The 138,711-nt window shown below is 42.6% G+C and overlaps 13 protein-coding genes across 26 annotated transcripts in view; 6 read left to right on the plus strand and 7 right to left on the minus strand.

Annotated features, from left to right (window-relative positions):
* Nucleotides 1-2,120, plus strand: part of nlgn3a (neuroligin 3a) — a 150,855-nt gene extending 148,735 nt beyond the window's left edge. Inside the window, exon 8 of one of the 2 annotated variants that reach the window (XM_050042962.1) lies at nucleotides 1-2,120. This exon is cut by the window's left edge and continues 518 nt beyond it. In XM_050042962.1, coding sequence (XP_049898919.1) covers nucleotides 1-341 — 341 coding nt within the window. In that variant the 3' untranslated portion in view covers nucleotides 342-2,120. The other variant, XM_050042963.1, reaches the window with a different exon arrangement.
* Nucleotides 2,121-14,382: 12,262 nt separating this feature from the next.
* si:dkey-27i16.2 (regulator of cell cycle RGCC-like) lies at nucleotides 14,383-18,533 on the minus strand. The gene is made up of 5 exons (XM_050042266.1): nucleotides 18,380-18,533; nucleotides 16,992-17,156; nucleotides 16,273-16,353; nucleotides 15,554-15,616; nucleotides 14,383-15,004 (listed from the first exon to the last, which is right to left on the minus strand). The coding sequence occupies exons 1-5, from the start codon at nucleotides 18,399-18,401 to the stop codon at nucleotides 14,997-14,999; spliced, it is 339 nt and encodes a 112-aa protein (XP_049898223.1). The 5' UTR covers nucleotides 18,402-18,533; the 3' UTR covers nucleotides 14,383-14,996.
* Nucleotides 18,534-21,482: 2,949 nt separating this feature from the next.
* Nucleotides 21,483-26,087, plus strand: pcdh20 (protocadherin 20). The gene is made up of 2 exons (XM_050042264.1): nucleotides 21,483-21,601; nucleotides 22,157-26,087. Exons 1-2 carry the CDS (start codon nucleotides 21,554-21,556, stop codon nucleotides 24,686-24,688), a joined length of 2,580 nt encoding a protein of 859 aa, XP_049898221.1. The 5' UTR covers nucleotides 21,483-21,553; the 3' UTR covers nucleotides 24,689-26,087.
* Nucleotides 26,088-27,366: 1,279 nt separating this feature from the next.
* On the plus strand, nucleotides 27,367-35,777 carry plp1a (proteolipid protein 1a). The gene is made up of 7 exons (XM_050042265.1): nucleotides 27,367-27,511; nucleotides 30,278-30,464; nucleotides 30,597-30,753; nucleotides 31,101-31,269; nucleotides 33,702-33,775; nucleotides 33,887-33,952; nucleotides 34,366-35,777. The coding sequence occupies exons 1-7, from the start codon at nucleotides 27,508-27,510 to the stop codon at nucleotides 34,444-34,446; spliced, it is 738 nt and encodes a 245-aa protein (XP_049898222.1). The 5' UTR covers nucleotides 27,367-27,507; the 3' UTR covers nucleotides 34,447-35,777.
* A 1,333-nt stretch (nucleotides 35,778-37,110) lies between these two features.
* Nucleotides 37,111-42,744, minus strand: rab9b (RAB9B, member RAS oncogene family). The gene is made up of 2 exons (XM_050041553.1): nucleotides 42,643-42,744; nucleotides 37,111-40,334 (listed from the first exon to the last, which is right to left on the minus strand). Exon 2 carries the CDS (start codon nucleotides 40,274-40,276, stop codon nucleotides 39,665-39,667), a length of 612 nt encoding a protein of 203 aa, XP_049897510.1. The 5' UTR covers nucleotides 40,277-40,334; nucleotides 42,643-42,744; the 3' UTR covers nucleotides 37,111-39,664.
* On the plus strand, nucleotides 41,657-49,788 carry fut11 (fucosyltransferase 11 (alpha (1,3) fucosyltransferase)). Of its 3 annotated transcripts, none has more exons than XM_050041550.1 (5): nucleotides 41,657-42,372; nucleotides 45,059-45,397; nucleotides 45,533-45,913; nucleotides 47,855-48,477; nucleotides 48,645-49,788. In XM_050041550.1, the coding sequence occupies exons 2-5, from the start codon at nucleotides 45,059-45,061 to the stop codon at nucleotides 48,793-48,795; spliced, it is 1,494 nt and encodes a 497-aa protein (XP_049897507.1). In that variant the 5' UTR covers nucleotides 41,657-42,372; the 3' UTR covers nucleotides 48,796-49,788. The 3 variants fall into 3 exon arrangements, with proteins under 3 accessions (XP_049897507.1, XP_049897508.1, XP_049897506.1); XM_050041551.1 differs by lacking the exon at nucleotides 41,657-42,372 and adding an exon at nucleotides 44,591-44,764 and having other exon boundaries at nucleotides 45,539-45,913; XM_050041549.1 differs by lacking the exon at nucleotides 41,657-42,372 and adding an exon at nucleotides 44,594-44,764.
* A 146-nt stretch (nucleotides 49,789-49,934) lies between these two features.
* On the minus strand, nucleotides 49,935-67,928 carry znf185 (zinc finger protein 185 with LIM domain). Of its 3 annotated transcripts, none has more exons than XM_050041546.1 (33): nucleotides 67,761-67,928; nucleotides 65,879-65,941; nucleotides 65,456-65,576; nucleotides 65,259-65,366; nucleotides 65,133-65,159; nucleotides 64,154-64,210; nucleotides 64,016-64,069; nucleotides 63,851-63,922; nucleotides 63,673-63,753; nucleotides 63,438-63,494; nucleotides 63,157-63,279; nucleotides 62,582-63,070; nucleotides 61,149-61,214; nucleotides 60,956-61,027; nucleotides 60,615-60,689; nucleotides 60,332-60,406; nucleotides 60,041-60,121; nucleotides 59,631-59,690; nucleotides 59,432-59,485; nucleotides 59,164-59,223; nucleotides 58,297-58,347; nucleotides 58,145-58,189; nucleotides 57,862-57,909; nucleotides 56,761-56,829; nucleotides 56,528-56,599; nucleotides 56,340-56,402; nucleotides 55,943-56,050; nucleotides 55,625-55,672; nucleotides 54,051-54,122; nucleotides 53,873-53,947; nucleotides 53,720-53,785; nucleotides 51,387-51,489; nucleotides 49,935-50,264 (listed from the first exon to the last, which is right to left on the minus strand). In XM_050041546.1, the coding sequence occupies exons 2-33, from the start codon at nucleotides 65,886-65,888 to the stop codon at nucleotides 50,163-50,165; spliced, it is 2,664 nt and encodes an 887-aa protein (XP_049897503.1). In that variant the 5' UTR covers nucleotides 65,889-65,941; nucleotides 67,761-67,928; the 3' UTR covers nucleotides 49,935-50,162. The 3 variants fall into 3 exon arrangements, with proteins under 3 accessions (XP_049897503.1, XP_049897504.1, XP_049897502.1); XM_050041547.1 differs by having other exon boundaries at nucleotides 51,387-51,492; nucleotides 56,761-56,826; nucleotides 67,761-67,927; XM_050041545.1 differs by having other exon boundaries at nucleotides 51,387-51,492; nucleotides 67,761-67,916.
* A 2,439-nt stretch (nucleotides 67,929-70,367) lies between these two features.
* nsdhl (NAD(P) dependent steroid dehydrogenase-like) lies at nucleotides 70,368-75,620 on the minus strand. Its single transcript, XM_050041552.1, has 7 exons — nucleotides 75,415-75,620; nucleotides 75,159-75,320; nucleotides 74,762-74,908; nucleotides 74,507-74,635; nucleotides 72,001-72,143; nucleotides 71,341-71,443; nucleotides 70,368-71,174 (listed from the first exon to the last, which is right to left on the minus strand). Exons 1-7 carry the CDS (start codon nucleotides 75,433-75,435, stop codon nucleotides 70,842-70,844), a joined length of 1,038 nt encoding a protein of 345 aa, XP_049897509.1. The 5' UTR covers nucleotides 75,436-75,620; the 3' UTR covers nucleotides 70,368-70,841.
* A 2,644-nt stretch (nucleotides 75,621-78,264) lies between these two features.
* cetn2 (centrin, EF-hand protein, 2) lies at nucleotides 78,265-81,513 on the plus strand. 3 transcript variants are annotated; one of them, XM_050041556.1, is made up of 6 exons: nucleotides 78,265-78,408; nucleotides 78,518-78,602; nucleotides 78,793-78,957; nucleotides 79,044-79,172; nucleotides 80,331-80,468; nucleotides 80,688-81,513. In XM_050041556.1, exons 2-6 carry the CDS (start codon nucleotides 78,600-78,602, stop codon nucleotides 80,775-80,777), a joined length of 525 nt encoding a protein of 174 aa, XP_049897513.1. In that variant the 5' UTR covers nucleotides 78,265-78,408; nucleotides 78,518-78,599; the 3' UTR covers nucleotides 80,778-81,513. The 3 variants fall into 3 exon arrangements, with proteins under 3 accessions (XP_049897513.1, XP_049897512.1, XP_049897511.1); XM_050041555.1 differs by having other exon boundaries at nucleotides 78,271-78,442; XM_050041554.1 differs by having other exon boundaries at nucleotides 78,271-78,602.
* A 1,354-nt stretch (nucleotides 81,514-82,867) lies between these two features.
* Nucleotides 82,868-85,728, minus strand: LOC126389214 (olfactory receptor 10G4-like). The gene is made up of 4 exons (XM_050042777.1): nucleotides 85,628-85,728; nucleotides 85,269-85,528; nucleotides 85,056-85,157; nucleotides 82,868-83,540 (listed from the first exon to the last, which is right to left on the minus strand). Exons 2-4 carry the CDS (start codon nucleotides 85,482-85,484, stop codon nucleotides 82,941-82,943), a joined length of 918 nt encoding a protein of 305 aa, XP_049898734.1. The 5' UTR covers nucleotides 85,485-85,528; nucleotides 85,628-85,728; the 3' UTR covers nucleotides 82,868-82,940.
* A 535-nt stretch (nucleotides 85,729-86,263) lies between these two features.
* On the minus strand, nucleotides 86,264-90,678 carry gcna (germ cell nuclear acidic peptidase). Of its 2 annotated transcripts, none has more exons than XM_050042181.1 (13): nucleotides 90,583-90,678; nucleotides 90,087-90,189; nucleotides 89,361-89,553; nucleotides 89,197-89,269; nucleotides 88,988-89,034; nucleotides 88,777-88,840; nucleotides 88,610-88,680; nucleotides 88,100-88,516; nucleotides 87,834-87,999; nucleotides 87,595-87,739; nucleotides 87,328-87,463; nucleotides 87,024-87,228; nucleotides 86,264-86,913 (listed from the first exon to the last, which is right to left on the minus strand). In XM_050042181.1, exons 2-13 carry the CDS (start codon nucleotides 90,174-90,176, stop codon nucleotides 86,682-86,684), a joined length of 1,839 nt encoding a protein of 612 aa, XP_049898138.1. In that variant the 5' UTR covers nucleotides 90,177-90,189; nucleotides 90,583-90,678; the 3' UTR covers nucleotides 86,264-86,681. The 2 variants fall into 2 exon arrangements, with proteins under 2 accessions (XP_049898138.1, XP_049898139.1); XM_050042182.1 differs by having other exon boundaries at nucleotides 90,087-90,184; nucleotides 90,583-90,634.
* Nucleotides 90,679-91,078: 400 nt separating this feature from the next.
* Nucleotides 91,079-106,103, minus strand: ogt.1 (O-linked N-acetylglucosamine (GlcNAc) transferase, tandem duplicate 1). Of its 5 annotated transcripts, none has more exons than XM_050041615.1 (22): nucleotides 105,741-106,103; nucleotides 103,484-103,634; nucleotides 102,445-102,688; nucleotides 102,025-102,093; nucleotides 98,506-98,622; nucleotides 98,325-98,404; nucleotides 97,805-98,000; nucleotides 97,546-97,686; nucleotides 97,333-97,433; nucleotides 96,976-97,129; nucleotides 96,648-96,749; nucleotides 96,355-96,534; nucleotides 95,859-96,017; nucleotides 95,580-95,669; nucleotides 95,341-95,466; nucleotides 95,063-95,233; nucleotides 94,829-94,945; nucleotides 94,311-94,481; nucleotides 93,798-93,950; nucleotides 93,456-93,708; nucleotides 93,148-93,271; nucleotides 91,079-93,067 (listed from the first exon to the last, which is right to left on the minus strand). In XM_050041615.1, the coding sequence occupies exons 1-22, from the start codon at nucleotides 105,775-105,777 to the stop codon at nucleotides 92,887-92,889; spliced, it is 3,117 nt and encodes a 1,038-aa protein (XP_049897572.1). In that variant the 5' UTR covers nucleotides 105,778-106,103; the 3' UTR covers nucleotides 91,079-92,886. The 5 variants fall into 5 exon arrangements, with proteins under 5 accessions (XP_049897572.1, XP_049897571.1, XP_049897570.1 ...); XM_050041614.1 differs by having other exon boundaries at nucleotides 96,337-96,534; XM_050041613.1 differs by having other exon boundaries at nucleotides 103,484-103,664.
* Nucleotides 106,104-129,445: 23,342 nt separating this feature from the next.
* fhdc2 (FH2 domain containing 2) overlaps nucleotides 129,446-138,711 on the plus strand; it is a 10,735-nt gene continuing 1,469 nt past the window's right edge. The window contains exons 1-12 of one of the 2 annotated variants that reach the window (XM_050042936.1): nucleotides 129,446-129,629; nucleotides 130,806-131,371; nucleotides 131,474-131,535; nucleotides 134,176-134,278; nucleotides 134,528-134,613; nucleotides 134,854-134,954; nucleotides 135,243-135,313; nucleotides 135,528-135,635; nucleotides 135,979-136,049; nucleotides 136,430-136,547; nucleotides 137,176-137,340; nucleotides 137,454-138,711. The exon at nucleotides 137,454-138,711 is cut by the window's right edge and continues 1,469 nt beyond it. In XM_050042936.1, coding sequence (XP_049898893.1) covers nucleotides 130,904-131,371; nucleotides 131,474-131,535; nucleotides 134,176-134,278; nucleotides 134,528-134,613; nucleotides 134,854-134,954; nucleotides 135,243-135,313; nucleotides 135,528-135,635; nucleotides 135,979-136,049; nucleotides 136,430-136,547; nucleotides 137,176-137,340; nucleotides 137,454-138,711 — 2,611 coding nt within the window. In that variant the 5' untranslated portion in view covers nucleotides 129,446-129,629; nucleotides 130,806-130,903. The remainder of the gene's footprint in view (nucleotides 129,630-130,805; nucleotides 131,372-131,473; nucleotides 131,536-134,175; nucleotides 134,279-134,527; nucleotides 134,614-134,853; nucleotides 134,955-135,242; nucleotides 135,314-135,527; nucleotides 135,636-135,978; nucleotides 136,050-136,429; nucleotides 136,548-137,175; nucleotides 137,341-137,453) is intronic. The other variant, XM_050042937.1, reaches the window with a different exon arrangement.

Consider the following 138,711-nt stretch of genomic DNA (forward strand, 5'->3'; position numbering starts at 1 on the left):
ACTCTGGCCATGGGCAGCCCAGCCCGCAACGCCAGACCACCTCCAACGACATTGGCCACCATGCGCCCGAGGAGGAGATCATGTCGCTGCAGATGAACCAGACGCACCATGAGTGCGAGGCGGGGAACAGCAACGAGGGGGCACTACGCTTGGCCTCGTTGCCCGATTACACACTCACTCTGCGGCGCTCTCCGGACGACATTCCCCTCATGACCCCCAACACCATCACCATGATCCCCAATTCCCTGGTGGGCATGCCCAACCTGCACCCCTACAACACCTTCACAACTGGCTTCAACTCCACCGGCCTGCCGCACTCCCACTCAACCACCCGCGTATAGCTTTAAGGAGGCCAGGGGCAGCCGGCGCAGGCGGGGGAGGAGGAGGCGGCGGTGGCGTTGGTGGAGGAGGAGCGGGAGGATGAACGAACGGAGGAGAGGATTGTGTTTTATAAATATCACAGGGAGGGGGAGGGCTGCGAGGGGGAGGGGAGGGGAAGGGCATGAGTCGGATTAAAACGTGAAGAGATTTAACTAGACTTTTACTACGAGGAGAGTTGCTGAGAGCTCTCTGTGGATGTCAAGTTGTGCAGAGCTGCCAAAATCAAACTGCTTCCCTTCTCCCGATCGGGGGAGGGGGTCTTTCTGCAGTGTTTTTTTCTAAAATAATCATTTTAAAAGCCTTTTTAAGCAGACTGAGGAGATATCAACACTTATCTTGAATTCATAACAAAAACAAAGAGAAGTGCTTTTTATTTCCCATCCCTTCCTCCTGCGGGAGACACATCTCGAACAATGGCCTCTACGTCAGTATTCGCGAAATGTTTTTAATTGCTTCTTTGTTTTGTTTTACGTTTCAATGCCTTACAAAGCTTGTTCTTTTTTTGTCATTATTTTTATTCCCTGAGACTATTCCACGTGGAGTGTGTTACAAGGCAATGAGACTCAAAGATGAGAGACTGAATCCAGGATGGGAACTTAGAGGATATGCAGATGTAGAGATTTTTAAAAACCCATTTTGGGCAACTCATTTTTTTTCTTTCTGTTGCGTACCAACACAACAGCCACACAAATGGTGTTATCTTTTTTTCTTTTTTTTTTATCGTATAGAAATGATTTGTCTGGGACAGCTCTTGCCGGGAGACGAGAAAGGCAGAGATAAATACTATGTTACTGTGATTGTTTTGTTAAGAAAAAAAGTGCATCTTTTACAGCCAATTTATCTGTTAAGCTATCTGATATTATCTCCACAAAGTGTGCACGTACACATGCTGCTTAGAGCACCTGTGTGTTTGTGTGCATGTGAAAATGATTTCTCGTTCCCTGCGCGCAAGCGTGGTTAAGAGGCTGAGATAAAGGAAGAGACACATTGTCGCAACTTGCAAAAGCAAGAGTGGCAAGCGAGTGGGTCTGTATGTGTGTGATCGAGAGTGTGTGAGAGGATGTGTGTGTGCGAGTGTGTGTGTGTGTGTGTGTGTGTGTCCGTGCACCTGTTTTTTTGTTTGTAGGTTGTATAATGTGTTTTTTTTTGGGGGGGGGGTGGGGGCTGAGTACTTTCTCATGTTGTTGATTTTGGTTCACCACCAGTAGTGTTTCTGCTGCGTCTCTGGGTGTCTGTCTTTGCGAAATAGCACTTTTGTTATTTTCAAAGTTATATATGTCTAATTTTGCTTAAAGATTACAAAATAAATCTATTATTTTACGTGTAAGAGAAAAAAAAATAGCTAAAGATTCAACTGAACTAACTGACATGATTCCATTGACTTTGTAAGAGTTCCTCTTCAAAAGCAGACAGTGGCCTGTTTGCACTGAATAAACCTACATCAGTGCACACTTGTATTTCTTTGAATATATATATAAATATGGGCATACATACATATATGTATAGGGCTTCTATGGAGATATCGCTCCCACTTACAAAACAATTTAAAACAATGTTCAGACTGCAAAAGCACCAACACGAATGATTTCCATGTATTGTTGTTGTCATTTGAAACATCCTAAGCCAAGACTTCTCTAGGTGTCTTTGTAAGAGCTCTATATGTATATTTATGTATAAAATATTTAATATTTATTTATGTATACCAGATGCATACATGCTGATTGTGCCATGTGCCAAATTAAAACTGTAAAAAAATGAAGAATATAAAGTTTCACAAAACTTTTTTTCTCTCTTGATCAAAGTTCTTTTCCTCCCTTTTATGACTTTTTATTATTTCCATTTTGAATGAGTTAAAAAAGAAACATTCTTGCAGCAAGTGCAAGTCTCCCCCCCAGGACTTCCTCTCTACCTCCCTCTTCCTCTCTCCTCCTCCTCCTCCCTCTCTCCTTTTCTCTCGCTGAAACCTTTGAGAAAAACAGGCTAACAGCTTGGGGCCTATCTGCGTGCATAACTCCAGATTTTACTGTAATTCATGCAAAGTAGTGCTGCAGCAATGGGAGATTGTGAAAAGATTGCCTTGATGTACTCACATTGCATCCTATTATATGTTATTCTCGGGGAGAAAACTGGAGTTATTGATTCTGCGAGTAAAACTGACAATTTTCATTAAGTATCTTGGCGTCGCACACATTGTCTCCTGCACTATACAGCCAAGCGCCGTGATGCGACCTGACCAGTGATCCTGGATCAGTGTCGCAATTCTTAGATAGTTCATGCACATATTTTTATGAAGTATTCCATTACAACTTCCCCTGGTATTTAATGATTGGAGACGCAGCAGAGCGAGAAGCACAGTCTGGTCAGCTCATCACCGATCCTGCCAGTAGCAGAAAGAGAGAAGGGGTTATTTGAGGGAAATTGCTCCGAGTCTGATCTATATGAGTCATCTTGTTTTTGCTCATCCTGCCTTATATGGGGCTCACCTCCTAATCAGCCACCGTCTTCATCCGAGCCGCTGCCACTAAGAGAGAAATGTGGAGCTGTCTCACACATACAGAAACATTTAATAATGTCTCTGTGCTTATGTAAGGAGCAGGCTATGCAAATAGTCAAACGGTTTCAGTAGCAATAATATCAGAGGCAGCTTGTTGTCTGGCATGAGATGAACAAACATTATGGCATTATGATGAGCCAGAAAATGTTTAAAATGCTCCTGACTTCGAAATGGATGCGAACCTGTCTTATTAGAGTGTGTCCTTAAAGTTTTGAGTCACCCAAATTACTCTAAAACATGTTTTTTTTATGTGGAATCGAGCAATGCAGAAAGGTTTGGTTTTTATTTTGGAAGATTTTGAGAAACTAGGCACTTTCTGCAGCCACCTCAACACAGTGAAAGGAGATGGAGTTTCATTTGTGGTGCTCACAGCATTGAAATATGACATTTAGAAAAAAATGTTACATCTATTTCCTGGAAAAAAAAGGTCCTCTCTAAAACACATTCCTCTATGAGCAAGTTCAGCTGGTTTTAGGGACTTTTTCTTTGGTAGAAAGTTTCGATAAAAACTATTCACAGCGAGGTCTGTGGATTATTCAGAGTCACAGGAACAGATTCAGAAAAGACAGGTTGTTGAATTCTTTAAAGATACACTATGCAGGATTTTTCTAAAAAACAATGTATAGACTCAGAAATAATCCCTCTCAATCATCACTTATGACCTGAAGTGTTTGGTGTTGTATTTATCTGCAGTGTCTGCCATCTGCCTGTATTTTCGTCTTGTCTTGTTTTCTGTGTTTGGGTTTGTGGGCGTGTACCCCCACAGCGCTCAGGTGAGGTCAAGGTACCTAGGTACCGTAAGCAGCAGGCATCTAAGGGACACAGCGCTGGAAAAATGCAAATATCTGAGACTCTTACTTTCACTGTATCATTTTAGCATCTTTTAGCTCTTTGTTTTGGTGTACGGCCTCCAACTTCAACCTTTTTGGTTCCTTTCACTGCTCTCAGTGTCATTTTGAGATGCAGCAGACAGTTGGTTTAAGCAAAAAAACGCCACTAATTCACTATGCGCTACCTGTCCAACAGCAAACAGCAGACAGACAGAATTAGCGAGCAGCTGGTGAGCATAGTGCAGCATTTAGCAGCTAAGAGACAGATATTTCCCTCAGGAGTTAGGGCAGAGCAAAGTAAAGCTAAAATGAGAGGGAAAATTGGACTTACATTCATCAGGTGGCCAGAAACACGATTGTAAATGAAAGGTGCTCGTGGGGGTGTAAATAAGCAACTGTTCACCAACAAGTTCATCTTATCAAGTTAAGTTGATGTCAGTGTTGTGTGGCCAAAATCAGTCAGGTTTAAATGTATTTTTAATGATGTTAGCACCACAAATATCTCATGCATCATTCCATTTATTATCTATTCATTATTTAGTAGAAGCAAGGCCTTCAGATGCGGCTGCTTATTTTTTTTTTTTTTTTTTTTTCAAAATATGCTTTGCCTTTTATTTATTGTGTTTTTTTTGTCTTTTGCTATTTGGGTGACCCGTACCTTTAAGAGAGGATATGAATCAAATGAAAGTAGTCCCCTGGTCTGATCCGTCTGCAGTGTTGGGAGGTCAGTTTCCATTGGCTCCAACACACACACACGCAGTGGCACAGGGCTAAAATTGAGTGGAGGAGTTGAGAGTGAAGTATCAAAGGGAAGAAATGTCATGGGAGGGCAACTTGTTTTTTGCCATGTAATTTTCCCATATGCTGTTAAAGCAGAGCAGATGTCACTGAGTATTGGCAGGGGTAGACCTGGCAGCCTTGGGGACACGGTTTGGGATACATGGCCCTGTGAAGAGCCACATAATTAAGTGGCGGACCAAAGGGGAAGACCATGGAAAGTGCGGTGGTGTGGTGCAGTGAGAGAAAACGGGGTCAGACTCCTTCAGCAATCAGACACCTGAAGGCTGGATGAAAATTAGTCCAAACTTCCTATGACGAGAATCACCACCGGTAGAGAAATGGGACAGTTACGAGCGAGACACTTTTCCACAGTCGAGATTTGTTTGCAGTTCAGCGAGTGTGTTTCCAAAGTGACATCATTCAAGGATTGGCTGGAATACCCCGATGGGGTTTGTGACTGCCTCGACAGCACGGAAGACAAACCCAGCCTAGGAAATGGATGTGCCAAATTACACAGTGCCACCCGCTGGGAGAGAGCTGCAGGTGTGAGAGTGTGTGTGTGTGTGTGTGTGTGTGTGTGTGTGTGCAGAAATTGAGGATTTTATTTCTACCGCAGTGAACGTGTTGTTACCTATATTTCCTCTCACCCTCTCCCTCACCCTCATCTCTCTCTTCCTGTGTCTCATTCGTCTTTGCTCTCTCTTTCCTCTTTCATGCAGGGCTTTTTTTTTTTCATGCTGCCTCACACAAAATGCAATCTGAGCGGCTCTACCTCTGTCTCACACGGACACGACTTGCCCATTTTCTCTCTCTTCTACTTTGTAAGTGCCATAATGGTGACTGCTCGTTCATTTCCCATCATTTAAGGTGTAATTTTCTTGAGTTACTCTATGTTTCTCTGCTGACTAAGACGCTAATTGACATTACTTATTGGGAAGCAGAGTAGAAACCAGTCACTGAACCAAAACTCTTGTAGCTTAAATTGAAATGGCCTGTTTTTCTCCAAGGGGAAATCATTCTGCATTCTGTCAAAACATCAATAATCTATTATTTCCATGTGAAAAACACACTCTTGACAATTTTGTTTTGTACCCACAGAGCATAGAGAAATCACTGGCATATTTTCAGGTTTTCCCCAACAAGGACCACCATGCACTGGAGTTTTTTCTTTTTTTTTCGGGGTGGCATCCAACCCAGATATTGTAACACATTTTTCACTAGAAACTAGGACTGAAATCAACAAAAACCAACGGTGTTTGAGCCCAAATACATCATGAAAAATCTCTGTTATCTCAGTGTCATTGTACAGATTACTAAAGATGCCCTGTTACTTCTATGTTTATGTCCATAGAATGTATTTATAATCTCGCAAACTGGAGTAATCAAAAATAAAATATCTATTCTTTCTGTATCTTATTGTGGTTCTCATGAATATAGAACATAACATTCATTTTCAGTGGGCGTGAGACCAGGGACTTGGTGCTGATAGTAGTGTTTTGTATATTTTTCATTCCACAAAATGATTAATGAGAGAGCATCGCAATCCAAGAGAGCATCTCTGTAAATGCTGTATTTGAGTGCTCTGTTCCTCCCAAAAAAAAAAAAAAAAGCATCACACAGTTTTTGCATTAAAGGATAAGGCCGGCATATTTAATCTTTTATTGTATTATCAACAAATCCCACCAACAGGCCTAAACCAACAATGAATTTATCCTGCTAACAACTACTGACTTCACAGCCAGATGTAGCGTATGCCTCTGCGCCATTGAACTCATTGCCGTCCAAAAACTATTAAAAAAGACAGAGAAAAGAGCCAAACAAGAGCCAGACTGGTGCACTGGGTGACATATTCTTTAATTACAACGAGCACAGACAGTAGCACTTTCCTCACGGCTCGTCAAACCAGCAAAGCAAGGAGCCACAGCACGGCCCCAGCATGCTCTGTGACGCCTGCCCAACATGGAGCTACTGTCCAGAGAAAACGCTGCTGCAGATTCGTGTCAAAACAAACTAGAGTATCGCCCAACGGTGTGGCTGTTTTATGTGTTTTTAATGGTTCTTGGATGGCGATGGAGTTCTGCAGCACAGAGGCATAAGCTACAAGCTGTGGCTGCACAGACAGCACTTGTTAGCAGGATAAATTCATTGCGGTTTTTCAGTCTTTTTTTAATGGGATTTGTTGTTAAAATAAAAAAAGATGATGTAACACCAACACGAGCCTTTAAATGCAGCTTTGGGTGCAACAAACTATTGCCACGTCACAAGAAAAGAACGAGCTCAAATGTAATGTACTATTCAATAGTAAAAGGGGCTGGGTTGGTTTTTATGGAGGTCCAGTGAAGAACAGTAGCAGCCTATAGTTCATCTAGTACAAGCAGTCCCACCTGCCCCCGGCCTAAAGCTGCCTGTCGACTACATAATGATCTGCCCTCTGTAAGATGGATGGCCTGGAGATACCACTGAGGCTGCTGGGAGTAAAGCCTGCACCCTCCCAGTGTGTGTGAGGGAAGTAACAACAGCAGGCAACAAGCACATTTTAAGCCTCTGCACGGTATCTATTCTAGTTTCCTGTCCAGAAAACCCTGTTACCACGAGATGCTCCTTGACGGCTAATTTTTTCCCCTCCTGTTGGTCCAGCTCTGATGGTGGGATCGGAGAAGAAGTTTCATGGCATGATTCACAACTTCTAGGATGTTTCATTCCTTTCCTAACTGCCCTCATTATTGACAGTATTATCTCGCAGATTCAGAGCTATTTTGCAAAGTCGTTCCTCGCCAGCTGAGGCCAGGCCCGGGCCCCGCTATCTCTCAGTTGCATCAGCTGGAGTTCACCATCAGATGGCAGTCCACTAATGCCTTTCTTAGATGTGGGTTACTGGTGGCAGGGGAAGGTTGCGTCAGTGGACCTTATGTGTCTGAACTCACTGGCCTGTGTGCTCCAGCACAGAGTACAGAGGAGTCCCAGATGACTTCCCAAAGTATCTTATCACTTAGATCACATTACAATGACTTTCAGTGGCACCAATTTGATCTTAAGTGCTAATCCAGGCTACCAGGCTTTTCACAGATCTCTCAGATCAAATACACAGTGAGTTTGACTTCAATATCTGAGCTTACTCCCTAAAAAAATCTGCACCATTTTTTTTCTGTGAAAACTACTGGAAACATCCTTTGAAGTTAAGCCTATTTTTGCCCCGAGAGGCAGAGACATTCATTCGGCAGTGATGCCTAAATGTTAGTCCTGTGAAGTGAATTCTCCAATTTCTCTGACAAATTGAATAGATGTTTGCATGGTAGTTTTTTTTTTTTAACCCAAATAGACCCAGACATTGTTAATACTTAATCAGAAAGTTTAATAAACGCCTGACCTTATAAAACTTTAACAAATTTCTTTTTAAAGATGCAATAGTTTTTGCTGATGGGTATCTAACTTAAATCCCACCGTATCTCAAAATGCAGGTCCATTGGCATTCAGTGCTCACACACATAATACAAACTGGAAAGAAATGCATTGTCACACGCCCTGCTTTAAAAGAGATTTAAAATTCTTGTTGTGTTATTACTAGTTGTGGCAGAAAGATGTCAGCTAATCGATTAGAAAGAAGTATCATCTCAGCCACAAAAGAATGTTTCACACCACTGAAGAACATCGAAAATTCAGCAGCGAGGCAGTTTGGGTACCACAGGCAACTCTCAAGTCAACTCTTGGATCTTAAAAATTGTACACGTTTGTTTCTGTTCGCTCTCCTGAAACTCCTAACACACTGGAAACATTTTCACAGCTGTAAAGATGCACTGAGATCTCCTTGTGTGACTGACAGCTTACCAGCTTGGTACATTACAATAAAGAATAGTTTTCCTGCCCACTAGGTACCCCATGGCATTTGCTAAAACTATGTTCACTGTCAGTTCCATTCACACATCCGCATCCTCTCGCAGCTTGTTTTTACTCCCTATTCTCACCAGTGTTCAATATATAACTAGCACTTAAATTGGACATTATTTAAAATACAGAGGCTCTCCATAATCCAGGAGCGGAGTCATGACTATATTTGAGCTCTTTGATTCACTCTAGGTTGTTTTCTTGGGTTTCAGTAATGATTTCAAGTAAATTGCCTGTCTGAGTTGAAAGAGGAAGGGTGAAGTGGCGTCAAGAAATTCCCAGTCAGCAGTGATGTAATAGCTTATTTGAAGTCCAGGGAAGGCGGGATGAGTCACATTCTTTGGGAGTGAATTCCTCTGAAAGTAATTATACCGGTTTCCTGTCCATACAATGTAGTCTGGAGAGTCAGAGACCAAAACAGGAAATGACATGGGGTATAGGTAGAGACTTATATTTATGTTGCAGCAACCACAAATTCCAAATAAGACAATGTTTCCATGGCACTGACGACTGTAAAAAGAGAGAGTAGTGATTTTTTTCTCCTGAATGACTCGAGTATTGCATAGTCAGTCTATTTCACTTTAAGATCCACAGAGGACGTGAAGGTATTCATGTTTTCTGATGCTGTGAAAGGTTTGTTTACATCAGTAATTGTTGTTAACACAGCAAAAAAACAGGCCAATGTGCTAAGTATGATCAATTAAAAAGCACACACAATGCTAATCTTGCATCATTAAAATAAATTCTTCAATTAGTATACAAACATTACAAAAATTTACCATGTCCAAAAGTGCTATGTCTTCTGCCATGTTATAGCGGCTCTGTGAGGCTGTACTTAGTTACAGCGAATCTTTGAGCTAAATGCTAACTTGAACATGCTAACACACTCACAATGAAAATATTAGCAGGTAGACCTATAATTTTTACCATGATTACATCTTAATTGTGCACATAAGCTTGCTAACGTATGCTAATTAGCACTACAGAAAAAGTAAAGCTAAGGCTGATGGGAAATAATGTCATTACTTATGAGTCAAAAGGGAAGTAACGTTATTGGGCAAACTGAAATTTTGACCTGAGGATGGTACTGTCATGGTCATAGACTTTATGAAACAATGGATGTAATCATGGTGACATCACCCAATGGTTTTTGGTGCCAGAAGTGACCATATTTGGACAAGATGGTGGAGATAACCTTAACCCTCGCTGCTAACTTAGCTAGCACATTGCATTTACAGCAATGGTTAACTGTGATAATGCTAATGGCAATGCTAATTTTCTCTAGCAAAACACAGGTTTAACCATTAAAACAAAATGTATTTACTTAGGGATGGGCATTTTAAGTAATTTCCATATTCAAGTACTCGCATTAGATTTTTATAGTGTTCAAGTACAAAAAGTAGTAAAAATGTTTAAGAATAGGATGTAAATTGGCCAAAAATGGAAAACAAGTGCAATATGAAATTGATTCATTTAACAATCAGGCTTCAGTTAGCCTATTAAATCATAAATTTAGAAAACTTTCTGTTGCTGCCAGCGTTACACAAGTCGCAGCTCTGAAGGACTTTTCTCGGAGCTGCTTTCCTCCTAGTCTGTTCAACGCCAGCCCAGTAAGCACAAGCTAACGCAGCAGCAGTAGCTAACATCTGACACAGAGTCGTTTAACGGCCCTTACAAACTCACACTGATACTGAAAGAGCTTGACTCTATCCCAGTAATAACCGGTGGGAAATGTTAGCCATGTGTTGCTAACAGTAACTGTGTCACTGTGTGTCAGCTGACACTCCCAGAGCAGTAGGCTCAAGATAAAAAGCGAGCGCAACAGCAGGGCAACTAGACACATGAGTAAAGCAATACACTCACGCAGCACTACAATGAAATGTGATTTTACCCATTTCATATAGCAGAAAAATAAATGTCATGCCTATTCCTGCTACTCACTGCAAAAGAAAGAATATATGACTCCTTAGAGGGTCTTTTATTATGACCAAATTGTGATCAAAATGTTACAATTAACACTCATGCACTGAAATAACGGCTACACCTACTCTGGAAAAATCTGGGGTTGCGCGATTACATTACCTAACCAATGTTCTTGTCATGGTAGCAACTTGTCAATAGACAGCCCCAACCTGTTACTCAAAGCGGCCGTGCCCTTAATTATGCTTAACTTTGAGCCCTTAATAACATTTAAGCAGGTGAGCTATATACAAATCAGGGTCCCAGGAAAGCAGCTTAGCCTTGCTTCCAATTTTCCCCCATGGCCACTCATGGTATTGCTGCGAAAAAATCCATTGTGGCGCATAAAGCATTTTCCCTGTAGGGCCACCACTAGAAAAGACACAACCGCTGACACTTCGAATTGCAAATAAAGCCAATTATGACTTGTTATTATTATTTATTTATTATTTTATTCATTTATTTTTGATCCATGGAGGCTTCCTATTTGTGAAACTGTCCTCGAGCCAAGAAAAGTGTTTTTAAAACTCATGACTTCATTATAATGTAAAGACTATGAGTGGGAACTGACAGGCAGGGACAACGAGGGAAGCACTGCTATGCATATTCAGTGGGCCACATACAACAGAAGTAAACCTGGAAGCTAGAAACTTTTTTTGACATAAATGCAGGCGGGCAGTTCCACTGGACTGAATAGGTGCCATCTTAGGATCCAGTATCTAGCTACCATACACCCATTACTTCTCCTGTAAAGTTTAACGTGAGGGTCTGTGGCGATTGAGTCACTCTTTGAGTGGGCCTCAAGTGGCCATTAGAGGAACTGCAGTTTTTGGCACTTTCTGTTGGCTTTTTTTTTTCAGCCCCATAGGTTGTCGCTTGCTCTGGACATATCTAAGGCCATTACAATTCATGTGTTAAGAACATGAATTTCTGTAGAAAATTTCTTGACAATCCATTCAACAGTTCTTGAGACATTTCACTCAAAACCACAAAATGTAAACCTCATGGTGGCGCTAGAGGAAATATCATGAGATCACCAAAGTCACAAGGACACTATGAATGTCTGTACATGGATTTCCAGGCAAACCATCTCATAGTTGTAAAGAAAGTAAAATGGTTTCAGGTTATTTCAGTGCAACAAACATAAGAAGTGGACCGACCTACTAAACAACCGTCCAACAGACTGACATTTGCATCCTAGAGACATGCTGCTAGAGTGGCTAAAAAATAAGCAATAGACTGTTACAGTCCTGTTGTTGTCATGATATAAAAATAACTGAAAGTGGTTTTACTGTATTCATGGCTTACATGAATATCTCACATGACTTTGAAGTGGTGTCACATGAGAGATATTATTTCACATCATCAAGTCCTTTTATGGTTCAAGCTCCCCGTTTTGCCTTTTGTGAGTTTGTGCAGAATAACAAAGCAGTGATCCGAGTCCTTGATCCAGGCTCAGGGACTGGCCTCAGTTACGTAAGACCCAGTCAGAATCTGACAATTCGGTGCGTGTGTGTGTGTGTTGGAGGGTTAGTTGGGTGTGTGTGTTGGGCGGTTGAGCCAGCTAATTCCTTGGGAGAGCGTTGTTAGCCTGGACCATTTGGGGAGCTCTCAGGGGAGAGGCGTTGCTCCGGTGTCTCATCAGGCAGATGACAGAAGACTGCGTGCTCTGCATGCTGCACTCATCTCGGCCATGATAGCTTCACTGCACAAGCCATATCTCTGCTTCATTTACTCATTGTCTGATAATAACAAGTGTCTCCTTTCTGCTATACTCAATTACATCTTCATTAGCTTGCTAACTAGCTTAAAACAAATCAGCATTGTGTGTAGAGATTTTAAGTCTATGTGACATTTATTACCAAGATGCCTGAGTCTATAGGTGAGGGGCCGAAAAGAGGCGCAACATGATATTTATTATGTCTTCATCTCTCAAGACCATTCACCGTCTCATCATAGCATCAATTCATTTTAATTTATCGGCTAATGAACTCAGTTCATTCATCATTTACTCTGTTATCTAAACAAGGCAACTGGCTGACACATTGGCCTCTCACTTTGGTGCGCTGCCAATCAAATACTGGTCCCACAGTAATTAGCTAAACAATAGGGAGTTGTTCCCATAAGACAAACTGAGGTATTACATCAGATCCCACCGAAGAGCAATCTAATGAAAATCATACAGCATAATTAGTTGCCGGCGACTTTTTGTGTACAATGAAATGACAGTGTGGATTAGAGCAGGTAAGTGTGCCAGCAATGTCAAGTACCAGACCAGATGCAGAGCTGCAGATCTGAGACATGCTGTTACAAAACCACCGTGGGACACACAAAGTGAGAATTCAAATCAAATGCCTTTTTAGTTTCATCTGTACGACACCATCACATTTTCCTGCATTCTTGCAGTTACTTGCCCCCGGCCTCTGAAAACAGGATGTGCCCTTAGTTTGTGAGGGAAGTTCCATCATGTCAGAGCAAACTTTGTTTGTTACCGTGCTGAACAGCTGTGGCCTCAATCAGTCATCCTCGCCTTTCTCTAAGTGGAACAGACAACACAGGAGGAGCAGGTTACTTTATACCACCCCTGTGTATTTCCCCATTGTTTGAACAATCTCATTTTCCCTTTCGGTCCCTTTCTGTTCCCATTATTTATCTTTGCTTTACAGTAATGTCAAATCTTAGGCTCATTTGCTCTCTCTACAATACGTCTCTCCCCAAACCAGGGCCAACCCTTGTTCCAGTCAGCAGGGTTAAATAGTTGGCTGGAGTTCAGAGCTGTGAACTTTCTGAACAAAGTGTCTCTTAATGAGACATAAACAGACAAGGGACAGTATCTTAAATGTCCAGCCTTCCTTCCTGCGGCCACTGCCACTGACATGATGTCAAAAAGCTGGTCCACCCAAGCAGTCTAACTATAATACATCACCAGGGCTGGTGGCATAGATGACGGGCCGTATCAACCGGCTGCCTGGGGATTTTTAAGGAGAAAACAATGACAGTTCAATAAACTGCTGGTCCATGACATCTCTGTTTCTGAGAGGGCAAAACTTTTCCTTGGCTTTCATCACCCTCAAACAAGGGTCTCATGTGTGATTACAATAAGCCGTGCAGCTAAATACTTCTTGTTTGCTGACTGCTGGTTGTAGTTCCTCATTCAGCCGACTCCTCACCTCAAATCTGGCAGCCACTCAGCAGACTAAAAATAATTTTGCATACTTCAGCTGGATTATACAGCTGATGTCACTCAATGTAAAATCACAAGACACATGAAAAATCACGCCTTACAACCACAACATTCACCTCGACCTTGTCTGCTTCTCTAAGCGCTGTTGCTTTGACAACAGGGAAGAGACACCTGTAAATGGATGAGACTCAGTACAGTGAAATGACAGCAGAATATGAACACAGCCGTGCTGGAAAAGTCCCAGTGAGGAAACAGCTAAGACACTCTTTTACAGGAGACTCAAACAAAGCAGGACAATTTCCTTCCTTCAGTTCAAAGCACGGATTTGTGGTAATAAGTTATAGCAGAGTCAAAGCCCACGCAAAAACGAATTCCAGCACAAAGTCTAAATGAGCATTGTTTCTCATAGCGCAACTGACGCACTTCCTTTTTAAGCTGTCTTCACATGTTGTCTGAGCTCAGTTTGTGGGTTTCCTGATTTGGCGGCAGAAGTGAAACTCAAAGCATAATCAGAACAGACATACAGGAAGCATAGGTACAAACTAAGGAGAATGGGTGAAGGGCTCCTGAGACATGTGGCGTGACAGTAGCAACAGTCAATTTAGGGGACAGTGAAGGTGTAGGCACACTGAATACAATTTGTTGTCAGTACTGTCAGGAGTGGTTTTTAGCGAAGTGACAGGCTTTCAACATTGTGTGTGTATTTAGAATCAGATGTGGCCAACAAGGTCAGCAGCGTCTCTGCACTGAATCTGGAGCTAGATTAAATTTAGTTTCTCATATATCAAGAGAAAGATGAAATATACGCAAAATCCCATCAAAAGGTAGCTTTATTTATATGTGCATTCATCTGTACAACAGCTTATATATACAAAATGAATATTAACAGGAACTGTACATTAGAAATATCAGCACAAAATGACATTTGATATTACACAGCAGATCTGAACCCCTTGGATTTTAAATTACTTTAAAACTAAAGTGCCATCTGTAATTTGTAACGGCCTCCTTTAAAAAAAATATGGCACCGAGGATTTAGGGCCCTTTACTGGCATAGCACTTACAGGAATTTTAAATGTGGCACGAACATGCTTTCTATACTCTGGGCTGCATTTTCTCTTAGCCCGCACAGATGGAAGCTTTGTCTAGTTTTGGGAATATGTCACACATCTCGGATCTGTTGCTGCGGGGACGTCGTCTTGCCGGCTGGACGCGGCACCGCCAGGGGTCTGAGGGTGTTCTTGCATTTTGGAATGGAGTGCCCTTTTAATTTCTGATGTTAACCTTTTCCCCTGGAGCAGCCAGGGGAGCGTTTGCTCCCTCAGATCTGCTCTGGTGTAGATCTGCCTGTCTGCTCGGCGGTTGCCAGCCATGTCGCCCCCGGTCCATTTCTTCCCGCTCTGCGTGGCTCACTTTCTCTCTGTGTTCACATCTCTGCAAAAGAGAGAGGAAGAGAAAACTACTAAAGCTCAGGAGCCAGAATACGAGAACACACACACAAACATACACTGACTAATAGGTGAGCCTTGTAAGGATACAGGGGGAGTCACGATTAATTTGTAACATTAATTCTCTCTGCGTCAAGACCACTGATAGCAGCAGATGTATGTTGTGTTCTTTGTGGCTTGTGTGCGTGCACAGGGCCACGCATGTGCTCACGGCCCTCTGAAACACTACTGCTTTAGTGCTGATAGCAGGAACACGATGCTCATGTAGTCAAGTATGCCATTATCACTAAAGGTCGTGTAGGTAGTCCACCTGAGTCCCCAGACACGGCATTTACACACAAGAGGTGCTCAGAGATAAATGGAAGCGGGGGGAGTGGTAGTACAGTCTCTTATTTTTCAATGTGTAATATAACATGCACTCTATCTGGGTCTCCGCCACCATTACACACCACAGCCTGCTGTCTTGTCAGCTTAAGTGCAAAAGGAATAAAGAAAAGATTGAGTGATAGGGGGTGTAATTCTCTTAAATACCCACCTGCAAGCTCCCGGTCCAACATGTCGATAAAACTCTCAAGTTCCCGTGTGTCTCCCAGCTTGGCTGCAGAGGACAGAAAGAAAAGGAATTTGAAACTATGGAAAAAAAACAGCAGTGGAACATTTTTGTGGAGAAATGCGGCCCAGTTCAATGGCATTTCCTTTTGGACCAGAAGCTGAAAACTAATCTAAATCCCAGAATTACATATGAAGCAAACTGCGATGGGAGAATTATTTTCAGCTTCTTTTCTACAAACTGAAGCAGATTTTAAGCGGCTGCAAAAAACCAGACAGCTTGATGGATCCTGCCAGGGTCTCTGTTGTAAACATCTTCAGGTATTCGGCGTAAACACAGAGTTAATGACACCGTCTTGTTTTCATCCATTGAGATTTAACAGTAGTCGTCTGTGCATCTGCATGCAACAAGATGCAGCAGATCTCATTCATTTACACACACCTGAGCCACACTCACCGCTACACAACAGCACAAATAACCCCTGCAGGAGACTTGGGAAAAGGGGGTGGTTGGGTAGGGGGGGTGGCTGAGACGTCACAGTCGCAGCGGCGGGAGCTTTGTTGTGTAAAAACAAAAGAGCTCCCAGCCTGATGTAGAGGTTTTTTTTTCTGTGGCTGTGATAGTGATCTGAGCTAAAGTGATAGTGATCTCTGTAAGAACGAGAGCTATCTGGATGGAGATGGGCTGATGGGAGTCTGTAGTACCTTTCGGTGCCAGCGTTATGCCTGCTGTGTGAAGCTCCTCCTCGCTGGTGTTCAAACTGTTTCCCAAAGAAGCCTCGCTGCCTGAGGGGAGAGGGAGGCGAGGAGGGGGGTGAGCGGAGATAATAAACAGAAGACAGGCGCTAAGGCCAGCCCATGCAAATGATCAACAACAATGACAACAATTCGAACACAATGCAGGAGTTGCACATAATGATAATAGCATAAAGCAAAATGAAGGTAAACGCGTGTTCACTGTTAAGCGACTCCCGAGTGTCAGCTTTTGAAACGTCGGGGGGCCAAGATACTTTCAATAATGACGACGCATGGGAGCAGGAAAACACACTTTCTTCTTTTATCTCATAACCATCGACAAACGCACAACAGCAGTAGCAAAAGGGAAAAAAACAGACAATTACAGAAGATAGGTTATCCGTAATTGCGGTTCATTGTAGTACACAGCTATTGTCATGAGCAAAACAGCCACTTTAATAGAAGTGTACAGGGATGTGTCCTCTTGTACCACTAATTTCATGCAAATTAAAAGTGTCAAGCTGCAGTTGTTTGGGCTGATAAAAAGGGCTCAACCGGCACCCATGGGGCCTCCATACAACTTTGCTCAACAGTAAACGATGCACTAAGCAATGTCCTTCCTTCCTCACACTCTGCACAATAAGCAAACATAATCACAGGAACACTGCTCTGGTGTGTTCCTCACTCACCGTAGTCCGAGTCCTCGACCCCGCTGTCATCCGCCAGCCCCGTGCGACTTTTGGCCTCCTGCAGGACGCGCTGGTAGGCGTGAGGTTTGCTTTGAGAGGGGGCCTTCAGCTCCTCCACCACATCCTGGAACTCCTGCAGCAGCTCGCCCAGCTCCAGCTCCAAGTCTGCGGAAAATGTGACAGCACACGGAGGGAAACCACATAACTCCACTGAAAGGAAATGTTCAGATCATCTCAAGTTTTCTTCGGCAAGCAAAACATACATTCACACACAACACAACCAAAAACATTGATTATAAGAACTAACCTACAACACCAGCACCTTCTGGGTGACAATGAAGTTAAATAAAAGGCAAACCTGCAGCTGACGTTGATGTCAGTGGGTTGTATCTGACAACTTGAGGTGTGAAAATAAACCCAACATCCCACAAGGCATATAAAACATCTAACAGCCTGTAAAGCACCTGCTCTGCTTACTGTGATACATAAATATTACATTTTTAAATCTAAGTTCAATGCTTTAGGCTGCAATAAAACAACGCTTTTGGCCGTTTCTTGAATAAATGTACAGTCATTAAATAACAGATGACCACAGCTCGGTTTACCCACCGTTTTATGAATATGATAAAGCTTTTACAGTTCCCTATGGGATATAGGAGAAGCGAGAGTAGTAAAAAAGGATGCAGCGGGCAAATATATATAAGTACACAAACATTCAGAAATGTTAAAGTTTGGTAAGTTAAAGAATACAGCCTTCAGGAAATAGTTTATGTGTAAATATACATAAAAAAAATACAGAAATACATAGCACATAAACAACTAGGACAGCATGGGGTCAAAAATGTGTAAAAAAAAAAAAAAAAAAAAAAGTGCTGCCCATTCTCTCAGTCTAGCTTTAATTCACATCAACATGATGTGGTGTATAAAAAGGATCAGGCAAGTGTGGAATTTGAAGAGGTTAAACTATAATTTACAGTACCATATTCTTGCTTGTGCTGGGAGGAGGAACATTTTATTGCAGTGGATTAATGAAAAAGTACCAACTATTAAAGCCTGGCAGAGAGTGCTGTTTGATTTAGTGCCATTAGAATAACTTATATCTCAAAAACAGACCATTTCTATAAAAACTGGGAGCCATATCTGAGCTACTTATAGCCCGATTGTCTAGGCTGGTGTTACATGTATGAACCTGAGCTGGTGTTTTTGATTTCTGGTCAGTCTTTTGTGCTTTTTCCTCTCTCCAATGTATCCACCTAACACTCAGGCATACTGTCAGAAAGTATAGGTTACAGCCCCTCTGAAAGGATTAGGCGGTTTGTCACAGGCCTATGATCACCATCACTGTATCACCATTTAAAACTAATGGCTCAAGGAGTCGTTAAACTCACCTGTGGTAATGTCTGAGGTCATGCTGGAGCAGGGAAATTAAACACCACCGGGCTGCTGCTGTGTGTCTGGGTTCAGAGCGGTTTGAAGCGAACAAGCAGGGCTGAAGTTATATTATAGAGCCCTCCACACACACACACACACACACACACACACACACACACACACACACTCTCATCCGCTCTGCTACCAGGCCGAACCAGCCAATCATGTCGCAGAAAAACCGCAGACATCTACAGTAACTGGAAAATGTGGGCGTAAAGTTAAAAGAAAAACCAAATGAGACTGAGCCGTTACGCAACACAGGTCGAGCCATATGAGTCGTTTTCCCACTCATGCTCCGAAATGAAGAGGAAACTGGGTGTAGACTTTAAAAGTTAATGTTTTCGTTTAGTGTTCATGAAGGATTCATCATGTTTTGGCACAAGCAGCTTGCTACAATAGGATTTTACATTGAAGAGTTTGAGTGACGCTTCTCTGAACAATAAAAACTGTGATGACGATGAACAATCCTCCTAAACACTGTACAGTAAAAAAAAAAAAAAAAAAAAAAAAAAATCGGGCTATTTTTATTCAGCAGTATTGGCTGTTTGGATTTGTTCCAGATTCCTGACTCATGGTGGACTTAGTTACTTGAATAAAGAGCACTCAAGTAGAAAAAAAATGTGGTTTCTCCATGTGTCTGACAAAACTTTAAATTAGCCTTGGTTTATTATAATCCTGCTGCGAGCGGTGCAGTACTCGACTCTGCCGACAGAGGCCCCCCAAGTGCAGTTTCTTTTCAAACCCCTACAGACCAGAACACCTGTACAGGCCCATGCGCCCTGTCAGTGAAGTATCCTTATTAACCAGAGCCAAAAGTGGTACTCTGATCATTTACTTAAATAGAAGTACTACCCTACTACAGAGGACAATACTCCATTACAGCTAAATTTACTTAAAGGTCCAGTGTGTAAGATTTAGGGAGATTTAGTGGTATCAACCAGCTGAAACTTCTCCCGATTATAATTCCTTTAGTGTTCATTGTTCAGGAGGTTTTTACCAGGAGCCAAACTGTCCGCAGAGGTCTCCTCATCTTCATAACAGACAGACCTGTTGATTTAAACTGCTAAAAACACACAATAAAGCAGTGTTATGTCATCAGTGTTTCTCACAATCTGTCTGGCATGTCGGAGACAGGCTGTAAGCTTAGCGCCTGCTAATGTGTGCTCACCTTTTTTCTCTGATAACTTAAGATCAAGATGTTCAGGAGGTTTTTACCCCAGCTGAATTATCCACAGAGGTCTTCCCCTTTCCAAAATGTCAGTAAAAACACTGGGGGAAAAAAAAAGCAGTTTCATAATAAAAATCTGTTTTTCCGGCACTGCTCGTCACGAAGGGTCTTCTAACCACGGATGCCGACAAGAAAATGCAAATGGCCCTATCTACAGTGGGTGTTTGGTTTGTCTGTTCAAGGCTACTGCAGAAACATTGCTGTAAACATGGCAATCTCTGGACAAGGACCGGCTCCAAATGTAGATATAGACGGTTCATTCTGAGGTAATGAAAACACAGCTCTTATTTCCAGGTGATAACACATTAAAGAAAACTTACTTACTGTGTTTCTGCTGATATATCCCCCTGAATCCTACACACTGGACCTTTTAAAGAAGCCTACTCATCAAATAAACCTGTACTGTATCAGTGGTACAATTCATTCATTACTGTGTGTGTTATATTGTGTAGCATTTTAATATTGAAGCTAATTTCATTTACCTAAAGGTCCATTGTGTAGGATTTGGAATGGAATGGAATATAATATTCATCACTATGTTTTCATTTGTTTAAAATCACCTGAAAATAATCATCTTTATGTTTTTATTAGCTCAGAATGAGCTGTTTATCTTTACACGCACTCTTCCATTGAATCCGCCATGTTGTTGTACATTAGAGGACAAACCAAACACTGGCTCTACATTGGGCCATTCACGTTTTCGCAGTGGCCACCATAGTTCTTGTACACACTTGGTCCACGGGAGAAGTTTCAGTTGGTTGCAATCTGCAACCTTACCACTAGATGCCACTAAATCCTACACACTAAACCTTAAATATAGAACATATAACAATGCTTATTTACAATAACTTAAAAAAATAAATAAATAAAACAAAAAGCGCTGAGCAAATGCAGCTGTAATTGATTCGTTTTTAGCCACCTAAATAAAAAGACCCACCAAAAAAAACTATCAGTTTAAGTGTAGAATATTTTCACCGCTCTACCTTGCCATCAGAAAGTCCTCTCGTACGGGGAATTGAAGCTGTTAAATCAAAGCCACCAGACTCCACTGACAAAGACAGTAATTTTGCTTAGCAGAACACTGGAGTTGCTGGTCTACAGTGGCCTTGAAACTGAGCAAATATTTAAATATAGCATGCACTTACAAAGATGACACAAAGCAACAAACAACCTAAACTGAGCACAGCAGAAACGTCTAACAGGTCGGACCACCGTGTTTAACTATCTTTAAATGTTAAAGCAGCTGAAAATGACAACAGAAATAAACAAGTTTGCCAGATTCACATATCACACGGTGATCCAGTCTATGCTGTTTGGGTCTATGTCTATAAAATGCATGATATTTTACCATGTTTTAAATCTAAACCTACAAAGTAACCAGTAACTAAAGCTGTCAGATAAATGTAGTTCACTAAAAGTACAATAATACCCTGTGAAATGTACTTCAGAATTGTACTTGAGTCACTTTTTACCACTGATGTTCACCTGTAGACGAAACTACTAGTTAACATGTTCTCATGTAAATGCAGTTAGAAACACTAAGTACTGTTAACACTGTTATTAGTGTCAGTAATAAAGACTTGATATCTGGGTTATAATGGCTTCTGGAAATGTGGACATAGCACATTAATCCTGCCCGTGTAGTTTAAAGGTGATGTAAATAAGCCTCATGCTTACTCATTGTTTTATTTTTTGCATGGGTGGCAACAAAAGCATGTGTTCAATTCATGCAGCTGAACCTGTTGTTCCTCTGACTTCTCCTGTGTCAGTCTGACACGCAAGGTAAGTGTTGTAGGAGGGGCCTGTAATGAATTCTGCCTTCAGCTGTGCAGGTTTAGGTTGCCGTCTCTGTCCTTAACGTTCATTTGCTGCCGGGGGAACTTGGGTAACATGTGCGAGGGCGATGGGCCATGGGACTCCTGATAATATGAACTGGGCTGGACTACTGCAGGTCAGTGAGTCAAACGCAATGTGAGGATCATCCATTCTGCTGGTGTCTGTGTCAGTGTTTCTGTCTGAGAGAAAAGGGTGTAACTGGAATGTTATTCTACAGTGTGTGGTTTTGAAAAATATAAATGTACTGAACGTGTGAAAGAGAAGCTGGAGAGGAGCTGAAGAGCTTTTGGGTTACATGTAAAATGGTGCCTGTTCAGGGGAAAGCTGATAAAAAATATTTGTGAAAATGCTGAAATATGCAAATGCTGCTTTTATTTTTGCAAAGCCAAACATGCTTTGCTATTTGCTTTTTGTTTTTTTGTGCGTGTTGTTTGTGTGTGAGAGTAATTGGTTGGAGATAAGTGGGGGGCATCACATTACCTTCATTGTACAGTTGCCTGCTTTTAAAAGAGCTCACTGAGGCATGAAGTTTAAGCCTTATCACCACTAGGGAAAACTTCTATACTCTGTCAGTTTTAAGTGCAACTAAATCATAACCCAAATCAAAACTACTGGCTCTTTAAAAAAAAACAAAGAATTACTGCTCACAGTTTGTTTCATCTCCCGCCAGAATCTGCTGGTTGTGGTCCATCTGCAGCAGATCATATGCGGGTCTGTCCAGTTTTCCATCCCAGAGGAACAGGAGCCTGGTACTCTGGCGGGGTCACTTAGTAAACACTTTCCACCTCCGTACCAGCTCCTGACCCAGGAGTACCTGTGGATGGACAAAAACACAGGGAATTTCTACACCACTGAGCAAAAGATGGATCGCGAGGCCCTCTGCCCCGAGGAGACAAAAGCTGAGGAATGCATTATTTTACACAATGCTGTCGTGGGGCCCTCTGGAGACCTTATACAGTTCCCTGTGATCATAGAGGACATCAATGACAATGCACCTCATTTTGAAAACAGTGAAATACACCTGAGGGTGTCTGAGGACGTGACTGTGGGGACCAGTTTCTTATTGGATGACCAGGCTCAGGACAGCGATGCCAGACGTAACAGCGAGCTGCATTACCACCTAGAAGATTCAAATGGAGTTTTCAGTTTGAAAGTGGACGGAGACGAGGCTGTCATCATGCTGGTTGTGCAAACAGCTCTAGACAGGGAGACTCAGGACCTGTATCAGATGGCGCTGGTGGCCACCGACAGTGGCGCCGACCCTTTAAGTGCTACAGCAACTTTAATAGTCACAGTGACAGATGTTAATGACAACTGTCCAAGCTTCAGTGCCGACAGCCCCCGCAGTGTCACCATCCCTGGTGAATCCAAGAAGAACATGCTGGTTGCTCAGGTCAGAGCCACAGACCCAGATTCAGGCCCAAATGCTGCCATCGTATACTCCCTCAGTCCCAAAGTCTCTGAGCAGGCCAAGAAGCTCTTTAGCCTCGACAGCCTCACTGGGTCCATCAGACTAACACAGGACCTCCAGAGTGACAACTCCGAGGAGCTGCTGTTGAAAGTGTTAGCTATCGGCCATCACTGCCCCCCAGCAGACATTCAGGTAACCATATCTGTGGTCCCCAAGGCGAACCAAGAGCTGGCGATCAAGATCGGGTTCATAGCCGAGCATCAAAACCAGACTATGGTGATACCAGAGAACCAGCCCCCCACCGTCTTAGCTGTTTTAGAGCTTGAGGGTGACAGCGGCTTTAAAGGCTCATCTCTTGCCATTGAGAGCGAGGTGCCTTTCACTTTGAGCCCACAGAATGGCAAATATCTGCTTTCCACATCAAAGCCTCTAGACTATGAGATGAAAAGCGAACATCATATTTCTGTGGTAGTGCACGGGAGATCAGCCGAAGGATCTGTGATCGCTCCTTCCAGGCGTGTGATCAGGGTGTTGGTGGCAGATGTCAATGATAATGCTCCACATTTCCTCCAGTCTCACTACCAGCTGGAGGTGGAGGAAAACAACCAGCCAGGGATGTCCCTGCTGCGGGTCTCAGCGTCAGACGCAGACGGCGGATACAATGGCAGAGTGACCCACAGGCTGGACAAGCACACATCTACCATCTTTAACATTGACCCCGTGACAGGTCAACTGTCCGTGTCAGCCTCTCTGGATAGGGAACAGCAGGGCGTACACAAACTCACTGTGTTTGCACGAGATAGCGGCTCTCCTCCTTTGGAGTCAGTGGCCACAGTATCCATTCGTGTTCTGGACCAGAATGACAATGCACCTGTTTTTCTAACCCCTCACTTCATCTTTTTTATCCCTGAGAATGTACCACCGCTCGCCCCAGTGGGGAGGGTGGGGGTGACAGACCCAGACGAAGGAGAGAATGGGAACACAGAGCTGCATGTTGTAAACAGCAGCGGACCTTTTGTTGTGGATAATACCCAGGGGACGCTGCGCACCACCACAAACTTGGACCGCGAGACAGACGACCGCTATGAACTCTACCTGCTGGCCAGTGATCACGGGCACCCACTCGCTTTAACTTCCCTTGCCAGAGTAACTATCTTTGTGGAGGACATCAATGACAACCAGCCAAAAGTGATCCTTCCCAGCAGCAACTCCTCATGCCAGACTGTCTCTCCAGGAACTATCGCAGGCACCATAGTAACAAAGATCTATGCCATCGACGAGGACTCAGGGCTGAACTCAGAGATTACATACACCGTTGTTGCACCGGAGCCAGCACAAAACAGCAGCCCCTTCCAGTTGGATTCAAGGTCAGGGAACATCACCGTGGCTCAGCAACTTCTACAAAAAGACCTAGGAATGCATCACCTGTTCATTGTGGTCAGGGATGGGGGGAAACCAGCTCCGCTTTATACAACTGTGTGGGTTAATCTGTTGGTCAACCAGAGCATGGGGCCCTGCCTCTTAGACAGGGCCCCCACCTGGACAGGGACATCTGACTTGGTTCAAACCCCCTCAAAGGCCTCCATCTGTGAGGTGGAGGACACCAGATCTGCCCGACTGACACTGTTAGTAGGCCTGGGCATGATGCTGGCGTCCACATGTTTGCTTGTGGCGGCAGCTGTTTTATACCTGAAACAAAGGAGGAGAAGTCTACAGCAGAACAAGAGGGGGCACATCGAAGAGAACGAGATTCCACTCAGGCTCAAAGACAAATATTACTCTGACGACTAACAGAATAAAGCAAGCAGTGTGCGTAATCCTCGCTCACACTTTGTCAAGGATGAAATCAGCCTGTGAATTAAACACATTCTGAATGTTTGTCAAAGGCTTCTTGCATTTTGATAATCAAATTCGCCGAATTATCCTGATACACAGTGTATTCAAACATTGCGAAGACTGTGACATTCTGTGGAAATAAAGTTGATCCATTTTCTGATAAGCTGCCAAGAATGCATATAAAAGGTGATCTGATAAGTGAAGCATTTGAGGTTACCGGCAGAGACTTGTAGAAAAATGTAACTCTGTAATTTAACACAGGTGATGTGTACAGTATTAGCCGCCACATGATAGAGCATATCACAGCAAGGCATTGCTAAAATACCAGCATTACAGTCATTATCTTTAGGGATTATTCTCCATGACCCCTGCAGTGAGAAGAAGACTGAGGTAATGGTCCGCTAAGTTGATTGGGCCTTTCTCAGATTTCCGACTCAGAGTGATGGGGAGTCTAAAGTATTTAGACACACAAAAGGGGTTTAATGTTCCTCCGGTGGGGAGGTGATGAAAGTCTCTCAAGAAGCAGCTCCGAGACGACGACGGGGGGGGTTGGAGCGCAGCTGTGGACAGGTGAGAGGCAGCAGAAGGGGAAGGCACACCGCCATCTCAAGTCACCGCCTCACACCTGTTACCCGATAGTGCTGTTTCTCACCCACAGCGCTGGATCGCACCCAGAAGGCAGGGAAAAACCTACTGTACTGCACCCAGTAACACCAACAGGCTCTTTGTTTTGATGGCAGATGTTTGGAGTGAAATCACACTGTGTTCAAAGAAATCTTTACAAAAGCCAGTTGCTCTCATGTGTTACTGATACATTTGTATGCTGGGGAACAGTTGAGATATCAAAACCAGGTTAAGTGATGCATAAAGTATGAATGAGTCAGGCTAAAAGTGTGTTTACAAATCTGCGAGCACACAATTACACAAAGAGGGCAGGCTAATTGTTTTGAGCTTTTACAAAAGAAAATGTTTTTATCTTTGCCGTATCATAAACTATTGAGCGATCCTTTCGAGATACACCTGTGTTGGAGGAGAGGAGGAACGCCACGAGTCAGAGGCTGTAAAACACAATGTACAACAACCTGGTTAGTGGAGAACAAGGCTTGTATAACATGAGGGGTGTTTCTCTGAGGAATTCTGAGCTAGCAGCTCAAAAATAAATAATCTAATAGGGCTGTACTGCGACACTAACTACATTAACTGAGAGGAAATAAAAGGCTGCATAACAAGACTGCAAATCAAAGCAGCATTTTAACATAAGGAAGCAGAGATTCCATTAGATTAAAACATGTACAAATGAATATTAAATATAGCGTGGTTCAAATGAGACATTACTGACCTGGTTGATTAAACATCTAACATCCTCACAGACTGGTTTTTGGAGCATCATGTTTAAATATGCTTTCTGACTAAACTGATTCTCAAAAAAAAAAGAAAAAAAAGGTATAGTATTGTGGGATAAAACTTCTCATGTGTCTGCTACTGCAGAAATGCTTTGGCAGGAGAAAGCCTGCCATCTACTGGGCACAGCTGAAGCCAAAATCTGGCTCTTTATTTCTGGTATTTTGCCAGAGGGTGTAGATGAATCAGAGGACAGTCTCTCACTCTGCCACAGTCAGGTCACCTGAGATCAGTGATGCTTCCCTGCTGCATGCTGCTCAGCTCCACTCACAGCACATCTCATCTTAATCAAATTCATTTTTTCCCCCCTACTTTTACCAAAGCTGAGCATTTTGATAGTGGGTTACAGGGTTGCATGAGCTGACATGGACAAAGAAACCAGCTGGCACCGACCCAAATACCCACTGGATTATTTCTGAGATACACATCAGGGGTTTTATGATCACGAATGACATAACAATCCAGTCTAATTAAAAAGAGCACTGATGTTTTTCTTATCAATGAAAGTCACTGTAGTGATGCAGAGAAAATACCCCTCATTGCCCCCCAACTATCCGGCTTAAAAAGACACTATCTGACTTGAGTAATCCACATATTCATGGTCTGTGAATGCCACTTTAGGCTTGCTTTTTAAAAAGGAACATTCCAGGACTAAAGAGGCCCATTTCAGAGATAAATGCTATCAGTTTTGCCAGCTGGGATCTTTCATGTTCAGCGCTGTATCTCAAACGCTGCAGTCAAACAGATAGTATCTGACAATTTCCTAAGTCTGATGAGCATCACCTGACCGTCCACAGGCTCATATTGATGGTGTGACTTCAGACAGATCACCTTCACTGTCCACGGACATACAGCCACTCATCACTCCTACAGACCATCTGTATGATCCATCAGCTGCTTCTCATTTGGTTTTATTTATCAGGCTGTAAATGCAGCCATGGGCTTTTAAAAACAGAAGGCCTTGGAGAACCAAGGACTGTGTGCCCTAGAGTTGTGGTGGCAAACACAGAAAAGGAGGAGTGTGTTTTTGAATATAGAAAAAAGGAACCCTCTCCTTTGTATTTGCATATGAAGTTGCAAGTTGCTCTCTCTATATGCAAATGTGCACCAACAATGAACTAAGGACATTTTCTGCAAGCGTAAGAACCTTGACCTCCTCATTATTCCCCGCCTTGAAGTTCATTGAAAAGCGACATTGTTTCTTTAAGATTGCACTTGCAGTCATCAGCGGGTCTGTCCATTGTTGGGGGAACAGAAAGCGAGTTGAGGTTGATATACGGGGGCCGGAGACCAGTTGCGCATATCATCAGCGGACCAGCTGCAGTGCAGGCAGGCAGCAGTAGCCAACGAGTCCTGAACGCATCCTTCCAGACATGGGTAAGAAACTCTCCGGACACTTATTAGCGTTTTCTAGCAGATACAATACGTCACATTATCAATCTGCATTTTATCTCGTGTGATTGCACGCTGATATGAATGGGACTGTGAAAGGGCATCGCAAGTTATTAAGTTTTTTTTGTCAGTGTAGAGGGCGGCTACTCACCGGCTGATGCTCCACTGATATTATGAGATTTATTTCATGCTTCAGATGGCAGGGCTACTTTCAGAGGAGGCTTGTCGCATTTGCTTTCGGTCACAATCTTTCTCAATTTTTAAAGAGGCGAACTTGGCCTCAGCTTTGCATTTTGTAGCAGAACTAGGCCTGTATTTTCATTTGAGTCACAATGGAGAGACTGTGGGCAGAGATGGCTGCAGCCCTCTGTTTGGGCTGGTGATGTCATTAATTAGTTAATTGGTGCAAGGTGTATCTGAGTTGTGGTTTATGTGGATGCTGCTTGCAACCAGTGATGACCAGATTCCTCTGTGCACACAGAAATATGTGTAATTGACCTACTTTAATTTACTTATTTACTTCCCTCCTAACAATAGTTGTCTGTTGTTTGCTTGTTTTCTCACAGTTTATCTTTTAAAACTCGCTCTTCCGTGCCACATTAAAGTAATGCCATCTGAATGACAGTGATCACAGTTTGCCTGTCTCTCACTCTCCCATACACAATGCCATGTAGAAGTGTTCAATTAAAGAGCTATCTATTTGCCCCTCCTGCCATCTGTGTTTACTGTAATGGTACCAACCACAGTCTGTCTGCTTCCATTGTGCGTGTCTGTGTGGATGCACGCATGCAAGCGTGTAATGGCACACATGCACACAGTTGCATTGTTTGTTTATGGATTTGCTTTTTTTCCCCCCGTCCTCTTCCAGCACAGACAGCTCCCCCACTATCACTTTCTTGTTCCCGTGTCTCCCCAGAAGGAAGTCTATGAGTGCGCGCATGTGTGTGTCCGTGTGTGTCAAGCATAGAGGTGCCTCTGGCCTTTGTTTGCTTGACATTGGTGGCCCTTGTACCCCCATGATGCTGCGGGACAAAGACTGTTGTCTCTGCAGTCACAAAAGCAGCCTCTCTCTCGCTTTCACTTTGTCTCTCCTCTCCGTCCTCCCCCTTTTCTCACACTCTCCATGCTGGGTGGTGAATGGAGTCAGGGTGCGAGCTGGGGTCAGAGCAGACACATCCCCATGCCCTTGGCCCTTTGGCATCCATTCAAACAGCACATGACTATTAAGGAGAATGCACAGCTTTACCAAGGGAATGAAAGTGTTAACAGCTGCAGCTCGGTCCACACTGCCAAAGTTAAATGAACACATTTTCTTTAAAAGGTTGGTCCAGATTTTAAAATAAACCTAACTTACCTCTGGTTGTTATCTTGGTATGTAGATAGCTTCAGCTTTATGTGCCCAAGTTTTGAGATATCCATCTCTAAGATTTCTGCCTTCACCCCGATTCAATGGAATATCGTGTGGTGCTCACACCATTAAAAATGACAGAGTTCTTTCTCTGAATAATCCAACTCATTGTACTCTTTCATGGGAATTACTTTCAACCAAAGAAGCAGTCACTATGGAAACTGTTGACACAGAGTTTTGTGACTTATCCAGCATGACAGAAAAATTGATTGAGTAATTGATTTGGGGACAGACAGAAAATTAATCACTGCAAATTTTGATTAATCATACATTTTCAACCAGCTCTTTGGCTGTTGGTCTGACAAAACAAAGATGCTGACTTGGGCTCTGAGAAACTATAGCAGACATCTAACCAGTGAAAACAATTGGAGGTCGATAGTACTGTGTGAAAAAGGCTGTGGCACACTCTTTTTAGTGATATCTGAAACTATATAACCTAAGGCATCCATTGGTACCAACTATTTCGGCATAGTTTGTCAGAAATTGGGCTAAATAACAATAATAATTTTGGCCAAGAAACAACTGGCATGGACATTTTCAAAGTGGTCCCTTGAACACTCACCTCAAGATATCTGAATAAAAATGGTTTCTGTGGGTACCCACAAGTCTCCCCTAAACTTGAGAAGGCTCAGTCAATGTACTCTTTCAATTTGAAACATATACAGATACATGACACGGTAAAACAGGATTGTGGAACTCAAAATGTTAACGGCACCGATATTAGTCTATGCACATTAGATAATTAGTGATATTAGCTGCAAAATAAAACACCAAAGTATATCAGTATGTGATTCATCAACTCTCCATATTGATTTAGTTAGATTTTTAATTAGCTTAAATACTTCAACAGTATGAGTTAATCCCTGGAATTTAGTTATGGTTCTGGTGCGCCACCCAAGACTTTCAATGGCGCCATCTGGCCTCCCGTATGAAAAATTTCGGAGTGTACCACTGCATTTAACCCGTATTTGTGGACCAAATTAATAAAAGATTCATGCAACACAAACAAAATTTCCATTCACCTTCACGGTATTGGGGTGGAGGCAAATATCTCATTGACGGACATCTCAAAACCAGGGCAAATGCAAACGAAACTATAGCCATCACCAGAGCTAGGTGAGTCATTTTAATTACTTGGATGAGCTGACCCTTTTACAGATTGCAGCACATGTTCATAATTACCCTAACTGAGTGGAAAGAGTTTAAAAAAAAGAGATATTCCTCCTTTACAAGAAAGCACCAACCCTGCATTCTAATTTGTGCATTGGAACGGAGTCTGTCTGTCATATTGCATCAGCTAATTATGTGCCCTGACTTTCATGGTGCTGTGTCCTGACGAACAGGTTGCTATGACTGCTGTATGCGCTGTTTGGGTGGGGTGCCGTACTGCTCCCTGGTCGCCACACTGCTGTGTTTCTCTGGCATTGCCCTCTTCTGCGGTTGTGGGCACCAGGCACTCACAGAGACAGAGAGACTCATCGAGACGTACTTTGCCCGTAACCTTCAGGACTACATCACCCTCGCCTACATGTGAGTGGTAAATTTAAGCGTCATTAGAGAGACATTTTTATAACCTTGTCATGGGATTTCTCAGGATGTAGTCTATTTAGAAGGTTTAGGTTTTTTGTAACCCTGAGTTTTCTTTTTCCTTTTTCTTCTCAGCATCCAGTATTTCCAGTATGTCATCTATGGTTTGGCCTCCTTTTTCTTCCTCTACTGCATCGTGTTGTTGGCTGAGGGCTTCTACACCACAAGCGCTGCCAAGCAAACCTTTGGAGAGTTCAGGAGCACCATGTGTGGCCGCTGCCTCAGCTCCTCGGTGAGAGGGCCCAGAGTGGGACAAGTAAAGGGGATTGGAGAGATTGGATGGGATTAATACACATATCACTCCCTGGTGGGTGCTGAGCCGAAAATCTTAAGGCTGCTAAAAAACCTTTGGGGACATGCAAAGATAAGCATACAGTTTGTGTTTGAGTGGTTGGGGAAAAAAGGCTGAGTGGTTGGAAGAAGAGGAGGAGAACAGAGAGTGAGATAATAAGTACAGCTAATCAGGAAAAAGTAAATGTGGTCACTAAGTGAGTCACTGCTCATAAAAACACTCTCTTAGATTATGTGAGTTTATTATGATGATGAGCCCTAATGTTTATTCTGCTCCCTCTTGTACAGTTTATAGTGATGACATACGTACTAGCTGTGCTGTGGCTGTTGGTGTTTGCCTTCTCGGCCCTGCCTGTGTACTTCTTCTACAACATGGACGCCACCTGCCACACCATTGATGTTCTGACTGAGACCCCAGCGAGCATCAACCAGCTCTGTGTTGATGCGAGGCAATACGGTAATGAGACATCTTTTAATGGCAACGTATAAGAGTTGTACCAACACATCCCATTAAAAGACCAATACCAATAATGAGCTGTTCCTATTAACAGCCGTTAAAGCCAAAGTACACTGGATATTATTGTCCAGAAACTATTAACAAGACAAAGAGTCTACAGCATACAGCTTACTCTGCCTTACTCTATCTCTGATTGGCTTACCCTAACATCCTTACCCTAACTCTAACCAGTCCCATTCCTCTTGCCTAAACCTAACTCATCCAACCAATAAAGGCAACGAGCACTAGCCAATCATAGGGAGAGTAGGGCAGGTCATTCCTTTGCTATCCTACAATTTGTGAATCTGCGTACGTGGGCGCAGATGCTAACATGCAGGTATAATGTTAGCCATGTTTGCCATCTTGATGTAGTGCGACCTTCTCTATCTTGGTCTGCTCGCTATCCCCAAACATGACACAGGGGTCGGGATGGATGGAGCATTCAGAGTAACGTTAGTTTATTGTGCAACAATGGGACATACCGGTACACAACCACAGTTGCTCAGGATGAATGGAAAGCTGCTCAGATGTTTGCCCCTACTCAAAATAATGAGCAAGATTCCATATTAGTAGACTAGTTGATCTTTTATGTCTCCAAGCTTGTTAGCAGCTAACCAAAATGCTAACGTTACTTGTTCCCATGCAGACCAACTTAAGGCCCATTTATGCTCAACGTTAAATACGCCCGCACTCCCGGCCCCGCACATACCCCCGAAGCTCGGGTCTCCCTCTCCGCGGAGCCCCCACCCCCCCGCCCTCCCGGCTCCGCTCCGCTCCCAGGGCCGACCCTCGCGCCCTCCGACTGGGGTCCCTCCGTTTTTGTCTTTTATGCAAGAGATACATTATCAATATCTCCTCCACAGTCGCCATGTTTGTTTTTTAGTTTGTTGCTGTCATAAACGTTTGACTCTGGGCTGCCCCCTGGTGGATATATTGGTTAACATCCATGCCAACGTAAAGGGCGCATGGAAGTATGTGGGCAGTGACCGTAACATCGTTTGAAACGGACGTATACATTTTCGTACGTAAAGGGAGCACAAAATTAGAAATTAATCATACACCAAAGTTGCTTATTTACACTGTTACATTAGCATGCTGACATTTGCTAAAAATTACCAAGAAGCAGAAATGAGACCTGAGGTAGATGGCCATGTCATTAGTTTTGCAGGTATTTGGTTCAAACTTGGGCAAAAAATATTGTTTTGTGTGCCAGATGTCACGGCAGTCCATCCAATAGTCCAGACGTTTCACCAAAATGTTAACCTCATGATGAAGGGATCACCAAAGTAAATTGGGATTCATTTTCTATGCTCCACAAATGTCTATACAAAGCAAAGCAATCTGCCCAATAGTTGTTTATCTAATACAGCATTTCTACTGCGCTCCCATACTCAACTCGCTCTTCTTTGGTTTTCCATCTGCAAAAGTTGTGGATAGTACCTGGTACTTTTTCTGGTACCACCTTGGTTGAGGTTCCAAGCAAGCTGAGCCGATACTAGAAGTTGGAGTTGAAACACTGTAGACCACCGATTGGTTAGAGAGAATTATCACTAGAATCGTCACCTGGGCAACAAGGGAAAGCCTGCCGAAATGTGTCATTTTTAAATAGCCAAGCTTCCGTCAATAGCCACCAAAGTTTTTCGTTCACTCAACCCAGATGAAAGGATTCAGCGAATGTTGCACTGAAGATGATCTCATCACAGTTTAATGTAGCGTCCCTATGGCAAACAGCTAAGAATTCTGCCTATGCTGAGAGGGTAGTGGAAAACTGAGCATGGAAAAGGACCTGGCACCGAAAATGAGTTGAGTCAAGTCGAACCAACCCGAACCATGCAGTGGAATTAGGTGTTTCAGTGTGTACTAAAGTGCTGGGTCGACCCACAGACCAATGTTGCCATCTCTTGAGCACTAGACTGAGGTTAATAACAGATTTGCCACACAATGAGCCACTCTGTTGCTCTGGGTGACATGTTCATTCATTACCATGAATATGGGCACAGTACTTTTTGAGACATTCCCACACACAATGTCATGATGGCACAAATATTCCCTTATTTATGGAATGTGTGTAAATCCGCAGCTAAAAATAGTCCCCAATAAATTAACTATTTACTCATGTAACATTGGTAAAAACATGCTGTTCCCACGTGTTTAAGGAAATGATTTAGCCTTTTTTTCTTTTTTTTAGTAAAATGAACCTATGTATTTGTACCCGTAAGTGCCACAGACAAGGTAGGGAAATCAGAAAGTGCTAAAAACAAACTAAATCATTGTGGGTTTTGGTCTTTTCATGTGATTTGTGAACAATAAGAATAGGAATACTGCCATCTTTATCCTTTTGTTGTCTCTGTGATTCAGAGAAAGAACTGAGTAGAGAAATCTGATTTCAACAGGACTCCTGCCATGGAATGCAGTGCCCGGGAAAGCATGTGGTATGACTCTCTCCACTATTTGCCAGACCAGAGAGGTAAGAAGCAGAAAATACCTAACGCTCTACAGTCATGTTCTACAATTTTCCTGACATGAAATGAAGACGCATGTCACCACGAACTAATGCAAATCTTCTATATCCTATCAGTACCGAATGACCTATGACCTCTACATTGCTGCCTTCGCCGGTGCGGGCATCACTCTCTTGGCTCTGGTGAGTGATTATGCTTCAGCCGGGGCCAATTTGGCTGCGCTTCCACAGTGGGGTACAATAGTGTTATGGCTCATGTGACTCAGTGACGCTCAAAGTGTAGGCGGCGAGGCATCTCAGGCCTCCATGACTGATGACTTCTGTACTATTGCTCTCTGTTCCTCTTTCTCAGCTGACACAAACATCATAATAGTGCCGTAATGTCTGGTGGTTTTCCAGCCAGGCAAATGGTGCACCCATTATACTGGCATGCTCCATTACAGAAGCTGTTATACGGATGGTATCTGCTATCAAATTAATGTCATTAGCAGTTAATCATATTTTTTTTTTCTTATTTCTAGAATTTATGGATGTTGTGGATTTTTTTTTCTTCACTTCTGCTCTGACACTTCCTGTCTCTGCTTGTCCTTCCATAGCTGACCTATACTGTGTCAACCACCTATAACTTTGCGGTGCTTCGGTATCTTGGGAGAAAGGGCATGGGTGCACGGTGTTAGGCTCAGCAGCTTCCTGTCTGCACTATCACTACTTCACCATCCACATGGGGATCAGAAGGGACAGCAACAATTCTCTCCTTCCACATCATCAGCACAGGACCACCTGTGATCACGGACTCTTAAAAATGTTGTCTTTTATATTTTTACTTTTTTTTGTTGGGAAGAATGTTATTTTTTTCTTTTCCTTTTTGTTATTTTTTACGTGTGAGGTTTGTCTGCTACTTTTAAATGTAGTCTTTTTTTCAGTATTTCCAATGCCATGTCACCAAAATATTTGTAAGTTATTGCTCTTGTTGCTTGCTGAGGTTAGTTTCTAAAATTCATTTCTGCTTTCCATTGGTTGCACTCAAAACACAAATAACATGCCACTAATAAATTAACACATGTAAGAATATAACCACCAATTTGCAACACATGTGCTGCTAAAAATGCAGCTGTTGCAGAGTATAGGGATTACAGGTTACCATGGTGACCATCCTTCACATCTGGTTGCCATGGTGGCAGACAAGCACGCACTTGCAGTCTCACGCTGACCTCAGGACTTTTCTCACGGGCTGGAGAAAAGCCTCAACAATGGAGTCGTGCCTGTTTTTAAAAGCTAGCCAATAAGGAGCCAGTTGCAGGGGGCCACCTGCGCTACGAGCCTCTGCCCAAGGGTTAGATTACATGTCAAGGGAGAGGGTCCTCCGGACAAAGAGAGGGTTAGACCCCTCTAAAGCCTCAATGCAGCTCTTCTGGGACAGCAACCCCACACACAACAGCGTCCACATGCTGCTGCGTGACCCCCCCACCCCCACCTCCACCCGAATAATTGAAGCGATGGATTCAGAGTGAAGGAATTTTAGATGATTTTTGAATAGTTTCTTTCTGACAAAGGGACATGCTTGTTTAGTTTTGATCTAGAAAGGTCTGAAATTGTTTCTCATAATTGTGAGATGGCAAAAGCACTAGGTGCTAACTTATTGAGCGACCTCATATTATTAGACCTAAGAAAACATTGTTGAGGTGTGACTCCCCCCTGCTGTTAATGCATGACTGAGGTACTTTTATAGAGATAGGACAGCTTTGTTTTGTCTCTAATTCTTTAGGAATTTTGTTGTAGTTATTGTATAACACATTTTTTTTTACTTACTGTAGCTGAACTTACTACTTCTTTTACACTTTGGGTATTACTAACTAAACCCTTTGCAGCATAATAAGTAGATTATTCCATTTGGTGTAAGCTTTACCCAGCTGTGAGTGGTGGATTTGTCAAATGGCAGCTGGCTGTTTGATGATTATTTTTTTGTGTTGGTAAAGTTTGATAATAAAAAGAATATTCTTTTGAAGTATTTGTGCAGAGTGCCTCTGAAAAACATTTTTGTATGTAGTCTGTGTGAAAGTGCGGTGTCACAGCGCTTAACTGGCGCCCCATTCTTGGCTTTCTGCCATATCTAGGGGCCAAGGTATTTTGTAAGGTGTTTTGTATTCTCTCCTCTTGTGTCCACAGGTGCACTGTTCCCTGCACTTGGCTGTGAACCAGGTGTACCTGAGGAAGCTGAGGCACAGGGCTAAAGAGGAGAGGAGAGGCTATGACCTGTTTGGGAGGTTGCAGAGGGACAGAGGGGGGCCACTGTGCTCTCCGTACCCTGCGAACGCATCTGACATCTCCTGACAGCGCCTCTGGTTTTGCTGCAGGAGCTTTTCATGACGGCCATCACAATTGAGCTGGTCGTCAAAATTGTGCCGTTTTGTGAAGTGATAGCATCAGTTCAGCTGATTTGCGTCATTATTTTTGTTTAAATTAAGCTATAGGCTGTTTTGTGTTCACATCTAAAGCACTATAACGTCTGCATTTGACAAATGTCTATAGAATCTATAATTTCTGTTTATTTCCGAAAGTCAGAGATTTAGTTTGAAAGGCAGACATGATGATTTTTTTTAATTTCACAGCATGCGGTGCATGCCTGATATCCTTTTTAATGAAGAGGAAATAAACAGTGTTCACTGTCTCTCGGGTTCTCACACATACTTGGCCATTCAATGACATTCAAGGTCTTGTGTGATGAAATTCAAACAAGGTGCGTTTTGAGATCAAAATTCAAGACCTGTGTTTTACTCATGATTTTGCCGAGAAACACGTGGTAATGCTTCATTTTAACTCTGCTGTTTATTAGTGCAAATATTGAGGCTTTTTCCTGAGTGTGAAATGACTTAGAGGTGCATAATTAATCTATGAGTTTGCCAGCTATGAAATTAATTGCCAATTTATTAATTAATCTAGTGTTTTAAATGTGAATATTTTCAGGGTTTTTTTTACTGCTCTGTGACAGTTAACTGAATTAACTTTAGGTTGTTGAGAAAACAAGACATTTGAGGATGTCCCCTTGGGCTTTGGGAAACACTGGTCAACATTTTTCACCATTTTCTGACATTTCATACACCACAACTAATGAATTAAATGAGAAACGGATCAACATATTAATCAACAATGAAAATAATTATTAGTTGCAGCCTTAAAATTTGCTGAAAGGTAGAAAGCTGAGGTATACTGATTAATTTGAGTGACCTATTTTAGTTTTAAAAAATAGTTTTTGTTTCCAAACTTTAAAGTCATTTTTAAAACCAACATCCTTTCATGGATTTTCAAGGCACAAGCGCACAAACAACAGACAAGATAGTGTCTCCATTTGGTATGTTGCATGTTTTATTCGTAGCCAAGCACTGGAGAGTATTCGCCGCTTTGCCAGCATGTTGGCACAACCAAGTCTTATCCTCCGTAGTGCAAAAAGGGAAGTCGGGGAAGTTGTCCATTAAAATCAACACATAATCAAGATGAACAGTCTGACTTTCACACAGCTTAAATCACACTCACGGGCTGAGCACTGAGGGTGAGACAGACGTTCAGTGTCATTTCGTACATTATTATAAAATGAATGCCCTTTGCAATTTACATAAGCCATTAATATGGACAGCCCAAAGAAATAAGTTTTTACATTCATAAATATTACAGGAACATTAAAAAAATACTGACATAAGACAGGGTTGCAGTGAAATAGGACGTGAGATAAACATATTGTAGGGTTTTGCTACCAGCTTATAAGTACCCACTGACTCTCAGGTAAGTTAGAATTCAGGTAAACACTGTGGTAGGCTACATTATCTGAACGGGATAAAACTGAAATGGTAAAGAGACAAAGTATTAACACTGACAAATGATAAGCTAACAGCCCTCATTTTTTGCTTTGAATTAATGTAGGCTACAAGCTTGATTTCATTAAAATGCCCCACCCAGTTCACAGTTAATAAAGTTCCTCTCGTACTGCTGTGAGTACTAGTACTCAACGCACCTTTACAGTAATCATATGTACACTCTGTTTATCATAAGCCTACATTAAAACCAAAGAGCCATGTAAGTAAATATGACTGTACCTGACTGGATTCGGCTCACTTTCACAGTGAAGCTCCTCACCATTAGTCTGCATACACACGGAAAAATGATGCAACGTACGACTTGAAAGGCAAATCTCAAGCTGAGAGAATACACAAGACCTTCAACATAACAGAAAAAGGTATGAAAACATGCAGTATAATAAGAACAACCGTGGTGACTTGATGAAAACATATGCAACATAAAATGCTATTCCAGCAGCAATCAAAAACAACACTGAGAGTGAATTCAGACCGTGTTAAACTAAGTTTGTAGCATTGCCCTCTCGTCGACAGCAGTAAAACCAAAGGAAGTCTGTATGTGAGAACATTAACATAAAAGTACCACCAAGCTGAAAACAAGTAAACGTTAAGTTGTCCGAAAACTCAGTCGCGTGTTTCACTCAATACTGTAAAAATGGACAGGAGAGGTGATGCACAATGCACGCAGCTATGGCCTTATCCTTGTGCTCAGGCTATTTGACATTCAGCTAGAATGACCAGACAGACAGCACAGGGTGAATGTGTCAGTAAAGCACAGGAGACTGTCAGAATAGGCAAAGCTTGAGGACAGGAATGTTACGCCCTGCCTCGCAATCAACACAACAGGCACACGGTTTACAAACATGCCGAAATTGTGAAAATTATTATTAATTCTGATAATTAGAACCTCTACACATCAGGAAACAGACGCAAATCAGCCCTTGATCGAAAAGAATATCACACAATGTCTGTTAAAAAAACGTCAGAGGATGGAAATGTGCTTCACAGAAAAATAAACAGCAGTTTATCAACAACAGCAGCAAAAGCGGTATTATTTTTCAACTTCGAGAAACTCTGAATCTTAGTAAACAGGCCCATGTGCATAAATCATGGGAAATAAAAAATGATCTGATAGTGACTAACTCCTACACCTGACACCTCCAGCTACACACTCGCAGTGGTAAAACACATAGCACTGAAATGAATAAGGGCACCACGATAGCTCATACCTGATGCTTACAGTCAGAGCTGCAAAATTAAAGCTTACAGTTCCCTTCCCGTTGAAGACAAACAAGGTCATCTTCCTTTTGAGTGCAGCAATCATTTAAGGTCCTCGTACCTCATATCACATTGGTCATTATACTGATGTTGGGAGTTCTCATGCATAAAATCTGCCTGGATTGGGAACACTGTCACTCACAGACATTGTCTGTGTCCGGAAAATACATTAGCTCCCCACTTCTGCTGAGAGATCTGATAACGAGAAAATGGGATGTTGTATTTCAAAGTCCCTCTCAAACCCAGGAAAGTCAGCTCGTGGACAGGCTGTTGATAAGTCACAAGACTGACTGGATGTTGCTGTGCCAAAGGTAGAGTGTGCTCTTCAAGGGAGGACTGGTGTATTCTCTCGTCGACTGTGGTAACTAACATTTTAATCACTTTAATTAAAATAAATGCTCTGAAAGCACTATCTGATGTGACTCCTGCATAGGCAGACAAAGCTGAAGCTGGATAAAAACGTTTTTGTGCAACACTACTGAAAGCAGACAGAGTACAAAGGATGAGTGTGCCTGTTACAGTGTGCCTGTTACAGTGTGCCTGTACCTTGGTTAGAGCAATAATTCAACAATCTAGACACCAGATGAATCCCTGACAGGGCACTCCTCAGAGCAGCTGTATCTTATCCAAACTATCTTTAGGGGGTACTGTACTCAGTACCTTGTACCTACAGTATGTGTACCATAAACAGTATCTCACTGGCTCTTAAACTGCAATAGGTGAGTTTCAGCCAGAGAGATTAAGACAAGGTGGATGTACACCTGACCGATCAGCAGCAAGACGCACGAGAGGTTTTGCGGTTGCCGTGGAGATCGATAGTACTACTCAGTAGCGCATGGTCAATCTGGTCCTCAGCAGCAAGAACCTCTCTGACAGCTGCCTCGAATGCAGCCGTGACATTAGTGTCATCCTTCGCGCTGGTCTCGAAGTAAGGGCAGCAGCCGTTCTCTTCACACCACGCCCGCGCTTCGTCCTCCCCAACCTCCCTCTGCTCCATGTCTACCTTATTGCCGAGCACCACAAAAGGGAACCGCTCAGGGTCTTTAACGTCTGAGTAATACATGAACTCCTTCTTCCAGCAGCCGAGGTTTTGAAAGCTCTGCAGGTCGTTCACAGCAAATGTGAGCAGGCAGCAGTCGGCGCCTCGGTAGAAAGGTGTGCGCAGGGATTTGAAGCGCTCCTGGCCTGCTGTGTCCCAGATCTGAAGGGTTACCAGACGCCCGTCCACCTCCAGGTCCCGGTTGAGGAACTCCACGCCAATGGTGTGGAAGGACTGGGAGTCGAAGCGGTCTGTGACATAGCGGTTCATTAGGGAGGACTTGCCCACTCCACCGTCCCCCAGCAGGATCACCTTCAGGAGCAGGCTTTTCCCGCTCATCATGTTTTCCTCCCACCCAGCAAGGCCCCCACACCAGGTGGAAGACCAGGGTCAATTTAACCTAGAAAGAGGAAGAAACACAAAGACAGATGGTACACAATCAAAGGGAGAAGCAAATCACTTTTGGCCAGTGTTGGGGAAACTAAATTAAAACTGTAGTTTCACAAACAACTTGTTACTTCACAATGAGAAGTACTTAAACTACATCTTGACTACTCTCAAAATATTTTAGCTTTTTAAAAGAAAAACTAGTCTGAAAAAGTAGTTAACTTCATTCAAACTACATCATGGGAAATGACCACAATCTTAGTCTGGGCTCTCATATCGTTACAGTACAACTGAACTGACACTGAGTAAAGTGTTGGTGTGTTTGATTTTGGGACGAGGGCAGGCCCTTTTTCACCTAGGCAGCCCAATGACGTTTTAAGGAGAGGAAAGGGAACAACTGTTGGGGTGAAATAAGGCATATGCCAGACAAAAATCATAGCACTCCACTGAAGACATCTTGGTTGCAAACTGGAGGTTATTTTAGTCCAGTTGCAAGTGACTGTCATCAAATTATAGCTGTGGCACTGTGCCTCATTGTATGCCAAAACAGCGCCAGAATACTATGAATATGTAGTTTTTACTACACAACATAAACTACATGACCCAAATTGGTTAGCTTCTGAAAAGCTACTAAGATTTAAATGTTTCCCATCCAACTACTGCAAAATGTATTTAAACTAGTAACTGAACTACATGTAGTTAACTAGTTACTAACACTGCTCTTGAGAAATAGGAAATGACACATACTGGATTCTCCGAAAACTTTTAAGGGGAAGGAACTATGCCTATTTTCAAAATTAATTCATTATTCCTATGATCTAAGACAGTCCAAAAGCATTAAAGAACATGAACATCTTTCTCCCAAATCCAAAAACTAGAGTGCTACAACTCAAGTTTGTGATGTCGTAAGGTATAAAGTCTGGAGCTGCTCCATAGACAGTGACTGGTGATAGATGTTATAGATCAGTGGTTCCCAACTGGCCCAGCCCCAGGGTTCAAATTTCACCTTAGTCATTAGTTCATTCAGCATCATATGTGCGTTTGGCTATGTTGTCGAGATGCTTTGTTGTCTCTCTCTCTATAGCAGGAAACAGCACTTCAAAATAAAAGCTCTGCACAAGAAATTCACTGCACTTAAAAATAAATTGTGATTTTTACAAACTCAACACATTTCAGAGTCACCTGCAGTCCATTCAGACATGTGGACCCACTTTTAGACCACAACGCTCTAGTTGGGAACCACTGTTACAGATGACACAGAGTACTCAGGGGAATTGAGACATTTTCTGTTTCAGATCTGAGAACACTAGAATAGCATGACGCTCATTTTGGTTTGAAATAGAAAACAAACAGTCTGTGGCTCCCATGCATTGTCGGTGGAGAAGGTCCAGACTTTATACCCATCACAAGTTTGAGACTGACTTCTCTGGTTTCTGGCTTTGAGAGAGAGTAGCTCATGATCACAAATATTGATTAAACTTTCCTTGGCCATGGAAACAACATATTCTGAACAAGCAACCAGACTGTGGGCTTGACTTAGTTGATGATTCAGTGTAGATAACTAGGGGAGAAGACTGCTGTACCAGCAATTTGTATTCAACCTCAAGTGAACCTTACTGACAACAAATGAAAGAGAGATGTGTAATGGTTGACTAGTGTCAGGGACACAATGACAGGGGTGAAGGACCGAGAGGTCTGCCAAAGGTCTTAGGTTGAAGCTGGGTTGGATGACCACAGCCTTGTTTACTGCACAATACTAACATGTACTGTACTTGCCAGCCATAGCACAGGACACGAGCCTTATCCTGCCGAACTAAACACAGTACTCTTATAACATATGTAGGAGTCTTAGGCCACAGCAAGAGGGGCGAGTCAGGATCATGAGCTGACACCGGAGACGACCACTGCACCTGCGCAGACCACAAACATGAACCAGCTTGTTGTCAACAGTGACTGGAGGCTACAACTCTGATGAAACTGTCTGGTCGATGGTCTCTGCGAAACTGTGCACCAGGTGTTTCCGAGCAGAAGTGAAGTAGGAACCGAAACAGGTAACAGACCTTTAAAACCACGAGGCAACAAACAATAACACAGTCATCCTGTGCAGCGGCTTACAAGCTTAGCAGCCTCCCAGCCAACTAACAAGCTAGCCGGCTAGTGTAGCGGCTTGTTGACATCCTACCAGGCTAACCGTTAGCCTCCGCGCGCAGGCGACTCAAACTGTTTATAAAAGCAAACAAACAACACATGTTGCAGCGAGGTCACGTGCCTGTAATTTAATGCATCTAATGTAAATATAACAAACATGTATTTTCACTCACCCTGCTCCTAATAGCTGATATTGCGTGCTCTGCCCTCCTCCCCTACATCTGACTGAGATTGAGTGTCGTGACGTGCGCGCGCCCATGTAGCGGCTGCACGTGCACACCGGTCAGACAAACAGAGGTCCTAAAGCCTGTGAGGTTCACTGTCCATAACAAAGTCTCACTGTGTCATCATGGTATACAAGTGATTCTGAGGTACTTTATACTTCTGTTGTGTCAACGGGAAATATTACACCTTTTAGTCCTTTACATACATTTAAGTGACAGCTGTTAAACCTGTAGTTTCTTTGCAGATAAAGATTTCATGTACAAAACATCCCTTGAATTTATAAATGATGTATTGTTAGATTAAACGAACAGTACATAAAGTAGATCAGTTCTACTTAAACGTTGATGCAGTTGTATGAACAATCCAGTGATATCATACATCATATAAGGTATAACACACACAGAGGCTCACAGTGTTGGGGAAGCTATGAGAGCATAGCTTTGCAAGCAACAAGCGCTACTTAAAAAATGCTACTTTAAAAAATGCTTCTCAGTTGAGCTTACTGGGGGGAAAGGTGCTATACTCTCTTACCACACTTCATGTCAAAGGGAATTATTGTACTTTTTACTCCATTACAGACATTTAACTGACAGCTAGCAGACCTACACTTACTTTGCAGCATTGCAGCAAGCAGGAATATTCAAGTAACTTCTATATAGCATGCATCAACTTCTCTAAACATTTGTTTAAAAATAGCCATAATCAATACTTATGACTTCTTGTGGCAAAACGGGGTTCAATTACGGTAAAGAAGCAATGGCAAAATAAAAATAATTCCTTTTTTAGGGCCCCAAATTGTTTGTAGTTACCACCTGTGTTTAAAGCATATATTGATCAACTGTCTCTTTTAGAGATTTGAAAAAAACAAAGGCACAAGTATTAGTAGTATTTAGTAGTTAGTATTCCACCTGTAATACAACATTTTTTAGTTTTTATTTTAAGCAACATAGCAGAATAGCTATCATTCATTTGAAAAGCAATACCATTTGTATTATTTGGTTGAAACATGATCAGAATAAGGTTTATTACCAAGTAAATTTTCACAAACAAGGATTTTGCTTTGGTCTTTGATGCATGCATTAAACATACAATACACTTATTAAGAGGAAATAAACCTAAAGGCAAAGAACAGAAATATAGAATAGAGACATTACAATAAAGATATTAAAAAGATACTTTAGAAATTCATTAAAACCACAAATATATACAGTAGAGCTGGTTTAAAATGAGAACGCTGTACAGTTTTGTGCAGAATGTGCAAAGTATTTATCACTATATAGCAAATTTGTGCAATGAACAGAGATAATAGTCAAAGCAGTGAGTTAATGGAGTTAATATAAAAAGCAAATGTAGGAATGAGATGGATAATGTTTTTGTAAGAGGCTTTATTTATTTACTTCTGCTGATATGACTTGAATAGCAGTTAGTGTAGAGACAGTTGATGACGTTGGTGTTTTACTAGGTAGACAGGTTACTCTCCTTTATATTCTATTCTGTATCCTATATTGGATGTCGTATGTGATTTGTAATATGGGCTTTATGAATAAAACTGAATTGAAGTGAATATATTCCAATGCCTTTTTGGTTGATATGTGGGGACACTGTAAACAACCAGAAAAATGTGAGGGTATACTCTGTATACCTGCGTATACCCTCCACTACATCAATTAGTATACTGTTACTGTTTTGAATTGGTATAGGAGACAATATTTCAATTATTTTTTCTGTATGAAATATTTGTCATCATGTGATTACACTCAGTTTTTGCAGTATTTTGCGACAAAATAAATACTGTTGCAGTGGTCACAGACGTCTAATGGCGCAGTATACCCTCCGGAGCTGTAGGTGGCGGTGTGCAGCCTGTGTTAGTGTGAGACTCAGAGAAGAAGAACAGCAGAACCGTAGAAGAAGAATCCAGCTGTTTTTATTCCCTCTGCGCTGTCCTGTTGGCTGTGTGTTAACAGACTGCATCACCGCTCATTTAAAACAACTAAACGAAGAATAGCTGAGTAATTTTGCTTCGAAGAATCGAGATAAACGCCTCTTCATGTGTTTGCTGCAGTGGTGAAGGTAGGAAACTGTAAATGTGTCGGTGTAAGTGCATGCTCACAAACCACTGACACGTAACGGTATGACTGAAATGTTAGAGGTAATTGCTAATGTTTGTTCAGCAAAGTTAGCTGTGAGGAGAAGTTACTGCATCTACAACACTCTCACTTGGGTTATTAGGTCCAGAACAGGGTTAGGAGCCAGACACTAGACAGATAAGAAAGTGCACTGATTTGTCCCTTTGAATGGTGACCTACTTGTATCCGAGTTTTGCAAGTCTCTGAAATGTCTTTCCTGTTCTACTCAACCTTGCAGATGGCGGGTAGGGGCAGGCTGGTGCCCTGTGCGTGTCTGGGGCTGTTTGGTGTCCTGTGCTGGGTCTGGGTCTCCTTTGCCTCCTTTCCAGATGACCAACTTCCCCTGGAGGCCCTGGATGCAGTGGACCGAGGAGCCTTTCTGCCCCAGAGTGCTCTGTCAGAGATGGAGTTTGCCTCCATCAGTTCATACAGAGGACCTGGCAACAGAGACCGCCGCAGCAACAAGGAGCTGCCCATCCTCCTCTGGTGGAGCGCAGGACTGTTCCCACATTTCCCCGGTGACACCGAGCGCATCGACTGTGCCACATCCTCCTGCCTGGTCACAAGCAATCGCAAGGTACCAGAGATATGTAACCTCATAAAGCCTTTTAGTGACACTCTTGGCTTAGGCAGAGGGAAGACACATGCACACATTAATAATAATCATCACCTGAAGTTGTTCTGCCAGTAATCTTGAGTTTGATCTTGAAAGGTGCAGCTGTACAAGCGGACAGCATCCATCATCTTTTATGGAACAGACTTTCGGGCATATGAGGCTCCGCTCCCTCGTCTCCGCCACCAGACCTGGGCACTGTTCCATGAAGAGTCACCCATGAATAACTACGTCCTCTCCCATGGACCGGGAATCAGGCTGTTCAACTACACAGCCACGTTTCGCAGGGAGTCAGACTATCCCCTAACCCTGCAGTGGCTGCCCTCTCTGGATTACTTGCTGAGGCCTGTGGGCGTGTCCCTGGAGGAGAAGAACCGGCTCAGGAGAGAGGGCCTGGCTCCTGTGCTGTACATGCAGTCTCACTGTGATGTACCGTCAGACAGAAACAGATATGTCCAGGAGCTCATGAAGTACATTCAGGTACAGTACAGAGATTTTCTTTTTTTGGGCCATGATTACAGAGATGCATCCAGTTTACTACCTGCAGCCTGTCTCACCAGCTGTGTGTAAGTTCAAACTTGGCCTAGTTATAATGTAAATTATTACTACGTTGTGATTTATGCATTACTTAAAATAAAAGCAGTGTCACCACGGAGATAAGTTACAGCATAACTTTAAGTAACAACTAAATAGATACACATGCCCCCAGGGTAGAAGCTGGAATCTGATTTTTTTTCTTAATAAGTTAATCAAACTGACTATTTGATTATCAAATTAGTTGGCACTTGAAGTTGAACATTGAATAGTTGACAACTCATCAGTTAATGGATTAATCGATTAAATGTTGCAGCTGACGATGGAACTCTATCTTTGATCCTTGATTGGCTGCTTGCCTTAGTTATGATGTCACATCCAAACTAGTAAGGTTATGTTGCAGGTAGTAAAATAGTAGTTATTATGCCTCTCGTGTCAACTTAACACTCTAACTAAGAAGAGAACTTACACATAGCTGGTGCAACCCGGTGTGGTTTAAAAAGACTCCGATATACAAGTCATGTGCATAGTGAGCTGCAATTTTCCAGTTATTGCAACTGAGGAAGAATCATAGTTCTACAATCCACTTACTGTAGCAGTGCTGTATATAGAATAAACTGAAGATGTTGGTAGGCACATCTCCTAGTTTTGAGGATATTCCTTTTATGCCTCTGAGGCGTTATGTTCTCGGGTTGTCCGTCCGTCCATACGTTCAACCATCCCATTCTTGTTAACACGATATCTTAAGGATGTCTTGAGGGAATTTCTTCCAATTTGGCACAAACATCCACATGGACTCAAGGATGAACTGATTAGAAACTGGTGGTCAAAGGTCACTGCGACCTCACAAACATATTTCTGGGCATAAAGTCAAGAATTTGTACACTAATTATGACAAAGTTTCACACAAATGTCAAACCAGATAAAATGATGAAGTGATGACATTTATGTCCAAAAGGTCAAACGTCATCTTCACTGTGACATCATGTTTTGCAAAAAAAAACACTTCTCTGGCCATTATTCAGGTGAGGCTTTTGGTCAGATACCAAATTTGTGACACTGATCTTGGGTGTCCATCTCGAAACTGTGCTGGTTGTGCAGATCTTCTGTGCTGCCGGGGTGAAGATGTGTGTGATTTGATTTGATTTGATTTTTATTTGTCTCAAACAAGCACAAGCATAAAAACAGGCAGTGTATGTAATAGGAAAAAAATGGTACACTGTGATAATGTGATAATGTCTTCTGTCATGGCTACATATGAGTCTGGACAGACATGAATGTTAGCTGTAAGTGTGACTCGACTTGTTTGCGGAGGCATACAACTGCAAGGTGGTAATTCTAGTTTTCATTTTCAAAAGAAGGAATAGTACTAAGAGTAATGTGTTGATGTGTTATTCATTTCTCTCCCGTCCTTTGACATTTGTTCTCCTTTTTAAATTTGCCTCGACTCCTTTTCTGAACAAGTAACAGAATGCTTTCCTGCAGGGTTTTGAATAGTTGTCAGTCGTCTCCTCCATTTTAAACCCCACTATATCCATTCTTTATGATAAACATCATTTGACTCTCATGCACAGAAATTCTGTGGCTTGGAGTCCTCCTCATTTCCACTTGCACATACTTGTACACACAGGTCATTAGGTCAAAGTCATTCATCTTTAGGCATGCAACAGCAGTATCACCTCTGTAAATGTTTTGTAAATCTAGCCCACAGTGTGATGTTTGTGAATCCCCATTGGGAAATGAAATGTGAGAGTTCAATTAGAAATGTCTAATCACGGTTTTATGAAAAATGTAGACCATTAAACGTGTGCCAGAGTCACATTAATAATCCTCCAAATGTTTCCTGAGTAAGGCCCCATCTCTCTCTCATTATTTTCCTCTCTGTAGGTGGACTCTTACGGGAAATGCTTGAACAACAAACCTCTACCTGAACATCTGGAGGACACATCCACAGCCACCGGAGAAGAGGCCAACTTTATGAATTTTGTTGCCCGCTACAAGTTTCACCTGGCACTGGAGAATGGCCTGTGTCCAGATTACATGACAGAGAAGCTGTGGCGGCCTCTCCATCAGGGCTGCGTGCCCGTCTATCGAGGCTCCTCTGTGGTCGCAGACTGGATGCCCAACGACCACTCTGTAATCATCATAGATAACTTCCCCTCACCGAAAGCTCTCGGCGAGTTCCTCAAACGCCTCGATGAGAACGATGATGAATATGCAAAATATTTAGAGTTCAAGAACCCCACGCACATCACTAACGCTCGTTTGCTGGCGGCCCTGGAGACGCGCGAGTGGGGGGTTAATGACATGAGTAAACCCAACTACCTGAATGGATTTGAATGTTACGTGTGTGACCGGGAGAATGCACGACTGGCAGCAGAACGTGCACACAGGAAAGCCCCTGCAAAGAACCCCCCTCCTCAGCCTAGAATGGCCAACAACTCTCACATGGGGTGCCCCCTGCCCAGCCCGGGGTACGGAGATGTCCAAGACGTACCGGCAGATGATGGGTGAGTTTGTCTTAAATTATTCACAGCGCCAGGTGTGAAATCCTTTTACTTCCTGTACTTTAATGTGAAGAACAACGTCCCCAAGGGGCGAGACACGAGTCTATTTTAACAGTCTAATTAAAATAGCCCCTGTGATGAGCCTAATCTGTTTGTATATCTGTCCGCAGATGGTTACAAATATGGCCTCAGGATTACTGGCAGAGCCTGGACCAAGCAGAGGGGCTGGAGTCTCTGATAAGACATAACGAGTCAGACCCTTCACTGCTGTGGAAGCACATCCAAAACATTGCTGTGAGCAGAGCCAGAGGAAAACACTGACACAGGCCTTGAAACAAACAGAGGATGGAGCACGTCCAGGATTACAGAGGTGTCCCACATTATGCATCCCCTCTGTTTAAACGAGGGAATGAAGCAGAAATTAGTAATATTTTTTGCACCTGAGCCAAACCTCCTTTTACCCTTATGAGCAGTATAGTTATCCTATAACAGAGTTTGATATTGTATTCAGCTGACATGATACTTTTGTCCTTTATCCCAGGTTCACTAATGGGAAAATAATGTTTTAGAGTGCTATATGCTAATATTTTCAAGTCGCTTTATTACTCTAACCGAGGTGCCATCATTGCCCTTACTCCGCCTTGCATTGTTAACATTAACTGCGTGCGGTGCAGTTGTTCCACCGAGGCACATTCTCATGGGAGGCAGCTTTTCATTGGACTGGGCCAGAGCCAAAGACTTGTCCTCTGCACCAAGAGAGCTCTGCCTAACTGTGTGTGAAGACCATCAAGGCACTAGCCAATGATCTGCATTAGCTCCTTTACAGTCGCTCAGCAGGTAGCCGATGGTTATTAGCTGAAGTCACATTTATGTACACAGCTATTTTTAAGTGACTATGCAAGGAAAATGTTATTTCACTGAGGAGCAGGAGGAAGGCAAATGTTAAGTTAAGTACAACTCCCCTGTGGGAAATCACTACTGTATTTGCAAGGTAGTCCTCAGGAACGGCTCATCTAATGAATCTCTGTGGCAGATACTTCACCCTAACTGTTGTCTGTTACATGATGCTAAGATCATGGTTACGTGCAATAATTTTTTTAATCATGCTTTTCTTAAACAAGTAACCGCTCGAGACTCCATGACAGTATTGTGTGTCTACTTGTGCACATTCTTTGCATCTCATATTTATACCAGGATTATCTAGATCATTTTATTTTTTTAACAAAGCATCATACATGTGAACACACTATTTTGTAACAAGAAGAGCAAAAAGAAGTTAACATTTTGTAATAAAGTCATTTTCCTGTTAAAGTATTGTTGCGAAATTATATAATATTGTACCCCACTTGCCAGTATTAGTCTGCTCACAGTCGTATGTAGCACATCATGTTGCACAGACACATCCTTCATAGTTTACTGAGGCAGATACAGATTTCACCACCAGGAAAAAAACAACAACAACAACACAAGCTCGTATAACATGAGAAATTAGAAATTTAAAGTAAGAATCAACATGTACTGGTCGTATTGTTCACTATAACGTCCTCTTTGATCACCCTAAACCACATAACTCCTGAGTTCAGACCCAACACGGGCCAAACTTTGTGAAAGAGCAGTTCTCACTTTATATGCAAATGAACATGAAGGGAAGGGGACGAGGATAAGAGGCTGCTGAAGAGCTTCGATAATCAGTCCAAGGCTCTGGAGTAGCAGGTCTCGCAGTGGACTTTCCCACCGTGTAGGAACATGCTGTCGAGAAGGTCTCCCATTGGCTTACGACACATCTCGCACTGAAAAAATGGAGAGAATGTTATAAGGAAATGTAATTATGAGACAATACAGTGAAGAGCTTTGTTTTTTATCCTTGAAATTCTCTCATAATAACATCCTGCTCCGTAACAGACAGTATGCAAAACTGCTGCAGCCTTAAAAACCCAATTGACTGATCCTTGATTCATATACTGGCAACATGCAGTACTAAATATAATTTGTATCTGAACACTTAGTTATTACACATCTTAAATGAGTAGTTTGACATTTTGGAAATGCACTTATTTGCTGCTTTTCCAAGGCTTGACATTACAGCTCGTTAGTTTAGCTTAGCATAAAGACATGAAAAGGAGAAACACTGTTCTGTTTATTCTCTTTTTTTTTGTGTGAAGACTGAACAACCAGGATCTAATGTAATATCAAAGCTTTTTTTAAGCATTAGATGATAATCAGATTCTCAAACATGGACATTTCCAATCTTAACGCTGAGTGTCTACAAGTATTGTACGCTTAAATTTAATGCTTTTTAAGAGCTTTTCAATATGATTTTTAATCAAATTTAAATCTGATTTCTGGACAAATGTTTTCTTATCCAAGAATTGCAGGTAAGTATAAAGGTAAGTAGTGATATGTGGTCCCATGCAGAGGTAGGTTTGATGTAGGAATATGGTTATTAGAGTGAGTTAGGTTCAACAGGTAGGTGCAAGTATAAGGTAAAAAGACCGTATGAAGTTTAGGGTTAGAAATGTGGACTTTGACTCAAAAGAGTTTGACTCATTTTGATCAGAAGAAATTAAAAGATGGATATATGAAATTAGCTAAAACGTTTGTGACAATTAAATTCAAAATTAAGACCATTTAATGACTTAAGGCCCGATATTTTGAGACTTTTTAAGAACCTGCAGACACCCTGAACTAGCTGCCGGCTGTAACGTCGTATTTACCGTGCAGACATCAGAGTGGTATCGATCTTTTCATGTAACTCTATCCAAAAAGCAAATGTTTGCCAAAATGTCAAACTATTTTTCAGGGAAACAAAAGCTCACTTCCTCCAGGTCAGCCCTGTCAAGGACTATTTATGGTCCAATAAATACCAAATTGTATCTTCAGCTGAAATGTATCTGAGCAGACGGATGGAGTACCTTGAAGCAGGTGGGATGGCAGTTGATATTGAGGTGCTCGATGGAGATCTTGGCATCATTGCCCACCAGCTCCCCGCAGTATGTACAGGTGGATGACAGCGACCTGCTGGGGAGACACAGCGATTGAGACAAGTTAGTTTGGCCACTGACTCGAGCAGCTCTCATGCAACTGCAGCTCTGTCTGGTAAAATAACCTCCCTGTCCTGTGCGAGGGAACTTAATAAGTGTAAATAATCCTTTGATGTCCCCGCTTAGCCTCCTAATGAGCAGGCTTGGTGGAATTTCTGCCCTGCTGCTTACACATATCTAGTTTCGTAAGAACTGGAAATAACACGGCAGGGGAAGAAAAGGCTTATGCTTATAGGTGGTTTTAAAACAGGTTTAGGGAATTGTGTTGTTAATGGGAGTAAGTGGAGGGGCTGCTGTGAGAGAAACTGACAGAGCTCGCTGTCAAATAATCTGACCCACAACAGAAACCAGAGCAACAAGAGAAGGAAAAAATTTGCGAAGAAGATTTACATGTGCTCACTGCTGAAAATTTGCAGTTGAATCAAGGGCGTAAATACAGACAGTGCAGATGGCATTGGGGTCTGTTGGGTGGGGAGCGGGCCCTCCAATGGTGTTGGGCAGAGGATGGGCCCTTGCCAGTGATTCAGATTGCAATCTCTAAAATACATCTGTTCAAAAAGGAACTTGTGCTAAATTAAAAACAGTGCCATTTGCTAGATATGCCCTTGGAAAGGCATATTGATAAAATAGTCCAACACCAAAATTATTTGCTTATTTTATTTAAACTATAAAAACAATGAACTAACTAAAACCTATTCAAAGACCTATTCTGGTATTTTTGTTATATACGGATATGCAGTGATAAATGCTGGGTGATATGCATGTTGATGTATCAGTTCAATCATGTAACGAGACGATACAATAACCAGTATCTAGCGTCCACCAGGGCCCATCATAACTTCCTTATGCCACCAAGTTGAATCATTTGAAATAGCTAAATTAAAGTTGCAACACAAATACTGAAAGTAGTGGAATGACAATTAAAATTGAAGTGCTAAAAGAGTTTGAAGTTTCAGCTGAAGTGAAAGTTTTTGGGTTGAAGTGAATATGCTGAAAGGAGCTGAAATGTCACTCTCATGGGCTGTGTCCACCGAGGCATTTTTTCCTGAGGGCAGCATTTTCTAAAAAGATTTGCAATGGGAGTGCCGCATAAGTACAGTATGCTACAAATGCCAGCAGCATGACAAGTCACTGAGCGGCTATTTTACACTGAGCCCTGCATGTTTGACATTTTTTTTCTGAGCGCCAAGAGTTGAAAAATGTTAAGCTTCTGGTAAAATGTTGCACTAGTCACTGTCACTTTTTACCCAGACATCCAGTCACAATGGAGGAGGGGTGGGACAAAACCACAAAGACCAACCATCACAGGGGTGTATGTAGCTCAGAGGTAGAGCAGGTAGAGCAGGTCGTCCTAATTGGAAGATTAGCGGTTCAATCCCCTGTTCCTCCAGTCCACATGTTGAAGCATCCATGGGCAAGATACTGAACCCAGAAGTGCTCCCAGTTGCTGCTCAATTGGTGTGTGAGTGCATGTGAATGGCCACTGGTGGCACCTGTGTGTGTGTGTGTGTGTGTGTGTGAATGTGACATGTAGTATAAAAGCACATTGAGTGGTTGGAAGACTAGAAAAGTGCAGTCAATTTACCATTTAGCATAATTAATACACGTTTCCTCTCATTAACCCACATATACTTGCAGGTCCGCTCCCTCTCCTTACTTGCTTCAGCCTTCCCTTTAGAGAGAGTTCTCTACCTTGTGTCGACATTTTTACTTCTGCTGATATTCCATATCATAGCAACCAGACACAATCAAATCGTCTCCGCTGAAAAAAAACGCTGCGCCTCCACGGAGCTCTAAAACGCTCCCAGCAGGGTGTTTACTAAGGAGCGCCTGGCGTTTCCAGCTGGGGAAAAAAACACTTTTGTGGACACGGGGCCTAAGTGTCAGTGATAAATTGAGCTGGAAGTGTCAGAAGTGGAGGTCCTGAAAGACCTCAGTGCCGGTGCAAGTATAAACCTGAAAAATCTCGGTTGAAGGGTCTTGTGGGACTGTAGAGAGGTGAAAATTTCAAACGTTAAGACCTCAGGACCTGAAGGATTTGAGGTGTTACGTCTCATAAGCACTGAAAGGAGTTGAAGGGAAAACAGATACAGATGAACTGTCAGCTGATGTGTAATTGGTGAAAGCAGTTGAAGTGTCATGCAAAGTGAAGGGAGAAAGGTTTATAGTTGGTTTAATAGTAATGTAGGGAGTTGTGTTATTACCTGGAGTAAGGGGAGGGGATGCTGTAAGAGTAACTGGTGGAGCTTGATGTCAAATAATCTGAGCCACTGTGGGAAAAAAGAGCACACCTCATAAGAGCAGTGTTTTCTTTTCATCAATATTATTTGATTGTGTAAATAATATATTGGTCCCACCTGTCAATATTGTCTTTGGCATTATGTGAGGCCAGCTCTGATGCACTGACATACTCCTTCAGGTACACAAACCCCCTAGAGCAGATTAAAGCACGATTAAGTTAAGATGCATAGTTAAAATATTAGCCATCACTTTAATTTAAACAGCTAGTTTGTAAAAATTTTAAAAAACACTCACTTTTTGGCCTCAGGTTCTGGTGTGTGGACACGCTGGTCTTCTACAGTCACAGGCCTGGAATAGCTTTCACAACTGGAGACAGAGTGAGGCAGCGTTAGTGTCATCTTTCACTAACTGACGACAATAGTGTGATGGGTTATACAGAAGGACTCCACATCTGTCAAATGTAACTCAGGAGGTAATCATTTTCTGCCATTGCTTGTTAATGACATGCTGTTTAACAGGCTGTGATTTGACAAAAGGACATCTCTAATACACATCATTAATCTGACATCTGGAGACTGATAATTAGAGGGAAGGAAATGAGGGCAAATTGAAAGACAATGGGAGAGCAGATCTTGTCATTTAACTGCAGTAATAGAGTTGAGGCAGGAGTCTGTCTACACGGGGACCGCGCGGGAGTTGCAGGTAACGTTCGATCCAGGATGCGGCATTAAGCGGATACAGCTGCATTCCCACGGGGTTTGGCCTAAATCTCTCACCCCTAACTAAGACGGCTGTGTTACAAACACAGAGACAGGAGCAGGTCCAGTGGGTGAATGTGTAAAACAAGATGGCGTGTGTTTGTTTTTAACACATATCCTTAAATTAAACATTTATTCCACTCACAGAACGACAGGTACATTTAAAGGAATATTATTGGGTTGAATTCCTGGAGAAAAATTTTTCACACATGCCTCCACGGGGAACAGAGAACCCAAAAAAGGTGAACATTCTTCATGACTGGAAGTAAACTGGGACCACAACAGCAAAACTATATAAAAACATCTGTTACACTCTAACACAGCTTGTGCAGTATAATCCAAGTCTCATTTATCCAGTTGTATGCTCAGCACTGGATAAACGAGACTTGGATTTTACTGCATGATTTGTGTGAGAGTTTTTTGGTTGATAAATGTCTGTGTTTCCTAAAATTCATGAAGAATACTGGCCTTTTTTGGATCCTCTGTTCACCATGTAAGCGTGTGAGAAAAACCTTTACAAATTCAAGGTTACACGGTGAGTAATTCATACACTAATGGCTATTTTGCAAGTCAAGCATTCTTGAAATTTCCATCCAGTGCCACATCGTAGCTTAAAATAAAAGACAAAATGCTCCGGTTTAAGGAGAGTGTCTTTGCAAAAGTAAGAAAACCAACAGACCACATAGTAGAAAATAACACTCTGGAGAAAGTATTCCTGCATTATGCTGTGGCTGACGTAAAGATCATAAATTTACCGATCCATAGCAGGCTGTGGCTCATTGTGTATCTCTCTGGAAAGTCAAGAAAAGTGTATTAGATTTTGAGTGTAGGCTGTAGCAGTCAATAAGCTGGACTCTATCCAGTGAGCAAGAACTCTGCAGTTATTATAAGTGTATGAGGCTGATCTCTCTGACTCTCAGCTCCAGAGGGGTCGGGATCTATTGACCAGGTGTGGTCTCTTTTTCCATTGTACTGCAGCATCGCCTCACTCTGAGCCCTCCTCCCCATGCATTGTAATCTTAAACATCGCCTACATGCCTCTCACGCTCCCAGCTCCTTGTAATCTCCCTAGTTTTTGATCATAAGAGGCGAGTTTTAAGAATTTCAAACCTGACAGTGGTGATGGTGGTGACTGTCTCTGTCTGTGTATCCCTGGAGCTACAAAACAAGAGGACAGTCCTACATTGTAATAAGTCTGGCAGTACAGGTGAAGAAGTGACAGTGCGAGAGTGAAAAAATAACAAGTTGAGAAGGAGTTGATTATTCTCAGACTGAGCCGTGAGGAAGTTTCAACTTGTATTTAGCTTGCTTTCAATTAAATGGTTGACAGGCACTGAATTTTAAGATGCTATAATGACATCCCGCTGAAATTGTGAAAAATAAAGTGGTTTAATATGCATTTAATGAGCCCAGCCACAGTGGAAATACCTTTCCTCCTCCTCTTCCTCCTCCTCCTCTTCCTCTCCTCTGGTAGTAGTGATAGTATAGACTGTGGGTGATGTCCACCTGTCCCACGGGGAGTCATTCTCAGTGGACCTTGAGCACAAACAAAGGCATGACATTGCAGCATGGCAGATGACAAATTCACACTCTTCATATTGTAAAAAGAAAAAGGCCGAAAGGGGATCCGTTTATGGCCACTGCGAGGAGAAGTTGTAATAAATGTACAGTATATCTGACCTATTTTCATCAGCACCAGTGCACAATGTTTTCTGGCTCAATGAGTAGATGCTGCAAAAGCCTTCACCGTAGTGAAAGGGAAGGAGGTTATGGGAATAAAAGGAGCAGATACGCACACAGGGCTTTTAATAAAAAGATGACTTACTTTCTCTCAAACATGACCAGCGTCTCTTGATCTACAGTTTGGCCTCCCGGTGCAGCTTCTTGGCTGAGAGGGGACATACATTGAAAGGCTTTTAGCAATAATGGACATGGACGGGTGCATGTAGATGAATGAAACATAGTGGGCCGCGTTGTGTGGAAGTGTAAGAGTAAATCAAAGTGTGTCATCACCTCTCTTCTGTGTTCGCCTGCTGAGGTGTGCTGGTTTCCCATGTGCGTGCCCATGACCGCTGAGGGATGAGACTGGAGAGAGAGACGATGTAGACGTTATGACAGATCAAGCATATCAGACGCTAATGTGTGCGGTTTGAGAGAGTCATTTCTGCAGGTCCACAGTCTTCCTTTGCCATCTTCTCTCTTTCATACATCCATAACACAATTATGCACTAAACTAGGTTTAATACCTTGTAGTGTCAGAGCTGATAGGGTTGACATTGTCTGCGAGGGACTCCAAGGCATTACTGCTGCTGCTACTGTCAAATAAACGCACACACAAAAGGGGAAGAAAACATTAAAGTAAAACATTAAAATTGAATCAAATGGGCCTGGAGGCTTAAAGCACTGACGGTGAACTATGTCCCCAGTTCAAGCCTGTTAATTCTCTAATAAAGCCATAATATCCCCAAGACATACTTTAAAGGAATACTTCACCCACAAAGTGATCATTTGTATATCAATTATACACCTTATGTTGTGTTGAATTTGTGAAAAAAACATTGTTTTTCTTGCATACCTCCATGTGGAAAGAAGAATCCCAAAACGGAGAAAATTCTAAATGAATTAAAGTAAATGGGGGCCGCGTTTAAACACAGCAAAACTATATCAAAACATCTGTTTACAAACTCTCACACAACACGCACAGTATAATCCAAGTCTCATTTATCCAGTCATACACTCAGTACTTCCCAAACACATGCATTTTTACTAAAAGCTTACTATTCTAAAAAAAAATGCATGTACTGAGCATACAACTGAATAAATGAGACTTGAATTATACTGCACAAGTTGTTTGAGAGTTTGTCAAGTCATGTTTTTATATAGTTTGCTGCTGTTAAACAGGATTGGATTCAATGTTCACGGGAGGCATGTGAAAAAAAGTTTTCTTCTGGAATTCAGCATAACATGGGGTGAGCAAATGATCATTATGTGGGTGAAGTAGCTAAAGGTGCACCCAGGAAACATGTCACTGTCACACTGAATATAAAGAAAGTTTATTTAGTTGAAAGTTTAGTTTCAAGATTGGTTGATTAATCAATAAGTGGACCAGAACAGAAAACAAAAAGTAGCCATTTTGTTGAACAATTAATACTTTCGGTCATTTATCAAGCAAAAAAAACGTCTTTTTTTTTTTACTCAATTTCATAGACTAAAAGAGTGATAAATTAATTAAAGATAAATAAATAAATAAAAAGTAAAATGATAAAGAAAATTATTGTTAGGTGCACCCCAATTTACTTAGAAAGTCAGCCTGATTGCAGAGAAGGTGTTGGATGAATGCAACTTACTTGGTCTCTGGACTTGGATCGTTGCTCTCCAGGAAAGTAGGTGGCGCACTGGAAAAAAAAAAAAGAATGAAAAAAATTAAATCATCATTGGTGTATGAATATGGTGTAGCCACAGTGCTCAGTCTGGTGTGATAGCTGCTGCTGATTGTGTTTTAATTATTGCAATAACCGACAAAACCGAAGCAGCTTAGCAACTGTGATATTATGTAGTAACATGTTAGTGTTGGTGCTACAAACAGGTTACGATATAGAAAAGGGGGTATTTGCATTGTCACTGCCGTACCTGTTGATGGAAGTATCAGAGAGGGGCTGCAGCAGGTCAGAGGAGCTGCAATAGAGGAAAGTGGCTCATAATCAGAAACTGCTGCATTATGCATGCCGAGATGCTATCTGGCTGGCTGGAAAACAGTCACAGCTCCAAACCAATATGATTACCTGTTAGAGGATGTGGTCCCTAACGGATATGGATCAAACGGATCAGCCGAGCTGAAAAACAATTTCACACTGATTTCACTCTCAATTGTCAGCATGGCCCATCTTGTGTCGGAGGAATTCTGATCACATTGACTCATAATGGAAAGATTTAATGCAGTTTGAATGGTAAACAGAAACACAGTGGAACCCGGGGCCAAACTCAATCAAAATCAGAATCTGGATGTCTTTGACAAATGGAAAGACTATTCTTCTGCCGAATGGCAAAATCAGTACATTTCTGTTTTTCCTTACCTAAAATGAACTCTGAATCCAGTCTATACCAACTTCTAAAGACTAAACACATCATTATTATGATCAAACCTGTTTTCAGTTTTTTTCCCAACCAGAAATTCTTTCAAAAACAACTGATTTTAGCATTAAAATTAATTTGCCGACTTTATAATTGGATCTTTTAAGCCGATGTTTTCCCTGAGTGTTTTAAAAAAAAACTCATTTACATACATATTGCGTACACTTCAAAACAGACATCTTAAAGGTATACCATGCAGGATTGTCTCTCGACAGCTAAAGTGAGAGTAAACGCAAACCCCAGATTCACTCTAATTTGACGTGTCACCTTGCTATATTTACGTTTTGTCTCCTGGATGCTTGCTGCTCACAATTTGGCACCCGACCTCAACTGATCGCTGTGGGGTTACACACCCATAAAGATCCCAAACACAGACAATAAGGAGAAAAATACACCGCCAAACACTTCTAGTGATGAAAAAAAGGGATTGCTTCTGTATGAGTCTATACATTCAATCCTGCATAGTATATCTTTAAAGCACCAGCCCACATGTGACACAGCAGTAAATAAACCACTACCTTGATTCAGTGACTGTGGTTGTCACACGTGAGCTCCACGGGGCTGCACTGTCCTCTTGGCTGCATGAGGAGGGTGGTACAGATGAATAGCATGATGGGAAGGAAAAAGAGGGCAAGTAAAGGTAAGCGTGGTTCCCCTCATACACTATTTACATTGCCAGTCCATTAGAAAACCTTGAAACCCACTGAACTATTTAACGAGCATGAAAACCATCTGAATATAGTACAGAACTGAGGTTTTTTTTCTGTGTGTGTGCGTTCCTCGTACCGTTTGTCAGTAATGATCACAGTTTTGGTGGTTATAGTGACTGTCTCTGTGGGGCTGGCGGGCAGAGAGACACAGCACAGTTGCAGGCAGAGTTAGTATAAATCATTACAAGGCATATCTGGATAGAATGCATTTCTTAGCGGGAACAGCTCTGCATAGATAGATAATTGTTTAAGAGAAGCCTGTCATCTCCTTCTACCTTTGTGTTCCTTCGGCTGTCTCATCTGTCTGTTTCTCCTCCTCTCGCTGGGTGCTGAGGCTGGCGGAGACAAAACAAAGCCGCAATACTAATCAGTACAGAACATTCTCTTCTATTTCCAGTCGCGCCGCAGATAAGACGTGGCTTTCCGTTTCAAAGTATTACTCAGTCGCTTCAGGAATCTGTGACTTTGTTTCTATCTTACATGGAGCAGGGGTTAAAATAGAACGCTGGAAGTGGAGGAGCCCTGATTTATGGATCAAACTTGAAGCGGATGGGGTTTATTAAAAATCTTACACCTTAGGGAGCTGGGACGCTTGACCCCCTTCATCTGCAGGGATAAGAATGAATGGTACACAAGGAGGGAGGGATGGGGAGCACAGGCCATCACACATCTGTCTCTGTCTCACCTGCGTGCCTCTGTGTTGATTGGAATGATATCATCAGCCAGGAGATTCAGGGAGCCACTGGTCTTTTCTGGGTCTGACTCACTAAAGACATCAAACACAGAAGTCAAATACAGAGCAGAGTTTGTGCGCAAGCTCCCTTGAAACTGTGTATCCAACTCTGGCAAGGTAAGTTAAGGTAATGCCTCTGCTTGCTACTGACAAGGGAGCTATCGATTTTCTACTGATGAAAGGATAATTCTGCACATAACTTCTGTATTTGGGGCTTGGGTGGGAAAGAGCTCTTCCTATTACCCGTCTAGTCCGCTAAGCAGAAACTGACTCCAGCGTCCTGGGCTGGCGGGAACAGGCTCTGCTGACTCCTCTGGACTGCGGAGGCGGAAGGATAAGAAGAAGAGGAAGTGGAGAAGGTGATGAACAAATGGGGATTTAGGATTCAGAGGAGATTTCAGACAGGTTAGGGAGAGGAGAGGGGGGGGGATCATTAGAAGTCCAACAGTGCCACCTTGTGGGTAAACTTTCCAATGTGATGTGCGCTTAATTGCACAAACAGCAAACATGTAATATTTGAACAAACCCATTAGTTAAATCCAGGAGATCGTCTATTTCTCCTGTACAGCTGCTGATTTCTGGAGTTGGCTTCTCTTCATCACTGCAGACAGTCAGAGAAAACAAGCATCAGTGCACCTGCTCTGGCACGTACACACACATCTCTATATTACATGTCTAAGTACCACATTTAATCAAGTTTAATTTGGGACACCCTCTTGTGTGAGGCAGTTTCAGGCACCTGAAACTGGGATGTGGGTTTTTTATGATTGCTCTGAAGTGAACGTAGTGGCAGTTAGCCTTTTATTGTTGTTGCCAACCCTGCTATGACATGAATGAGGAAGTTGTTTTGTTTTTTTGTTTTTTTACCTGTCCTCTGTGGCATTAACGTCCGCTGAGCCTCCTTCTTCCTTTGCCAGCACTGGCTCATCATCCTTAAAGCTGGAGAGGAAATAAACTGTTATTATCAGATGGCTGTTGAGGCTGGAGGCACTAACATGAGAATCTATTTTTTTTTTTCATATTGCTTTCTGCCGCTTTCATCTTTTTCTTTTTCCAGTACCTGGTTGAACTTGTGTCGAAAGAAATGAGAGTGTCGGACAAGGTGGTGAGCGTGTCAACACCGGAGCTGTGGAAATAGATGGAGAGCAAACACATGACATTCCAGGGCTGCCTTCAGTCACATATGTGAGAAGAATTAGAGCAAACACGACACGGACATACACAAAGAAAAGCACCTGAGAGCACATTCAAAGATTTGCCTAAGAATTAGAATATTCATTTATGCTATTATTAAACATAGCTGGGCAGATGTTTGAGGCTCATTATCACAGTGATGGGATTATGTCATACTGATGTTAACACACTGCAGTAGTGGATGTGTTCAGATCCTTTACTTAAGGAAATGTAGCTGTACCTGAAATTTAATTACCAAAAAAAACAGACTGCATTGGTCATATTTGGTCGAGGCGAAGCAAAGTTTAGCTGCTAATAAAATGTTTGGTAGTTTAATCTATAACAACGCACAAAATATTTTTAATATTTTAAGTTCCAGTGTGAAGAATTTAGGGGCATCTATTGTCAGAAACGGTATATAATATTCATAACCATGTTTTAATTAGTTTATAATCACCTGAAAATAAGAGTCCTGTTTACGTTACATTAAAACGAGCTGTTTATATCTGCATACGGAGCGGGTCTTCCATGGAGTCCGCCATTTTGTTACTAGGGGTGGGACTCACCAGAGGCTTCGCGATACGATATTATCGCGATACTTATGTCACGATACAATATTATTGCGATTTTAAACATGTTGCGATATGCTGAGTATTGCGCTAAAATATATTGTGATGCAATTTATAACCTTTTTTCAACTGTAAATTATATCCCCAAAGAAAAACTTTGTCACCATCAACAGTTTTATCGAGTGAAGTAGTCGGTTCATCTCATGTCAGTCATTTTTTTGCAGCAAAATGTATCCAGTGGACTGAAAAAGCCACCAACTGTATTATTACTTGGTGTCAATACTTGGTGGTTGTGAAACGATACGATATTGCCACACAAAAATATCGCAATACTATGCTGTATCGATTTTTTCCCCGACCCCTAGTTGTTACTACGGTAGCCCAGAATGGACAAACCAAACACTGGCTTAAGATAGGGTGCATTTTTAGCATCAACCAACAGTAGTTCTCCTACACGCTTGGCACACAGGAGAAGCTTCAGTTCTGCAACCTCCCTGTAGATGCCACTATATCCTACACACTGGACCTTTAAGTTGATCGATTCAGCTGATCTTTGTATCCAATATCTTAATTAAAATATGAAGGTACCAGTAACTCAAGCTGTAAAATAAGTATAAGTATAAAATAGTTTATAATAGGATGGTACAAGTTCCTTAAACTTGTAGTTTAGTTAATTTAATTAGTTAGTTTCCACTACTGATTCTATTTTATGATATGGGGTAGCACTGATTTTGGTTAGTGGGAATCTCACCGTGGCTGTGGAAACGGATTTGATGCTGGTTCTGGTTCAGGTTCAGGTTCTGGTTCAGGTTCAGTCTTCACTGTGATCTCTGTTACAGCAGACATTCGGACAGGTGACACAGGCGCAAGAGACACAGGAAACAGTGGGGCAGGGGATTCTGGGACAGCTGGGACTGGGGGCGGGGTTGCTGGAGTGGGTGATAGTGGGGTTGGTGACACTGGGGTGAGATCAACCAGAGGCATGTCAGCTTGCCCAGGAACGTTTGAATCCTCCGGTTCTGGCTCTGTATAGACTGCTTGAACTAACTCAGGCTTGAGTTCGGGGAGAGGAGTGGCCACCTTGGTGCACCCTGGTATCATGTCTTCAAACGGATCTTTAACAGTAACAGACGCTGGAGGAGGGTCTTCCTTCACAGGCTCTGGGGCGACCTCCTCCACCTTTGGTGCCACTGGCTCATTAACGGCAACATCCACAGCTGTCTTAACACTGGTGTCAGCTCTGCGAACCACACAGGTAATGAATGAAACTGACAGAAATTGGAAGCACTTGTTGCGCTGTAAGGAGAAACATGGCTCAGGGCTTACATTTCCTGTGGTCTGGGCTCAGGCGCTGAGGCAACAGATGTGACTGGGACGACCGGGGAGGGGGGCAGAGTGCTGGCAGGTGCTGGAGTCGGAGCACTCTCATCATCATCAGAAATCTCCACCCTGCATATTTGTAGCCAAGCACATGTGCATATACGCATGAATGCATATGTGCAGTTGGGCGTGCACACACATAGAAACAGGCGGAGTAACGTTTGATCACATACTCGGACTCACAGGTTTTTCTTTCGGCTTGGATGAATATTAAAGGGAGTGTTTACCTTTTAGCCACGAATGATACGCTGTTGTTGACCAATGAGGTGTCAGGTTCTTTAGACCTGAAAGACAGTTGTCATAAAATGCTCAATATTTTTAATCCCATGTGAGTGAAAAGCACAATTTCTCAACGTGTAGTAAGTTTTTAAAATATGTAACACTTCTTTTATGATTTAAGAATTCCAGAGGCAGGTTCAGTGTTAAGATTAGCACTGGCAGAGTGACATAAGACATACATACTCATATTTCTTAGCAGCAGAAAGCACATAAGACCGTTGCCTGACTGCAGATTTCTTCAGAACACTGCTGGCTGCCTCCGTCCTGCGAAATGAGTCATTATGATGTTAATGTAATCTCTTTTCCGGGGGCATACGAGTTCAAATTGGATGGCGTTCTTTTAGCGTGAGCAGAGTCTTACCGTTTCTCCTGCTCCTCGTTGCTAAGCTGGCCGTCCTGGTTCTCTGAAGTGGGCCTCACAGTGTAGGGGGCTCTGAGGAACAGAAGCGCAAACACACACCTCATGAAAATACATTCTCACTCAGCCGCCAGACGTCTACTGGGAATGTGATTTGTGTGCGCTCACATTTTCTTGTAGCTCTCTGAAGGTTTTTTGGTGAATTGTGTTGTTGTTGTTCCACTGAAAAAAAAAACAGATCACCTTAATGTGGTAACATCTTGTCACACTATTAACTCGGCTTATTCCAGTAAGAGACGCCCTTACCTAATGCCATTAGTTGTTGTGGGAGATGCAGGCTTGTCCATTTTAGTAAAAACACCTCTGAAAAAGAAACAAAAAACATTGTCAATATAACTTATTAGTTCAATGACAAAAAGCCCCATGTGGCGTGTTTTACAATGCTCAGACATCTTTACATCTACTTTTGATTTAGGTCCCAAGTGAAGACTGACAGGTTCTAATTCAAGTCCTAAACTTTGAGTTTTGAGTCCTAAACAAGTCATAGTACGCTCTTCACCAAATGTAATGCCATTTTAACAACAGAGACAAATTTTTGGATGTTCTCTGCGTGTCAGCGTGGGTTTTCTCCGGGTACTCCGTCTTCCTCCCAATGTCCAAGGACATGAAGGTTGGGGATAGGTTAATGGGTGACTCTAAATTGGCCGTAAGTGTGAGTGGTTGTCTGTCTCTGTGTGTCAGCCCTGCGATAGTCTGGTGACCTGGGTGTACAGGGTGTACCCCGCCTCTCGCCCAATGTCAGCTGAGATAGGCTCCAGCCCCCCCGCAACCCCCAAGGGGATAATGGGTTACGGAAAATGATGAATGATTAAAACCAGATTGTTGGAAGTTGTTGCGTCTCCATCTCCAATTTTTGACCTGCACATTTTGTATATCACCTAAATGTGGAGTCAACTTCTCATGGATCTGGGGGATTAAGTTTTGACTTTATGTTAGCTGATTCAGGAAATGAAGGGAAATTAATTGATTCATGGCACTCTTTATATAACGTACTTTTAAATCTTTGGGTTTGGAGGGAGGTATCAAGTGTTTTCAAGCCATAAGGCTCAGGCCCAGGTGAAGTAACGAGTCACTGGTGTTAAAGTTCAAGCCCAGTTTCAAGTCTTTTTTTGTCAAGTCGAGTCTAAAGTCATCAAATGTGTGCGACAGGAGTCCAAGTGATGTGACTCAAGTCCTCACTTCTGCTACTTTCAAAATGGACATTTAAATGTGCAAGTAGTCTTACCTGATCAAGTATCCTGATGATGGTGCTCTAAATTCAAAACAGAGAGGCGTTATCAGCACAATCATGTTTTCTGGAAGCTCTCCAAGTGCTCAGTAGATAACTCCAACATAAGAAACCTGTGTTTACCTTTCAGGGACAGGCTTGGTGGGTGGCGGAGTGGATTTTGTAGGTGACGACACCGGACTGGTCTCAATGGGGGCTCCGTTCTCTCGGCGGGCCCTCACTTCTGCTAGCCTGCGTGGGTTCACAGGAACTCAGTTTTGTCTGTTCAAGTGACTGAGTAATGGATATTAGACAGAACATGATTTAAACATTTTGCTTACCATGGCTTCTCCTCGCTGGTTTTAGCATTCTCATCACTGCTATGCCGCTGCAACCAGCTGCCATCATCCCTCAGCCTGGTCCTCACTTTGGTGGTACGAAACACACTTTCTTTGTCCCCCTCTGAGACACATACACGTGCACGTCACATACCCACACACCATCTGAGACATTATACACACTGTGGGCTGCATCATAATGACATCTTAATCACCGCCTGCTTGATGGCATGCGAGATATTCAGTCCCCTTTGGGCCGACACATAATCAACCACTTGTGTTTTGCATTAAATCAGGGCAATAACGAGAAGATCAGAATTTACAGAGTCATCAGCCGGGCGCGCAGACACACCCTTGGATGCACTCTGCTTTTATTGGAGGAAACAAGTCATCTCACATTCAGATCACATCAGTCAGCCTGCTCACCTTTCGACATGCTTGTTCTCGAGGATTTTCTGTCTTCCTTGTTCTGTTATCTTTACAGACCACCTGAAAAACACATTGGAGCCACATCGAGACGGAGATTGTGTTAAAAGTAAGCGTGCAATTTCCAGCAAATTGCAATTTATTATGACAGTGGTAGCCAACCTTTTTCCTGAGGGGGGCCATTTTCTGTCACTGAGTGAACTGACGACCCCTGACTAAGCGACACATGTTTTGGATGCTTCATATTATATTCAATGCATGACAATAACAGCAACTAATAAACCGTGCGATTAAGCCAAAGAGTGAACGCAATAACTGCAGGAAGTTTGTGTAAAACAAGCAATTTGGATGGGTTTTAGGCACATTATTACTGTGAACACTGCAGCAGAGATGAGTTTTCTTATACACTTCTTTGTAATATGTATTTTTTACTTTTATTCTTATCAATCATGCACACTTGACAGGGTTTTTTTTGTGACAAATTTGGTTCTTTCTTGTCATCGATGCTTAGACATTGTTCTATTATCTATTTGGTTGTTTTAACTTGGTGCTTTTCTGATGAAAGACACGGCTTTTTAGCAGAGACGGAAGGCTGATTAAAACTTGGGGTCAGGTCTTCACTGCGCCCTTATCCTGGAAGATTCTATGAGAATTTTTTATCTTGAATAACAATCTAAACTTTAAAAATAACAATTTCATTTGAGGTGTTAGTTTCTTTTGCTTTACTTCCTTTTTACTAGTCTCTTTTTTGTGTAATTTGTGTTTTCTCTGTGTAACTATGTGCTTTGTTTGCCGTATGTCTTGGCGAGATCTCCCTTGAAAAAGAGGTTCTTAAATCAATGGGATTCTCGTGGTTAAATGAGGTTAAGGAAAACAGAAATTAACAAAATGAAAAGTTTTTATTCTGTATTTTTATAAGAGATTTTTTAACAACATTTAAAATCAAGAAGGCCTCATGACCCCATGAAGCTCGGGTTGGGAGCCCCAGCTTGGGAACCAGTGTAATGTGACACGGTCCAGTTTCAAAATGGTCCTTCCCACGCCATGTTCCCTCCCACTGAAGAACATGTGCTCTGTTAAGCATTCCTCGGGCTCATCCTTTAGACATGTAGCTGATCCTGTCCTACCACTTTCCCAAAAAAAAATACTGCTGTTACCTAAATATGAATGGACTCCCACACATTTATGTATCTGATCCTTTGTGTTTAGACACAAACTAAACTCGCACGGAATGATTGGTGTGATTGGGTAAATATTGCTTCCTTTCACACATATCCAAATAAGTTGACCTCTGAGTTATTTACAGTCAAAAATGACCTGCTCAGAGGCACACCCACCTCCCCGGGGTGCTAAGGAAGAAAAGGAAAATACTAATAAAACATCAACGAGCGTTCCCTTATCAACACAGACACGGACTGCTGCTTATGCAAAATGTTCAAGCCAAATTCAGAATGCAAATAGAACTTGTGAAACTCCCGAGGCTCTGAATGAACTCCACAATATCTCTTGAGGATATTATCCTCAGCGTTGGTGACAGAACAAACACACCGAGGGCTCAGAAAGCATATTTATCCTGGGTTTAGCACATCCGTCCACACTGGATAAATGATTGATGAAGAGCAATAGCGTATAAGACAAGCAAGGAGCGGGAGAGACAACTCCACTGACAGGTAATCATGACAGGGAAACACCCAGAAAATATGAGAGAGCAAACACTGATAATCACCTGCTGAATATTTCAACAAACAGTTTATGTAACGTAATGCACTGCTTTTACAGTTTTGGCTTCTTACAGCTGCTGATTATTGAACGCTCTACATTCAGAATCTACACAGATACTTTGAATCATGTTAATTATACACCTGCCAGCCAGAGTACTTACCTGCTTTCACTTATATCCAGCAGAGACACGTTCACCCGGCTGAGTGGAGTCTGTGACCAGTGTGTGCAGAGGGAAAGTTTGTCTGACAGGTGTCTTGCTCCCTGTGCTAGTGAACAGGTACGGGCGTGAGCACTGACAAGCCCAGCCAGTCAAGGAAGGTAGGTGTGGGGTGGAGCAGTGTGTTTGTCTATCCTTTTCTGTGTGTGTGTGTGTGTGTGTGTGTGTGTGTGTGTGTGTGTGTGCATGCGTAGCAGAGGTTGCTAAGAACTCAATCTTGTTTACTTCATCTCACGCTTTGTTCATGGGAGTCGGCAAGCACATACCTGTCGTACAGGTGGCTGACAATCAATTCCAGGGACGAGCGAGGCAAAGGGAAGAGGGCGACGACGACAAGGTGCACAGCATGGCAAACATAAAAGAAGTGAATCGCAGCAACATCTCCTGTGGGAACACTCCTCTCATGCTCAGTGGGTAGGAAAACCCAGGAAGCACACACATCATTATAATGAGATCAAGAACAACACACACGACTGAACTGAGATAACAAACAGAAACAGTGGCCCACATGTCAATAAAAATAACATAAAAGCTAATCTTATTTGGTATGTATTGAATTCTAATTTTATATTTGAAACAAAAACACTTTCTTTTGTTTATGTACAAAGAAAACTGAAACCAGCACTTTGAAAATCTAATTTCTTTCATAATCAGTCCTGTAAAAGTCAATTATGACTTAGAGATACATTGTTCAGTGTATGTTCTAGGTAGGAAGGCAGGAAAATCCACCAGTTGTCAAACAAAATGTTTGATCAATGTGAGTGACTGTGTCTATGTTTGTATAAGTGAACGACAAAAAAATGATGAGTCTATGCTCCTGCAATTGTCCAACAATTTCTTCAACAAATTGCAACAAAAAGCACTTTCTGAACAACTGGCCACAGTATGCACTCACACACACAACACGGAGATCAGCCAACCATTGTTTCAGCACAAAAAGCAATCTCACACATGCTGTGCATACATTTACGAAGTCTTTTCAAATCAGAAAAAGGGTGTGAATAGATTTTGCAACTATCAGAGGGAGGGGGTGGAAGAGGAAATTAGCAAGTCTGAGAGCCAAAGTTTCACTCTGGTGAGCACACTGGCGAGTGTAAACGCTCGAGTCTATTATCTACCTGCTGGATCCTTCTCCCTCTTTCCCCTGAACAAGAAACCAGTCAGACAGCCTTGCTCGGTGACGCTGACTCAAGCATTGAATCATTAAGGTGCTGCTGGCGCAGAATTAAAACGAGAATGCAAAGTATCTCAACTTAACCCCCACCTTGTAGTCACCACACCAAGACACGGAATGACAAAAATGCTTCACCTAGAAAAGGCCCAATCTTTGTGACAGCTGATTTATACATTCGACATGAATACTGTGAAAAAGAGACAATCTGCTGTTTACAAGCTCGTCAGTTTTACAACTTTGTCATCAACAAAATGACAGACAGCATGTGGAACTAGAAGGGTAATTATATTTCATGATGCATTTTCATAGCCCATCCCATTATTGTATTTGATGACAGCCCATGAATAGTATTTTAACAGTTTGCGCAACTCATAGAAACTCATGCCATCCTGATGATATATAGTATCTAATTCCAGAGATACTTCAGTATCAGAAAGAAGGTAAAACCGGAACATCTGCAAACTGTGTGTGAATTATGCACATACGGAAATACATTATATGGCCATAAGTATGTGGACACACACTACTCCGATGTACACACTGAAATGGATATTGATCGCTGTAATCACCCACCCTTTCGATATTATTGATAGTTCATGTTGTGTGGAAAATGCCTTCTTTAGTTTAGCCTAAGCTAACATGAGACATCAGTGATCTGATTTTGTCATATCAAGTGGGTATCATTCAGTGTTTTTAGGAGTGTTTCCTTGTTTTAGCTATGACAGAGGGACAGTTTCACAGCTAGGGAATTGTGTGCATGTACACAGTAGGTTTGGAAGATACCTATTGGTCTCATTCTGCTAAAGCCCAGGTATTAGCCTTGGATGAACTTTGAAATGCTTTTTTCATATATCAAAGACTGTGGTTTGTGCCCCATTTCTGCATTGGAATCTCATAAGGAAGTGACCTTTTCATGGCCAGTATGGACAGGAGAAACAAGTACAGCAGTCAAAAACTGTTTCCATGTACATATTGTAATGTTTTAGGTCAGACTTGAAAAAAATGTGAACATACACTCTAAACTTTGGGCAGTAATATACTGCTATGTGTTGCAGCCTCCACTGGTGAAAAGGCCTGCCTCGTAGTCGCTATTCTTATTCACCCGAAAGCTGTTGGATGTGGATGAGGTCAGGGCTTTGTACAGGGCAGGAAATTTCTTCCACACAAAGCCCAGAAAACAATTTCTTTACGCATGTGGCGTTGTGCACATGGGTATTATTCTGTTGTAACAAGAAAAGGCCAATCCTAAACTGTTGCTATAAGTTGGAAGCACATTATTGTCTACAGTGTCAGCGTATGTAGCTTAATTCAAACCAAGAAGCGTATCCCAAACTTAATAAAACCGCCCCAGACCAAAAACCACATCCCTGTCCACATACTTTTGACCATATGATGTCACTTTATACAGTTATTTTCACATCAGTAATGTCATGAGAATCATAGTTTAGTGGAATGTATTTATGTGTTTTGACATAAACAGCAGCATCTCAGTGTTTGCACAGCACACTGGTGAAACACATGAAAATGGAACAAGTATATCTGTAAGTCTTTGCAGGTTTCACAGTGTAAGATCAGTATATTTATGTTGTCATAAACATGGGGTTTCACTGTTTATCAAGTGCTTTAAAGCTTAAGACAAGACCAGACTGCAGTGTGTTGACCAAAACCAGAACCGTTTGCTGCCATCTGCTGGTGAGAGTGGCACATAAGTGTTAAAAAAAAGCACAAAAATGCTACAAGGTTTGAATAAAGATATGTCTGTTCCTCGTTTTGAATTGTCCATTCAGGATGACCTGATCACTTTAATCTCAGTGAGTGCACCTGTACAGTCTTCACCTTCAGTTCTATCATCAAGCCCCTTGTCTGAGGTGAGGGTAGCTCTGCACTGTGCGTGCTATCCCATCCTTCAGACTGACCAGCGGTTTGTAGCCCAGGTCCTGCTTGGCGCGGTCACAGCTGTAGTAGTGGTGGGTTCCAGCCAGAGCCACTCTCATTGGTGTAAAGGTGGGTTTAAAGGACAACAGAGGGCGCAGGATCAGGGCCAGCAGCCAGAGGAGCAGGGCCAGTCCGTACACAAGAGTGTAGGGGAGGTGGTAGCGAGGAGCTGCGTATCCCAGACCCACCAACACCTCAGACATGAAGTCCCAGAATCTAACCGGCTCGTCATTGGTGATGTGATACGGCTGATTGGGAAGCAGAGGATACAAGATGTATTAACTTGAAATTCAGTTTGCAAAGCATTCACAAATGAAAACTCAGATCTCAGATAACTAGGTGTGTGACTGGCAACATGATTTCACAGACAGAATAAATGACACCGGCTCTGTTTTAGATTTTATTCTCACTCACTTTTCCACATATGGGGGAGTCCAGCCTCAGGCGCTCAGCAGCCAGGATGTGACCATGAACTACATTCTCCACAAAGGTGAAATCCACCAGATTGGTCCCGTCACTGCAGGAAAGAAAGACAGAGTATCAACTACAGAAACATACCGATAAGCACTAAAAAACCCAAGAATTAAAGCACTTAATCATTTAGCACACCGGTACAGCAGTCTATGGGCTGAGCCACTGCCTCCATACTAATTTCAACTTGTCAAGTGGCAGGGGAGTCGTGGGTGAGCCGGTGAGTGAGTGAGAGTGGATAAGTAGGTTTTAGAGATAATTAAATTCCAGAATCTAATATTTTTGACTAAAGTGTAAGAACATGAAAACATGCACATCTGATGAGAAGTGTATTCAGGTCAAAGAAGTCAGCAGCAGTTGCAGCAACCTTTGAAAACTCATGCTGTTGTTGCCTCCCAGGTGGTTGATAAATTACGTCAGCTTTGCAAGTTTACACACTGCACCTTGTATGACGCTGTGTATTTATATTTAGGAAGCCAAATTGAGCCTCTACATTACAGTTCAGGTTTGGAAGAGCACTAACACTCTCTTTGTCACTCTTAAATATGAAATGCAGATTAAACTAGTTTCATTGGCACCGACTGTTAAAGCCCTATGACCTACCCGATGATGAACTTCATCTTGCCCCTGCGAGCTGTGTCCACCAGGATGGGTACCAGCTGTGGATCCCGAGGGCCAAAGATGCCATGAGGCCGGATGGCAACTGTGAGGAAACCCTTCTCCTTGTTACAAGCCTGGAGGACCAGCTGAAACACAAAGACATGATGAAATATTCAACTCTGCATGCTGTAAAACAGTGTGATCATCTGCCTTCTTCTCTCTCGTGGGCGAAACTAATTGTGAAGGGCACAGAGCAGATGGCATGCGAAGAACAGAAAAAGTCATGGAAAGCTGTACTCACTGCTGCTGGAGGTGATGTTGTTGCATGATGATAATAAAAATAAAAATAAATAAGTGTAGAAAATGAAATTTTATACTGATCTCATCTTGAGGAAGGAGGATTTCCAAAAACTATTAGTTTGAAGGATTTAGGATGATATACTGGCAGAAATGGAATACAACATAATAAATACATTTTTAAGATTAAGAATTGTGTTTTCATTTCCTTAGAAGGAGCCATTTATATCTACAGAGGGAGTGGGCCCTCGTATATTGAGATTGCCTTGTTGCACCACTATGTTTCTACAGTAGCCCAGAACGAGAATGTTGGAAAAACACAGATTTTAAAACATGAAACTGATTTATTTGGTGTTTTTGCTGGTTTAAATCACCGGGCCCATTTTTTTTTGGAGAGAAAGAGACCTCTGCGGATCATTCGGCTTACAGTCAAAAACCTCCTGAACACCTGAGGCCGTATTCACAAACAGAAAAGTTCTCACAGCAACTCTGAGCAAGAAAGGGACAGAAACTTTCACCTTAGTGAGGAGGTGCAGTTGACCCCAATGCTAGGTATGATGCATTCTTTTAACAGGTGTGATTGGTTGTCAGAGACACATCCCTTTGTGAGACTGCATGGTGTGGACACCCAGTGGAAATTAAATGAACTGCTGACTGTGAAAGTGTTGTCATTGTTAGTGTGATCACTCTGCTGATTGGAGGTTTAGATAGACCCAAGTCATCACTGCTGCACTGTTGCATTTTCCTAGTTTTTTTAAATGTACTATTGATATAATTTTATTTCTGATGTTATAGCATTGGGTGGGAGATGTGTGCGTATCCCTAGTGAGGTCAACCACAAATATTCTTCATGCACAATCTAATCTGTAGCATTTCATTAACTCACTGTCATCCAGCATTTGAAGAGTATTTCTCCAACTCATTTGTGTTTCCACATTTTTTCCCTCTGCTTAAGAAACTCTTAAACCTCTCAAAAGTCCTCCCCCCTGCTCCTAACAGTTTTTCACCTTAGGAGCTCTTTTAGGGTCTAAATTGCTTTGTGAAAAACTTTTATCTTTACAAGGACCTACTCTTAACTTTAAGGAGACATTCTGAGAATTTTATCATAACTCTTAGCGCTAAGAAGCTTTGTGAAAACGGCTCCTGGATCTTAAGTTATCAGAGGAACTAGACGAGCACACATCAGCAGGTGACCATCTCCGTCGAGCTGAACAGCATCAGAGAAACACTGATTTGTAATGTGTGTAAGAGCCACTTAAGCACATATTCATATTTGGTAAAGACTTCTGTGTTGATATGACAAATCATATAGGTTCTGCTATTATTAAGTTTGGAAAATTGTTTCTGTATAATTTAAATAGTTTATGGTAGTGGACTATACTAAGGTTATGGTTATATTTACTTTGTGTATGTGTTAGAATACAGGCACAAGTTATTTACGCCAGGTATGGTGCCGTAAGGCAGTTTAGTGCGCATGACAAAAGGAGAATGTGGACGACGTTATGTGTAAAAGACGACATGAAGTCTGTGTTGGTTTGGATCACAATATGTTTTTGACCCTGTTATGCAGTGTTGAAGTATAATAACGGGTAATACGTGAGAATATATAGAAATAGTACATCGAGTCAGTGGTGGACCATACAGGATGTAATTCTGGAAGGACTTGGCCTGTCATTTTGTTTCTTTTCTGTAGTCTTAATAAACCTTGTTCAACTTTTTCCCTCCCTGAGTACTGTGGATCTCATAAAAGCGAGACATCTCACAGACTAATTGGCCTAGGAATTTTGGTATATTGAATCAGCCACTACAACGTGAAACTGCTTTATTCAGTGTTTTTGCCAGTTTAAAATCACTGGTCCCTTTGTTTGGGAGAAGAAGACACCTCTGCAGATAATTTGGCTCTCAGTAAAAAAGCTCCTGAACCATGAACACTGAAGGAATTCTAACCAGGAGAAGTTTCAGCTGGTTGCAATCTGCAATCCTCACCTCTAGATGGCACTAGATCCCCGTAAATCTTACACGCTGTCCCTTTAAACCATTGATTCACTAAAATAACCTTTTCACTACCTATTTAAATCAAGAGAAGCTTAACTTTTGCTAGTATCACAGAGCTAACACAGACACTCAAAACTATAGCTATGTGCCATTTAGAGCCTCCATTTCAAACCGGGCTACACTGATGAAACCAATTTTAAACATACCACTTTCCTACCTTTTCTTGCTCAATTTTGGTCTCTGTGTAATAGTCGATGGGCTTCTTGGCATATGGTAGATCTTCTCTCCCATTCTTAACGTCTGTCCCTTCAAACACCACACTGGCACTGCTTGTCAGGACCAGTTTCTGCCAAAAAAAGGACCAGTTGAATCACTTCAATTACATCTTTCATCCTTAAACAGTAAACCATGGGCATATACAAAAAGAAAAGCCCAGCTTCCATTCCCTCTCTGCCTCCCACCACTGCCTTACCTGTACTCCAGCCTCCATGCAGGCCTCGATGACTGTGCGTGTGCCCTGAATGTTGACCCTCTTAAACAGCCCGCGGTCATCGCTGGCAGGGGCTGGGGAGGCACAGTGGAAGACCAGGGACACATCCTTCATAGCTGGCAGCAGAGCCTGGAGCAGAATGTGACAGACATATCTCTCAGCTATTGACAAGTGGTCCAGGTCAGAGGACCTCTGGGGCAAGTCTCAGGTGCTGAGTGGCAAAGTGCAAGTCAACTGCGAGTGCTTCAGGTCTCTAAAATAACATGTATTTGAACAGTTTCCTGCCAGAGCAGCGTCAAGTCCTTTAAATGCACAGGCCTGGTCATTCAGCATCAAGGTGTTTGGTCGTGACGGTCCAGACTGAGAGGAGTAGTCTCACCTGTTTGTCGCAGAGGTCTCCCTGGTGGAAGGTGACACCAGGCAGCTCGTAGCTCTGACGGATGTCAAACACACACACAGTGTATCCTCGCTCCAGCAGCTTCTCCACTAAGTGTCTGCCCAGGAAACCAGAGCCCCCGACAACTGCACACCGTTTACTACTCTGTGAGACACGCAGAAAGCTTTTACTTATACATTTCAAGCTAACAAATAGCATTAGCATCGTGTTTAAGCACCATGAAGATGTCTCAACTCACCGGTCGCACGCGCGTGGCCATTATGAGTGAAAGGTGACCAACAGGTGAGCGAAAGTATCAGGCTGAAAATATTTCTCCTTACAGCTGAAATAGTACGTAACGAAGAGTTAAGGAGTCAACTTTCTACATAAGCTGCACGCGACACTCTATTCTCTATTCTATTTACCTGCAGTCAGCGCGTGCAACTAAACTCCGCGCACGAACCACGACTTGAATCAGCTGAGTGACAAGTGCTTTATGATTGGTCGAGCACAGGCTCAGCACAAAGGTGACGTTTGAGATAAGCCAATGGTGTTGAAGATACGTAAAAGAACGCCATACTTTAAACCAATCATGGAGCACAAAGTGATTACGTCCGCCTCCGAGCTCAGAGACCACGCCCCTATTTGCGTCAGACCAACGACTCAGAGAGGAGAAGTGGGACAGATGTGAATTTGATCTACAGATTGTATCCAATAAAACATTTCTTTAAAAAGTTAAAGAGTGACGTAGATGCAAGATGAAAATCTCTTCCTGTGAATTACATCCTGAAACTTGCTCCCATTTATTTTGGTCTTGTGATTTTAAATATGTGCTGTGGAAAGATATTAAATTTATAGTTGACAACATTCATTTTACTATTTACTAGCTATAGAATATTTTTAGGCGCTACGCTTACTGTGACAAAGATACTCATTTAGTTTTTCTTTTTAATCTAATTTAACGTCTTGCCACATTTCACATTCACAAATTTACAGACACAAAACCCTCAATCCATTGTATTTGTGAAAAAAAAATGGAACAATACTTCACAATATTTCTTCCTTACAAAACAAAAAGGCTATCATAAAAATTAATGTATGCACTATCTTCAAAATCAATTGAATCTTTTGTCACAAGTCACTCAAGTCTTTATTTTTCACTGTCATTTATGTTAAGTTTGCTTTTGTTGTCTTGTTCTGTTTGGTACTGTTTTTAGTTTTGTTTTCTCAGTGCTTCATTTGTAGGCCTATGCGTGTGTGTGATTCTGTTTACGCTATGTATCTGCTCACATTGCATGTTAAAAGTTCAATATGAAGATCATTTATTTATTTATTTATTTACTTATCATTTATTACCTTCACTTCCATACAGATATTTTTCGAGAATGCTTTTCTCTTCTCTAGGCATTTTGTTTTGTTCTAACATTTGTTTGTTTTGCCTCATGTATTATTGAATAAATAACAAAAGTAAAAACATAGAGACACATTAAATTGATGTCCATATAGCTGCCGCCAAATGCTGGTTGATTTCTGTCTAATACACAGTTCCTTCAATAAGTATTAATACCACACTGTTAAAGTATTCTATTACAAGAAAAAGTCCTGCATGGAAAATGTTAGACTACTTTGGTAAAGTAACCTATGGCCCAGCTAAAATCAGGAAAATGTACTTAAATTAGCCTATTAAAAGTAAATGCAGAAAATGTCCCTTGTGACTGTTTTATACTATAAGATAGCATTAGTATTACTCATGCAATAGTTAACTGAGGTGGAGCTCAATTTGAACTATTTGTATCAGACTGCAGCCAGTGATTGCTTTCAGTATGGATTAATCTTCTGATTATTTTGTCAGTTTATCGATTGACTTTTTTGGTTTGAAAAATAGTGAGGAATGTCAATCACAAGTTTTCAGATATCTTAATGTTGATAGTGATGAGTCACTGTAGCTGTCAAATAAATAAAAAGTCAAAAGTACAATATGTCCCTCTGAAGTATAGTGCAGCATAAAGTAGCATAAGACAAAAACTGTAGCAAAGTATAAGTACCTCAAGTTTCTGCTTAAATAAGTAATTATAATGACAGTAAAGTAGTCTACTTAATTACATTTCACCACCGCTGATAGAATAGTTGAAATTATGGAGCTACTCAGAATCAGAATCTAAATCAGAAACACTTCATTGATCCTTGAGGGAAAACTGTGAATCGTTACAGTTGCTACGATGTAAAGAATAGAGAAATATAAGAAGTAAGAATAAGAGTATGAAATATAGAGTATGTAAATACAGAACAATAAAATAAAATAAAATAATTTATAATAAAATTGACATGAAAATGTACATTAAATTAAAAAAAGTGCATTAATACTAGTACTTAAGATATAAGAATATTAAAACTAAAATATATACATATATAGTCATTGTCGTGAGGCTGTAGGAAGGAGAAACGTACACTAAAGTGAAAAAATAAGCAAAAGTAAAAGACTGCTAACATATTTGAGATAGACATATTTATACGTAATGCTGTTTTGTAGACCCTTACAGCAGTAATATGCTTTCTTCAGAGGTGACAATCTGCCCCTCTAGTCATATAGAGACCTGTTGGCTGCACACAGGCAATATCTGGGGCCTATAATATCTCCATGACATAATTATTATCTTATTATAATTATAATTCTCCCTTTATTGTTTTTTTTTATAATTGGATATTCCCCATTATCTCATTATTCTCTACATTATTGTAGTCTTCCTTACTATAGAAAGAAGGAAGCTCTGGTCTGAGGTCTGCTGACACTAGAGGGTGTATTGAGGCAATTTCACAGAGGAGCACAAACAAATGCACCATTTGTATTATGCAGTATGTAATATGATATACTTTGCATGTAAATATAAACAGAAAATCTCAATTCTTCATTTATTGTTCCAGTGTTTTATATTTCTATGGGAAATCAAAGGAGTCGTCACTGCAGTCTGAATGTTCAGATCGTGCCTTGTACCACGTGATCTTCAGCCACCAATCAGCTTTTTGCCCGACTGGTGCGTTTGATGTTAACTCCTTCTCGTGCCTGTCTGTTACCTGCTTTAACTCCTCAATGGCTATTACAGAAGTGGCTTGTCTGCGGGTACAGAAGGTGCTGAAACCAAACGCCTGGGCTCAATGACGGCAGCTCCTGGACAGCAGAACCTGTGCATGTTCCTCGCCTGAAACGTTATTTTTCTGCACATTGTAGCAGCTGTTCCTGCGGAATAAATACAAGGTTTTAAGGAATAGGAGACCATCTTACATTCAGGGTAATTAAACAGCTAATGCGAGCAACTGATGTAAAGTATAAACCGTTTTATCATCTCCTCCTCCCTAAATGACAGGGAGGCTTCACAGCCCAGAGGAAGACGTAGATTGGCTCATAGATCTGCAGCTCGTTTGTGTCAGTCAAATAAGCAGCAACTGATGGTGAGTAAATATGTTTCATAATCATCTAAATATGTGTTAAGTGTATTGCATTTTAATCACAAGTGATGGATGTGTATTATTCCTGTATAGGTCTGGGTTTTGCCAATTTGACCCCAGAAACCTGTGATGCTTGTAATCATAGATGTTATGGCTCTTGTGCCTGAGATTTATTCCCCTGTGTCCCCATCAGGCGACCAGTGCCAAGAGACCATCCCTGCAGGGTCCTATCCCCCCTCCCCGCAAGAAGACGAGCCCCAAACCAGAGCTGACCGAGGAGCAGAAGCAGGAGATCCGGGAGGCGTTTGAGCTGTTTGACACTGATGGATCTGGATTCATAGATGTCAAGGAGCTGAAGGTAAAGGTGCCTGTATTCTGATCACAAGACTGTGATCGGGAGTTTTCTGTGTGTGCTTCACTCTCACACCTTTCTCACACTTGCAGGTTGCCATGAGAGCTCTGGGGTTTGAACCAAAGAAGGAGGAGATCAAGAAGATGATTGGTGACGTGGATAAGGATGGCACAGGGAAGATCTCCTTCGCTGACTTCCTCGCTGTCATGACACAGAAAATGGTAGATATCTATTTCAATGAATTCAGTACATTATATATGCATTCCCATTAGCAGCTGGTTTTGTCCTACAGAGTACAGTAGATTAATTAGAGAGCCCACAACCTTAAAGGGACAGTTCACCCCAAAATCAGAATACATGTTTCTTCCTCTTTCCTGTAGTGCTCTTTATTAATATAGATTGCTTTGGTGTGAGCTGCAGAGTGTTGGAGATATCGGCTGTAGAGATGTCTGCCTTCTCTTGAATATAATGGAACTAGATGGCACTTGGCTTGTGGTGCTCAGAGCGCCAAAAAGTACATTTGAAGAACTTGACAGCAGTGTCTCTTTCCTGAAATCACAACCTGGTTACTCAAGATAATCCTCAGATGAGCTGCAACGTTAGCTAGCTCAGTGGTGCTAGGTAAGCTAGCAGTAGATGCACACTTCCTTCTGTGCAGTAAAATGATTGGCAGATGTAGTAAAGTAGGAGGAAAATAGTTCATCATCTCTTCAGCAGATATCTCCAATGCTTGGCAACTCACACCAAAACAATCTAGACAGCGGCATAAGGAAGTGACGACAGGCCCCAGTGCAGGCTATCATGTATGTATTGTCTTCCTGACACAAATAGAGACTTGACAGCAACATCAACATACAAACCATCATGGCATATCTGACAAAAATGTCAAAGATAATTAATCATTTAATTGAATAGTTTTTATAGTTTATTTCTAGATATTCTAACGTATGTAGAAAAGCATATAATTTTGTTTTGGATAGCTACTGAATAAAATAGTAATCCATGATGGAGATAGGTTTGCCTTTTTGAAAACATATAGCAAATGGCACTGTTGTTAAATTAGGAACATTCTTTTATCATTCCTCTTTGAACACAGGTGGCACATTCAAGGTGGCAATCTGAATCACTTGCAAGAGCCCACTCTCGGGCCCCTCCACCCCCTTGGGCCCCAGTGCAGTTGCAAGGGGGGCAAATCTAGATTGATAAATAGCACTACAGGGTGAACTGTCTCTATACTCCACCCTATCGGTCTTGTGTAGATCTCCCATTGACTGTACTAGTACGGCTTTTCATTTGCACTCTCAATTTTTGGAGTTTATGATGTGGATGCCTTCTGCAGAATGGCAGTGTGTGGTACTCTCCATTGTCTCTGATTTCAGGCTGAGAAGGACTCTAAAGAGGAGATCCTGAAAGCTTTCCGCCTATTCGATGACGATGAGACGGGCAGGATCTCATTCAAGAATCTTAAGAGAGTAGCCAAAGAGCTGGGAGAGAACCTCACAGATGAAGAGCTGCAGGTAAAGCACATCATCTCATAATAAAACAATACTTAGATATACGCACACTCATACTCAACTCTGTAACTAACAGGCCGGTCGTGTTTACGAGCCAAAGGTCATGACTGCAGTTTTGAATCAGGCAAATGCAACATTTGCTCACCAATGCTATCAAACTAGCTTGATTTGCATCCTCTATTCTTCTTTTCATCGACATTTCTATTGTGTGTGTGTCTGAAGGAGATGATAGATGAAGCAGACAGGGATGGAGATGGAGAGGTGAACCAGCAGGAGTTCCTGCGCATCATGAAGAAAACCTGCCTGTACTGAGGGGAGTGCATGACACTAGGGTTGATGGCGTCGAGGGGACCAGCGGTGGTTTCACATGTAATGCTGCTCATACATCTAATTTCCCTTTCCTTATTATTGTGTCGTGCCATACATTTCCAATTATAATGAGTCAATCAAAAGGTTTAACTGTCACTGAGAGGAAGGTGTTGTGGTCAAATGCCAAATTATCCTCCTTTGATTTACATTTCAACATTACATTTGCCAAAAACAGCAAGAGAATACTCTCTCTCTCTTTTGGAATGCTGCATACTTTTATGAAGGATACATTGATGATATTAACGATTATATGTAGGTTATATTTTATGTCAAGAAATTCTCAGTGCCTACGTCAATATGGTGACAAACACAGTACATTCCAATGCTTTGATCGATGATACAGTGTGTGCGTTAAGTTTCTTCCATCTGTAGATTGTTTGGTTTATACTGGTAACTGCATTGCAGTGTTTCATGTTATGGCTCCTGTAACCACTGACGACTGGGGAGCTCTGTCTCATCTCAGTGGATCTGTGCCTGTGCCTCTTAAAAAAGGGGCGATCCCACTATCTTTAACATATGATTGTGTATGTATTTTTCTCGTAGCATTGAGTATTTATTCCTCTGTTGTGTTTGACTTCTCTGTATTCTTGAATGTTTTGTATGATATGTAGTGACTTAAATGAGTAGATATACAGCATATATGTGTTTAAGGTATAAATTAAATATCTTGAAGCAGTCTGTCCTGTCTCTCGACCAATCAGATTGCAGGGCCGGAGCTAACTGTTGTATAATTGTCATTATCATAAGCGCCCCTTATCTTTCCAGTAGTTACCAGTGAACTGTTTAGATCTCTTTTTACTCACATTATAAAATCTACTGCTGCTAATCAAACACGTTGTTTTCCTCTGAACTGCAAATGGATTGCAAGAAGATATACATATATCTATATAACACCACAAACATAAAATCAAATTCAAGACACTACAAAACACACAGGCTGTGCTGAAGCGAACAACACTGATCCTCTCATTCAGGCAGCACAGGTAAAACTGTTATGTTTTAGGGCCCTGACACACCAAGCAGACAGTACTGCAATCAGTAAGCATCTGTCACCTTAGTCTTTGCAGTGTGTCCATTGGCCCTTGACAGCTTTTTTTTTTGGGCTGATTCAGCATGTTGAATCGGCACCAGAGACGGCAGAACCCGTCTGTGAATGAACTCGCTTTAATTAGCAGTTCAATGAAAGTGAGGAAAGTAAACAAAAAGTAAAATTAGTTTTTTGCCATTAAGCTCTTGAGCAGAAACCATTCGTAACTGGTATTGTTCACTAGAGCACGGTAAGTATCATTTGTTCCTTAAACATCAGGTTGTGTTGTTAATGTGCTAACTGGCTAACTAGCATCATGACAGTCTTCAAGTTTCCTGTTTTGGATGATGAATGTAGACACTGTCTGCAGGTATGGAGAGTTAGTTCTTCTCACGCAGCCGCAAAACATACGTCCAGGTTGTCTGTAGTCTTTGTGGTGTGTTGCTGTGCAACTTTTCGACAGAGACATGAAGCAACACAACAGTCGGCTTTTGTCACCACTAGTTCCTTAATATGGGTTTGGTGTGCCCGGCCCTTTAGAAATGGCAGACCTTACACTCTTAGAAAAGGTGCTAACTAGACCCATATAGGGTCCTTCCTGAGCTTGGTGGAGACCAATGACCCAGACGGCGGAGGTTTCATGAACTCATTACTACTACAGCCTTTACAATTTCAGTGGTGCAGAGGAGTTGGGGCCCGAAACTCAGCTCCAAATTAGAACCAGATACAAAATGCCAAGTGATGGGTAACTGTCGAAAAAAAAGGTGGACCACATGGTATTGTATGTCATGAAATGAACACATACAGTAAAATGAATGGATTAAGGGGTTTCCAGATACAATTAAAACATTTGATTATTTGGGGGTGAAGATCTTGTAATGCCCGTTCTTTCAACAATACTTGAAGAACTTTCTCCCAAAAAGGGCTCTTTGGATGAAAATGGAACCCTCAGTCTTACAAAGAACCCTTGTGGAACCCTTTCCTCAAAAAAGAGGGGTCTTTATAAGCAAATGTTTCTGGGTAGAACCTCAGCCTTTCAGTAGGAACCCATTTGGAGCCCTTATTTCCAAGACTGTAACCTAATTTTGGTCCTGGACTTTGTTCCTGTGCGCAGCCTGTCGTATCCTTTGCTGCAGCTCCCGCGAGCGATAGCCATAAACCAGAGGGATGAGTGACACCCCCAGACTGAAGATGATGGTGGCTGCTATATCAAGAGCATCACTGTGCAGGTATCCAGGAATCAGGTAGCTGTCCATGACCAAAGGAACAGAGAAGAGTATGGTCTGAGCCGCCTGGAGGGTCAGGGTCACACAAGCTCTCTTGGTGCAGAGCAGTCCCCTGCGCATGTCCCAGCAGAGCAGGCAGAAGCACGCAAGGATGGTCAGAGCACAGAGAAGCACCACAACAGCAGTTCCCACAGTGCAGTAAAGAACCAGAGCTGATGTCCCTGACAGGCAGGGTGTAATGATAAGAGGTCGACAGCGGGGAATAGTAAAATTGACCTGGATGGTGTTGAGGCTGATACCCAGAGCCACACTGCTGAGCACAGCTGATAAGGTCCATATGGCTGCAATAGTTGCCCTCTTCCTTTGAGGACACATCAAGAATTCATAGCGCAGGGGCCACTTGACAGCTACAAATCGGTCCACGGACAGAGCGGTGCTAAGGAAGAGGTCCACCTGTGCAAAAAAAAAAGGAAGACATAAAGTAGATGCAGTCTTAGCTGTTACTTGCCACATCAAAATTTTAGAAGTCCAGTTTTTTATAACAGGTTAGTCAGAGCAGCCGGGCTGTCAGCAGAATGCAGGGCATGAATTTAGGTCACATTTATGTCGACAGCAGCACTTTTTAAGAGGTCTCCAGGTAAACTGAGTCTTGTTTCTACTGCAAATTGCTGTGCTGCCCTTTGGTCTCATCCCCTCTCTCCCCTGAATGATTCACATGGATTATCCTGCTTAGTAATGATCCAACTCCACATTGGATACATGTTCCATTAATAATATGGTGGTAATATGTGTGTCATATTGGACATCACAGACAGAGATGAAAACAGTAGAAAGCAGCATGGAGCACAGTTAAAGTATCTCAGTGGTTACTTCCCTCCTGGATTTCGTGATGTTGCGATTGCAACAATTAACGCAAATTAAGCCTGTCACTGTGAATTCTGTTCAACGTTGCAATTTTGTCCAATCACCACAACATTACTGCAAATTTAACTATTTAAAATAGGTCAAATCTCATTTTATTGTGGAGCCGCATGCACTCAGCCCCTCTCTCTCTGTTCATCATGAGACTACAGCTGTGGGACTGGAGATCGGCGCCTGGGAAACAGTCACACACACATTAACAGGGCTAACTGTTAACATCACAAAGCTCACGTTACCCAAAACTTATTAACAGATTTAACAACAGCCGTCTGGTCATTTCAGTGTGAGATTAAAGGGTTCGGAGTGGGATATTAACCACTGCTGCAGGGCTTCATGCAGTGCTGTGTTAGCTCATGCTACGCGAACAGAGAGAGCCTTTCACAGAGACAGTCTTTCAAAAGGCATCAACTGAAAAAAAGCCTATGGTCGTCACAACATTCATCACACTTTTTTGGAAAAGCTTTCAGGTTGCAATAATCCCAAAAATAGCCTAAAAAAACCTGGAGGGAGTGTCCTACTTATTCAGTCTCTCTCTCAAACTCGGTACTGACTAATTTGGAATGATATTGGAGCACTGTTTAGACGCAGACGGACAGTATTTTGTGGCTGCCAAATTAGCGTGTCCAGCCGTCATATTTCTATCTCTGCTGGAGCTGATCAGACTTGGAGCTGATAAATGATTTATTTTTAAACAGAATGAGAGTTCTATGAATTTTTTCCCACATCACTTACAGTACACTGAAATCACACTGGGAGGGGATCTCTTCTGAGCCAAAATGGACAGGAGGGAACAATTACAGCAACCTGTACCTCTTTCAATGTACTTATTGGCACGTGAATGCTGTTTTGAGACAGACTTGTAAAAATGTGACATATCCTTCAAACCTGATAAATGCTAAACCAAGTCCAAAAGAACAGGAAGTTGCCTTTTCCAAGTGGTCTTCAGTTAGAATGAGTTGTAACTTCGACTGTGCCTGATGGTGCAGACTGATGTATAACTCATAGCACAAATATGGATCACATAAATATAATCAATGTTTTACAAACCAATGAGCAGGCCTGGTTAGCAGCACTGAAGATCAGACAGTGGGTCACAGGTATACCCCCTCTGGATTTTAGGACAACTGCTTTGGCTGTCCAGATGAGCTGCTGAAATGATAATGATGGTGATCATTTAGCTCAGGGGGGCATACTATCATCATCTCAGCTGTTTAGAAACAGTATATTGGAACAGCTCATAGCCAAACAGTGTAAACCTACCTGGAGGTTGTCACACAAGAGGAGGTGTGTGAGGAGCAGGAAGCGAGTGTGTCTGAGGAGGGACGGGGAGCGCATGAGGACCAGGAGCAAAGGAACATTGAGTACGGTGTTCAAGGTGCAGCTCACACACATGGTGACCATCTTCACCAGCTGGTAGATGGTGGTGTTAATCTGTGTCTGGGCCTCCAGTGAGGTCACATTGCAGTAAACACCCATGACATAAAGCTCCCTCTGATCTGCCTTCCAGATAGTTTCGTTACCTTATTAAAAACAAGTACAAGTCATTGGCACCTGGGGAGCTTAAAAAGCAAATAAAAAGTCACCTCATCAAATGGGAAAACAAGATGCAATACACTCACCCTCACATCTGGTTCAAAGATGCTCTTCTCTCCTGAGCATTTTCAGCATTACATGGCGCAGCAGGCACATGGTCAGTTTCACTCTGATGGCTGGTTGCGACTGAACGTGCGACCAGCATTACAGGCTGTCCATTTACTTAGCTTCACCATGTCAACGCGTCAGACCTCCGGCCTAAAACCTCATCCCTGCCGACAGTGATGTGTCAACAGCTAGTGTTTGTTATCGGGATTACATTTGCTTATTTATACAAAAGTCAGGGAGAATATTAATACATCTGCACAGAATTGTATTCTACCTGTCAATATTTGCCTGATAGCAGAGGCACAGTCATGGAAAACCTAACGCCAACCTGACTCACCCACACACATTATCATATTTCTGTAGCATATACAGAGAGATGCTTCACACCTGGACTAAAACAAAATCATCATACCTTGTTTTAAAGTCATTTTTAACCCAAACAATCTCCTGGTGTGGAAAGAGCGTAGCAGAAAATGTTAAGGGATAAATGTATAAGAGTTAAGAAGTATAATTTAGGCATATTTAGGCGTATTATATGTAAAACTAACTTCCAAGACATGTTTTCTTCATAAACAAAGTGTCACGTCATAAAGATGTCAAGTGACCATTTAGAGTACAGTCAAACATTTAAACTTTATTTATAGAGTTCATAACAGGAAGATAAATCAAGTCAAATATTTAAAAAAAAATATAGATCTAATCAATGCCAATCCCTTAAGAAATGTTTCCTCAGTATCTTAATAGATAACAGGGAAACAGGTGGTGTGAAAATTATTGTTTGACAATGCCTCATCTACACACACAGACAGACTCAGGAGTGTGAACTCCATGTTTAGGCTCAGTTTTTTCAGTTCCAGCAGATCCAGTCTATAATCACAGGCTGATTATAACAGAAATGATATGACAAACATAAAAATAGATTCACATAGCTGCTCACTAAGACTAGTTGACTGAGGTACATTAGCATTTGAACAGGTTTCCTGAAGTTGTCCAGCTCAGTCACTGGCTGTAACTACAGCGAGCATCAAAGTTTCAGCTTTGACTTAGTTTCGTCTTGGAGGCAAAGTCTGCACTAAGTTTACGCATCACTTCTGCATGGCTTTGTCCTGAAAGCTCCTGCCGTACAGTCCCGTAATTCTCCTTGACAAAGTTGGCAAACGGTGTGGGAGCACGCGGCTTTCCAGGCGTCAGTAAGACGAGCTGTCCTGTGCAGAGGGCGCACACGAACCTCTGTGTGTCCAGTGACTTGGAGTGGCGTCCAATCCTATGAAGAATCATTGTAAAGTATTAGGAATGTTACCCAGAAAAAATAAACACACATCTCTTAAAAAACGATATCAGGTTAATCTGAATCAATCTGAAAATCAGACGTACGTATTCTGGCAGCGGGAGCACTGGTACTGGAATTTGTACTTGATGTCATAGCTGTGGCAGCGAGTCACCATGGGCAGCTCAGGATGCGCCACTGTGGACTTGCGAGCATACAGCTTCCAGAAGTTTCCGTGCCCATCCCTCACGCCATTAATCAGCCAGGTTGCGGCGTGACACATCTCATGAATCAGTGTGTCCCTGAGACGATCTAGGAGGGCGGAACAATGAGAAACCATTGAAGGGATTCAATCAAATTTCAAGCAGACAGAGTTACGACTTTAACCTGTCTGGCTCACTAAAGCATTACCTGCAGAATCACAGACTTTCTCCGACAGCTCAATGCGGGCGTAGCGGCTCCCTCCACCTCGCTCCTGCCCCGTAACACAGTAACCGGCTGTTTTCCGCATCTTCTTATTCCAAGTCACTGACATATCGACAGGGAGCTAGAAGTCATGTGAGACAAGGGAAAAAATGTTAACAAAGCAATTAAATAATGTAAAATATTTATACATTGAAAATCAAATGACGTTTTGAAAATATTTAATTGAAATAGAAGAAAAGGGTCGTTCATCACCTTACTGTCAAACACACTGGTATTGTACAGCTGGTAAAGTCTACTGGTGAGTTCTTCCTTGTTCTGCTTAAAATTGCGACCATAGTTGGAGCCAGGGTTTGATAAGGACTGTAGGAAGCACCCTGGGGTCTTACACAATGATACCCTAGAAGGGAAAGACGAGCGTAAGCTAAAGACAAATGTCTGCATGTGAAAGACAAACTGAATGAGCAACATTCATGTCTGGTCAATATGTGTACCTGCTGATGGGGCCGTGTCTGGGCTCTGTCTGACTGACTGTGGGTTTCAAAATGGTGGATCGTCCTGGTGTTTTCACATGAAGAGTTGTGTCCCTGAATGATTTAGAGGCTGGTGTTGTGAGTCCCTTCACAGGAGGAGCTGGTGCAGGAGGCTCCTTATTGCGCTCTGTACTTAAAAATAGAATCAACATCAGCTTCGCAACTAGAATTAAAAAAAAAAAAAAAGCTAGACTGTTAGAAGGCAACAATCCAAGTAAAACTGTTACCGTGGGTGCTCCTAGGTGAGAATGAAGTGCCAGTGAACTTGTTTTTCTTTTTCAGTCTCTCCAGCAGGGATGTGAACTCTTCCTCAGAGCTGGCTGACTCATCCAGCTTAGAAGGCGCTGAAAGAGTGCGTCTTGGAGAGGCCAGTGATTTTTGAGTTTTGTGGGGAAGCAGAGAAAAAGGAGAGGGGGCGGGAGGCAGCGGCAGCAATGGTGAGCTTTCTTCTTCATCACACCGCAGAGCAGTCTTTGTGTTGGCTTTTTGCGGGGACTTAGGTTTCAAGTGACGAGTCCTCCAAGTGCTCTTAACCACAATATTATCATCATCATCGCTGTCACTTATAAAGACTGGGGAGTCACACTGAGACAGAGGTCTCCTCAGTGGATGCTTGGCTGCTGGAGTATTGCTCTTCTTGGGCACTGCAACACAAAACACCATTGTACACATATACTTCTATGTTGCTTTCCATGGAAATATAATAGAGCATCAGTACTGATGAGGTTCAAAGTTACCTTTAAAAGATGATTTTGAATCGATAAAGTCATCATCTGATGAGCAGTCATCCACTATGAAGTTTTTGAGGCTTTAGAATAAACAAAAAAGTAAAACATATTGTAACAACAAAAACTTCCAGATAACAAAAATGAATTTGAAGGAATAAAATACACCATAAACGTACCTATCTTCACTCCCACTCTCTGATTTCTTATGCTTGACATTCGGGGTTTTCACTCGTTGCAGGACTTGAATAAAATGAAAATGTATGTGAGAAAATTGAAGCCGACAATATCAAAATGATTCCATCACCTCACTGATGTTAGAAGTTGGCTCATTTTTGTCAGTAGTTACAGATAGACAAGTGCACCCAGCAGAAAAAAAAGGCTACTTACATGTCTCAAAACCATCATCATCGTCTGAACTCACAAGAACATTTGATCTGAAAAAACAAAACAAAACAAAACAAACAAAAATGATTTACAACTTATGTGAACTATCATGACCAAAACTTTGACGACAAAAATAAGAGGTAAAATTGAAACCAGAAACAACACTGAGATGTTGCTTCATTAAACATTCTCAGTGCACTCCATTTTCATACCTGTCTTTCTTTGCAGCACTGCATGGTTTCAGCGTGGTAGGTTTAGCTTTCGGTGTAGCCCTGCCCACAAGAACTAAAGAATAAAATGGTAAAATGAACTCAGTATCTGCGAATGGAGTCATATGATTCAACAATGTCAAATTCATCCAATGTAGCTCACTCACATTGGTCAAAGTCATCATCACTGGACTCAATCAAAGATTTGTTTCTGTAGTCGTTGCCTTTGGAGCACTTGTTCTCCTTCTCTGGATCATCTTCACTGTCGGAGAGGGCAAGCTGGACAAGAGGGGCTGACTGATCCACAGATCGATGACTGCTTGTGGCACCATGACGAGTTTTGCCAATTGAGCTTATCAGCTAGAAACGATGAAGACAGACAGATTGGCATCATGACTACAACATGTCCAGCATTGAAATTGGGCTGTAACTAACTATTTAAAAAAAATAATTAGCAATCAATCAATCAATCTAATTAGTCTCTTGATTAATTGATTTTAATTGATATTTTGTACATGAAATGTCAGTAAATACTTGTTTACATTTAATGTCTATTCATTCAAAGTAGTCCAAATTCCAAATATATTCAGTTTATTAAAATATATGACAAGAAAAGCGTAAAATAATCACATTTAAGAAGCCTTGGTCTTTTTGCGTAAAAATACAAAAGACAAATGACTAATCCATTTTTAAATTTAAACTGCAGGTGTATTAGCTGTCTTCTAATTGATATATCAACTAATTGATGCCACTGACATTCAAATATATGACTGTAAAGTGATAGTTCTCTCAGTAACCCAGCCACATTTTAATATTGTAACATTGGTTTCTAAGTTATCTGTATATCGTCGTCAGGTGCTACTGTTTGCTGGTTTATGAGGTGTGCAACAAACCTTTTTCTCTGCTGTGTCCAGTCCTCCCTCATCATCCCACCCCATCTTTTTAGCGATTCTTTCAAATAAGTTGCGGGTTTCTTTGTTCATTGTGTCCTCTGCTCTGTGGAAACGGTGCACAAGCCAGCATGACAGTCATTTAACATTTAAAGCCCAAGGCTAACGGTAAGCCTACGATTTAAAGTACAATAAACTGCCAATAAAACCATAAGACTAGCTGATGGTTAAGATAACGCTATTAGTATTTTAATTTAGCTACTTTAATTTTTCAGTTAATGAAAACAAGAGTCTACACACGCGCACATACTGTAGCTGGAAACATTAGCGTTGCCGTTAGCAACATGCTAGCTAGCAGTTTGGTCTCAAGCTATCTTAACTTTGTGGTTAGCTTAGTGCTAACTGGTCTATTGTTTATCGTTAATGTGCGGTACATGAACTCATAGCATATTAATTAAATTGCGAAAAGTATATATATATTTTTACTTGAGATAATTACCAAATGCGCTTCCGCTGTTGTAAATAAGACAGTGGCAGCAGACGCTTAGCAAATTCAAATCTTGTGCTCCATTAGACCGGAAGTTGTCTTGTAGACATTCCACCAATCGGAGCGGGCTTCAAGTGACACGTAACGTTCTGTCCACGCCCACCACCAATCACCACATGCAGTGACTCAGAACTGCATTGTTGATCCGTTTAGTTACTTGCACCTTTGTACTGAGTATTTCTATTTAATTCTGCACTATAATTATACTAACATATATATGCATACATCCTCCATTAGTGGACGTTTGTATCACACCTAGAGTGAGTATGAGAAATTGAAAGAGCAGCTGAATACCTTGTCATCATGGAGAATGACTGGATTATATTCCGTATCATTTATTATAGAGTGCTGCCATGTGATCACAGTGATCCTATACTACCTACCTGAAGTGAAAGGCTGGTGTCTTTTCATTCTATCTACCAAAAAGGTCAATCACGTGAGCCCCAAAGGCAGTGCAGTTTTGCCATCTTTTTATTTTTTATTATACTCATAGCCTGTGGCATCAATGACAGCATACAGTTGACAGACAATACAAAAACAAAAACTGCTTAGAAAATACTTACCTATGCCGTTCCTGGTTTGAGTGATTAAAAAACAAGAACAATTTCTCAACAGCTCTGACACCTAATGAATCCCAAGTTCCTTTGTCCAGCTTTGTCCAATCAACTTTACAAGCAAAGTGTGACATCGAACAGGAAAACAGCCACAACATATTCCTTGGTTGACAACAAAAATTGGTAAAAGTTGGCATTTAGCAAGGGGAAGAAGTCTCCACTTTAAACCTTATTCTTTAAAACTTCCACATCTACTCATTGCAGTAATTTTGTGACAGTTTAAGACAAAGTAAAGAGCAGCTGCAATCTAGGTTTTACAATTGTACGTTAAAGCTGATGGAACTGGAGTCAGGTACAATGCTCGGCATGATGACTTGAGACCTGCCTCCTATTTTTAATCTCTACTCTAGATCCAGCTTTTATAAAATTGTGACTTTTGCTTTGATGAGACATTTGGACGTTTTGAAAACTGTTGCTAAGTTTGGTGTACCGAGCTTTGGTCTATTCAGATGCTTTCAGTTGTGTGACTTTGCAAAAATTCACTCCACATCTTTTCCTTAACTGCTTGGAAAACTTCAAGAAAATAATGTCTCCCCCAGGATAAAACAATATTTGATCAGTTTTAACATCTTCTCTTTTCTGACTAAATGATACATGGGAAAAGGAGCTGGGGCTCAAGCTTGGCATAAAAAAAAAAATCAACTCCGCTTGTACATGTGCTCAAGTGGTATCGACTGTACTAAGGGCAGGCTGAAGAAATAGTTTCTTTGCAAGGACGATTCTTGTTTAAAGATTTTTCTCTTTTCTCCACTTAGAAAAAAATAATGTGACAGATTTCAGAGCTTGAAACTCCTTTCACTCCTACATTAACTCTTAACTTCAACAGACATTTAATCCAATCAATACCGCTCTATCATTGTTTCTTTTTCCTTTTCTCATCTGTCACTCGAGGAAGTGTATTTTGTACCCCCTTAGATGTGTGACACAATGGACAGGCGGACGAATGGAGGGTGATGGGTGCGTTTTGTGCTGTCTGTTTCTGTTTGTTTATGGGTTGAAAGCAATTTAACATGTCAGAAAACTGTCAGACTTCTTATTTGCAGTTAGTATCTGTACTGTCTGTAGCATGCTTTGAAGTTTGTTTAATAAACACATAAAAAAAAGTTACAATTGTCAGGGTTCAACAATGTCCTCTTAAAACACACGACACTCTTAATCCATTTATAAATAGATCGACAAGTAATGACGGCTGGGCATTCTCTCCACAAGCTGCAGTTAGTCCTGTATGCACACTGACAGGAGAAAAATAAAATCCACTGATCAAGGTACTGAAGGGAAGCAGGGCATTCACAATCCTCTCATGCTCACCAAATATACTGTGTTTTAGCACAAGAGTCTCAGATAGGGTGCCTGAAAGTCTCAGGCTGCATCTGGCTCAGGAAATGCAGATGTGTGACGCAACAACGGATGTGATGGGGGGGAAAAAATGTGTACATCTGTTGGCTCCTTCACAAATAAGAGTCCAATTAATAGTAAATGACAGTGATGGAGACAATCACTGAGGAAGAGGGCTGGAGTGGACACTGGCCATTCCAAGCAAGGGTGCTGATAATGGTTAAAAAAAAAAAAAAAAAAAAAAAAAAAAAAAGACAGTGAGGAAATGGTTGGGGTACAAGGGGAAAAGAAATCAGCAATTTCCAGTTCAGGCATTCTCACTGGTCTCTACTGAGTGGATTTTGACCAGGTGTTCCGGCTTGTTGCCATTGCTATGGTGATCCCACATCTGCAGGTAAAGCCTCTCCAGGTCCATTGTGTACTGCTTGGTGTTGAAAAGGGGGCTGCAGATCCGCTGCTTCCAGACGCGCGCTCTGACCATCTTCAGGCTGAAGCAGACAAAGAAAATGGTCAGACTTCAGAGTTTATTAACAGTTTTTTTTAAGATGTCAGATTAAATTGTACTTACTATTCCATGTCAGAGCCCAGTTTGACTGCTATGTCCTCATACTCCTGACGACTGTGGGCTATTAGCTCAGGGCAGCCCAGACAGCTGAGTTGTGAGGCAGCCACACGGGAAGCGAGGGTTTCACCTTTACCAAGAGATTTTACAATTAAAAAGCAGCCTTCATTTGAATTGTTTCAACATATACAACTTATTTTGTTATAAGAAATGAGACATTTTTAAATGTGTAAAATGGCTGTATTGACTAAAACATTTGTATTCCATTAGCAACCAATGCTTCTGAGTCTGCTTTGTCACCCTAATTTACTAACCTGGCATGGTGACCATGGGCGTTCCAGCCCAGAGAACATCCATGCCTGTGGTGTGACCGTTGCACAGAGGAGTGTCCAGGCACACATCGGCCAGCTGGCCCCTTCTCACATGCTCCTCCTTGGGGGCCACCGGAGAGAAGATGATGCGGGAGCCAGGCAGACCCATGTTCTGAGCGTACTGCTGGATGTTGGGCTCGCCGACAGCTGGGAAGCGAAGAAGCCACAGCACACTGTTGGGCACACGCTTTAGGATCTGCAGAGAGAGAGAGACGGGAGTTTTACAGCTGACTATCTACATGAAGAAACACACAAAGCTGTTTTAACCACTGCTGTCCAACTTACATTGGCCCACATCTGAAGAGTAGGGGGATCAATCTTGTAGAGCTGGTTGAAGTTGCAGTAGACGATGGAGTCCTCTGGGAGACCATACTGGGAGCGGGTTGTCACGACAATTGTGCGTGGCACCTCTTCACCAGTGGCAGCTTTGTTGTTGATCTAAAATGAAGGATAAAACAGTATTTTTTAGAGGTAGAGTGGTCTCAAGTCTACAGTGTGATAAGTCTCTGAGCCCACTGGTAAGAATTCTGTTTGAAGAGCCTAGATAGTATCATTCATTTTACAGCCGATCCATAGTGCCACCACTTCCCTCACCAACAAATCTGTGCTTCCACCTCACATAGACATCATACCTGTAAGGACACAGTCTCAGAGACTACAACTGCATCTGCTGAAAAGATCTGGGAAGGTAGTAGGCTACATTAAACTGCTGCTCTTGCCTTGTTTCTGCATTTCTACCCATGCTATACCCCTTAAGATTTACATTTACATGGACAGATGTGTCCAAGTTACACATACCTGTGTGGTGGCCAGGCCATTGCTGACAGTGAAGCCATTGATTGTGACCTGGATTTGGCCTTGGTTGATCATGTTGATGATTGCTTCAGCTGCTGTGTTCATGGGGATTACGGGCATGGACAGAGCTCCATTTGTGTCCCCAGCAGATTCCTGGTTGTTGTCACACTTCATCTGGTCACAGAAGACAGTTTCAACTCAAATACCAAATCATTCAACAATAATTTTGACTGCATAGTTCATATTCACAAGTTTTAATGCTTTTAACACCGAAAATCTTTTATATAAATGAGCAGACATTGGCCAAGATTTTCTTATTAGCAAATGCTAAGGAAAGAAATGTCTGATTTTTTTTTTTTTTTTTAAAGATGATTCTTAGTCAACAATAAAACATGAACAGTCAAACACTGCCATCTAGAGGTCCAAAACCTAACTATAGTGCACCACTTATACTAAATGAAGTGATTTTCCAATAACACACTTTAAACGATTTGCTTCTTGGGGAAATTCTCTCAACTCACCATTATCACTTTAACATCTGGCAGACTGTCCAAGAAGGCCTTCAGATCAATACCATTAAGAACGATGCGGTTGTCAAAGATGTGTCCATTAGATTTGAAATCAATCACAGCCTTTTTCTGTGGATCAAAAATAGAAAACATATGTCACAAACACCCCGATTAGATTTTGTTTTCTTTTGGTTTTGTTTCTTCAAATACGATACAGAAACAGCAGGAATGGGAGGATGGACAAACCTTGAGGTGAGGGAACATGTTGGCGTGGTCACCGATGAAGAAAGTATGGGGCATGTAGGCCAGTTTCTCAGAATACTGCTCAGCTACTTCCAAAGGTGACGTCTCCTTGTCAGAGATGATGTAGTCCATGAAAGGAGCCCCACTGGTTCCAGGGTAACCCAGCCACATAGTCTGTTGACATCAGATTAATATGACTGTGGAGATGCAATTGTTTTGCACAGTTGATGGCCATCCATAAACTATAACTGTGTCAATCATAAATCGCACGCAGCGCTCACCTGAATGGGGGCAGGGCGAAGGGCAAACAGCTCATTTCGGGCTCCCTTGGTGTATCCGTTCATGTTGACCAGGATGTGGATTCCATCCTGGTGAATACGATCGGCTGCCTTGCCATTGCAAGGAATCTGCAGGAAAGAGGAACCAGTATCAGTGAAAATTTTCTTGTTAAAATGCCCAGCCAGTAAAAAATCCACATCCTTAAGATTAATAAACACTATGTAAATATGCAAACAGTTACCTGCGAGAGGTCTGTGAAATGATGAGCCTCTGCAACCACTTTCACACGGAAGTTGGTACTATCATCAGGGCTGAGCGCATAGCAGAACACCTTGAGGAAACAAAAAACAAGTACAGACTCGTACATTAACATCACAGTATATACACAAAACTTATCAACCATTTTAGTCAACCCTTGTATCACTGACTGGCAAGACCATACATTGTCATAAGAGTTATACACACTTGTCCTGTCAAGTTTGTCATTCCTTGAATTAAAATGACAATACAGATCCCATACCTCAAATTTCTCAGGATTGTGCATTCCAGGAATGGACTGCATCAGGTGAGAAGTTGGGTGGTTGCCAAAGTCAGAGCTGACGTAGCCAATGCGCAGACGTCCACTGCTGGATTTCAGATCCTTCGGATGCTCAAAGGCAGGTTTGTGCAGTGCGTTAATCTGTAAAAAAAAAATGCAACAGTGTGAGAATACAACATCAGCAGGATAATTAATTGTAGTTTGACTGAGTTACATACACTTAAGCAATAGTGGACTAACACCAACCCGTGAACAACAACGTATTTATCTAAAATTACGTCCAACCTTAAACCACTCCCCCATTCCTGCAAGCAACCCATTCACCACCACCTCTTCATCTCCAAAGTTAAATACGTCCGGTATCTTGCCCATCCCTTACCTTCCCCATATCCCTGCAGAAAGCCACTGCCATCACCAGCCACCTTCCATCCCCCCCAAAAATGAATTGAAGTTTACTTGCTTTGATCAGTGCGTGTACCTTGTCCAGGCAAAGGTTTCCGTGGCGCTCGGCAATGGCCTTGCGGAAGCCGTGAGAGAGTGGATACAGCATGCTGTGGTGTGGGTGCACTGAGGGCAAGCGGTTCTTGTCCAGCTGGTCAGCCACGATGCTCACAAGCTTCTTCATCCGCTCATCATAATCTGTCCAGTCACACACAATCTGGGAGAGTAGCAGGAATTAGAGAAGTTAGAAAATTAACTGCCAAGTACAAGGGAGAAAAAAAAGACTATTATATGTATTGGAAATATTTGACAAAAATGGCATATACAAACCTGCAGGCAATGTGCCAGGTTGCAGTACGCATCAGGGAAGTCTGGCTTGAGTTTCAAGGCTGTGCGGTAAGATGCAATGGCCTCTGGGATGTTTCCAGAATCCTAATGGTCAAGGGAAACATTAGAATACAAATCAAAATGCATGAAGGCACATAAACAGGAAGTTAAGTGCCACCCTACATATAGAATTTTACCGAGCATGGAGACATCTCTCAGTACATTGTCACTGACTGATTCCTTTGGTGATGTGACACAACTCTGAACATATCCAGTCATCATTACTTCAAACATGAAGGGAATGACTATTAAAATTAAGAATCATTCCTACCTTGTGGATGGAGGCCAAATTGCTGTGAGCATCAGCAAAGGCAGGGTTGATCTGGATGGCACGGGTGTAGCATTGTAGTGCTCCCTGTACATCCTGCATTTCCTTCAGTGTATTGCCCATGTTGGAGTAGGCATCAGCAAATGTGGGGCTGATTCTAAAACCAAACAGGAACACTGTTTTAACACTTGAGTAACGACACTACTCAACTGTAATATGTCTTGTAAAATATTCTACCTAGCCTCAGTTGACTTATGACAGTATACTTTATAAGAGTATCAGGTGTTTTTGCTTTAACCATTGTAGAATAATATTAAATTTATCCAAGTCAGCAGGTAACTGTAACATAGATTTACAAACCTGATGGCCTCTTTGTAGTGCATGAGGGCCTCCTGGAGTTTACCCTGCTGCTGCAGGACACTGGCAAGGTTAGAATGAGCTGCTGCAAACTCTGGGAACACCTGAAGAAAAAACAAAAAGGGTTAGCAAGAAGAACAGTATAGAAATGCAATGCTCACATTTACAGCGATCTTTTTGAACAGACCAGATAATATCAGGTGACTCTTAACTCACCTCTAGTGCTTTTCTGTAGAGCTGAACTGCCTCCTCAATGTTGCCCTGCTCACGCTTGATATTGGCCAAGTTGTTGAGAGAGTCTGCATGGGTTGGACACAAACGCAAGGCTGTGTTGTAGCACTCCTCTGCTTCAGACACCTGGGGAAAGACATTGGCATTTTAAAAGTTAAATTCAGTCGATGCTCACTGACTTAAAGAGACCTAACAACTATTTAAGATTGTCTTTACAGGGGACACACATAAAGTGCTGCCTTACATTGCCTTTCTCCTTCAGGGCGTTTGCCAGATTACAGTAGGCATCAGGGAAGTGGGGCTGCAGTTCAATAGCCCGACGGTAGGTGTCAATAGCCAGGTCAATGAGGCCTTGCTCATAGTAGACACAGGCCAGGTTTCCATGGACAACTGCATGGTTGGGGCTGAGACTCAGGGCTCTCAGGTATCCAGCCACCGCTCTGGAAACATGACACAAGGTGTGGATACAAGATAAGATCAATCTTTTACTGAAAATTTGAAATTGTGGTTATCTTCTTTTTAAATAACTTGTCACGGGCTATTAAAAAACATAGTCTAACATTGCTGACACATTTTAGGTGCAATAACTCTGCCCTACCTAAACAATGGTATGCCAAAAAAAAAAAACAGCTACAGGATCAACACAGACAAGAATGTAATGGAAAACAGGGTGTGGCGGGGTGGTGCTTTTAAAAGACAAAAGATTGACTATGAGTTCACAAAGGGAGTATTATATGGTCTACTGTGTCATGATTTGGACTCACCTGTCAAAGATGCGGGCTTCCTTCAGAACATTTCCTAAATTGATGTATGCATCAAGGAAATTTGGGTCCAGAGTCACAGCCTAAAATGGAAACCAAGCTTTAAAACATGGAACAACACAAGAATATACCAAGACAGAGAGCAGTCAGATTGACAAATGTTACAAAGAATTATGCAACTGACCTTTTCAAAATGGTGTATGGCCAACCATATCTCTCCTTGGGCATTAAACACACAGCCCAGGTTGCTCCAAGCCACTGCAAAGTTGGGCTGAGTCTCAATGGCTTTCAGGTAACAAGCCTTCAGTGGGTTTACAATGAAAAACCACAGGAAAGGAGTAGAAGAGGTAGAAAAGGGGGAGGTATAGTGTGTAGAGGGGGAGGATAGGGGATTGTAAAATAAAAACAAATAGAAGATTGAGAATAAAAGCAAGAAAAAACAAAAAGGGCAGAGAAAGCAAAATTAGTGACTATTCTCCACCATGGCAAAAAGTGAGTCTACAGCATGGGCTTGCGTGCGCACAATTCTGCCGCGCTAAGCTGCATTGCTTTTTCCTACGCTGCGCGGATCCAACCAACACCCTCACGTATGCCCTCATCCTTCAGTTATGACCACATTCTCGCAAAAAGTCGTGGTCCCCACATCAGGTACAGTTTGCTGCACTCTAATAATATCAACACTGATTAGTTAAATATAATTAGTTTTTAATATTATAAATGTCATAAATGTTGTATGTTTCATGTGGGATAATATCTCACAACCTGGGATGCTGGGCAGTTCGTGAAAGTGATGGTCCCTGTAATGCATGCGCAACAAACGCAGGCGCGAGGTGTGAGTCTATTGCCAACATCACCACCACAATGCACCATATAATGCTGTTTGCGCGACCTTGCTCCTGGCAAAGGTCGTTACTTTGCTGCTGCGCTCGCTGTATGGCCAGATAGGACAGCTGCAGACCAACAACCCCTGGTAGAACACCTGAAACACCAGACTGGCACACACTCAGCATCCATACAGTATCTCAGAAGGGGGAGGGGTCAACCAGTGGCTACACTGTAATGTTAAGACGGGGCATTTGGAGATTAACAGCCAATCAACAATATGCCTTTTTACACTGAATTCGTAAAAAGGTTTTACTGCACATGACAAAGTAAATGTTTAGAGGCCAATTATGTCTGAGATTTGGGGCATTTGGGAGCGAGGCTGGTTGTGGGTGGGGAGAGGTCCGCAACCAACAGGCCAAAGGGAGTGAGGGGGTGTGGGTCGCATGCTTGCGCTTTCCGCCTTTTTGGTCGCTTGGAGGATATCGCTGCGCAGCCCCTGCGCTACTGCAGACTCACAGCGCACTATCTGCATCATCATCAGAACGCTGCAACTCCAAATAAAGAAGGAAAAACAAAACAAAATAGGAAAAATAAACAACATGTAAGAGTTAGAGGGTTCTTACTTGTTTTTCACGATTATTGCTTCCAAATCCTAGCTTCTTTTTACTTCTACAGAATTGGGTAATTAGTATAGCATACTGTAAGAAATGCTTACTGTAATTTATTTTGCTAATTTTTTTTTTCTTTTGCTCTTCAAAGGAAGCCACAAGACAGAGGAGCATGAAGTGAGGTGGTTTTTCTTTTGTTGTCAGTTACAAACCCGTTACCATATTTTTGGACTTTGTCAGAGTGGTGGCCGCAGCTGGCTGGAAGAAGAGGAGAGGACTGAGGCTGCCCTAGTGTTCCTTTCCGCCAGGCACCTACGCAGGAATAGTGTCACCCACCTGAAACCTTCTAAATAACAATATCAGTTGTGGAAAAACCAAAAGAGACAAAATCAGAAAACAAGATCGTTAGTAAAAGTCTTCAAACAATACATTCTTTTTTAAAATATGGAAATAAAACAGGTTCTTCCAAATCACAACAAACATAAAACAGACTATTCTTAGTTTTCATTCATGCAATGAATGTTTCATTTCAAAGAAAACAAAAGAAATGCTTTATGGGTAACTGGGAGGGAAGAAAGGCTTTGATATGTTCCACATGTTAACAGTAAAATATAGATTTAGATCAAATTGGCTGGCTGTCCATCAATTCAGTTTTCATATCAAACTACAGGAGGGCAGTTACTGGCTTGATCTTGCCCAAATGAACTGATCCCATTTCTTTGGGAATAATATTACATATTTGAAGGAAAAGGGAAGAAGTATTAATCATTGCTTTTCTTTCATTCTTTTAGCATTTTCATAGAAGATTTTCAAATCTTTGATTTCTTTATCCTGGCCTGCTTTCTTGAATCCTGGCCAATGGGGTAGGGAGAAAAGTCTGTGGTGTAATTATTGGTATCTAGAAGCCTCCAAAGCTCTGAAATAAAGAAGTCATCGCTGTTGCTGCGCGTGCCTGTCTTTCTAACCCAGCATCTGACGCAGGAGGTGGAGTACAGATTGTGAGCTGTCTGCCTGACGACACTTGAACCATTTTAAGGCACTTGAGAATGTGCTCTGTCAAACCAACAGATTTACACGCTATTCAATCACAGTGGATATCAACATAGATAGCCAGCTGGGTGCAATTTTCATTATCAACCATAGTCAAAGACAGAATTAATGCATGTGTGCATGAAAAGCACAGTGGGGGTGTGCTTGAGCACTGACTGGGGATCAGAAGGGTCAGGAAGGCAGCTCTTAGCGCGCACACTCCACCAATCCTTAGCAAGCGCGCGGGGGGTGGAGCGACAGAGCAGGGGAGCTTGTGACTCCCTGATGCTCCTCCCCACTCCTTTACCCCCCTCTAGCACGAAATAAGATGGCCTGTAACCACTGAGACAACTCCACATCCTCACATTTGACCCAACCCAGGGAGCCCAGTTACAGTAGTGGACAGAAGCCTTAAAATGACAAAAGGAAGTGTAACCCACACTGGCAGCAACTGTACTGACAGCAAGAAACAAAGAGCAAGACCAAAAGCGTGTCATGGGGCACTCAAATAACCATACTGGAGTGTAGTGGTTAGGTTAGAAACCATCTTATCTTTTGCACTGCAAAGATAAACTAGCTTCTCATCAGTTCATATATTCTTCAAAGACCGAGCCAGCATTTTCCCTCCAAAATCTATATGAAAATGCATGGGCTGAGGTTCAATGACGACAATATAGATCAAATGTTTCAATTCAAAAACTCCAGCCTTTCTTCCTGAAAGGGGAGGAGCTGGCCTCTGGTAAAAAGTTGGGGTAAAGCAAAAGACATTGGGACTAAAAGTGATACAGGGTGGGGACAAATGTGATACATGTACTATACTGAAAAACAAAACAGATGAAGCTGTCTAAAAAGTAATCAACAAAAAATCTGTATACTATGATTATATATTTGAAAAAATACAAAAAAAAAAAAGGTTGCCTCTCATGGGTGTTAACTCATTGCCGTCCAATACCTCCAAAGGTTGTTTTTAAGTCAAATAGGGGTGAGAAGCTTACTGTAACTGAAATGAGAAAAAAGGTACCACGTCCTGTCCTTCGCTTGGCCGAGGATGTTGAAAGGAAAGGACTCAATTTGGCTCAAAAATGTCAAAAGGGAGAGAGGAACAATGTCTATGGCCTTAGTGGGGGGACACTAGAAACAAAAAAAATGTGTATTTGGAAAAAGAAAAGAAAAGAAAAAACAAAACTACAACAAAAATACAGACAACACATATATAAAACCACCAACGCGCTGTAACATACCTTGGCCTCCTCCAAACGTCCAAGGGCTTTAAGCAAGTTGCCCAAGTCACTGCGCACACAATACAGATCCTAGGTGGGGGAAAAATAAATAAATAAATTTAGTTTTACTGCTACAATAAACCACAGATCACGATCACAGATCATGTTTGCTTTACGAGCAGATGTGAGTTTGCTGTGAATTTAAAGAGTAACTTAACACCCCCGTCTTTGCTATCCTCCAGCGGTTTAATGTTTCACCTTACTGCAGTGAAAAACAGGTGTAGTCCCGGACCTTGGGACATCCCTGTTGACTGTGGTTACAGGTGCAACGGGGCCTATTTCTGACCACACTAAACCATGCCTACCAGTGATGAAAACACTGCTTTACAGCCTAGTGTTGAGTTACTCTTTCAGGATTTCATCAGATGGCATGTCACTTACAGGGTTGTACTGTAATGCAGACACATAAGCCTGCACTGCTCCCTCCATGTCCCCCGCGGCCACCAGAGCTGCTGCCAGGTTGATGTATCCGTCGATAAAATCTGGCTTCAGTCTCAGGGCATGGCGATAATGCTCTATGGCCTCCTGCAGTTGCCCACGCTCCTTGTACACGTTTCCCAGGTTGGAGTAGGCCTCGGCCAACAGCGGGTTCTGTTTGATGGCCAAGGTGCTGAAATGAGCAGACCTGTAGGGCCAGAATGGGCACAGAATGGTCACAAACCTGAGGAGAGTGGCTGGTAGCGTTGGCTCAGTGCCTTGTGCAGAAGCAGCAGCGATGTGCAAGTGGTGAAAAAGAGAAAGATGTTTCAAGGCAAATATCCTTAAAACGTTGACAACATTAATACATGACACACTATAACACATATTTCACAAACATTGTTTCAGTGTCCATGATGCAAAGTAATTAACATGCTGGCAGTATACTCCAAATAAAGATGTGTTTGCACAGACAAATGTTTCATATACAATGAAGAATATGCTCCATATTTCGCTTCAACTGTCCCAGTGTACATGCTTCACTACCTACTGCTAATTATTTTTACAACAATGAAAGATCACTCACCGAACTTCGATTTGTCTGTCCATTGTCTGGTCTGTCATATTCGTTTTAGGGCTTTATTTGACAGTAACACAACAACAAACTTAACTGAAATTACTTCGGAGTATACTGTCAGCATTGGGTACATTGAAGGAATAGAAAAGAACAAACAAGATTGAACATTTAAACCTGTAACTCGCAAGACCCGAAACCTTCACCAGGACACCTGCAAAGCAAGGGTATGGCCACCACCAGTGTTAGAGACATTGAGGGGACAGAGCGAGGCCACATTAAACCAAGCAAGAGGATTTCCAGAAGAACTCTCAGTTGTTGCATCTGACTCCCCAGAACAACTGTGCGCACTGAAAGCCACAGAGGACCCATTATTCACTTCCACGACACATTCTCAGTGTGCGTAGAGTCAGCCCCCCCACACCTCACCTGTCGAGTCTTCGGCATTGGAAGTGGATGGAGGACAGGAGCAGCAGCACGCCTGTGTTATCAGGCTCCTGTCTCCATAGCTGCATGCAGTGGCGCTCAGCTGCTTCAAAGTCCCCTGACTGATACTCCCGGTGCGCCAGCTCGGCCAACCCTTGGAAGGAAAGCATACGTTTTGTCGGTTCTGGAGCACCAACACAACCCAAGGAAGGGGGGAAACAACATGTTAGAGGTGATGGAAGAAATTAAAGCAGACAAATGAAAACAAAAAATAAAGAGATGACACTAATGCTGTCAAGGACAAATAATGGCTAAAATTTTGAACTCAACAGAAAACAAGGCAACGGGGAACATGAAGGGAGCTTTGAGAACAAGTGTTGAAATTTAAACAAATCTATAAGAATTTTACATTACGATTTCGATTCTTGGGGTCACAATTTGATTTTAAAAAATTAATTTCTTGTTCAATAAACACTTGCCTCTTTTTTCTGTATGACGAAATGTAAGAATTAGAAATAAGTGCTGACCACTTCTGGCAACATGTTTAAATTGACTGCATCTTCTTTAAAGAAATGAAACTACATATGTACTACTACATTATGTTTCACTTGTAAATTCTAAAGTGAAAATAATTTCAAAGGAGACCACTAAGCCGAAAGACCTTCTTCTTTTTTTTTTTTTTTTTTAAATAAAAAGGCATGAGATTTCATATAAACCCCAGTAATCAGGGTTTCCATCCACAAAGAAGTAAAAAGTAATACAAAGTTTGGCAACAAATTTCATGCATGAGATGGAAAAACAAACAGGGACAGGGATGTTACACTGGGAGAAATTTTCAGTTCTGGCAACACTTTGGATTTCACATGTAATAAGATGACTCAAAAGCTTGACAGGTCAGCTGTCAAGTCACATTTCAAGAACATACACCCTTAAAATAACAGATATGTGGGGTTATGAATATTGTTAGGTTTTCCTTTTGAATGAATATCATCATTTAACATCTTCATCTAAGCGTTTCTGGTTTTCACTACCAATTTTGCTGTGTTATGATATTTACCAGATTTTTTCAAGTTATTTCTATATTACCAACAGGCTCTGTGCCAAAACTGAAACAGCCAATTTTAGACGGACCTACAGGGTCACTTGAGGTCAAAGTATTAAGGGTGTGGCATTAACAACATGCAATAAACACATCATGCATGGTGTAAGTGTACACAAGGGTGGAGAAGGTCTAATGGAGACATCCAGCTGGGTTGCAGTGGATTCACATACCTGCAAACTGACACCATCATGTCTGAGCATACACTGACATCGCACTACATCAGGTTCATCCACTCATGACCATTACGTAATATTGCTTGTGAGTAACAAGGATGGATGATTTCAAGTACATAACGCCCCCAATCACAATGCGGCAATCACGCAAAATGCCAGTGAGGACCACACTGAGATGTATTGCCCACTGATCAGCTTCAGGGTGGGTGCAGACAAAAACACATTCATTAACCTTGGGCACCTGCGCCAAGCGGTTTTGTCGGCCAGTTTTACAAGCAGGACGCTGCAGGGCCCGCGTGATGTCGGTGGTAGTAACGAGAAACGTTAACTAATAACGTTAGATTTTATCAGTTATCAGTTCTGAAGATGGTGACGTTTTTAATATAGGAAGCCATTTTCTCTGGCCACTCGGTGAGCAAACAAATTACAATGGCATCTTGATGTAGCTCGAGCTAGCATACATGTTAGCTAACTAGCTACAATGCCGACCGTTGCTAAGCTAGGGCCTTTACCAAACGTTAACGTTATACACACACACACCTGTCAAAGCTTCACGTGTAACGTTAAACGTTAGTGCAACGTTTAACGTTATACACTTACACGTGGTCGTAAAATTGACACTCGTTAACTGTTTAAAAGATTCATTAACTAGTTACAACCTGCTACCTGTCAACATTAGCTATGCTAACTTTCGCTAACATACCAATAACGTACAGTTAGCGTCAGACCGAAGCTACAATATGAACATCGATAAACTGGGCCCACGTTGTAAATGCCATCATATTCAGTTATGTGATGCGAAAGGTTGAATGTACAGTAAACCTAGCACATTTATTATATTATTTTTAATAAACATTGGCTACTTGCCAGCCTCCAGCTCAATCGCTCGTTAGCTAACGTTAACGCAGCAACGCAAGATGAGATTGTCTTGACAGCTTGGCACGCTACTTTCCATTTAACGTCTGCTACATTAAAATAAACCAACCTGTGCTGTCAGCCACGTTTCCCACTGAGGTCGCCATCTCCTCAGTCTTCGTGTCTTGCACGGTGGTCGTCAATGTGTCTTCTGGTGGGTTACAGTTTCAGAGAAAAATGTGCGACGAGCAGTCGTCTTTGTCGGCTGCGAACATCAAACACGTTGCCAGACGAGCTAAGCTAACCTAAATTTTGATTTACCGCTCCCCGTACAGCGCTTAATAAATATACTGCAGTGGTCAGTGTAAATGCTGGAAATAATTACCAACCTCGCTACAATAATTAATAATTAAATTTTTACTAGCATTAAATATACGGTAGATTCGCGCTTCAAGCTGGTTTCCTCCTCACAACAAAGCTGCTGTAGAACATAAAATGGCGAAATGGGTGGAACTTATTTTTTAAGAGGAACTAGATCCCCGCATCGCCATTACGAATAAACGTCCGTATGGATTTATAATAAAGGTCATATTAGTAGAATAATAATTAATCGGATGTGTGCTTGAAGTATGGTTTGCTTACCGTGTGTTATAACTACGGTTTATGACGTAAATAAACGATTACAAGTGATATAGCGCGGAAGAACACATTGGCACAGTGAGAGAGTGCAAGGATTTTCTGGAAAAAGGCATCATCATCATCAGTCGTTCAAAGATTCATGATGGCATGATTTCCATGTTGATTACATCATGGCATCACATCTAAATATGTCTGACATGCAAAAGTCTGCTGCAGTCTATAAGGTAACAGACCAATGGAATATTTACAGGATAGTCATATGATTCAATAATGAATTGAATCACAGTGCTCTAATATGCAGGCTAGACCTGCATGTAGTGAGCTGTGGATTCACATTGGAAAATGTAGGTTACCTTTACACATCTATGTGCACAAGCTGTGGAATATAGGTTACACCATATTTTGCCTGTTTTGACATGTGTAGGCCCAGACAAATGCAGAGAGGTAGCTTTGTGGTAGTGCTCTGGCATTTAGAAACAGCACAAGCAGTGCAAGACTACCAAAAGTAAAGGAGGCAAACATACTGTAATGTGCACCGTTTTGTGTGGGTAACATGCACAGCCATGCATTTCTTTACCACATTAATTAAACAGCACATAACTCCATATATAATGCATTGGCAACCATGCAAGTTAATGTAATTGCTTTATTTCACTGTGCTGTTTGGTGTTAAATATTCTAGTGTCTAGGGGCATGCAGCACTGCCCTAGGTGCAGTTTGAGCCTCATGCAGAACCTTGCCTTTGTGTAACAATTTTGTTAATCTGTTTTTGAATCTGTGGCTCAGCCAAACTGTATAAGGATAGGCATACTACTCAGCTGTAAAAGTATTGTAGCCTGTGTGGGCCTCTGTGCAGATGGTATGCAAGATTCATAATCACCAACAGAGGGCAACCTTTGTAAAGCTATTGTAAAGAAAGATTTCTGGACTCTGCAAAGTGACTTTGGACATGAGTTTACCTCAGATTTTGTCATTTCTGCAGGTCCAACATATGTGATATACCTGCCTGTAGTCAACAAGAAGATTCCCTGGGTTGTGATATGGTGTTTGTTTTCAACTGTTAAATAGTTGGTGAACATTTCACACCACTGATAGAGTTTTATTTCAAACATCAGTAAATATTCAGTTAAAACCTTAATTATAGGCAACACAGACCCTCATTATTCACATTATCTCTTTAGTTCATTCATGTTTGACACACGTCAGTTTTAGGGATGTGGCCCGTAAAGTGATAGTCATTAACATGCCATTCTGCCCTGAAGATGTTGAAAAGGGGGCTACTGCTTGCTGCACCTCAGTTTTTTCCCATAGTCCCTCTATGGGAAAGTAGTTGACATCATTGCCCATGTTGGCTTTGCTCTGTGTGCTCAAAGCATGCATAGGGCGCAGGGTTTGTGTACTCTTCCATGCGTTCCTCTCCTTTGCTCTCGCTCTTCACACTGCTTAGCGGTCACTTGTGCACAGAATGATGTCATGGTCACTGTGTGTCTATGGCAATTGCATCTGACATGCTTTATCTTTGTGCAGGCTACAGTCACTAGGAAGGCGGTCAGGGTGAACGCATCTTCTCCTGCCTAAAGGGTCGGTGACAGCTCTCCACAACAGACCCTGCTTTCACACGAGCTATTTTAGGAAGCACGTGAGAGCAAGAGGTTCATTCACTCACAGGTCAATTTAGACCGGGCTGTTGTTAAAAATCTCAGCATAGCCTGGAGATATCGGGAGTTTGTTGTGCTGTTTAATTGCCAGGCCAGAATATTCTGCCACTAAATGACTGGCCTAAATTATTTCAGCCCATTTATTTTAGGAGAAGATCCAATGAAAGCTGATGACCCACATTGTTAGCAGTGTTTTGGAATGCTCTCCTAGATACTTGAATGGGGTTGCTTTGGGATACAGAGGGAGTTATTTGTTCATTAGTTAGTTATTTTTTGCTCCATTCAGTGACTCATAACTGAAAACTGTTCATGTCTTACAGTGCGTGAGCTCAGAAAAATTTCACTGTGTGAGGGAATTTTCTTTTGCTCGCACACATCTGGAACAGTCATCATGGACGCCAGCAATACCCATCCACAGTTGCAGGCTTACTGATCAATGAGTCCTCTTGATTTTATGGCTGTGGTATTGGTGTTTTCCAGAGGTCCTAGAATTCAGAATTTATGCTCCAGCGTCACAGGGATGCAAAAAAAAAAAAACATTCATGTCCTGGATAAAATTATACATAACTATCAAGTTAAAAATCAACTGCGTCAAGTGCATCTTTTTAAATAAACATCCTGAAAGACGGAATAGTTACAAGCAATCCTGCAGCTGCTAGACTTGCCCTTAGGATTATAACTTGCATGGGAAAAAAGAGCCAGTAGATGGACTATGTGCTTCCTAAATTTGTCAGCTGTCTTTACATAGAAGTCAGTGAAGGGGAAAAAACATAAATGGCTACACTTAAAAGATTGCTAATAAATGATAAACAACAAGCAGGTTCCGAGTAAATCAGCGGCAAAAAACTAGACAACCATCATGTCTGCATGAGCACAACACTTTATTGCTTTGCCAGATGGTCGGCAGCCTCGCAGCATTTATCACTCCAAGCTTTCCCTCTGTCCGACAGACAGAAAAAACAGAACAAAGACATTTCTTCAGTAGCATCTTCGCTGCTGCAGCACAGGTCAGCATACCTACTGTGACTGTCGAGTCACTTTTGAACATGCAATACTTCAAAAACATTGTGATTTAGGATATTACAGTCTTCATTTTGCCAGAGTTTTTAAATAACTGACGTGTGCTAAGAATAACTGCACTTTGTGGAAAACATACAAGCAGATATTGGACTTCTAGCTGCCAGCCAAGTTAATTATCAGGTACCTGCAGTTTGATTCATCCTCCTGGCCTTTATTTAAGACATTTGTCGGGTGATGTTTTATAGCTACACATTTTGCGGTTGGAAGTTGTGTCTGAACAACACAGCTATGTAGAAAAATGCACTCTGTAAAATGTTTGTTTCTGTTTGAAGTTGTACTCACCTCTCTGGAGTTATGTGTTAAACTTTATTTAGCACAGGTGGGGAAATACAGATAGTGTCTGTTTTAAGTTACTTTGACACTTACCTCTGACAGTGGTATTAATTTGAAACAATTGAGTGCAGATGGGGAAAAATACAAATGGCAGATCATCATCATATGTCATCAATAAAGTCACGCAACAAGGTTTAAAGGGACAGTTCACCTCAGAATCGAAAATGCATATTTATCTTTTTACCTGTAGTGCTGTTTATTAATCTAGATTGTTTTGGTGTGAGTTTTTGAATATTGGAGATATCGGCAGTAGAGATGTCTGCCTTTCCCTTGAATATAATGGAACTAAGTGGAACTCGGCTTCTGGTGATCAAAGCGCCAAAAAAGTTCATTTGAAAAACTCAACAGCAGTGTCTAAATGTTTTTAATGACAGCAGGAGATGTGAATATTAATGGCATCCTCCTTGGCTGAGCTGTAATGTTAACTAGCTCATCTCTGAATCTGAACGTCAGCCAAGCTAAGGAGACGATAGTGGACTTAAGAAGGAAGCAAGGAAGGAACTACACCCCCCATAATGTCTACGATTTCTGGGTGGAGAGGGGGACAGCTCAAAGTACTTTGGTGTCCACATCACAGAGGGCCTGCATGCTTCCTTCTGCATGGTAATACAGTTCGCAAGTGTAGTTCGGTAGTGAGAAAAGTCCCGTCTAGTTCCATTATATAGGAGTATCTCACACCAAAACAATGTAGATTGATAAATAGCACTGCAGGTAAGAGGAAAAAATATTTGATTTTGGGGTGAACTGCCCCTTTAACCCTGTCTGATCCCGTGTCCATTGGTATCAGTGTGCAGGTCCAGGACAGGTCAGGGCTGATGTTCGCAGTGAAGGTGTCAGGGCCTGCCTGGTGCCGCCCTTAAACCTCTGCATTCATCACCTGTCGTTCCTCTGACTCCCTGACCTCTCTCATATCAGCCTGCCCGCTCCTCTTCTCCTGTGTCCTCCCTTCCACCCCGTCTCTGCGAGGAGGAGAGCGGCAACCCGGAGGACCTGGTGACACCTCTCATGACAGCAGCTGTCAGTCTCTGCTATTAATTACACCATGTGACTGACACCCTCCCAAACCCTTCCCTGGCTTTTATTCACCCTCTGGGAATCTCTACCAGTTACAACAGCAACAACCTCTGGCCCAGACACCACTCTAATCCCCATCATCCACCCACTGCTTCAAGAGAACAGTGCATTGTAAGTCAAACGCATTCTGAGGTAATGTTTTCGGGATATCGCTGTATATGTTGAACATTGTGGTGCGTTTTAATGGTGAAAGTGTGACTTTTCCAAGGGTTCAGACTAAATCTCCCATGTAAGAAGTCTCCTCGGATGGAAAACTCCACTGATCCCAGCTTTGCCAGATCTCATTTAGATCCACCTGAGGGGGCATCCTGTGACGTGCAATCACAGAGACGGGATGTCTGGGGTGGGGAAGGATTAGAGGAGGCTCCCCCTGGCTGGCTGGGGTTCTGAACTATCTAAGAGGCTCTGCTGTTTGCATATGTGGGTATGCGTTGTGCAGCTGACTGTCTGATGTTGTTCTACCCTCCATGAACCAGTGTGCAGCTTTAGATCAGACGGAGACGAGCAGAATCAGTCGCATTTTTAAATGAATTGTCTTTCATGTTTTTTTTAGTTCCTTTTACTGTTTAATACGCTTTGTATCTTTTTTCTCCCGCAGCTTTTTTACTTCAGACTTGTTTTAATTAATTTTATGAGTGTGATGCTTGCTTTCACTTGCTTGTTAAAACACTTTGAGTCTGCATTTTAGAAAAAGTCTTATCTTCAGTTGGTTTAATAGTGTTATTAACTCATTCTTTTAGATATTCATCATTTATTTTATACCCTTTTAGTTTTTTATTGCTTCTTCTAATCCAAAATGACTTTGCACCGACCAGGCGTCTCCCTCTAAACAACACTGGGAGCATGCTCGCTGCTCCTCCGTGACTTCTCTCCTCTTTCCCACTGTAAACAAAGTACTTGTTGTGGCCCATCCCATTGTTTGTCTAAGATCAAATGGAGGTGGAAACGTACATGAAAAACACAAATAAGCCGCCAGAGGTTAACCTATAATTACCTGCTGTACATGCATTATAAACACTGTGATTTCAGGTAGATTGCTGTGTGGGCCTTAAGTACTCACACACCCTGATTCCACTAAATAAAACAACCATGTGGCTATAGCGTGGTCCTCTCTCTTTAGAGTAATGGGGTGGTCATTCACCTGGCAGTTTCTGCCTCTTTTAGTTTCACTCTGCATCATTCAAATGGCTTTCCTCAACAGTGACAGTTACAGCATAATTGACCTGTGGCCAGCCTTGAGCAAATAGGGCTCGTGTTGTGTCCCGTTCTCACGCAGAAGTCATCCACTTTGTGAAACCTTTTATCCAGAAAAATGGATCATCCATCACTAACCCCACTCCCCTGTTCTAGCCCCTTTTCCTCCCACTGGTTGCGTAATAGGCCGTACCTTGTGAGTCAGCCATGGCGGGGGGAACATTTTGTTCGGAAAGAGGGTCACCACTTCCCATACTAGGGATCAGGGCACAATACAGCACTGTTCACCCTAAAACCAAAGGTCTCCACTTGCTGCCCTCATATAAGCTGCTTAATAGGTAGCTCGTGTGTTTGAATTGTACTTACTCCACCTGTTCACATTGTAAATTGACAGTTCATACGTCATGACCAACTTACTATGGTCCTCCACTGTGTGTGAGAACTTTTCCCCCGCTGTCTTATTGATGCTGTTCCAAGTTACGTAACTGCACACTATGCCACAATAAAGGATTAGACCAACTTTGAAGAGATAAGCTTCATAATAATAATAAGCAGTAGCAGCCAAGAGCTGGTTTTCTGAACTCTGAGGTGTTTATGTCTAATCTATAATCTCATTTACCATCACCAGTCACAGCGCCAAGCCACAATTCATAGGTAACGCAGTTTAGTCTGGAATCTTCCTCTCATTTGGATCAGTTTATTTGCCCTTCCTCCCACGAGGTGAGTTCCTCTCACAGTAATTGTACAATTTTTTTTTCATGCAGTTGTTTGAACAGTTTACCTCCAATCTTAGCCTGTCTTTTCCCACCCTGTTCTTTTCCTCTCTATGTATCCTGTTTATATGACACACACAGTTGTAGAAATATTGCGGAAACTGGGACTCATTTCAAGATACAATACACACTTGATCTGAGTGTGTGTACAGAGGAAAAGTTCTGACAACATTTTGTAAATATTGTAACTTTGCTCAGGGTTGCGTCTTTCCATATGCCAGCTCACATCTTGAAGAGATGGCCAGGGTGCTCCAGTGTTTTTTTTACTGTTCGTTACTTCATGCATGTGCAAGAGTGTACATGTGCAATCATGCCTGGCCAATTTGTGTGTTTATTCTGCGTGTGTGTCTGTATCTGTGTGTACTCAGCATAGGTCGGAAACGGGTTGGACCACAGCGGCTGTGGAAGGAACAGGGAAAGAGTCCGGAGGAAAAGGCGTAGCTGCTGCCTGTCGACCACCAAATCCACTGCCCCTTACCGCAGGGTGCAATAAAACACCCTCCAGACAACTTCACGCTCGCACACACACTTATGCACACATATAAACAGGGAGACCATAATGACAAGGCACAAAGCTGACCATTATTGTAGGTGTTCTGACCTCCTCTTGTAAACTGTCATGTTGCAGCAAAAATTATGAGAAGAATTTTAGGCTGAATCCTGAGTGATGGCTGTGGTTTTACTGTAGATATGAAAACTGGGGAAGTGAAGCGGATAATTGGAGTAAAACTTCTAATCAGTGTGGGACTGGGCTGCTATGGTTCAAACACTTTTACCTTGGTCACTTTGAATTTGCACTGATCACACCCTGTTCTGACTTCAAATACAGCTGTTAGGTAAGTACAGACAGTGATTATATCATTATCTACTCACAGTTACACACCCTAAATTGAATTATACATGATGTAACAGGCCAAAGTAGTGCCCCATAACAACAAAATAAATGAACAGTCAACTTTATGCAATTAGGAGTTTAGGAAAAGTCTGTGTTCTTTTTTGCACTAGTCCTCAAGGTTAAGAGAGACAGTGTTGGGTGGCATTCAGACACAGCTGTGGTGGTGAAGCTGCAAGGGTCAAAGGCCACCGAAAGAGCAGAGAGTAGTGAAATTTACTGTCTAATATTACTTTACAGGCAAGGCGGACTTTTCCCATTGTCAGAGAGATAGTTATTTTCTCAAATGCCACAATATAAATGAGTTATTTCTCTATTTATCTGCAAACTGTGCAGATTCAGAGGATTACGTCCTCTGGTTTTCCTGTGTTATCTCCCGCAAAACAATTGCAGGAATCGTGTGAACTTTTGTCTGAATGAAAAGTGAAAACATTAAGAATGTAAAACTGGGTGAAAGGTCGGGCCCTCTTATGCGTACATAAGATTTATATGAAGCAGTGTAACTGATGATTTACATGTCCACTCCATAGCGAACATACTCCTGTGTGGTGCTGAGAAGTGCTCTTCTTTGTAATGTTACAGGTGTTGTGCTAAAATCTTACATCCCTTATAAGGAGCTCTGTACACTTGAATGATCTTTAACCTTTTCTCCACAACTCTGGGTCCCTCCCTGCACACAGGCCCGAGGAAACAGGACCAACTAGGGGGAAACACGGGGGTTAAAGGTCAGGGGTTGCTGGTGCAGAAACAAGGGTCAGTGAGGGAGTGGATGAGGTGGTGACCTTTGACATCATCACAGCAGAAGAGTTGCAGAGGTCTTTAACCACCACTGTTAAAATTACTCACTCTATGTTTGCATTATGTGTTTATTACATAATAATATAACTAGTTTACAATAAATCAATGAACCTCTGGGGGCCTAGTTTGTCATGTCCACTGCGCTCTGTCCACTGCACTGGATCTATCATCGACAGCGATGTCTGCATGTAGTTAATTGTATAGCGTAGTGTACGTAGTGTGTGTCATAGTTTTGCATGCTGCCATTTTTCATTACCTTAGAATACGCTGTAGCCTAATCTGCACTGGGAGGGGGTCCTTGTCCAGAATGAACAAACCAGACAGTGGCGATAGTGCCATTTGCATTTAGGCTGCTGTTATTAGGAGCCCCTATGCGACAAGCAGCATCAGAAAAACATTGAGTTTCAAATGTGAAACTGCTTTATTCAGTGTTTTTACTGATTTAAACCACCATGTCTGTTTGTTTTGGAGAGGAAAAGACCCTTTGTGGATAATTTGGCCCTCGATAAAAGTCTCGTGAACGTTTGGCTCTTCAGTCATCAGAGGGACAATCCAGGGCAGGAGGAGATTTGTAATGGTAGCGAACATCCTGGCTAATGTAGCTGGCCAGCAACTGACAGCTAGTCAGCATAGCCAGGCAATCTTCACTACCCTGTGTGTGAGGTGGGTTTATCTATCTACCTGTTTGAATCCAAAATGTGAGATTTGGGCAGCAAGTCAGAGGCTAATTCTCACGAGCCTGCCCTCATATTGTTTTTGGACCAGCAGGCTGTTGGGAGAGGCTTTGAAGGCCGCATTGGGAGAGCTGAGGAGGGGAAGTGCTCGCACATTAAGAAATGGATGTTGGCTCAGACCGAAGCACTGACTCAAGTACAAGTGAGAATGTTAGTTCCAGATAAGGGCCATTATTTTTCTTCTGAAAATAAGAGAAAAACACAACCATATGACGGATCTGAAGGATGTTGGCTGTTCCAGCAGCTCCAAATGAGAACATAATATATCAGCAACAGCGTGGAAAGGACAGATAACAAATGTTGACCCAAATGTTTAGTCACTTTGAAGTGTGGCAATTTTCGGGCAAAAACAAAATAGAAAAACACTTAGCTGAAGGACAATGGAGACCTGTGGCAGCCTTGCTGTCATGTTTGTTACAGTCTGGTTGAGTGACTTTCTTTCTCTCTCCAGGGCTCGGTGCCTGGCCACAGAAACAGGAACGAATCGTTAATTCCCAGCTAAGGTTGGCAATGATCAGTTTTGCACATTTTTATAGACATCACTGTTAAATCTATAGGCTAATATTTTCATTGTGTACATGTGTTACTTATGTAATACTATTGGGCTGTTGTCTAATTTCTGATTCTTGCTTTACTACTTGTAAAGCAGTGTTATTATTGGGCCAGCTGTTGCTGTTGTTGTCATGTTTCTGTTATTATTATTTTAAATGGAGGGACAAAAAAATGATGTAGTGACATAACCAGTTATTCAGACATCCCGGCTTATATGCAGTGGGTGCAGGCCTGTTTTTTTGGCATGGCCTTGGTTTGGAGCAAATCCCTTTTGTGTGACACACAATGCTGAAACCAACCAGCTCATAATTAGCATTGCTTGGCAAAGACCTGCCCAGTGCACCTGGGGAAATGGGAGTGGAAGAGGGACAACTGGATGGATGGTTATATAGGAGTCATATAAACGTGTAGGACATTGCAATTAGCCTGATTGTAACCATCTCACTATATGTTTGTGGTCTTTTGCATACTGATGATAAAAAATTCAGTGGCTTGTCCAGTCGCAAATGGTCGTGTTCGGTTATTTATAATTTACTCTGACAGACCAGGACCAGATAACAATGCTCTGCGCAGTAGACTTTATCATTGCTGTCAGCTGTAATAAGTACCCTGAGCTTATCTGCTATTTTTATGGGAGCACTGTGTTATTATGGCCTGTGAAGCACTGCGGCTGCACAGTTTGTTGCCCTCCCCTGTTTTTATACCCATATCAAGCACCTGGTGGGGAATAGGCTAAGAATTAACACTGAGACTCAAACATGTCATTACAATTCCTCATATATGCCTCTCCTCTATATGTTTCACTTTGATCAGTAAAAAGCAAACACGGCACAACAACTGAGAGGGGTTGGGGGTGGTGGGGTGCCCTCCATGTTTCTCCATATGTGAGATCTGTGAACGCAGAGTGAGAACACAAAGGATCCATTTCAACATGTTAAACCAGCTTTGGAGTTTAGGCCTCACCACGCAGCACTTCAAAGGAATGTCCATGTCAGTCAGGGTTCAAAGGGTCTTCATGTGAAAGACCTGCTTTGTGCCCAGATCTGTGCCCCTGGACCCTGCAGCTCTGATGTGCCACATAGTGGCACCCTTCTCTACTTTGGTGCCCACATTGTCATTGAGTCCTATGGATGTAATCAGGCGTGCTCTGTTTATGCCTGATCACAGCACCAGCAAGAACTGGGCATTACGACTGCCGTGTTTCATATGCGACTCCTCTGCGGGTCACTGGATGTGACTGAGATCGGCCTGAGATACACAGAATTCACCGTGGGGTCTTCTGTGCAACAAGAACCAAAACAATGATGACGCCAAGGCGAAGCTGAAGGGGATGTCTTACACGGACGCTGCTGCTGTGCGGGTGTGTGTAGTGACTGCAGCTGCTCTCTACAAACAAGCGTTGGTGTGCGTAAAAAGACAGAAAACAAGCTTTGGTCACATTCAGTATCTGAACAAGCAACTTTGATTCACGATGAAAACAAAGACAATAAACAAGCTAACTCATAAAATATTCAGTCTTGGAATTCAGCCAGGACATAAAGTTGAGCCAAAGCTTTTTGCCTCCTACTTCTTCTCCCTCCCTCTGTTCTTAACACTCCCCTCCTCCTCCTGCTCCTCCTCCACACCTCTTGCTCAGGTCACAGTCTAAAGACCATTAAGAATGCACTGTAGTACGTCCCCCAGCATGCTGAATGAAGGGGCGTTAAATAAGAGCCCTGCCATTATCATTCACATAAGTGTGTGTTTGTGTACACTGGTGTGTATGTAAACCAGGGGGGTGATTGTTGTGTCTGTTGTAGCCTGTGTGTACTCCGCGAAGCCCTTGGGTCAGTTGAAAATGAGTTATTTCCATGTCCTATTTGGGTATAATTAAGTGGTTCCCCTCTGCCGAATTTCATTTGTCTCAATACACAAACGCAACTCTTCACACTCTCTGGGAACAACAGGCAGGTGTGATCAGTAACAACAGGATGACAGGGTTCAACACCTCTGCTCCCCACTGACTTCCTCTCACACCCCAGCTCCACATTCAACCACACCCAGATCAACAAGCGATACGATCTCCAGTGTCTGCCAATGTACAGTATATGTGCACTAAAATGTGTGTATGCTCCGTGTTTGTGTGGACGTGGGCTTGCACTCTGGTTTTAACCCCTGAATACCTTCACTGAGTTAATCCATTTAACTGCAGAAGCGCCAATCTTCTTGGACAATTGTAGTTATCCCCAAACAGTTGCTGATAACCCCTGAGCCTAACCTGTGACCTCTGACCGTAACCTCGGGGCTTTTCAAACAAGACATTGGCCTCTAGGGATCCAACACACATAACTTTAACTGGCGTCTTTTTTCTTTCTGTTTTGCTTTCTCCCTCTATGGTTCCCTCTCTACTCCTCTATCTTGTTCTCCCGTCTCTCTGTGGTTTCTGTTTAAGGCCGGCCCGAGATAATCCTTTGAGTCTGTTTCCTTTAGAGCCCATCCTGAGTTTTCACAACACAGAGCCAGAGGCTGCTGTGGTGTACACGTGAGGAGTAAACAGCAATACATAGATTTGTTTATCTAAGCTTCTCTGTGTTGAGTGATACCTCTCCTGTGTACACAGCAGTGATTTACAACCAGCACCTAAGAACTTGATTCTCCCCATATTTTTTTACTGAACACTACATCAGTTATTGATGAAAATAGATTCCAGCTGTGTGCATAACTTTTCCACATTGTCAACAATAAAACTAAATATGTTTGAAACACTTCAAGGATAACAGTGCTGGTGTTTATTTTTCTGAGCCAAAAAGTGCCAGGTCCCGTTTATACGACAACGATTTCAACTGAAAACGGTAAATTTTAGTTGCGTTTTGGCCAGTCGTTTACACGACAGCAGCGTTTTGGGTGCCTGAAAATGCAACGTTTTGAAAACGGGTTCAAGAGTGCAATTTTTTGGAAACTGCACTGTCTCCGTTGTCATGTAAACTTGCAACATGTAGTTCCTTTTGAAAACGGAGACTTTTCGCACATGTGCATCACGGTTCCAGTCACTAGGCATGCGTGAGAAAGTCGACCATCNCAAGAGTGCAATTTTTTGGAAACTGCACTGTCTCCGTTGTCATGTAAACTTGCAACATGTAGTTCCTCTGAAAACGGAGACTTTTCGCACATGTGCATCACGGTTCCAGTCGCTAGGCATGCGTGAGAAAGTCGACCATCACAAAAACAATGGCGGACTCCCGTGCTCTGCTTGTGCTGCTCACCCTGTTGAATTTATCAATGCTTCCCCATCATAATGTAGATTTACTGTAGCAACTCCACCTCGGCTTAGCGTCTGTCCCAACAAATATTCGTGCGATTGCCATTTTGTTTGTTTATGCATCACTGCTCTGTAGAAGGAAGCGTAAGCGTCACACAGCCAACTACTGGCCTGGCATGTATACTGCAGCGTTTTTGTGTAAACATGGCCTAAAACACCAGAACCAACAATGCGTTAGGGCTGCGTTTTGCAAAAGTAAGGTTTTATGTCATGCAAAAATGTTTTAGCTATTGCAAAGTGAAAAGCAAGTCGTTACAGAGGAGGCAGAAAGTATAAGCATTTAAATATGGGGATAATGACATATTTTCACACAGTCTCTCCTGCAAGACATTCACACACTCTAAACCAACCAGCAATTTTTTGGCTTGTAATCATATGGGAACTTGTTTTATGCTACATGGCACCCATGATATACAGCGCCTTAGTAAAAAAGTGCCATAGAGCCATTAGAGGTGCCGTATGGCACTATATTGTTTTTAAAGTTATAAATATATAAAGAGAAAGGCGACGTTTAGAGAGCAAGCCCAAATAAGCCACTCCACTTTAGAATCAAGCCCAAAAAAACACACAACCCGCGACTACCAATATTTGTAAGCGACTACAAAAAAAACAAGCCCAAAGTCGCAGCTAATAAGCGGACCTGGCAACCCTGCGGCTTGTCCTCACATTTCTTCCATCCTCCTGCATGCTGACGTGGGACGTATCCCGCCTCTCATTGGCTGATGCTCTTTGTCAGTCGTGTCACACTTCTCCAGTTTTCTAGCATGCCAGATATCCAGTCCCAGTCACAGACGAGGGGGTGACTTGCTCGTAGGCTTGTTCACACATGAGGACTTGTTGTGGCAGACTATCTGCCGACTCACCTCCGGCCCAAGGTGGCTCTCAAGATCCTTTGCAACGTCAAAATCGTGGTGAAAATCGTGTAATATGAACTAGGCTTTAGGGGTACAGCAACTCTCTTCACTCTCAAGTATGAGGCACTCACTCTCTCTCTTGTATCACTCATACCTGTCCCCACAAAACAAGGGCAGGTAGGAACCAATTAGCTCATAACCAAGGGAACACAGTGACTCCACTTAAAACTGCACATGACAATACCAATGAAACATTAAACAAAGTACTATAAATGATAATGATATAATAATTTACCAGTAACTCAATGATGCTGAATCTGTTACTACTTAAATATAAATAATGTATCCATTACTAAATAACACAGTAACTTAAGTAATAAAAATAACCCAAAATATAAAGTATGCAGTAATTATGGTTACAATGCCATGGACAAGTCAATATGTGGCTAAATGAAACTTTTACTTAAAACATGAATGATTACTATTCATTTCTCAAAAGATATAAAATCCTGTATCAAATGCTCACTGAGAAACACAATACGATACATTTTCAAACCTGCAATATTTCAGTGCATATGGGGCCAAAAAGAGGTTGAGAGCCACTGCTTTAATGTGTTAGCCTCTGGAAATATACTGCTTGTGGGCTGCTTTAATGTAGTGTTTTTATTGAATTATTTTGAAGAACCAGAAGAGAACCTCTAAAGAACAATACAACACTGGTTCTTTAACTCAGTTTAGTTTGCTGGGGAAAGAACCAGCAGGGAACCTCTACAGAACCTTAAAAGTTCTTTATATAGCAACTTAACCCATGCCAAAGAACTGCCAAGGAACCAACATTTCTCTGTGTGTAGTGTTGCACTTGGTTGTTCACGTGAGGTGACAGAAATTGTTGAGTAACAAATGAAAAATTAGAGCTTTAGAGCTCATTCATCATCTCTGCACATGGTGGCTGGGAATCAGAAAATTACTGGGAGGGTTGGACACAGTCAGTTCCTCTACTTTGTATTATGTATTTCCATCACTAGATAAATCTAGTGGGTCAAAGATGACTGCACTGGTTGTAATTAGAAAAAAGCCCAACGTCTTTCTTTGCAAAATACTGTCAGAATCACAACCAAAAACAGGCGGGGAATAACTGGTGTACTTTCCAAATGGTACTCATGAAATCCTTTAGACTAACAATATAAAAGTGTTGTAATTGCACCTGTAGTCATGTCATCAGTCCTCAGGTCCTGCTGTATCTGATTACAAGTTCCTTTTTATGGGGTTTTGCCATTGTGACCATTTATGTTTACAATCCACTGCAGTCCGAATTATGCAAGGGATAAACAAGGGTGTGATTTGAGCTGTGTGTGTTTTGGTGTGTTGTGCTTTGGTTGTCAAGGACAGACAGAGAAAGAGAAAGCCATTATAGTGACACCCTGCTTTGACCTTTGATTTATCGTCACGAAAATCACAGCCACTTTCACATTTACGCAAACAGATCTATGGAAGGTCAAAGCCATGTCATTAGTGTAAGTGGAAAATTAGGCGTAGGTTGAATAATGTGTAATTTTTGAATGAGTTACATGTAACAATGTGAGTAATGCAAATAACTTTAAACAGCTTTTACACTAACTAGATATTCGTTGTGTAGTAAATTTCCATGTGCATTGTTTATTTCCAACTGTCTCTCACTACTATTTAGGCTCTCTCTCAGCCTCTTGGTGAGTCTTTTAGATCCTGTTCAACAGGTTGAGTGGTTAATGAAGGCTCAAAGACGGTGATAGGAGGTAATAGTGGGTAATAGTACTAATTGGTGGGGATTGCAGTGCTTCTAAAGTGGTATATCTGTGTGAGTAAACAGAGGCCTGGTTCTTTTCAATGAGCTCACCAAGAGTGCTCTCTCTTTCTCACAGCACAGCCTAGCAACAGCCCGTCCTTCCATTTTACTGGGTTTTGACCAAATAACTCAGCTGGCCATCGCAACTCTGCATTGGTCTCTCATCCCTTTGTTCCCCCTCTTTTCTGCCTCTGCCAAACATGCCACATCTCCATGTGTCGGACAGAGAGGAAGGAAGGGAGAGAGGGTTTGCATGTGATTTCCAGAGAGCAGAATAAACCCCATGCTGTCTTCCCATTTATCTGACCCACATTAAGTCATTTCTCTCTTATTCTGCCCCTCGGCATTAACGGCTTTGAGATCATCTGGTCCTTTCAAATGTGACGATAACCACTGTTTCAGCTGACAATGTTATTGTCATGTTTTAGGTGACTGTCGACCCTTGTGTTAAAAAACACTTCATACTTAGCAATACTTAAAGGAAGACATTTATGGGATATATGCTCATTCCTTTTCAGAGTTGGATGAGAAGATCAATTCAACTCTTATTTGTTTGCGCTGAATAGTAACTACAGCCAGCTGGTTTGGTTAGCTTATCTTAGCTTGGCGTAAAGACTGGGAAAGCTATAAAACAGCCAGCCTGGCTCTGTCTGAAGGAAGCAAAATCCGCCCACCAGCTCCTCTAAGGGCTGACACACCAAACCGATTGGTCAGTCGTTGGTCAATGTCAGGCTGTCGGTGAGCATCTGTTACCCTACTTTTAGCGGTGTGTCCCAAATTGTTGGCACTAGCGGACTATTGTCGGCTTTTGAGTGGCTAGTTCAACCATTTGAATTGCAGTTGGAGATGGTGGAGCCTGCCGGTGAGTGAAATCACTCTGGTTTGCATTTTAGCTCAGTGCACAAGTAGAGAAACGGCATTGAGGAAAGCATCTACGTCCCAACCCTCACCTATGGTCATAAGCTTTGGGTAATGACGGAAAGAATGAGATCATGGATACAAGCAGCTGAAATGAGTTTCCTCCGTTGGGTGGCTGGGCTCAGCCTTAGAGATAGGGTAAGGAGCTCAGAGTAGAGCCGCTGCTCCTTCGTGTCGAAAGGGGTCAGTTGAGGTGGTTCGGGCATCTGATCAGGATGCCTGGGTGCCTCCTCTCGAAGATGTTACAGGCACGTCCAACTGGTAGGAGGCCTCGGGGCAGACCAGGAGGGATTACATATCTCATCTGGCCTGCGAACACCTTGGGGTCCCCCAGGAGGAGCTGGAAAGGGTTGCTGGGAAGAGGGATGTCTGGGGTGCTTTGCCCGGCCCTGGATAAGCAGATGAAAATGGATGGATGGATGGAAATGGCTAAGTCAAGAGGGCCTGAAATCAAAACAAAGTTGTCATATTAGGTTAGATTATTTCTTTGTTTGTGTTATTGTTTGCTAGCCCGTTGTGTTTTTAATGTGCTAACTGGCTAACTAGCATCTTGAATCTGTCCTGTCAGTCTTCTGGTTTCCCTTTTTGAATGACAAATGGAGACTCCTGCTTTGCTGTTATGGGGCATTATTTCCTCTCAAGCGCAGAACATACGTGCTAGTCGGCCATTGGTTGTAGTCTTTGCAGTGTGTTGTCCAGGACTCAGGCGACGTGAGGTGGTGCAGCAGTCGGCTTTTGTCGCCACTAGTTCTTTGATGTTGGTTTGGTGTGTCTGGGCCTTTAAGCTCACTAATTAACACGTTAGATCAGCTTTGTTACATATGTACAAAAACAATGTTTAAATCTGTTGTTTTACAGGGGGATTATGTGCCAGTCAATTTCTTGGCCTGCCTCCAGTCCTTATGTCAAACTAAGATAACCTGCTGATGACTGTTCATATTAAACACTCCTTCTCATATCTGTCTATTCAGTAAATGGAGAGATATGAGAGTAGTGTTAGTCTAAGCCTGTTTACCAAAATGTTGGTATTCTTTAAGCTGTCACACAGCTTACATGCAACTCATTAATTCCGGCCTCTACTATGACGTGTGCCCCAAATGTCCAGTCGCTCACACAGCTCCAGCCTCCAACGCTCCCCCCACAACAACACAAGAAACTGGGCCTTGGGCTCAGGGGTTCTGGGGGCCCAAGGGTGCCTTGTTTTACCAACAGCTCCAGTGCTGCTGCAAAAGGCAGGCTGCATTGTTATGCAACAGTTTAGTGGGAATGAATGGGTTCCAGCACAGGCCCAGTAAATGCCAGTGGAAAGGATGGGAAGAGAGTAGCAGCTAGGTTAATCCCAGAGGGAGTCCCCTTGGGACCTGGCCCTCATAATTCCTCCGTGTTTTCCTTTCAGCCTTAAATGTGTTGGTTGAATGTCTGTCGGAGCCACCGAGGGAGCAGAAAGGAGGAGGTTGGGTTCTGTAGGTCCAGCAGCAGAGCAGGCTGGTTAATCCCTGCAGCCCCAACACAAGGGCCAGCCAAAACTCCGGGGGTCCCCCCTCATTTTTCCTACTTTGCTAACCTCTCAAGTGCTAATCTTCTCTTAACTTCCTCCTCTCCTCTCCTCTCCTCTCCTCTCCTCTCCTCTCCTCTCCCTCCTCTCCTCTCCTCTCCTCTCCTCTCCTCTCCTCTCCTCTCCTCTCCTCTCCTCTCCTCTGCCAGCATAGCCGCCCTCAGGCACTGAGCCAACACTCCCACTGTCTCTCTGTGGGTGACATCACTAGTTGGCAAAGACAAGCAGGGGGAGAATAATTAGGTTTAGATGGTCGAAGGAACTGTGTGTGTACGTGCATGTTGAGCGTGTGTGTGGTGATGTAGAAGGGAATTTGCAAGGCTTTACTCAATATGAAGCACGTAGACGTTAAAATCAATACTCAAATACAACCCAGGGAAAATTATGCAGCTTATCTGAATGTTGTAATTGCAAGCAATACAGGTGAAATAAATAATGTACTTCATATTTAATGAGAAAAATCTGATTTGAAGCGACACCATGCAATAAATCTGGCTGTCTCATACAGCTAAATCTATAGACCTGTGACAAAATTAAAAAATGCATTAGAGCCAGCAGAGAGACATAAAATGAAGACTGTGTGGAGCTGACTGTGATGGTGGGGGAGGAAGAGCAGGAGGCCCTGCTTTAATAACTCACTATAGACTCCATACATGACCACCCCAGCAAAGCCCATCCGTTCACTGCCCTTCGTGCTATATACACAGCCTACTTAGGAAGAAGCCTTTGTTTGTACGACGCGCTTTGTCAACCTCTATTTAGTGGCTTCTTTACAACAGACCCGGCCCTTTGAATATTAACTGTGTGATCACTCTTGCCACACAAGCAGCCGCTCAGGACCCCCTATCAGCACGGCCCAGCTCCCCTGCACTCTGCTCCAGGGCTTTGTGCCCAACCACAGCTTGGTATACAGACTCTTGTGGTCTCTCATCAGCCAGCTGGGGAGAAATTTAGTTTCCATTACTTTGCGGACATCATTTATGGAGCGCTTGATTCATTTCACATATGAGGAGACTCTGAAGCGGGGATCAGATATGAGAGGAGTCTTTCATTTTTAACAACAAAAAAAAAAGAGACAAAGAGGTGCAAGAAAAGGAGGGGAAGAAAGGGGCTTATTTGTCTATGTCGCTGTATGTCACTGTGTCATTGTGAGCCTCTAGTGGAGTGCGACTGTAGTTCTGGCTGGTGTAATGACCGTAGCAGCTGGGGCAGGAAGGCGACTGAGGGTGGGAGAGTCTGGCCTAGTGTTTTTGCAGGCCAATAATCCCCTTTATTGAGTCTCAGGAAATCCTAATTGGAGTCGGAAGTGGCTCTAGTGGCCAGATGTGCAAAGACAAACATTGTCGACCCAACCCCCAAGGACGACTGACCACAAGCACCTCAGCCTGCATGCCACCCTGCTGAGATCAATTATAACACAGCACACACACGCACACACACACACAATATGTGTCGACAACTGACCACATCTCTTCTAGCTTCCCCTCCATCCAACCAGGGGGAATTTAACTTTATCTCAACACAACAGACACACAATTGCACACATGCATCCACTGCTAAAAATGTTGTGACATTAGACAGCTTGGTAAACACAGCAAAGCATCAGCTGTGCACTTACAACAGACTACAAAAACAAAGCAAGGTACAGGTCATTCTCAATCGATAATAAAGCAGGAACTGCAGCCAATACTGTTACAAAGGCACATAGTGGAAACACTTTACCAATCAATGTACAGAAAGACTAAAAACGGAAAGGATGAAAAAACTTGTAAGCATGCCTGCACTGACAGAGAGATGAAAACCAGAGTAGGTGAAAGCCCCCACAGATAGCTCTCCATAGTGTGGTTTCATTTCTCCTCAAGTTTGACTCACAGCCCTCTCATCTTTCTGTCTCCGTAATGTTTGTATCAGTGTCTAATGGCCTGTCTGTGAACCCCTAAAGTCACATAGTGCAGCACCAGTGCGGGGAAGCCTCAGCGTCATTTACTATCATGTATAACATATATGTATGTGTGGGAGTTTCTCATAAATGGAGCAGTCGTATGTGAGTGCATATGTGTGTTTGTGTGCGAAAGAATTTGGAAAAAATAGGGCAAGTGGCTGAGTATCTGTGTTGTCTGTCTCTTGCTGTCTCTCCTTATCATGCCGGCGGTCTGACCAAAGCCAGAGATCCTTGTCAGGCTGTTCTGGATAACTGCACGTGATCTGAGTGCAGCTGGGAAACCAAGAGAGATCTGAGGAAGCTGGGTTTGATTAGGAATACCTCCCCAGACCTACTGTCCCAGTCTGGGATCAGACCCAGGAGCGTGCATGTTTTTTTGTTTTTTTCCATGCACGCACACACACACACTGTGTGTCTAATACCCCCGCAGAGCTGCAGTCACATTGACCTATTTACTTTAACATGGAAATGGCCAATACCCAAAAGGCCGACCAGACTGACAGAATAACACTACGCCCCTCCCATATGGTTTTATCAATAGTTTCACATGGAATAGTTTTACAGTCACTTTTTCACGCTGTATAAATGGGACATCTGGGCAAAAAATCTATTGTATTGATTTCTTTACATCCGGATTCATTTTCTGCAGTGTGAAAACCGGATTGCAGCAGAGGTCGCTGCATGGAATTTGATCACCGCAGCAAAAGCACTGTGTCAAACAAATGTCATTTACATTGTGTTTTTGTCGGTGCATGTGTGTCCAGCTATGATTGTGTGTGTAAGTTAGGGGAGGAGGGAGCTAATAGCCTTCACCTTTACGTAACCCCTCTTGGACTTCAAAGCGAGATTAAGAAGGGCTAACACTTGATGCATGGCTACAACAACCCCACCAAAGCAAGAACTGAGCTCCTACAAAGTTGCTGCTGTTGGGGTCTTATGTGTTCAATCTTATGTCTCCACTAAGAGGAAAAGAGACATCAGAGTAATGGCTTGCTTATTTAGAAATTCTGAGACATTTTCTCGAATTCTTGATCAAGAAAACCCTTTTCTCACCATTGTATGTTGATGCAGTGTGATTTCACTTGAATGCATGGATTCCCCCTCACACTCACACAGATTTACACACACATCTTACACATGAGCACCCTCATGCACATTCATTCACTAAAGAATGGGCCGACTGAAGCACAGGCTCTGGAGCTCTCTGTTATGCAAAGGGGGGTACGGGCTGGGAGTGGGCCTGTAAACACATCACAGACTGTTTTGTCTCCTTGCAATTTAACTGTCTTGGTGAAACAAGTGAGGGATGCCAAGTTAACTCCTTCTTATTCATTAATCAATGTCGCAGCGTCCGCGTTGCATGAATGCTGGCGTAACATGTGGAATTGTGCGGAGTTGTTCGGGAACTTTATGGACTATAAAGCTGCCGTCTCTCACCAGTGGCATTTCCTTGTATTCTGAGAAGTGCACTGTACTCTGAGAAGTGAGTGACTGAATAGAAAGTGAAGTTTCCTGAGAGAGGTTTATTCTGGCACGGGTACACTATAACATGCCCTGCTGCACCAGCACAACAATAGCCAGATCTTTGGGGTCATAACCCCCTAATTACTGCAGAGCCCAGAAGTGATGACGACTGCCTGTCAGCGTGGCCTGTGAAAGGGGCAACCTGAGCCGGACTCGGGAGCACCAGGTGACATGGGCCGGGAGCGCTCCAGCACCTTAGATGAAAGGTCAGTGTTATGGGTTTACATCCTAGCACCTGAGGTATTTCAGCACCCCAGAGGGACTTCTGGTCTCTTGGCTTTCACCTATGGCCCGTTCATGGTTCAGGGAGGAGATGCGGACACCATTTCCCATGTCTGATAGCCATCTGCCCCCTCTCTCAGGTTCTCAGTAACATACTCTTCTTAGCCTGATCAAGGCCTTCTGCACCAATTACAGATCAGAGTCCTGCCCACTATGATGATTACCCTGAAACAGAGACTTATCAGGTTGTCAGTCCCCCTCACTTTCTTGGTTTCCTCTGGCAGCCTGTGCACTAACTTTTAGATAAGAGACTAGGGATGCATTTTTCTTGGAAAATCCAAAGGACGTGATGTTGTGCACGTTCCCAAGTGCCTTGTCTCCCTTCAGCTCCACTGCAGCACTAACATTGTGCAACAGCAGCTAACATTAACCAAGAAATGGAGTCTGCTAACGTCAACAAATGACCACAACCCACCACAACACAGCGTCCACACATGCTGTTTCCGTTATACACATTTTAAAGCAACGGCCTGGCAGAGGCAGACCTTCACTTAGCGCCCTGTGGTAACTTGAATTCAGCCAGAGCAAGACCAACCAGCCGAGCGCCGGGGGTCTGAAATTTATAATCCAGCCTTCTGTCAACATAATGATGGTCTATCACTGTTTTGGACGATGCCCAGGTGCTCGCTCACTGCTACAGAGTACAAGCACTGGAGCCTGAGCAACAGGATGCTGACTGCAGTTGACTCAAAGGAAAACTTTGTATATGAATTAGTCATGCTGTGTCTCTGTAAAATCCTGAGGGAAACTTTGTTTTTCTTGCACGCTTCTATGGGAAAACGATGAACATGTTGATTTGCTGATTGATTGGGGACCACGCAGTGAAACTATAGAAAAACTTACATAAAACTTCCGACTGGACAAATGAGAGTTGGATTATACTGCAGGAGTTGTGTGAGAGTTTGTAAAATGATGTTTTGATTCTTAAATGTGGTCCCCAATCAATCATTAAAACAATAAAAACCACTTTGCACTGCTATCAGGACAGCATCATTGCTGAAACATGGCGTCCTCCCTCCAGTCCCCCCTGTGGTTAACACCGTTAGCTCTGACAGCACTGTTGCCGTTGTTCCGCTATGTTTACAGAGTTAGCACCACTGGCTGCTCGCTGCCAGCTGCCAGCTGAGCAACCTCCATGTTGAGAACCACGTGCAGACAACTCATTTGATTTAAATTTCCGCATAAAGTCCCTTTAAAGGCTGCGTACGGTGAAATGATGTAATTTTCTGAACTTGTCAGACTGTTCTAGCTGTTCTGTTTTACCCATCGAGTCATCATATCCCCGTTACTGATAACTATTAGAACAATCTTATTGGATAAATATTGTCCTAACTCACGAATAAGCAATCTTACAAAATCATCGCAATGTGAAATTATATAAAACTTCCGATTGGACAGATAAAGTTGGATTATGCTGCTGGTTTGTAAAATGATGTTTTGGTATAGTTTTGCTGTTAAACATGGTCCCCAATCAATCAATAAATCCATATGTTTGCCGTTTTCTGTGGAGGCATGCATGAAAAACAAAGTTTTCTTCATGAATTCAAGGTAACATGGAGCGACTAAGTTATTTCGAGGGTGAAGTGTACCTTTAATGGCCTAAGAAAGCTGTGTCACTGGTTACAAGGATTTTCCACAATTTAAATACAGAACCTGTAACGCAATTCCTCTGAAAGATTAAATCAATACAAGAATTTACTTTACTTAAAACTTCTATGCAGGCTTTTTTTTAAACACGGTAAACACACCAGACATCACAACATCTCATCTAAAAGCGGAGTAAAGTAGAGTTAAGACTGAGTGTCCTCCCACCTGAAATCCCTAAATCCGCCCATGGGAAAACTGGGAGGATACTAGGCATATCAGCGAGCGGGCGCGCGCATCCGCGCGTTCCTGATGAACTGTGTGGAAGTTTCCCTGCAAGTAGGGAAAGACAAGAGGACTGCAGCGAGTGGAGCGGCTCAGGTCACCGGGATAAAGAAGATACAGGAAACTAAAAACTGGAGTTGAAGCGTCTGTTTTTTAAAGTCAATTAAACCTCGAGCTGGTGTCGGTGTGTGTGGGGTTACGTCATTGAAGTGCAGCCGTTAACGGCAGGTAAGAGAAATAACTTGAATGGGTTGTCCTGAATCAGATATGAGAGTTCATTGAACAATGTTATGTCAACTTTTAAATGAAGCTTTTAGCATTGAAGACTTTTAATATGTGGTAAACCTAAAATTCACAGGAATGAACTGCAAGTTTATCAGAACCAGTGTTTGTTGGAGTAAACCAAATGTCAACATGAAAAATGGCGTTAAATTCCTTAAATTAAAGGTTATGGTAGAAAAGTTGATGGGTTTTTTTTATTTTTATTTGTTTGACAACTTTCCCCCTAACTTCTAATCTTTTCTGCAAACTCTTGAGCAACAAGATTTATTAAATAATTTCTCGCTTGTCAAGATACAGATCTCATTTACTGATGGAGGGTGAGATCACCATCGGAGGTTTTTGCAGCGCGCTCGTGCGGCGCTCGGTGGAACAGCCTGGCCATCACGTGCATCCCTCAACTTTCCCAAAAGTTGTGATTCATGTCAGGAGCGCGAAAGACTAGAGGATGTGTGTTTGGCCAGATGCTAAGCCATGTCATGATTAAAGAGTTTTCCTTGCACCAGACACCTGAAACCTCTGAGTCACTCCTAATTGCATCACTAATCCTGTATAAAACCTGCTGGTGCATGTGTGCAGCCAGCTTTCAGATGTTAACCTCCCATAACGAGGGAAGGTTACTCAAAGTCATGATTTCTTCAAGTTACAAACCTTTATTTCTCATCCTTGTGGTTATCTGTGCATCTCACCTTGCCTGTGGTGTCTCCGTGTATTCTAATTAGAAGGGAGAGGTGTGTGAGTGTGTGTGTGTGTGTGTGTGTGTGTGTGTGTGAGCAGGCGGTGAGGTGAAACTGAACAGGATGGGACAAGCTGCTCAAACAGCCCGCAGAGGGTACAGGGGGTGGAGAGCTCATCTTGTTCAGCTAGTACTTTCCCCAATATGCCTTGAACTTCCACTGAAGGTTGAACCAGGGGTTACATTTTTTTAGGTCCAACTACTTGTTGCGTCAGTCACAGTGGAGTCATGCTAATGAAAGGAGAAGTAAGGCCAGGTGTTGGACACACTTAGGTGAGGTCATTGGCCTCGGTTAAAGTCGATGACATGCTGTAACAACACTCTGGGATACTGAGTCCTTGTCTCTCTTTGTGTTCAATAACATCTGAGATAAGACTTTTGTTGTCTAGGCTGGAACTATCGATGGACCTTTGAACTAGAGCTCACTGGAAACTCCTGAGACTCCTGACCCACCGTCTCCCCTCCCTCTGAAACCCAGACAGCCTCTATGCTCATCAACCTGACCGTGGCCATCAAGGAATCTCGTGCCTTTCATGGAACACAGCCTGCCCTTCCCGCTGTTGCCCCTGACACTGTGGAAGTGACAGCCATGGAGTCGCGTCCAGTGCTGGTCGCCCCTCCGCCACCTCCCCTAGCACCTCCACCGCCACCTCCTCCCCCTCCTCCTCCGCCCCCACCTCCACCTGCGTCCTCCTCGCCCTTTAGCCGGGCGGACAGTGCCCGCCGGAGCCGGCTGAGGAAGCTGAACTGGGAGCGCATCCCCAAAGAGAGGGTGGAGGGGAAGAAGAGCGTGTGGACCGGGGCGTCCCCGGGAGAGGACGAGTTCCCCATTGACCTCCACTCTCTTGATGAGCTGTTTGGTCAGAAAGACAGTAAACCTCAGGACAGGACCAGCACTCTGAGACGCCGGTCTGCTTTGCTGCGATGCAGATCTCCCCAGGACAGCCCGGAGGAGGTGAGATCATGAGGATGACAGTTGTAGTTCCAGCCCTTTGTAAAAACAGTGACATTTCTTGCTCTTTTCTTCCCCTTAATTGTGTCCTTTGCCTCTTTACAGATCTCCCTGTTGGACTCCAAACGCAGTATGAACATTGGGATATTTCTACGCCAGTTTAAGTTGTAAGCCTCTTTTTTACTTACTAGATCCAAAGGAATAAGAAATGCCAAGATTTGTAGGTTCTGGCTTTTGAAATGCCAGAATCTGCTGCTTTTTCTGTTTTTTATCATTGCAAAATATAAATATTTGGGCTTGAGCTGTTGGTCAAACATTTAGTAGTAGGGCTGGACGATGTTGAGAAAATCAAATATAGTATTTTTGACCAAATACCTCGATATCGATGATATTGTAAGATTGACTGTTGGTGCTTTCACTCAATATTTACACAGTGAGATGTTAAAACAGAACAGCTAGAAAAGTATGGAAAGTTGTCTGGACATGGAGGTGGCTGAGCAGGCGGCTAGCAGCTAATGGTGCTAACTCCGTAAACAAAGCTAAACAACGGCAACAGTGCTGTCAGAGCTAATGGTCTAAACCAGGGGGGACCTGGAATGATGCTGTCCCAATACCAGCGCTAACTGCCATGTGATCAGAGTGTAAAGTGGTGGCGCTGAGCTAGCTACTGGGCTACACTCATGCACCAACATGCACACAAGGCCTCAAGTCTACCACAACAAAACACACAGAAGGAGGGTGATTTTATTCTCTGCTCAGGATGCCATCACTTCACTGTATCTTGTCCCACATCATGAATGATGTATTGCCCAGCCCTATTTACTGGGCTAAACAATTTATTGATTAATCAAGATAATAATTGGCAGACTAATCAATCGCAGCCCAAATTCTAACAACACAATGCACTTGAACAGTTTCAGCTGTCGGCCTTTTTGTCTCCATTTGCCGTGAGGTCACTACATGTCAAAACTCAAAGTAGTTTGAAGAGCAGGAAACAGAAGTGTGTACAACTGTGCCCTGGAGAGCAGTACTTCACTTGAGCTGAACTGTGAGTGTGTGGCCATATATCAAAGTTGGAAGGGTGTCTGAGTGTGTGTCAGGAGTGTGAAGTCTCATCAGGGGAGAGGATGTCTGGTGTCAGGGAGCAGACACGACTATATGGCAGGGGACAGGTGCAGGGAAGGGTGCAGGACTGGGGATCTTGTAGGAGGGTGGTGGGCAAGTGGCCGGGTATAGCCCGAGGAGTCAGAGTTGACACCTGCTGACGCCCTTAAAGAGTGTCTAATGTTAAAGCTACCCCCTACAGAGAGAGACCCTGCTGGTGGCTTGTCATATTCATCCATCCCCTGAGGCCTGTTTAGCATGCTTGCCTGGCTCAAACAAAGCTTCACTTCTTGGGATGAATGGGGCTGTTTTAATAATCGTTAAAGCTGGGTTCCCAAATGGTGGGTCGTGGTCCAAAAGTGGGTCATGGGTTCATTCTGAATGGACCACAAGTGACTCGCACATGCGTCAAGCTTGTAAAAAACACATTTGTTTGGAAGTACAGCAAATTTCTGGCACAGAGATTTTATTTTGAAGTGCCATTTCCTGCTGTAAAATGTGTGACTAATGGACAGCTACTGGGCAGAGACAGCAAACTAGCTGGACAACATGGCCATGATGCTTAATGTGTCACTATGTGGACCTTGAACCAATGACTAAAGAGAGATGTGGACCCTTTTGTTGGACTTGTTGGAAACCTCTGGCACACTTACACACAGTTTAATGTCTGAAACACTCTGGTCAGTATTTTAATGTTGAAAATCATAATATGTGCAGCATTTGCACGTAGAAGTAATGATACAAAGACGTGGAAAAGAAGTGCTGAGTTGCTTTATTGTCAAGCCTCCACGTGTGTGTAAGATGTTCAGAGACTAAAAAGCAGTTCTTTTGTAAACCAGATTTGTCAAGACTTGTAGGGAAAGCCATTATGCCTCTTGTGCATACAAACATTTGTCTTGTTGGGAGCTTATTTGCCCGCTCTCTTAACACAGACAGAGCTACTGTTGAATCATGGGTGTAGTTTAAACCAAATATGGGTTTGTATTGTCACTGTCTTAGTAGTCACTTCCATATCCCTTTATTCTGTGATAGTTCGGTTCAAAGGCTATTTCACTCAGCACTGTGTTTTTAATAGAACTAGTTGGGACAGATAACAAAAAATCACAATGAGAGTTTTAAACCATGTTTCCGTTTTGAAAGGGAGCTCTTCTGAAAATATTTTATCTTCAGTGTCTCCTTAGGTAAACCCTGAAGTGTTGCTGTCAAAGACTTTAATATGGATGTGAATGTTGAGTTATGAATGAGGAGAGTATGTTGGAGAAAAAAAGCCGCACACAGTAGCGTGCACATAATGGAGTACGAGCATGTGTGATGGGCTGTAACATAAAGGGGGAGGAGTGGGGATAATGGAAAACTGCTGGACAGATGTGTCACTCAGAGGAAGTAAGCCAGAGGTCAAACAGTCAGATTGGTTTCTCTTCTTTCACCTTGACATCCCAAGGCCTCTCAGACAGTTTCTCTGCATGTCTGCCTTTTATTTGCCCAGTGGATATGCCACTCTGTGTCGCCGACATGGCGTCAACCAACCCTCTCTCCTCGACACTTTGACTGATAAGAACGGGATAAGCCTAAACATTGTTTGATAGAAGCAAAACAAAGAGCTGCTCTTGGGTTTTCTTGGGAGGGGGTGTCAAGCTGAAAACCCCATCGCATGTTAACAATGATGTCATACCAAAAACATGTGTGTTGTCATTTTTCCGCAGGCCTGCGAAGGAGATAGTTGAGGATATCAGGCACGGTGCTGGGGACCGTTATGGAGCGGAGAAGCTCGCAGAGCTCTGCAAATTGCTGCCTGACAGAGAGGAGGTAAAGTGCCTTTTTTTTGTTGGCATACAACAGTGACAACCCCCTTCCATTCCCCTCCCTCTTCTCTTACTCATCATCTGGCTCTGGTTAGGATGATCAAAAGTTTGCCATTACACCATGTCGTGTGATGTGGTCTGTTTCCGGAGAAGGATCGCACTGAAAGATATTGGAATTGACTGTTAACGGCATGTTGGGGTTTTTCAATCGAATCTGCGTCCCAGATTTCACGTAGCATCTGTTCTCTCTCAGGAGTCCCGCCTGAGGAGGTTCAGTGGGGAGCGGAGCTGGCTTGGAGAGCCTGATCTTTTCCTGCTGCTGTTGGTGGAAGTCCCCAGGTATACCCTTAGTCCCAGATTGGATAATATGACCATGAATATCCCTAGTACTTTCCAACTGTTTTTTTTAGCCTTTATAATTTCTTTCACTTTTGTTTTAACGCCACACTTGTCCTGCTGACATGTTTCACCGTGTTATGACATGTGCTTGTTTAACTGATGATTGATCAGAAGTGCTTTTTGTCTCCACCATCACTCACTCCTGTCCAATCATTCATCCTTTTTTCGTCTTTCATTTAGCTTTCGGCTTCGTCTGGATGCCATGATCCTGCAACAAGAGTTTGACCCTGCGGTGACCTCTCTGTGTGTGGCAGCCAGATGTCTGAGGGAGGCGGCCAGAGGTAAACTTAACAGCAGGGAGTTGTGTACACCAGTACAATAAAGGTCCCTTTTAAATGCTCCTATTTAAGTCTACCCAGGATGCAAATGTGTTTAGCATTCAGTTAACTGATTAAGGAGGAACTTTTTTGTTTGTATAAAAGTTAAGTTCACCGGTCAGTTTTGAGTGTCAGTTCTCCAAAACAAAGTTGCTGACTCACTGTAAGGCCTTGATGTCAGCTGCATACACATTCATCCTCATTATTCTCCAGCCTTGAGGCACTATATTGAATCTCCGTCTCCTCTCCTAGAACTGCTGAGCTGTCCTGAATTACACTCCATCCTTCGTTTGGTGCTGAAAGCGGGGAACTACATGAACGCTGTGAGTGCTTCTTTATTTTATTTGTTTTACTCTCTTTTCTTCAGCCCGACAAAGAGGGATCACTCCTTTTATCTGCGTACAATACACCAGCGGCAAGGGGTCTGGGTGTGTGTTCAGGGGCGTCACTCTGACTGTGCACCTGGGTTTTGTATCACTGTTTGTTTAAAGTTGTCACATGTTGTGTGTTATTCTGACCTTGCATGTGGTCTTTCAGGGTGGATATGCTGGGAATGCCGCAGGTTTTCGCATTTCATCGCTGCTCAAACTGGCTGACACCAAAGCCAACAAGCCGGGCATGAATCTGCTACATTTTGTTGCTATGGTAAGATCTGAAAAAATTAAACATCCTGCAATATCCAGTTAGTAAGGGAAAACAGTTGTTTATGTGACAGGCATCTCCCTTTTTAAAATGTGAACACTATTCTTTATGAAGAGGATGTACATTGTGTGGAAAAGGAGTGTTAATATTGTTGATTCAAAACATTTTGGGGAAGATACTTACAGAGCAAGAAACAATTGTTTCTGACCAAAAAAGTGTTTAGAGAGAACAGTAGCCTCTCTAGCCAGACTGCTCCGCCGAGCATATGATTTTGTCAACATTCGCAAATGACGTGTTGCTTCTTTTGAAACAATAGCTGGATAATCATTTGTGTTTGTCTCCGCAGGAAGCTGTGAAAAAGGACCAGAGTTTACTGTCGTTTCCCAGCCAAATAGGCCATGTTGGCCCCGCCTCCAGGTCAGTCTCTTCCCAAAACTCACATCCTACAGCGACTGTGTCTGAGGGAGCGTACAAGCCCTGCTTAATAACATCAGTGCACCCCGACAGACTACTAAAACAAACAAACTGTAATATAAATCTATTGCATTCTTGTATTAGAACAAGGCGCCCAGCTGTTAGCAATAGCTAGCTGCATCAGTGAAAGTGGGTCATGACAACACTGATACTCCGAGCTCTGCAGGAGAGTTTATCTGCCAAGTGCTAAGAAATGACAACCCTTATTCTGCTTCTAAAAGTAAAGAATACCCTGCAATGTTTTTTTGTCTTGGTGCATAGACATGCTTCACAGCTATTTCTGCACACTTCCATATATAATTGTGTCCTCTCCTTCTCTGCAGGTTAAGTGAGGAGTCCGTGCTGGAGGACTTATCCAAGTTAAAAAGCAGAGTGGTGGCCCTCAAGGCAAACATCCAGACTGAGACAGAGATTCAGCAGCATACACAACCTTTCCTAGAGGTATGAACTGTAGTCCGTAATATATAGAGAGTGCTGCAGGAATGAGTCGTAAAACGCGGAAATGAGTTAGCATTTTTGCAATTCCGGTTCCCTCGTCTTAAAATCTCAAGGTCTGTGCTTAACACAAGCTTAAGAGACTTTCATGTTTTGTTCTTTGATGTACTAAAATATGTCTGTAAATACCACACTTGTGAACTTTAAAGCTTCTATGTGTCCTATAAAAGGCAGTTGCTAACAAGGGGCTTAATGAGATTACAGAATGTCATCATGCCGAACATCGTTTTGCAGCCTCGTTTTAGAAGTCAAGTGATCATGGTGTAGATCATCTATAGTTTGCTTTTTACTTCTGGCAATTGCATTTACGCTTCAAAAATCATGAAAGTGGCATTCATTTGTGAAGATTATATTGCTGAACCAACCGTGAAAGTATAAACTTTGGTTTGCCACAAAGCCTATTAGCTATCTGCAATTATCCAAAATCCCATTAGCGGTTTGTTGAGGGAACAGGAGTGACGCTAACTTCCAGATCGGCCTACAAAAAAAAACCATCATCCCTGCAGCACTCTATTAAAACATTATCTAATGGCTTGTTTTGAAAGATGACTGTGTAAACTATGCCTGTGTGTAGGTGGCTGAGGAGCGTCTGAAGGAGGCAGAGGATGAGGTGGAGGGCATGAGGATGTCTAGTCAGGCTCTGGTGGAGTTCTTCTGTGAAGATGACAGCACATTCAAACTTGAGGAGGCTTGTCGGGTCTTCCATTCGTTTTGCTACCGCTTCCAAAAAGCTGTCCAGGTTAGACTTGAAAAGTGATGGAAATATCTTCGACACAAACATGCATATTGTCAGAGATAGTTTGATTTAACTTTGAGTCACAGACAAGTCATTTATTCTCACCTTTTTTACAGGAGAATGCAGAGCGGGAGTTGAAGGAGCAGAAACGTCTAGAGCGTCAACGTGAGATAGGGGAAAAGCGTCGCTCTCTGGCCGTTTGTACGGGGCTGGACCTGGGCCTCAGCCTCGCCAGAGAGCCTCACAGTCAGGACAACCAAGATGAGCTGGAGAAACTCCTGGAGAAGAACTTGAGCTACACTTGGAGTCGACGTAGCCTGAGAAGCTCAGAGTCCCGCAGACACTCCCATCACCATAACTCACCTGGGCTCAAGAGCTTCCCTGAGCTGGGCAGCAGCCCTACATCCTCCAGTTATCACTCCAACAGCTCCTCTGATCACGAGACTACGGCTGTGCTTTGCAGCTCCCCAGAGACTGACGGCACATGTTCCCCCATCGACCAAGACCCCGTTCTGGGCAGAGGGAGCAGGTCTCATCACACCCAGGCAACTAACCGGAGCATGGAGGCAGTTCAGGACCCGCACATTGCTACATTTGGTCACTCTCAGCATGGACGTGGCTTCACAGTCAAGCAGCACAGACGTGAGAGTATTTCTTATGTGCTGCAAGACCAATCAAAGACAACAGGACTTGAAAAAGAAGCTGAGATTTCGCATGAACATGTGGTTTCGATGACCACTGAATCTTCACCCAGTTCCTGCACAAACGCCGTTGCTGTACCAACCACTGACAAATCTGCCCTTTGTGTTAAAAACCAGACCCCAGGTCACAGACATAGGTTTGGCCAGCCGGTGACAGACAATACTTGCCCTGTTCAGAGTAAATCTAATGGCTCTTGTGTGGATGAGTCTGTACCTCACCCTCTTCATACAAGTGGAATACTTTCCCACAGTGACACCAGGACTGGATCATTAAGGTACCAGAGATCTGAGAGCCAATCACAATCATCTGTAAAAACTCCAGACAGGGTCCAGGCACAGCCACAGACGAGAGAGACGCCCACCGTCACAACAAGTGCTGTGGTGCCTTTGCCTGATGCAGGTTTAACAAAGCACTCTAACACAGAAGTGGCGTCCACACCTGCAGAGGAGAACTGGATGCCCTCCAGTCTACCAGAGTTCAGCCAGTCGCAGCCAGAGGAATACTCAGACTTGCCAAGTCCTGAGAGGGAGACAGCAAGGCCTTTCTCCCGCGTGGGTGAAACATTAGAGTGCCACACTCTGGTAAAAGGCCTCCGATCCTATGATGCCTTGTCACCCCCAACCTCCCCACTCCCACGACCCGCACCAAGCCTTTGCTCCAAGTGGAGGAAAG

This window comes from Epinephelus moara, chromosome 4 (assembly GCF_006386435.1).
Source record: "Epinephelus moara isolate mb chromosome 4, YSFRI_EMoa_1.0, whole genome shotgun sequence".
Taxonomy (NCBI): domain Eukaryota; kingdom Metazoa; phylum Chordata; class Actinopteri; order Perciformes; family Serranidae; genus Epinephelus; species Epinephelus moara.

Coding starts and splice junctions, on each gene's coding strand:
- si:dkey-27i16.2 (XM_050042266.1), bottom strand. CDS start 18,401: ATGACCTCAGACATTACCACAG. Junction 17,157..18,379: donor GACCTCAGACATTACCACAG/GTGAGTTTAACG, acceptor CATTTTCCGCAG/ACTTGGAGCTGGAGCTGGGC. Junction 16,354..16,991: donor GGTCGAGGACTCGGACTACG/GTGAGTGAGGAA, acceptor CTCTCCCCTCAG/GCAGCGAGGCTTCTTTGGGA.
- pcdh20 (XM_050042264.1), top strand. CDS start 21,554: ATGGGCCATGGGACTCCTGATAATATGAACTGGGCTGGACTACTGCAG. Junction 21,602..22,156: donor ACTGGGCTGGACTACTGCAG/GTCAGTGAGTCA, acceptor ATCTCCCGCCAG/AATCTGCTGGTTGTGGTCCA.
- plp1a (XM_050042265.1), top strand. Junction 30,754..31,100: donor GCCGCTGCCTCAGCTCCTCG/GTGAGAGGGCCC, acceptor CCTCTTGTACAG/TTTATAGTGATGACATACGT. Junction 33,776..33,886: donor CTATTTGCCAGACCAGAGAG/GTAAGAAGCAGA, acceptor ATATCCTATCAG/TACCGAATGACCTATGACCT.
- rab9b (XM_050041553.1), bottom strand. CDS start 40,276: ATGATGAGCGGGAAAAGCCTGCTCCTGAAGGTGATCCTGCTGGGGGAC.
- fut11 (XM_050041550.1), top strand. CDS start 45,059: ATGGCGGGTAGGGGCAGGCTGGTGCCCTGTGCGTGTCTGGGGCTGTTT. Junction 45,914..47,854: donor AGCTCATGAAGTACATTCAG/GTACAGTACAGA, acceptor TCCTCTCTGTAG/GTGGACTCTTACGGGAAATG. Junction 48,478..48,644: donor GACGTACCGGCAGATGATGG/GTGAGTTTGTCT, acceptor ATCTGTCCGCAG/ATGGTTACAAATATGGCCTC.
- znf185 (XM_050041545.1), bottom strand. Junction 56,403..56,527: donor CAGGCGAACACAGAAGAGAG/GTGATGACACAC, acceptor GTCCCCTCTCAG/CCAAGAAGCTGCACCGGGAG. Junction 53,948..54,050: donor CCAGAACCTGAGGCCAAAAA/GTGAGTGTTTTT, acceptor AATCTGCTCTAG/GGGGTTTGTGTACCTGAAGG.
- nsdhl (XM_050041552.1), bottom strand. CDS start 75,435: ATGGCCACGCGCGTGCGACCG. Junction 74,909..75,158: donor GAGACCTCTGCGACAAACAG/GTGAGACTACTC, acceptor ATTCTGCTCCAG/GCTCTGCTGCCAGCTATGAA. Junction 72,144..74,506: donor CCAAAATTGAGCAAGAAAAG/GTAGGAAAGTGG, acceptor TTTGTGTTTCAG/CTGGTCCTCCAGGCTTGTAA.
- cetn2 (XM_050041556.1), top strand. Junction 78,958..79,043: donor TAGATGTCAAGGAGCTGAAG/GTAAAGGTGCCT, acceptor TCACACTTGCAG/GTTGCCATGAGAGCTCTGGG. Junction 79,173..80,330: donor CTGTCATGACACAGAAAATG/GTAGATATCTAT, acceptor CTCTGATTTCAG/GCTGAGAAGGACTCTAAAGA.
- LOC126389214 (XM_050042777.1), bottom strand. CDS start 85,484: ATGGGTGTTTACTGCAATGTGACCTCACTGGAGGCCCAGACACAGATT. Junction 85,158..85,268: donor TCTTGTGTGACAACCTCCAG/GTAGGTTTACAC, acceptor TTATCATTTCAG/CAGCTCATCTGGACAGCCAA. Junction 83,541..85,055: donor CTAACCAGGCCTGCTCATTG/GTTTGTAAAACA, acceptor TTTTTTGCACAG/GTGGACCTCTTCCTTAGCAC.
- gcna (XM_050042181.1), bottom strand. CDS start 90,176: ATGAACAAAGAAACCCGCAACTTATTTGAAAGAATCGCTAAAAAGATG. Junction 89,270..89,360: donor TGATGATGACTTTGACCAAT/GTGAGTGAGCTA, acceptor TTTATTCTTTAG/TTCTTGTGGGCAGGGCTACA. Junction 86,914..87,023: donor TGCTCCCGCTGCCAGAATAC/GTACGTCTGATT, acceptor GATTCTTCATAG/GATTGGACGCCACTCCAAGT.
- ogt.1 (XM_050041612.1), bottom strand. CDS start 105,777: ATGGCGACCTCAGTGGGAAACGTGGCTGACAGCACAG. Junction 98,405..98,505: donor CCATACACCATTTTGAAAAG/GTCAGTTGCATA, acceptor TTTCCATTTTAG/GCTGTGACTCTGGACCCAAA. Junction 93,068..93,147: donor CTGGGCTCTGACATGGAATA/GTAAGTACAATT, acceptor TGTCTGCTTCAG/CCTGAAGATGGTCAGAGCGC.